Source organism: Garra rufa, chromosome 5 (genome assembly GCF_049309525.1).
Source record: "Garra rufa chromosome 5, GarRuf1.0, whole genome shotgun sequence".
NCBI lineage: Eukaryota > Metazoa > Chordata > Actinopteri > Cypriniformes > Cyprinidae > Garra > Garra rufa.
The window spans coordinates 38,609,370-38,753,548 of NC_133365.1; the positions used below are offsets into that span (position 1 = coordinate 38,609,370).

The window sequence follows — 144,179 nt, forward strand, 5'->3', positions numbered from 1 at the left end:
CATTATATGCTCAATTATATGAAGACATATATAGCTACAAATAGTGTGTGTGTGTGTGTGTGTGTGTGTCTAAGAAGTGCTCTGTGGTGCAACAGCTGCAAGTGTAGGAAATATTAGGATTAGACTGATAGACATTCTTGTTTAACGCTACCATATGATGCCACACACATTAGGTATTTTGTCCTGTTGCAATTCATAGCTTTCAGTCACATGACTGGATTGGAGATCTGGAGGGTAAAGCTGCATAGAAATGCAGCACAGGCCAGTCAGTTTTCCATCTGTTACCAGTGTTGAGGGTAATGCAGGTTACGTAATCAGATTACTTTTTTCATATATTAATGCTTTACTTTTAGATTTACAATTAAAGTTAATTTTTTAAAGTTACTTTGTTTTCACATCTATCACTGATAGGGATGCACGATATGAAATTTTTTTACCGATACCGATAGCCGATAATTAAGTCCTTCTTGTGGCCAATACCGATACCGATACCCAATACGTTCATATTTTTATATGATAATTTTGTGCACCCAGGAGAATACAAAATCTAAGATAAACTAATGAAATGTATATTATATATCTGGGTCAAACAATCATAGCAAACATCAGTCCTGACTCTTCAAAAATATTTTTATTTTTTGTGTAAGGCACCACAATTCTAAATAAATAAAATGCTTTGACATTTGTCAACCTGGAAAAAATGAAAAGTGCATCATGGACTAACGTCAGATGTCCAAATGTCCGTTAAAGCTTACGTGTAGTCCATTCTTATTGATCATATTATGAATGTGTGCAACAACCAAATCGTACAAGACGGGCAATAAAACATCAGAATCGAGATTAAAACATCTCAACTTTTCAGAATGCCGCAAGCCAAACGCAGGTCATGTGACATGAACCAACCAATCAGCTTCACCCTTTCCCTTAATAACATTGAAAGCACTGCCAAGGTGGAGGTACAGCTTATCATAGCTGTACAGGAATAAACATTTTTAAATAAATTTAATAACAGAGCTACTGCAAGCAATTTTTAATGCTGAAAATCCATTTATCCTTTGCTGAAACTTCCGCGTCTTTATGAAGAGCGCAGGTCATGGTTGCTTAGCAACGGCAGACGCCACAGCAGAGCAGGCTACAGAGCGGTTTGGAAAGAAAGTGAAAGCAGCGCCTAGTGTTTTCCACACGTTTTTAGGTGCGATATGTGAACGCCCCCTAAAACAGATTCACTGCGATGACGACCGCTGAAGTGAGATATATAAGATTTGTTGTGTTAAAACTTGACGGCTTTTTACCTCCTCTCAGAATCCTTGCTAAACATGTGTTGCAAATAGCAATAGCATCGTCCTCCTCTGCCACCGCGAAAAACTTCCAGAACTGCGAATACAATGATGACGACACAGATTATGACGTATTCCACGTGACAAAGTCCGAGAGTCACTGCAGTTTACAGCTGCAGTCACTTGCACTCGGAAAGCAGATGAACTCAGATAAACCAGACTGATTGATTGATTTACCAGCAAGAGTACTTTATCGGATCGGATTTCAGTTATTTATCGGAGCAATAAAAATTACGTAATTTTTACCCATATCGGTCGATAATTTATCTGTCCGATAAATATCGTGCATCCCTAATCACTGATCTAATCCTGTGTTGAGAGAAATCAGGAGTGAGGTGCAGACACACAGGCATTTCCTTCAGTTTGAGGCTTATTAATTTCACTTTTGGTGTAAAAGTGTCTTTACAGTTGCCAGAAACGTAACTTTTAGATTTTTTGTCATTAGAAAACAAATAAGCGAGCCCAGCCCAGGTGACACAAAAAAATCGCAAATGTCAAATAATGCATTGCTTTCCAAAAAGCAACTAAGTTACTTTTAGTTACTTTTTCAACTCAATATTGTAATGCATTACTTTTAAAAGTAACTTTCCCCAGCACTATCAGTTTCAAGCCATGAATATTTAGCTATCAAAGAAAACAAAAAACAAAGAAGAAATTGAAGTAAATTGCACAGCAAATCAGCACCCGCTGATGTAGTTCAATCCAAGTGATGTCAAAGGATGCTTTTCTTACTTAGATTTTTTTGTCTTGTTTCCAGCCAAAATATCTAAAAATTCTTAAATCAAGAAGGATTTTCTAGACAAGTAAAATTATTGTCTTGTTTTCAGAAAAACAAGTCAAAATGAAGTGTGTTTTTGCTTGAAACAAGCAAAAATAATCTGCCAATGGGGTAAGAAAATACCTTGTTTTTTTTATCTTGTTTTCTGTTTGAATTAAAAAAAAAATACTTACCCCATTGGCAGATTATTTTACTTGTTCTAAGCAAGAACTCACTTAATTTTGACTATTTTTTTCTGAAAACAAGCCAATATTTTTACTTGTCTAGAAATTTTTACTTGTCTTTTTGCAGTGAAGATTAACCAAAAAATGTGTTTGGTGAAATCCAAGAGCAGAAAGGTAATAAGAACATTGTTAAGATAAGTCTATGTGACATCAGTGGTTCAACCATAATTTTATGAAGCTATGAGAAACAAATAAAACAAAAATAGCTACTTTATTCAACAATTTTCTATTATTTTTTTCTTTGTGCACAAATGTTTTCTTTTGGCTTAACTACAAGCTTAAAATTACGCTTGAACTGATGTCACATGGACTATTTTAGCGATGTCCTTATACCTTTTTGGGCCTTGAACATGTCAGTTGCATTGCTGTCTATGCAGGGTCTGAAAGCACTCGGATTTCATCAAAAACATCTTAATTCAAAAATGAACAAAGGTCTTATGGGTTGAAACAACATGAGGGTAAGTAATTATTGACAGAATTTTCTTTTTTCTTTTGGGTGAACTGTCCTTTTAAAAACTGTTAAACCAAAAAAAGGTTTTCATGTGGTAACATCTAAGTCAAAAATTATATTTAAAATCACTGAATCAGTCTAGATAAATTGGGATAAACCAACAAAAAAACTAAAAAGTTTAGGGTTAGATCAGGCAGCTGTCATCATTATTCATGCTGGAACTGAAGGTGTAAGTATATGTGTCATTTTATTTTAGTACTTTTAAAAAAGTATGAAATGCTTTTAGATGGCTAACTGACTAAAGTCTGTGTCACTAACAAATATTTCAAACTGCTGCTCTTATAACATTTCTGTGTAGAGTTATGTATTTGCTTGAGGTTTGCTTGAGTTCTTTTCGTAGCCCATTTTAAATGGGCTCCTTTCAGTGAATGTATTATAAATGGAAATAACCGTGTATAGTTCCCATAGGCAATTTGTCTGAATACATCCTTTAGATAAGTACAATGGTAGATCATCATGTTTTCAAAGGTGATTACCCAAAGCTCAGTATGAGGATGAAGGGACACCTCATTGATAACCAACCATCCCATGACTCCCAGGCATATAAATAAAACACTTCTGTTTGAATTATGCAACTGCTATGGGTTTTTGAGAGGGGTACCGAAGGTTAAGAAAAGGAAATGACCCTGACGAATAAAAGACTGCCACTATGCATCTTGCTAGATGTACTATGAAGACCTTTGCATGTATTTAAACATTTGTGTTTGTTTTATTAGTATAGAAATTACCAGGATTATTTTATTTTATATTAAGAAGCTGAACTTGCACCCAAAACACTTACACTGGAAAGTAATTGTAAATCAAGTGTAATGTGTGTTACAAATCGGTTGGTCATTTCCAGTTAGTAACCGCATCTCCATGGGCGTTCCGGTATCAGTGCCGCGGGGTGTCTTTCCACACCCTTCCCCCTCCCTCACAAATACACACCCACATACTCCCGCACATAATTGACAGTGTGTTTAACCGCAGCTGATGAATGCCCTTGATTTCCCGTGTGTCCGAGACACAGCAGGAAATCAAGGTTGCGTGAGGCTGACTCGAATGTAACCGCCATTCATCACAACCAGGAGGATGTGACGGGGTGGATGACCCAACCTGTACCTACAGACACATCCCGCACACCTACTTCACGTATAGGCGGAAATGAATAAATTACAGTGAAAGATGTTGCACTTATACATTCTTGAGGAATATTCACTGAAAAGTGAGGTCTTTCTATTAGCTCTAGATCAAAATCTCACCAAATCAGTGTTGTTTTCAAAGCTGGATATTAGAGTAATACTTTATTGTCTTGTATTGCATATCCCATCCAGTTATTTGTACTAATGGGTCCAGCTTCAAAGTGATGGATTACCGTCGATCTCAGACTTGTGTTTCTTATCATAAAATTCCATCATTTTCAGATTGCTAGAGGTTTGAAAAATCTAATAAGCAGATGTTTTCCCGGGCTCCTGTTCATGTTTATCTACTCGTGTCAATTCCGAAGCTAAAATGATCTCTTCTAAACGTTCAGATATGAGTTGAATGAAACTTTCCCACAACTAAAGTTTACAATAATATTACCTCTCGCTCAGAAGCTCTCTGACAAAAGAGATCTACCGCACAATGGGGAAACAACTCTAGCAAACTAAGCAAAGCAAAGTTAACTATTTTCATTTGAATAATGCTCAATCTAAACTTTGGTTTTTATTTCTTTATTTATTTCCACCTTTTTTTCCCCCTAGATGCAAATAGTTGCACAGAAAGTGAAGCGAGCACAGCTCCTGTGGCTTGGGTGGCAGAATAATTTTCTTTTAAAAATATTCTTTATTCATGTGTTATTTGTTTATGTGGATAAATTATTAAAAATTTGCTGGATTTTTGCAAAGGTTCTAGTTTGCAGTTAATGATTCCCCTCCATTCTCTCCCGATGGGTATAGTTCGTAATTTCCTTGAATATAAAAGCTGCATTATTCATGTGTATCGGCAGACCACATCTATTAATTATGTCTTTCTTTTTAGGTGCTTACATTTTTACAATGATATGTGTGTTTTTTGCTTTTTCAAGAAGTCTGATAACTACATTGGAAGTAATGGAGTGGCCCTGCAGTAAGGTTAAATATCACTTTAAAAGTTTCAATAGTTCATTGGGACATTAGTTTTAAAAAATAAAGGCACAAAAGCAAAGAACACAAGAAAAGAGAAAAAAAAAGAACAGAGTGAAAGAAGGAGAGAGAGAAGTTTGTTGAGAAACAGAGATGTAAATGCCCCTGTTTAGTAATTTATAGATGTGGGAATTGAGTGAGACTCTCTACAGAGTCATAAACTATTGATGTGTCTAATCTTTTAGATCCTGCCAACATAATAATCATGATCTGGATGACAGTGAGAGGCAGAACCACACCCACTTCCTCCCCTCACCCCCACAACAAACACACAGACACACACACACGCGCACACACACATACTTATGCTTCTCCATCAATGCTTCTGCGTTAAAACACAGGCTTTGCTCTGATAAAGCAGAGCTTTGCGAACACTACACATTTCTAGTAAAATCAATGAACACTCCAAGTTAACTGCGCAAATGTCCTGTGGCATTAACATTGTTTCTGCGCTTGCTCTGCGCTGGAGTTTGGAGCGCGCTCTAATGAGTCATTTGCACAATGACTTTTAAATAAAGTTAGCTCAGCCAGAGTATGTATCATGATTGCCCATAGGAAAGAAAAACACAAATGAGATCTCCTTAATATCTCAGCTGTTTCTCCTGGGAAGCAATGAGATTTTGCGAATTCTCCTGCTTCTCAGATTATGAGTGATTTCAGAATGAGCTTTTTTAATAACATTTGCTATATAAAATCTATGAATCTTTGACAGAGCAGCCTTGTTTTTGGCGTGTAAACATACATGACCCTGGACCACAAAACTATGGGTATATTTGTAGCAATAGCCAACAATACATTGTGTGGGTCAAAATTATCGATTTTTCTTTTATGCCAAAAGTCATTAGGATATTAAATCATGTTCCATGAAAATATTTTGTAAATTTCCTACCGTAAATATATCAAAACGTAATTTTTGATCAGTAATATGCATTGCTAAGAACTTCATTTGGACAACTTTAAAGACAATTTTCTCTTTTTTTTTTTTTACCTCAAATTCCAGATTTTCAAATAGTTGTATCTCAGCCAAATATCATCCTATCCTAACAATACTTCGATGGAATCTCAGTTTTAAAAAAAATACTCTTATGACTGGTTTTGTGGTCCACGGTCACATTTTTTTAACAATAAGGAGGATAAGAAAAAATGTATTATTTTGTAAAAGAAAAACAATATAGTCTTCAACTGCATTCATGCTTTTACTCACAATATATTCCCTCCTGATTGAAGAGGTTGTCTGGTTGAGTGCTTCAAAGGGCTCCTAAAGTGTGTGATTGGTTTTAATAGTTTTAATCCAAGTTTTTTTTTCTCTTGTAGTCACAATCAGAAGGAAGCACTATTGTCGGCCATTATGTCCGAGATTTGGCTTTCATCATTTGTGAGGACATCTGTAATAAGAGAGCCTTGAATTATAGAGAGAAGTGTGTATCGCATAGCTGGAAGGTCCCCAGTGGGTTCAACAAGGAGAGCATCAGTCTGCAAAACAAATTAAATGCTCGGTCTTTAACATTTGACATCAGCTATTAATTACTGAGCGACATTTGTGCACACTATTGTTACAGTAACTACAATCACATGAGCACACACTGTCCTGGAGGAACATGGCTGAATTGGTGTTGTTTGTTGTCCGTGTGTCTTTCCTGTGGGCCTCTTTGGCATGTTCGGTCTTGTCCATCAGATGGAGGAACTGAAGGTCATTCATGAATCTGACAGAGTCTGATCAGTTTGGAGTCTGAGTCACACGTAGACTGTAGTATTAGCATCACTGCAGGCTATGATTTACTTAGAATGGGCATGTTCTTGTACTGCCTTTGGTTTGAAGAAGATCTGTCTATCTATCTATCTATTGTATATTACATTCATGTACATTTTGTTTAGACTATAATGTGTTATGTTTTTAACTTAACCGATATTCAGCTCTTATTATCATTTTATTATCATATATATATATATTATCATTTAGTTTAACTAAAACTAGACTTGTAACAAGACTTGTACTTGTTAATTGTTAAACATTTTTCAGTAACACTTTACAATAAGGTGTCTTTTGTTAACATTAGTTAATGTATTAACCAATATAAATGAACAATGAACAATATATGTATTACACTTTTTTATGTTAGTTAATAAAAATAAAGCTCATTGTTTGTTCATGTTAGTTCACAGTGCGTTAACTAATGTTAACAATCACAACTTGTGACTTTAATAACATTAATTAAGGTTAATAAATGCTGGGAAAGTATTGTTTATTCTTAGTTCATGTTAACTAATTTAGTTAACTAATGAACCTTATTGTAAAGTATTACCCTTTTTTTTATCTCAGTTTCATTTCTCATTTTTAAGAGAAGAGTAACTGAAATAAAAATATTAGTTATGTAGATGTATTTAAAAGCAAGAAAAACTAATACAAATTACAAAAAACACAACAAAAAGCTAAAACTTTAACTAAAATAAAAACTGAAAATATAAAAAACATTAAAAATTCAACATATTAATAAAACCTAGTTGATATTTCTATCAATATTTTTAATAATAACAATTCGTTATTACACTATTTAGTCACCTTTAATACGTTGTTATAATATTAGTTAATAAAAATACAGTCATTCATTTTTTGTTCATGTTAGTTCACCGTGCATTAACTAATGTTAAACACTAATTGTGATTTGAATAATGCATTAGTAAATGCTAAAATTAACATTAATTATGAATTATGAACAAAAACAAAAAATGACAAAAATGCACAACAAAATTACAAAAACTTTAACTAAAATGAAAACTAAAAACCTAAATCAACATATTAATAAAAACTATAATAGTATCTCAATAGTATAATTAATACTAGTATATTTCCATCAATATTTTTAATACTAACAATACATTTATTACATTATTTATTAATCTTTGTGATTGTTAGTTAGACAGTCGTTGATTGTTTGTTCATGTTAGTTCACAGTGCATTAACTAATGTTAACAATCACTTGTGATTTTAATAATGCATTAGTAAATGCTGAAATTAACATTAACTAAGATTAATAAATGCTGGGAAAGAAAAACACAAACACAAAATATAAAAAAACATAAAAAATGAAACATATTAATAAAAACTATTATCATATCTCAATACTATTATTAATACTAATTTATTTCTATCAATATTTTTAAATAATTACAATACATTATTACACTATTTAGTGACCTTTGTTAATATTAGTTAAGAAAAATGTGTTTATTGTTTGTTCATGTTAGTTCACAGTGCATTATCTAATGTTAACAAACAACTTGTAATTTTAATAATGCATTATTAGTAAATGCTGAAATTAACTAAGATTAATAAATGCTGTGGAAGAATTGTTTGTTCTTAGTTTGTTAACTAATGTTGTTAACTAATGTTAACTAATGAACCTTATTGTAAAATGTAACCCATTTTTCATTTCAGCTACAAAATTTCACAAGAGAAATTTTCAAGAATAGAATAACTGAAATAAAAAATAATCAAAACATATATTTAATACATATATAGATGTATTAAAAACAACAAAAACAAAAAATCACAAAAATGCACAACAAAATTACTAAAACTTTAACTAAAATGTTAAATATTCAATATAATAAATTAAAAACTATAATAGTATCTCAATACTATAATTAATACTAGTATTTTCCATCAATATTTTTAATACTAACAATACTTTTATTACACTATTTATTAATCTATGTTATTGTTAGTTCATAAAAATACAGTCGTTTGCTCATGTTCACAGTGCATTAACTAATGTTAACAAACACAAATTCACAAATAGTGATTTTAATAATGCAGTATTAATAAATGCTGAAATTAACTAAGATTAATAAATGCTGTAGAAATATTGTTCCTTCTTAGTTTGTTAACTAACGTAGTTAACTAATGTTAACTAATAAACCTTATCGTAAGTGTTACCCATTTTTCATTTTGGCCACAACATTTCTCAAAAACGAATAAAAATTACAAAAACACACAACAACATTACTAAGACTTTAACTAAAAAACCTATTACAACATAATAATAAAAACTATAATAGTATCTCAATACTAACAATAATACTAGTATATTTCCATCAATGCTTTTTAAATAATTATAATTAATTATTTTCTTGATACATAATTTTTCTTATTTTGTTCTGAAAATTGAAAGCATGAGCAGTGGTTTGTAGGATTTTAAGATGAAAAATTACTGATCATGTTTTATAATTGTGGTTAATGGATAACATAAATAGACTGATAATTTGCTACTTAGGCCTATGTATTGTCAGTCATGACTTTTTAATGTTTAAAGGCCATAATTATATGTGTAAAGCTATCATAGATTAAAAAGAAATTAAGTTAAATCACCCATCTCATCTGTTTTTAACTGCTCAAATATGAGAATAAAGTCCATAGCATGCTTTGTTTCTTTATTCCTTTCAACCTATTTACAAATTAAGTTTTTTATAATTATCTGTGGATACCTAAAAACATGAAGAATTAAAACCAAGCATCATGACCTCAATTATTAACTGTTAGTTTTGTAAATACAGTAGCTGTTTTATACTCGATGGAAGATGAGAGCAATATGACCCCCCCATCCCCCCCACCCCCCGCCCCCAAGGGTTGTCTCTTTTTTTCCCCCGGTCTTTCTTTTTCTGTTTTTCATCTCTCTGAAACATAATGGAAACTCTTTTCTACACAGTGATTATATGATTTGCTCTGATAAGGCCTGTGTGTTATTGTCTATTAATGGACAGACAAATTATATAAATGCATCTCAGAAATAATGGTGCACAATGGCTGAGGCATGTAATAGCCATCAGTGTGGCAGCCCAGCGGCTCGTCGTGAGGGAGCAGTACAATGTTCCCCAGCTTGAACAACGCCGGACGACTACCTCTGAACCCGCATTACTCATCCGCTGATAAAGATAGGGGGATAGAGACAAGACAGGGAGGGGACGAGGGACGCGCTCACACATGCAGGGTCTCAGACCTGTGTTTTTATCTATATTTTATTTAGACTTTGTTTGCAAAATGCCAAATGAAATATGCATAGTCTGCATGAGATCTTAAAGTTTAATAGGTGGGGGTTTCAAGCAAGAGGGGAAATCAAATGTGAGCATACATGAGAGTGAAAGAACGGCATTTTATGGATAAAAGGAGACGAAACAGCGAGGGATGGGATATAGATGGATGAATATCCATTGTTCAGTTGTGAATAGGTTGATCGCTACTCACCCTCATGTTGTTCCAAACCTGTATTACTTTAATTCTTCTGTGGAACAGAACTGTGTATGTTTGAACTGTTTTGTCCGTTCAAAGACAACCGTAAAAAAAAAAAAAAAAAAAAAAAAAAGTGAGACATTCTTTAAAGTATCTTCTGTTCCACAGAAGAAAGAAACTGATACAAAAGTGTTTTTGGGGGATCACTAAATGAGTTATCCAACTCATTTATAGAACCATTTTTTATTAGTGTGTCAACAGTTTAATAATATAAAGAACCTTTTCCACTGTAAAAGACCTTATAATTATTAAATATTACAGGATTCTTGGAATCAAAAATAAACGATGGCAGAAGTTTCATTTTTGGATGAACTATCCCTTTAGGGTCTTATAAAGAGTGATTTATGGAGATATCAGCTGGCTCACTAATGATATCTGGTAATAATGTGAAGGTTTTAATGCAACCTGTTATATAATTATAGCTGTGTTTTGGACAAATGAGGCACACGGTCAGGTAAAGTCATTCATGTGGTTATTAATCAGACTGGGCATGTAAGGTTCTAGTTTTTCTACTTCCGCCTCCTTACGAATTTTACAACACAGTGTCATTTTTGCTCTAGGCTTTGCATGCATGACCAAGCATGCCTGCTGTAAAAGAGAGTGGATGCTCGTAGCTCATTGTAATCTATAATTAAACCTGGCGCTAACAGCTAAGCTCTAAACCTACACACAGATCCGCTAACGGCTAGCTACCCTGGCAACTGCGCTACCGTAGGAGTTGCATGATGGGACCTGACAGCACCGCCCGGGGGTTCCCCTGAGAGGGTGGAGCCTACCAAGGTGGCAGCAGGGAGGGGCACGGCGTTTGAGACGAGCAGCCAGACTTCCTGTTAAAGAATGCGACGGTACGAGGAATTTTTGATTTGATCACTGACAGCGAAATTCAAACGCATATGTTTACATTTGAAATTTAAAAAAACATTTTGCACAAAGTCATGTGAAAATGTTAGGCCAGGAATTGCATAATCATATCACTGATGCGTGCACTCAGATGGAATGGTAATTAAAGTTAATCAACAAACAAGCACAGGATATTACAGGATAATATAGTCTCACAGACACATGCAGCATGCAGTCCACGTGTGTTAATGTGCTTTGACAGGGCATGGAGGGCTTTTTTTCCCTTCAGCTGTTTCTCTCTAACATTTGCATTTGAGTCATGGTTTCGGCACTGTGCCAAGCATATTCAGACGCTCCTTTAACAATGTGGTCACTACCAGGCTACAAAGGGCATGGAATCATGGGACATGAGGTGAATTGTTGCCTGAATAGCTTTACTGAATGTGTAATGTATATTTAAATTGTCCATATATGTTGACAAAAATATATAGATATAGATGGAGACTTAGACATAGATGTCCCAGATGCATTTTCTTGGTTAAATAAACAACACTTACACTCTCAGAAAAAGAAGAAAATATATTTTTATAACATATTTTATATTTTTACACTAACAATGTTAAATAACACTTTTTGTACACATTTATGATTACAGCTCCATATGTTTCACTTTTGGAATATAACAAGCTTACTCGGTAGCTCAGCTGGCACGGAATTGAACTTGGGATGCAGAATCTTTGGGTACAAATCCTGTGAAAAACCTGACTCATGATGAAAGAGCTAAAAGATGAGAAATCGAAAACAAGCTAAAACGGCATGTTCGCTTTTGTTCATACTATTGAGTAGGTTTAGGTGTAGTGTTCCAAACCCATAAGACATTCGTTCATCTTTGAAACACAATTTAAGTTATTTTTGATTAAATCTGCGAGGTCTCTGACCCTCCCATAGACAGCAAGGGTCCTTCCACGTTCAAAAAGTACCAAGATAATTGACAAAGTAGTTCATGTGACATCAGTGGTTCAACTGTAATTTTGCAAAGTTACAAGAATACTTTTTTTTGTGCAAAGAAAGCAAAAATAACGACTTTATTCCACATTTTCATCTCTACTGCATCACTTGTGGACGCACGTTCACGATAGTACCATGACGCATACATGTGGTGGCGCCGGCACTGACCCAGATACACCGTTATGACGTTGAACACATGGAAAAAGACGCATGCTGTATGAAAACTATTCTTTCTAAATCTATTGATCTGGGTCAGCGCCACCACACACATGCGTCAGGGTACTCTCATGAACACGCATCCACAAGTGATGCAGTGGAGATGAAAATGTGGAATAAAGTAATTATTCTTGTTTTCTTTTGCTTGTTATTCTTAAGTAGCTTTGTAAAATTACAGTTGAACCACTGATGTCACATAGACCACGTTGTCGATCATTTTGGTACTTTTCTGGGCCTTGAACGTGGAAGGAAACTTGCTGTCTAAGGGAGGGTCAGAGATCTTTCGGATTTCATCAAAAATATCTTAATTTGTCTTCCAAAGATGAAAGAAGGTCTTACGCATTTGGAACAACATGAGGGTGGGTAATTAATGACAGAATTTTGGGTGAACTAACCCTTTAAAACATCACGGAGCATTAGAGTATTGCGCCATTCAATGGACATTTCAAGTCAGAACTGCGGTGACAGGTACAAAACCAACATCACATAAAATGTACCATATGTACATTTATAATTTAGTGCCAATTAATGGACATTTCACATTGAATATGTCACGAAACGTACATGCTGCATTTTGCAAGTTTTCGTCATGAGATCAGGTTGGAATCTCATCAAGTTAGTGGTTTTAAGCAACAATTTAAATAACAATTTAAACAATATATTTTATTTGTGAACTTTTGTTCAGCTATTCTTTTTAATAGTTAACTTTTAACTATTTAGGAATTTTTTGGATCATCAGTCATCAAACCTCGGGGAAACATTGGTCATAGATCACAAAACTCTGGTTTTCATGCCATTTTAAGTCTTATTTTGAGTCGTTTACTTACTTTTTTTATTAGTCTTCCCATTAACGCCATTATATTGGTTATTCAGACTGATTCACGAACGTGGAACACGCACAAACACAAGAGGTGGGATTTATCTCCTGAACCAATCACAGCCAAACATAACTAGTCACATACAATCATATCGGGATGGAGGCATAGCCTCCTCTCACATGACTTTCCCTCATTCATTCTCAATTACCCCCCACCAAACTCACCGCATGCTTTAGGGGGTGTGTTTAAACTGAATGGGCTCAGGGGAGGCGAGAGAGACGCGGATTCCTGTTGTAACTTTTCCTCGTTTAGAAAAACGAGTGATTTGTATACTTCTTAATGTTATATTTTGGAATATTGGTGCTGTTTTATTTTTGTACTACTAAAGTTTTTCTCATCCAATATTTTGAGGAAACACTACCTCCCTTGCCTCTATGGAGGAAACGCCAATGATATAGATATAGATATAGATATATAGATGTAAATTGATGTGACACCTTTGAATATAGCTGATGTTGGAACTTCTTGGTTATCCTGCAGTAAGAGGGTGAAAGGTCACTTAGGTTTTTCCATTAGTGAGAAAAACAGTGTCTGATAGCCATGAATAAAATATCATAAAGTATGCCAGACTGTAGCTTTTACCATCGCAACCCATGACAGACAAGAAAGAGTGAGAGAGCAAGTGAGAAAGCGAGAGTTGGGGGAAGAGAGGAATAGTGGATAACACACAAAAATAAATTTTTGAAGGAATAGTGGATAAGACACAAAAATCAATTTTTGAAGGCTCACATTTTAGTCAGCACATATTAGACCACACACATTTGTTTTTCCATCACAGTTAGTACTATTTCTAACCATCACAAAAAAAAAAACAAAAAAAAATACATTTACTTAACTGGCTGTTGATAAAAAAAATTTTTTTTAGCATTTTTAATATATTTATTAGAAGACAATATTTTGTAGTAAAAAGTTTTGCCTGGTCCTGATATTATACATGATTGTTGGTCTCGTGAGAAAATTTGTTCCCCTCAAAACCTGGCCCCCACAGACATGCTTAAAGTAATATACCGTTTTATACTTTGCATAAATTAATATTTCAGTGTTATAGTTAGAAACTAGCCTACGTTGCTAGGCAGATTGGGCCACCAGATTTCACCTCCACTCACTGAATATTAGCTGTGAATATGAGCGCTATTGTACACTCAGTGTCCGCAGATCATTTTGTGGGTGAAGAGAATACATGTTGCACGCAGGAACTGCACTGACTGACTTTACAGACTGATATTAGGTGTGACAAGCATTGATGGACAGTGCGTGATGACAATAATGGATGGAGCTACAGTATCTGAGCCACAGTGAGGATGCATTTAAACAAATCAGTCAGTTAGATATTTATGCTAATTCAGGATGGGCACAATTTACCTCATTTATGGCAGCTCTGTTATAAGTACTTTGCCTATCCACCTTATTTTTTAATGTAAGAGTGGGTGCACCCATCTGTACCTTGAATGCAATTCCATTGTCATCCACTTACAGTTATTTTAGCTATATAAAAATAGTATTTTTTATTTATTATAAACACATTGCTTAATTTGACATTCATTAAAAAAACGCTTAATTTTTTTAAATTCTGAAAAAACAAACAAAATCAAGATTATGACTTTTTTTGTTTCTGCCACTGAATAAAAAAAGTAAAAAGGTTGACTGTGACTTATTTCGCATTTTAGACTTTTTTTCTTGCAATTGCGAGTTTATTTCTCAAAATTCCGACTTCTCAGAATTATATAGAAGCCCGTTTCTGCCACTAAATAAAAAATAAAAAAGGTAATTGTGACTTTTTATCTCACAATTCTGACTTTTGTTTTCTCGCAATTGCAAGTTTGTATCTCGCAATTCTGACTTTTTCTCACAATTTGCGAGTTTGTATCTCGCAATTCAGATTTTTTTCTTAGAATTGTGAGGTATAAACCAAGCGGCACCCTCCCGCTCTCTCTGTTGAAACCAACACGGAAGTGGCTTAAACTGCAATTCATCGACTGGCCGCTAGAGACTGGCTGCAAAAGGGAGTCAGTCCCATTGACTCCCCATGTTAAAATGCCCAACTTTACAGCAGAAAAAAACATGTTTACAGCCTGGTTCAAAAAGTGAAGTTTATATCACACAATTCTGACTTTATGACTCGCAATTGTGAGTTTATATATCGCAATTGCAACTTGCAATTCTGACTTTCTAACTGGCAATTGTGAGTGTATATCTCAAAATTGCGAGTAAAAAAAAAAGTCAGAATTGCTCATTTGTATCACAATTCTGAGAAAAAAAAGGCGAAATGGTGACTTTTTTCTCAGAACTGCGAGATATTAACGAACAATTGTTATAAAGTCACAACTGTTAGATATAAAGTCAGAATTGCGGGATATAAACACAATTGTGAGAAATAAAGTCAGAATTTTTTTTCCTCACAATTGCGACTTTGTATCTTGCAATTTAGAATTTTTTTTCTTGCAATTGTGAATTTGTATATCTCGCAATTCTTTTTTTCTCAGAACTGTGAGATATAAATGCACAACTGCGAGTTATAAAGTCACAATTGCTAGATATAGTCAAAACTGGGATATTAATTCACAATTGTGAGAAATAAAGTCTCGCAATTGCGACTGTGTATCTCGCAATTCTGACTTTTTTTCTCAGAATTGTGAGATATAAACATGCAATTGCGAGTAATTAAGTCAATTACGAGTTTTTATCACGCAATTGCGACTTTATTTCTCAGAATTGCGAGTTTATATCATGAAATTCTGACTTTATAACTCGCAATTGCAAGTTTATATCACGCAATTGCGACTATATTTCTCAGAATTGTAAGTTTATATCATGCAATTCTGAGAAAAAAGTCAGAATTGCGAGTTTGTATCACGCAATTCTGAAAAAAATGTCAGAATTGTGAGATAACAAGTCACAATAACCTTTTTTTATTATTATTAAGTGGGCGTCCATAGAATTTTGAGTTTATACCTTGCAATTCAGAATCACAAGGGGGAAAAAATCAGAATTCTCAGTTAAAAAGTTGAAATTATCCTTTTTTTTATCCTGTGTTTATCCAGCTTCCACTGAGGGAAGGCTGGTGTAAGTGTTGAGTGAGTTTGACAGATACATGAGCATAGTGCAAATGCTCATATGCGTCTCACCTGGGGCATCACAGGAGGGTGTGTGTGAGTAAAACTGTGCAGAAACCATCACCAAATTTAGCATGCATATTTGCATGAGTAGTACATTTCAGTGGCTGTTTTCTAAGCTGTTAGTGATTAGGACTTCAGGATGCCCCACCCTAATGTAAATATCACGATTGCATTTTAATGACATTTGGTCATATCAGACAGTGCAAACAGTTTGCGTTAAGTCTCATCAGATACTTTACTCTGCCGCGTGCTACTGCTTGTGTGTGCCACATGTGTGCGGGCACTGTTAGCAGCACAGTTTTGACTGTGCTGGTCAATGTGCACAATTCTGTGACTTCATGCCCTGAAGACTGAGTCTAGACACGAGCCAGCCAAGCTGCCCTCATGACCTACATCCCACTATTACAGCCATCATTCCATTCACACACACACGGAGAGAGAGGGAGAGCAGGAGAGAGAGAGCGCAGGGGGAGAAAAGATGGGGTAAATGTGAGTGTGCATGGAGGGAGAAAGGACAGAGTGAGGGGGCTAGAAAAAAAAGAAAAGTGGAATGAAGCATAACAATAATGTGGAATTAAAAAGAGAGAGAGAAAGAGAGAGAGAGCTAAAACAAGAACTAAAACAGAGAAATGTAGAATTTGTCCAGAGATGAGGAGGTGAGATGGGTGGTTTAGCCAGGAAAGGTATAAAATATATATATTTTTTTTAACAATTTCATCTTTTTTTTCTCCCAATGTCTCCTAATTTAAACTTCTCATAATTATGAACTTATATTCTGATTTTGTCACAATTCTGTCTTTTTTCTTAAAATCACACACACAAAAAAACTGAATTATGAGTTATAAAGTTGTAATTACCTTTTTTATATATTATTTTTATTCTGTGTTACCAAAATTTAAATCAAACACAGAGAAAGGTTTATGTAAATTTCTTTCAATAAGCATTTATATTTTTTGAAATGATCAAGTGATTTTTTTCATATCACAATTCAGACCTTTTTATTCTTACAATTATGACTTTTTTTCTCATAATTTTGTTTTGTTTCTGCCACTGAATAAAAAAATAAAAACGGTTATTGTGACTCTTTTCTCACATTTTAGACTTTTTTTCTGCCAATTCAGACTTCTCGTAATTATGAACTTATATCTAGCAATTCTGAGTTTTTCCTTTTTTCTCAAAATTGCAAGGGGAGAAAAAAAATCTGAATTATGAGTTAAAAAGTCGCAATTACCTTTTTCAATCATTTTGGGGTTTTTTTTTATCCTGTGTTAGCTTCCATAGTATATAGAGGGAAGACTGGTTTAAGTATTGAAGGAATAGTTAAAAAAAATAAAATAAAAAAAATAAATAATTTAATGTCTTGATTTTTTATAAAACAAAAAGATTTGATTTGTTTGATTTGGCACATTCACAGAAAATAGCTTACTTCTGTATTGCAAGATAAAGTGAATATTTTCACTTTACCAAAATTTATAACACAGAGAAAGGTTTATGTACATTTCTGTTAATATGCATTTTTTTTTTTTTTTTCAAAAAATTAGTAATAAAAAAGTGACTTTTTTATATCACAATTCAGACTTTTTATTCCATTTTTTAGTTTCTGCCACAGAATAAAAACATTGTGTAATAGTTTTTTATCTTGCATTTTAGACTTCTACATTTTAGACTTCTCAGAATCGCAAGGGGAAAAAAATCTGAACTATGAGTTAAAAAGTCGCAATTACCTTTTTTAATCTTTTTTTGTTGTTGTTGTTGTTGTTAGATTTTTTGTTAGCTTCCATAGCAAATAGAGGGAAGGCTGGTGTGAGTTTTAAGGATTAGTTTTAAAAAATGAAATGAAATATCTTTATATCTTCATTTTTTTTTATATAGAACAAAAAGATTTGATTTGTTTGATTTGGATTTTTCACAGAAAATAACTTACTTTTGTCTTGCAAAATAAAGTGAATATTTTTTCCCAGCTCACATTTCACCAAAATTTTAATCAAACACAGAGAAAGTTTATATACACTTCTGTCAATAAGAATATATATTCTTTAATTATTAAATAAAAAATGTGACATTTTTATATCACAATTCCTATATTTTTATTCTCACAATTACGACTTTTTTCCACATAATTCTGATTTAGTTTTGTTTCTCCCAGTGAATTAAAAAAAGGTTATTGTGACTCTTTTATCTCACATTTTAGACTCTTTTCCTCCATATTTCTCCCACTTTTCATAACTTACGAACTTATATCTAGCAGTTCTAGAATTTATATCTCACAATTCTTTCTCACAATCACAAGGAAAAATCTGAATTATGAGTTAAAAAATCGCAACCTTTTTTACCTACCTTTTTTATCTTTTCACTTTTTTTATACTGTGTTAGCTTGCATAGCATATACTAGAGGGAAGGCTGGTGTGAGTGTTGAAGTTATAGTTCAAATTAAAAATTAAGTAAATACAATAAAAATATATAAAATAAATCAAATTAAAATTAAATAAAATGGTAACTTAATAATGAGGTGTCATTTGTTAACATTAATGTATTAACTAACATTAAACTAACAATGAACAGTACATTTATTACAATACTTAAGCTTTGTTAATGTTAGTTAATAAAACAGTCGTTCATTGTTTGTTCATGTTAGTTCACAGTGCATTAACTATTGTTAACAAACACAAATTGTGATTTTAATAATGCATTAGTATATGCTAAAATTAACATTAACTGAGATTTATAAATGCGCTATAGTTTGAAGCAGATATATTTGAAGCAGTTATGTTAACTGACATATCTAAGTTCATTTGACTCAAGTCTGATAAGTTCAGCCAAGAAAAACTTTGATATTTGAGTTATCTCAGCAAGTTCAATCCAGAAGTTAACTTAACTCAAACTGTTTAGTTGTGATAACTAATTGGTGCAATCATTTTTTACAGTGGAAGTACTGTTTATTCTTAGTTCATGTTAACTAATATAGTTAACTAATGTTAACTAATGAACCTTATTGTAAAGTGTTACCAAAAATAAAATAAACAATTTCACCTTTACTGTTTGTCTTGATTTTTTATAGAACAAAATAAGACATTGCTCTTTTCCATACAATGAAAGTGAAAGGGGACTACAGCTGTTGAAAATAATGTTCTGTGAAAAGCCGTTCCTCACATAAAGATGACTTGGAATACAGTGAACAAGTTGTTTTTAGGATGGCGTTATTGCTTTTGTCCTTTTTGGAGTTCTCCATCCACTTTCGTTGAATAAAAGAGAAAGCATGATGAACATCCTGCCAAACAATGACAGTATGAGTGTGAGTAATGACAGAATTGTTTTCATCATTTGCTCATGGTTGTTTGCATGAACCATCCCTTTAAGAATCAAGCGTCACATTGCACAGAATATGAAACATGACTCAATTGGAGGCCGCTAACACAACTGTTGTTTGAAAATGCACTTCAGTTCAAGTCACATGACCTATTAAGTTCAAACATATAGTCTAAAGAGCACATATTTCACCTATGTTTTTCAGACAAGGATAAAGGAGCCAGACTGAGACTGTCAAAGGGATTTCGCTTTTCTGCATTCAGTTTCTTTACGTATTGAATGAGTCAGCTGGACTGTGCTAATGTGTATTTGTCTGCATCTGCGTCTGTGTGTGCTTGTGAGTGCGTATGAGTGTATGTGTGTGTGTCAGCATGTGTGTGCATGTGTGTGTAAAAAGATGTTTTCGAGCATGCAGAATAAGACAAAAGTGTGTGCGGTTTTGAAGCATACGTTAAAGCAGACATAATACCACAGAAATAAAGGCTTACATCCTCTACATATGGAGCTGTGCATCCCTCCAACCCCTCACCCACCCATTCCCCCCTCCCACAAATACAAACACTCAAGTAAATATCTACCGCAAGAGACATTGCAAGATTATGAGAGCGTTTGCACTTGAAAAATAATTCTGTATGATGTCGCAAATTTGTTTATCACACCATTTGTCATGTTCGCAATATCAAAAATGTCAAATTTGCTGTTGTTGTTCTAGTGAATCAGCTAGATACATAATAAACATGTGCGTGTTCAGTTTGTTTCAATAAGAAAGCTGAGTAATTTTCTCCATCCCTTTATTATCTCTCTACCTCCCCCTTCTCTCCCCAGCACACACACACACACACACACACACACACACAGTTGTTAGAGTTGTTGCAACTACTTAATCCTCAAGATTAACGATTGTACCTCAGCTGAAACAAAGACAAATTGAGATGACAAATGATCTGCCTGGCAGTCAGCGTTACAGAGAGGAAGGAGGAATCAGGTAGAGACAAAAAATACATTCATAAATAACACAAAAAACACACGATTCCCTGTTTTCTCCTTGTGGCTCTTGTAATGAACAAACTCTACCTTACAAAAGTTTGGTGTTGTTGAGTTTTTAATGACTGCATCTATTTTATTACAAATTCAATGAAAACACTAATGTTGTAAAATATTACTATGGTTTAAAATAACTGTTTTACAGTATATTTAAAAAAAATAGCTACATTTTGAGCAGCTATTAATAAAGTCTTCAGTATTAAAAATCCTTAAGAAAATATAATATCTAAAATATTTCTTATTATCAATGAAAAAGCTGTTCCAGAATAAAAAAATCCTGATAATTTACTCACCGCCATGTTATCCAAGATGTCTTTCTTTCTTCAGTCGAAAAAAAATATGGCAGACTTTAATGGAAGCCAATGGGTTGAAGGTCCAAATTGCAGTTTCAATGCAGCTTTAAAAGGCTCTACACTAAGGAATAAGTGTCTTGACTAAGTGTCTTGTCTAGCAAAACAATCAGTCATTTTCTTACAAAAAGAAAAATTTATATACTTCTTAACCACAAATGCTCATCTCGCACTTCACGTAGTCACGTTGGAAACGTCACGAGTGAAGTAGGCAGAAGTACCACCCCAGTGTTTACAAAGCGAACATGTATAGAAAGTCAAACGCACTTTGAAAAAAAAGGTAAAACGGCGATGCCTGATGATTCTGAATTTGGAGGAGAAAATTAGATTTTGTTTTTTCACCCATACCTTTTTGAACCAAAGTACACAGACGAAGAACTAACCGTGGATGACCTTTACACTGGTTTCCATTCAGATTCCTTGGCTGGGATCTTGTGGAGTTCTTTGAAGCTGCATTGAAACTGAATAAAAATTTTAAATAAACTGCATGTATTTAAAATTAGTGATGCACGATATTGGATTTTTCAACTTATTTTGGCTGATATATGTTTTGTTTTCGAAACAACACCAAGTCTCTCCTGTGCAGATATTATAAGCAAAGTATTTTTCATTTCTAACTTATTTGTTAATTAAATAAACAATAATTAAGTTTATTTAAGATAGTACATTGAAGCTTTGAAAATAACCACAGTAAACTGTATATAAATCGCTGCATCATACCTAACCTTAACATTTTATTTTAAGATTTAACATTTGTAGATGGTCTAAAATATAATATATTACATAATAATGAATAAATCAGTATATGAAGAGCAGGGGCGGTCTTAGTGATTTGGGGGCCCTAAGCAAATTCCAGTTATGGGGCCCCAACACAATAGCTATTTGCTCTTTTATGTCTAACACTTATTTTGCTATTAAGCCATATTAAGCTACCATTTTATTTTTATTTTCCGGATCACAAAAGAAGAAAAAAAAATGCTTGCACTAAATTGTAAAAATTTTTCAAACATGAAATTATCCCATGCAACTCATTCCATATTCCAAGTGTTCTGAGACATACGGTAGGGTTTGCCGAGAAACAAATGTAATCTATTATTAAGCGAAAATCTCAAGTTATTGCATTCGTGCATTTTATAGGAGTGCATGGCAGATCGTGCCGGCGCACCTAGGAAAAGCACACAAGAATCATTTTGAAACATCAAGACAAATAAAATTATGACTATTATGAAATGCAATACTTTCTTTACTAAGGTGAATATCACTGTTCTGAGACAGTCAAACAGTCCTTGAACGTGCACAAAGAGCGCTCCCTCATATAATCATTAAAAGCTGTCACTTTCATTTTCAATCTCACAACGTTTCGTTAATTAATCTCTTATTTACATCGTATCTACACTTTGTTATAATGAGAGGATTCCCGAGTTTGCAGAACTCCACAAACTCAGCATTTTGAACAGTGAGTGGATTCTAACTTAAACACTTCTTGTCATTGCGTTCAAGAAATTGACATATATGTCTGTGATTGGCTGCATTGTTCAACGCTGCAAATATGTTTAAATCCACTTCAAATGAAGTGGATTTAGTTCACTTTCAGAACAAAAATTTACAGATAATGTACTCACCCCCTTGTCATCCAAGATGTTCATGTCTTTCTTTCATCAGTCGTAAGGAAATTATGTTTTTTAAGGAAAACATTTTAGGATTTCTCTCCATACAATGGACTTCTATGGTGCCCCAAGTAAACGATCACAGCTGAGGAAAGAAGGGTCTTATCTAGCAAAACAATTGGTTATTTTCTAAAAAAAAATTACAATTTATATTCTTTTTAACTTCAAATGCGACACGCATTGACACGACACGTGTCTAGCTTTGTGTGTACTCTGTGTAGAGATTAAAAAGTATATAAATTGTAAATGTTTTTAAAAAAACAACCGATTGTTTCGCTAGACAAGACCCTTCTTCCTCGGCTGGGATCATTTAGAGCCCTTTGAAGCTGCATTTAAGCTGCATTTTAGAAGTTCAAACTCAGGGGCACCCTATAAGTCCATTATATGGAGAGAAATCCTGAAATGTTTTCCTCAAAAAACATAATTTCTTTACGACTGAGGAAAGAAAGAGATGAACATCTTGGATGACAAGGGGGTGAGTACATTATCTGTAAATTTTTGTTCAGAAAGTGAACTACTCCTTAAAATCCATTTACTGTGTATTGCTGTAGAGTTGGGGTACTTGGACTCGGGACTTGGATTCAGACTCGGATTTGGACTGCAACTGTGAATGAAGTGACGTACAGTAAGACCTAGCTCTGTGGTGGCACTCTAGCCCGTGGAAAACAAACCAATTCTTAGAAGGCTCACCAGTCGAACCAACTCTGAACTGGCAGTAGCACTAGCTCTGAACTAGAGCCCAGTTCCTGCTGGTGGAAAAGGGGCCTTGGACTCAGAATTCAAGTCTGACTCGGACATCAGACATTTTGGACACAGACATTTTTCAGAGTACAAACAAAATCCATGTCATGTTTATTTTAAAATAAAAAAGAAGTAACAACATAAAATTAAGATTAAAAGACAATAAATATCTCCCACTCAAAGTCAATCTATCAAAAACTAGGACTCAAATCAACAAGGTGGAATCAGACACAACACTACCTTCACTGCAAAAAAAGATATCCTTACTTAGATTTTTTGTCTTGTTTGTCAATTCTTAAATCAAGAAGGATTTTCTAAACGAGCAAAAATTATTGTCCTGTTTTTAGAAAAAAATAAATAGTTAAAATTAAGTCTTCCTCGATTTTTTATATATTTTGGCTGGAAACAAGACCAAAAAAATCTAAGTAAGAAAAACATTTTTTTGCAGTGTTGCTGTATAAAAGTATAGTGACTGAAAAGTTTTTGGACAAACTTAAATACAAAAGAATAGCAAAAAATGCTCTAAAAAGTGAACTTATTTCTGAGAAAAGCTTTAACATTATTTGTGTGCAGCCACTTGATTTGATATTTAGCATTTAATTCAATGAAATCAGACATTTTAAGTCTGGATTAAGTGTCCAAATATAACCTCTGCCATTGCTTTAGAAACCATCTGAGTTTACCAGGAACAGCGAAAGGACTGAATTTACCAGGAAAAAAATTATAACACTCTATGTCTTATATGTGTGTTTGTCTTCATGTTTACATGCTCATTTGTTTTCACCATCATCTAATTGTATAAAAGATCATTATCACCCAGCAGATTATAATATTCCTACAGCCATCATAGGCTAAACTGCTTATATACATAAGCTTGGATGTGTGCGCTAAGATTTGATTCCTGCTGTGAGATGTTGGTATGGTCGAGTGCCCTCTAATCCCTCTCCTAGACTCAGGATTAAGCCGGCCAGGGCCGAAAGGGAGGGAGGCAGGAGTTAAAAACAGAAGGACTCATCACCCCCCATCATTGTCATTAGAAACACACATGGCACACACCAGTCCCCCTCAAACTCCCCAGCGTACACTTCCACACTACAGTTCTAGTGAAGATTAAATTGTGACGCGTTGACTGGGCAGACGCTAAGAGGATATAGCGAGACCCCAGCCTGGGCACCAAGTGCCTGCATGATTTCTGATGGGGTTCAAGCATGATGCCAATAATCAGAGGGCAAAGGTCAGTGAGTTTCTGTATGGAGATGATAAAATGACACAATATTTCTTCAGTCACTGTCTTCCGACAGTGCAAAAGTTGTACCACGGTTGCATCACTCACATATTCCTCGCTTTTATGGTATCTATATCAGGGATGATAAAAGAAAGACATCATCATCCGCTTCCTATGGCTCTCAGAGACTCAGACTCCCTCGAGAAGCCCATAATCCTCCAACGGCCCAAGCTGTCAGCGGCACTCGGATGTTTGCTACAGTAAATATGTCTCTGTTTGTGTGTTACGAGTCTGGTGCCCCCCACATCCCTACAAGCATCCCGACACTACTGTAATTTCTCCTCAACACTGGCAACAAGTTCCCCTTTGTTTCCTGTTTGGCTCGTGAGACAAGCAGTCTGTAAGCCTTTCTATACTCTCCCAGCCGAACAATAGGCAAGCTATGCAGCCTCTCCTTTGTGTCTGTCTGTGCTCTTGTGTTGTAACGCTACTTTATTTGTCCACGTAGCCTAACTCTCAGTTTGCGCAGGCAAGATGCCCATCAATTCATTAACTTAATCTGTTTTTCATGAGTGAGAGAAGGAAGGCGGGAGGAATAGAGCGCTGGAATCCGTAACGGTGTTGTGTTTTGTTTAAAATCATGCCAGAAGATTTGGATTGGTCATTGGCCAAACGTAATCAGGAACGTGTTGAGTTTAACAGCGACAGTTTGTGGAACTAACAAATGGGAGATAAATGGCAGACATCAAAGATGTTAAAACACTGGGAGACTCTTTGAAAATGTGCACACAACAGCAAGTTGCTCATCAGAGAAGAGAGAGAAACTTAGTCTCGCTCCAGACATCCAGTAGTGTGTGTGTGTGTGTGTGTGTGTGTGTTTTGCGTGTTAGTGTATATTGCATCAGTGGATCGAGTGAATAATTCAGCTACTGCAGGCGTATGTTCCATTACCTCAACCCCTCTGACTCTTGTCTTCAGCCCCTGAGGTGGCTGTGCTGCAGCCATTAGCTTTTCTTCATCAGACACTTCCTCTTTGGGGGTGTAGAGAGGTGAAGGACTCCCCCATTAGATCCGTCCCTTTAGATTCATAAATTGGAAAGGCCAATTTGCGGTAATGGTCCCTTAAAAATGATTGCGCAAATCAAGTATGTAGGTGTGAATTATTAACTGCGAGTTATGTCCGTGGATGAATAAGAAATGTTAAGTTAATGGTGTATATCTGTGGTAGACTAAGAAGTTCTGAAAAGTGTCGATTTGTTTGAACTTGGCCTATGTAGGACACGGAGGTCAGGCTTTGACACAGAATCCGGTCGCTTCGGGTGACTCCAACTGCAACAAATGAGAATTTGAATTGGATTGGGATTTTTAGCGCACAACTAAATTGCGCTTCATGTCTGGGTTCTTATCACCTTGTTGAGGTTTATTTTGCAATATTGACTGGTTGACTGTACCACAAAACCAGTCTTAAGTAGCACAGGTTATATATAGCAATAGCCAAAAATACATTGTATAGGTCAAAATGATCGATTTTTCTTTTATGCCAAAAATCATTAGGATATTAAGTAAAGATCATGTTTCATGAAGATATTTTGTAAGTTTCCTACCATAAAAATATCTTACTTAATTTTTGATTAGTAATATGCATTGCTAAGAACTTCATTTGGACAGTATTAAGGGTAATATCAGTATTTATATCTCAGTATTTAGAAATGTATTTTTTGCAACCTCAGATTCCAGATTTTCCAAATATTGTATCCAAATATTGTCCTAAAAACCACACATCAATGGAAAGCTTATTTATCAGCTTTCAGGTAATGTGTAAATCTCAATTTCAAAAAATTGACCCTTATGACTGGTTTTGTGGTCCAGGGTCACATATTTCATGGCTACTCACCAAATAAATACATGAATATTAAATCTTTATTTAAAGTGGAATTATTTAATAATCAATTACTTGCATAGAATATTATAGTAAAATAGTTCACTCAAAAATCAAAATTAGCTGAAAATGTACTCACCCAAAGGACATCCAAGATGTACATGATTTTGTTTTTTAGTCATAACAGATTTGGAAAAGTTTACCATTACCTGACCTAGACTGGATTTTCCTACCTCATGATGAAAACGTACCTGTGAGAATTTTTTCTCTAGACACAAAATACGTACCAATAAGTACATATTATTGCAGTCTACAACAGAAATGAACACTAGAGGCAATTCACGAGTTCGCGCTTACATATAATTAGCCGGAGAATAGAAATGCATGTTTGGCGTGCTGTCCGGTGAAGGGCTCCGAGCTCGGGGATGGCCCGAACCCAGAGTATCCGCCAATAGGAGTAGCGAGAACTCGGAGTGAGGAGATGGGGTGGTGGAGGGTTACTGATAAACCATCAAGTGAATGGAGGTGAGTCAGCTGTATTTAACCTATGGCGCTGATTGACTTGAGTGGGCTCCTCTTGTGCTGTTTACGCTAAGTATCTGACGCGCTTCTCCCGAACTTTGTTAATGAAACATCATTAAAACAGCAAGCATTTGTAATCGTTTTCATACGCAGTTAGGATAACAGCTCCATATGTTTTGCCGTCCTGATGTAACAAGCTTGCTTGGTAGCTCAGCCGGCACGTAACTAGACTTAGGATGTGGAATGCTTGGGTACGAATGCCGTGAAAACATGACTCAGATAAAAGAGCTGAAAGATGAGAGATCGAAAAACAAGCTAAAATGGCATGCTTGCGATTGAGTTTTTACATTACATTCACTCTTGTTTATACTATGGGATAGGTTTAGGTGTAGTGCAGATGGTACGTTATTTTAAAACATAACAGAGCTTTAGAGTAATAGCACCACTCAGCGGATATTTCAAGTCAGAGGTGATACGTACAAAACCAATGTCACAAAAAACGTACCATATGTATGTTTATCTGTTCCGGTGAAACAAAACACACACTCTTTTATTGCCACTCAGTGGACATTTCATATCGGATATGTCACAAAACATATATGGTGCTACGCATTTCGTGTCTTGTGAGAAAGTTCCCACAGGTATGATTTCGTCTGGAGATCAGGTTGGGATTCTCTGCAGTGAATGGGTGCCATCAGAATGAGAGTCCAAACAGCTGATAATCCACACGACTCCAGCCCATAAATTAACACCTTGTGACGTAGAAAGGTAGTAAGGACATTGTTAAAATACCATAATTTTATCAAGCTATGATAATACTTTTTGTGCGCAAAAAAAACCCTGAAATAACAACTTAATTCATCAATTTCTTCTCTTCCGTGTCAGTCTTCGACTCGTGTTCACGAGAGTACCACAAGTACTTTTGTTTTCTTTGCACACAAAAGGTATTCTCGTAGCTTCATAAAATTAAAGTTAAACCACTGACATCACATGGACTATTTTAACGTTGTCTTTACTATATTTATGGGCCTTGAGCGTGTCAGTTGCGTTGCTGTCTATGCAGGATCAGGAAGCTCTCAGATTTCATCAAACATATCTTAATTTGCATTTTGCAGATGAACAAAGGTCTTACGGGTTTGGAACGACATGAGGGTGATTAATTAATGATAGAATTTTCATTTTTAGGTGAACTATACCTTTAACCTTAAACCCTTTCTTATGGCCAAAAAGTCCATAATATTGGAAGACCACCTTCCACTATCCTCTCAAATCAAAATCCACTGACATATTTGCTTAGAGCTGTTTTTGCTTGTGAATGCTTGGTCTTTGCATATTTCTCTCCTGATTCAGATGAGAAGCCTTTTTCACTGGAGGAAGCAATATTATAGATAATTGAATTTTAGCCTGATGCAACATTTTGCAAATTAAAAACATCTTACTAATAGTTTATTTGGGGGTCAACTATTTGTGACCCTCTACCACAAAACCAGTCTTGAGCAGCACAGGTATATTTGTAGCAATATCCAAAAATACATAGTATGGGTCAAAATTACAGATTTTCCTACCGTAAATATTTTAAAACGTCATTTTTTTATCAGTAATGCACATTGCTAAGAACTTCAAGGCGATTTTCTAAATATTTAGGAAAAAAATGATTATGACTGGTTTTGTGGTCCATGGTCACATTTCTTTAAAGCCTCCGCTGCAAAAAAAATGTGTCCGTTACAACGTACAAAACAAGATAAACACAATAATATTAAATAATTTTCACTACAGTTGATAAATGTAAGATGGTGCCAGTTGCATTTATGAAACAAGACAGATCAAGTCCACGATGTGATACAACAGTTTTAGAAGTTGCAACACCTCAATGAATAAGTGGCCTAATATACAATATTGCCATGGATGATGGCCAATCTCTGGGCAGCATGACTGACCAATCAGCATTAACTATTACAGAGAGTCACATAATTGATTGAGCAAATTTTGGAGCTACATTTCAGACGTCTTTTTCTCATTCATGCAGCATTGTCTTGTCCAGCTACAGAAGTTGTTGTTCTGACATTTATCACTGTAAGAAACAGATGATACAGTAGCTGGTCTTTATGCATGTTCTGATTTGAGATCGTTTTCAAAAGCAAGAATTGTGCAGTTTTTCCGTACAAAAGTCTCTCTCAACGTATCCGACATCAACACTTATTAGGCTCTGAAAACTAAATCAGCAGGAGAAATTATTTTAAGAGTTTGCCTCAGGGCATATGAGGATATTCTAATGTGTCATAAAAAAAAAAACCACACACTCAATGTAACATTAGTTTTAATATCTTAATAGCTTTGTTAGAAGAGAGTGAAAGAGAGAAAAAAAAATCATGGATTAAGAAAAAAATCCAATTAAAATCAACTGATTGGCAGACTTCTGTACTATGTTGATGGGAAGCCAGTTATATTTTGCACGATTGGTCTTATTAAGAGCTTTGATGAGAAATCTGCTTATTACTTGCTGATACAGATGAGATGGGCTCCAACTTTATTAGTCTCGCAATAAAATTATAATACAATCCCTTTGGCTTTATTTGGGCCATTTTGACATCCAGCTGAAATGGTTCCATATACTAGATCTGATCATTTACTAGTGTGCAAAACTTAGACCATCTAATTATATATTTTTTATTTTGTTTAATTATATTTTAACCATACTTTTGATAAGTGATCTGTCAAGGTTTATAATGTAATTGTGTATATAAAAGAAACTGCAGCATCCCTATAAAAGTGTCAAAGCAGTGTAGTACAAGAATTGTGCACCAGTATAGATTTAATATTTAGTTTGATTGTGTGTGTGTTTGTGTACATGTGTGTCAGAGCATGTGTGTGTTTGGAGAAGTTTAGTGATCTTTTCCACTGCCATTTTTCAAGGTGACACGGCTCAGCTCCTTCAGGGCTTTCTTTCCAATTCTTTTTGGGATTGAAATTATGATGAAGTAATTTTTTCCCAGAAAATTGCCTCTGTCACTTGTGGTATCTTTCTGTAAATTTCTCAAGTGTATTTTTCCCCTCTGTCTCTCTCTCTCTCTCTCTCTCTGAAAGCCAATGTCATTCTCTCTTTCGACTCATTACAGCGAGGATTTTGTCTGAGATTCAGCATGTTGACATTTGACATGTAGATTTGCAGGGGGAGACAATTATCGGGTGAACTCTGATCTACATACCTAAATATCACGTTGAACAGTGATAGAAAAAAGATTCAAACATAAACGCACCTTTACGAATATAAAAAAGGCATCATGTTCTGTCCTATATGATATTAAATCAATTTCCTAGTAAAACGTTCTCTTTTTCAAAAACACCTGCTTGTTTCCAGAGTACAATATAAAGGCATGTGTCATTTGAGAGTTAAGGGGAATCCCTTTGAGAAATAGTGCCCTAATTTTTATTTTCAATGGAAAGTTATCCAATTATATTTAAGTTAACTTCCTGATGGTCGATTCAAGGACAAAAAAGAGTTGCACAAATATGCTTTAACCTTAAAACCAGGGAGATCTATCAACTCATTTAATGCTTCTATCTTTAGACCTTAGTCCTGTCTTCTCTCAGAAATAATGACTAACGGTGAGGTGGCCTGACCATCGGTACAGTTAGTCATTTGTGAGGAAACTATGTACTTATGTGAAATAACATCACAATTTAGACATTTCTGAGCTATTCTATTTGACAGCAGTACGTTGAGTAGACAAAGAAATAGAAGAAAATACACAAGCTTTGCACAACAAGCTCTTTCTTAAGCCTTTGTACTGAGTTTACTTTTATTTTGACTAGTTTTCAGGCACCATATGGTTGCATTCGTCTTTGGATCATTAACATATTCCTGTAGGTCTGCTGTAAATCTGCAGCCCTGAATTTTTATTTTATTCTGTTTATGATAAATTTTGTCAAAGACAAATATTGCAAAACATTGCATGTTGATTTCACAAAGGTCGCACGCGCTATAACCTATCTATTCCACTTCACAGGTTACATTTATTTCTTTTTGCACCACTCGGGCCTCCTGAATAGCCAGAAAAAGCTTTTTGTTCGACAACAGTGCTGTCACTCCAGGACAGTGCCTTACAATCTCCAATGGACTGGTCTGGCTTTATTGTCATGCTTGCTTTTTGTCATTACATCACAATTATGAGTTTGTTCATACAGGGGAAATGGAAAATAAAAAAGGGGGGAAACGAAATGTAGGTCAGTGGTGATGTGCTCTGGGCAGTTAGTCTCTGCCTTTCCCTGGATGGGTCTGTAGCTCAGTCTCTGTCTCCACCTCCCCCCATACACACATGCACAGGCAGTGGGCAATTTCACACTCTTCTAGCTATTTGCTGTTTAAATTGATGGCTAGTAGATTAAGGTGATTTATCAAAGTATAATTATTGGTTCGTCAATGTAGAGAAATGTGTTTTGTAAATTATTTTATTTTTACTTTTTGTACTATAGAAATCATAACAATAATAAAAGTTATCAGGGATTGTTATACTACTGCTATTATCTGATTTAGCACCTAATTGCACACCGGAAGAAAAAAAAATCTCAGTTACAGTTACTGTATATACACACACATACAAAAATGGACCAATGTGTTTGTAGAAAAAGGAGTGTGATATTTTGCTGTAATCATAAAATACACAGTGGTGGCCAAAATTATTAGAACACTAGAACTTTTACCAGCTAAAAAATGGTTTTAGGTCAGTTATTTCTATCTTTTGCTGTAGTGTTTCAGTAGGAATTATCAGTTTATGTTTCAGATCATCATTCAGATTGTCACTAATTGTAATAATCCAGTAATTTTTGTTTGCACAAGGAGTCTGACAACAGCCACCACACAGAGATCTGATCTCATCATCATCCAGTCTGTCTGGGATGACATGAAGAAACAGAAAAAACTGATACTAAATCCAGATAAACTGTGGCAATGCCTCCAAGATGCTTCAAGAGACCTACCTGCATAGCTACAGTACTGTTAAAAGTTTTAGGCACTTGTTTTAAAATGCTGTAAAAAATAATGTCATAAATATATTTTCCCTATCAATTAACTTCTATTATCTGAATTAAATCAACATTTGGTGTGACCATCCTTTGAGTTTAAAGCAGATTTTGCCCTAGGTCCACTTGTGCATAGTTTTTAAGATAGGTCTCTTGAAGCATCTTGGAGACGTTGTCACATTTCTTCTGCATTTAGTCTGTCTCAGTTTCCTCATGTTGTTCCAGACTGTTGTCAGACTCCTTGTGCAAACCATAATCTCACTGGATTGTTACAATTAAAGGCAAAATGTAGGTTTAGAAATGTAAACTGATATTTCCTACAGCAAAAGACAGAAATAACTGACTTAAAAACATTTTTTAGTTGGTGAATATTTTAGTGTTCCAATAATTTTGGTCACCACTGTAAATGTTATAATAGCCTATATTGTGTGTTGTATAGAATTATTGTGCAATAGTATGTTTGAAACTAAAATACATAAACTTTAAAAAGTATCCACCCATTTTTACTCCATTATGACCATCCATGTGCAACTCAAGTCACCTAGAACATTCAGAAAAACTACTGATAATAATAGCTTCTACTACTGCTACTACTACTATTAATTGTAAAAACAGTCTAGTAAAGGAAAACACAAACAGTAAGACTAATAACATGATAGGTACGAGAATAAGGTTTTAAAATACTTTATTAAATGAAAAAACGTCTTTGCGCGAACTCTTAAGCCCCGCGTCGCGTTCGCGTCCGCGCAGACCGCACAGTGTCCGTCTCTGCTTAATGCCGCTGAAGACGCTAGAAAGTGGGCGGAGCGAAAAGTGTCAGTCCAATCCGGGCCGCCGTAAGCCTGCTGTGCGCTCTCCCGTGCGCTCACGGAGGCAGTGAAAACCTCCGTTGGGTATATGCGCTCGCAGATGTCATGTGAAAACCCGCATGCTGGCCTTACCGCACAACTGAAGAGTCCGAGCACCGCTTCACGCACCTCTGGAATGGTTTTGCACAGTAGTCTCCCACCACTTTGACGAGACCAAACTTCACCACCGAGGATTTTGTTTGTTTTTCACTCTGGTTTATGTTTGTTTCTTCATGACTGACGCGTTCGGGAGCGAGTCGCCACCACTATGCGAGGTAGGAATACAACTGTTTGTGACAGCTCATTTGAATAATGAAGTATAGGGTGTTTTTTTATTCTCATCCCACAGTCCTGTTTTCCCAGTATGCCTGGTACTGTCTGTTTCATAAACTCATACTTAAGTGAAGTGGTTCATATGCGGTGTATGATAGATACAGAAATGTGTCAGATGAATGTGTATATGGGGAAAAAGTCTGTTTTTGCTCAGCCGTGTTTCATATTCATGGAAGCAGAAGACCCCCAAAGCAAAGAGAAATAAACCGCACATCATTTCCAGTCTTGTGTTTATAGAGTTCATCAGACAGTTTATCTGAGACAACTTCACTCCAACTTTCCTACAGAGTGGATTATGAAGACTTAGCACTGAAAACCCTCAATTATGTATCTTATCTTTAAGTCTTTAATTTAATTTATATGCATGTGAGAAATTGCTGCTTCTTTATAGACTATTACAGGTTAGCTGATTAGAAGGGGAAACAGTTGCATCAAAACTTATCCGTGTTATTTTTAAACAGTGTTTTAAGTGATGTGGGTAGTGTTTTAAAGCAGACCACCACGGTGTGGGTAAAGTAGAGTTAGTGTGCGTTCTACTGACCCATTTCCGTCAGTCAGGCGCCGCTGCGCGCTGAAAGCGTCGAAGTGCAGCAGCAATGTCGGCGCAAACCGAGTTCACACACGAGTGGAGCAGCGCGCTCTTTGCCCATCCCACGCGCTCTTGTCGGACTCCTTGCAGTTACACCTGTAATAACATGGAATGAACAAAATAAGTGTGTGTAGACTTTTTGTTAAAAAAATGGAGATATGTTTTAGTAATAAAGTTTTTAAAAATGTGCCTTGTATTCTTTAAACTATAAAGTCAGAACACTTTACCTTATGCCGTATACGTTCATGTTTTAAAGTGTAACATTCTGATGCTCTAGCATTTTTGCTGTGATACTATAAAGTTGTTTTAATTTCTCTTTTAGGAATTAAAATAATATCTTTAATATGTCTTAATCACTGCACTGAAATACATATTTATATTATTAGACAAAAAATGAGAAAGAAATAAAGATGTTAAACTGCTAATTAAAATATGGATTAAAGAGACCTGGTTTTTCTGACAGACAACTGACTGGTTTAAATAGTTAAATACTTAAATGCTGTTTTCGTTTTTAGATATTTTCGTTTCATATCTAAACAAATACAGCACACAATGACTTTACACGAAACATCAAACTCTGTTTTTATAATATGCCGACTTTTTACAAGCATCAATAAGTTTCTAAGCAGCTGTTATTTTCGTTTCTTCGTCGCTAAGAAATACGTTTAGTGCGCTTGCCCTGGGAAACACCAAAAACTCCGTTCTCCATCTCTGTGTCACAACCTAAACACGCCCCCAGAGCACCTCTCTGCTTCTCTTTCTGTGCCCCAAAGGACCGTGTCAGAAAGAATCACATCAGTATCAGGGGCCTCTCACCGAACCCGACTCTCCGACACTGACATCTGCCTATAGCGCGGGCCTCATGATTTCAAATAACAATCAAACTACTTCGTCATGAGCTTGTAAAGCTCGATCTTGTACAATCTTGTAAAATGTCCAATTACTTTAAAGGTTTGCATAGACATCGTTTTTAGAAATACGAACCAGATATAGAATTTTTAGTCTAGACTTGTCTTTTTAATGTCAGTGACAGAACGGAAACATTTGCTAGTATTTGTTTTAATTAGTTACGGGATTAATCGGTTTGGCGTTTTATATATATACGCTACATTTCGTGTGATTAACCGTCAGAGGCACATTTTAGTCGATATAATGAGAAATATAAAATAGCCTAAATCTTTAACCTATTGTTGATTTTGGTAGTAAGGGTGAAATATAGTTACTAATAATTTCTAGTTAAAGGTGGGTGTTAATTACAACACATTCAAGCATATGTGTGTTGATAATTAATGTATGTTTGTTGATTCCACCCTTGAGGTGATTATGGACTTGCACAACAAAAGGCTTTTCTTAAAGGGCCACTTCACCAGACCAAGTAGAAACTATCATCATTTACACACATTTATGTTGTTCCATATCTAAATTACTTTTTTTCTTCTGTGGTTCACAAAAAAGATGTTCCAACAGTTGCGTCTTTGCATCTTTTCAATCAATAGAATCAAAATAATGGTGACAGAGGAGGTCGTTCTACCTAAAATCACCTTTCATGGAAAAAATAAAGTCATATGGTATATGCGATGAAAAAACAGATATACTTTTTAATTTTTTACTAGTGGGTGCAGGATACTATAGTTCATTTATGTAAGTGAGGATAACAAAATAAAGTAAACTGTGATATATTATACCCAAAGATATTTTTTTTTATCTTTATACAGTGGACTAACAGTAAAACTGATTAAAAAAATTGAAACCAAAAGTTTATCTGTCACTTTAACCATGTATCTGACCATGTTTTGCTTAAGTCTTTTTCTTTAATTGCTAATGAGACATTTTTACCCCACAGACTGCACAAAATTAAGCATTGCTTGTATTGATAAAGTATTGATAGTTGTGTAAATATTGTCATACTAACAGTTGATGATTGTAATCCATTACATACCTTTCTATCAAAGTTATCTGACATTATTAAGATGAATTTGTTCAACTCTGAGTTCTTGTCATATTTTAAACTATAATGTTGCTATAAATGTTGAAGGCGTCTGAATAAATGTAGGTTTGTCTGTGTAACTGATGGTTTTGTGAATATTAAATATTCATTGTACATTGTAAAAATTGTAGAAAATGATACTAAAAGTGATTTTTGGTGCACTAGTTAGTTTGTTGTTTGAGGGTGTCATTTGTGTACACATATTGGTCAAAACTTTTATCAGGTTGCTTCATTGATCACAGATGGACTTGCAGAGCCTTCCAATGCATGTATCTGATGGACCGTGGTACCCAATCTAGTAACTCTAGCTCTACATCCGCTCCAAACCTTGTCTTCTCCATTACAGTGCACAGTGCTGCTTCAGGGCTGGTGTTAGTTTTCCCACAACTCTGTCACACGCAGATCACGTTCAAACTGCGTTCGTACGCACACACATACACGACACGTCTTGATTGCTTGACCCGTGTTTTGGTTGTTTGCCTTTAAAGAACAGCACAGAAACATATCTGGCCTGTGTTTGCTTCAAATCTGGCTATAATTTCCACAAATGTCTCTGAGCTGGATTGCTTTGTCCATGCTCATTTCAGTCCCCTGAAACTCTGAGCCACAGACACAAAGAGAGACAGTTACGCATGAACTCCCAATGCCAATAGCTTTTAGCATCACATTGGCTTCCAGAGTGAGAGGCCATCTCTCCATCGACCTGCTTGACGTCGCGTGGCTCAACTCGCAGAAGAGCAGGATCAATATGCATGGCCTGCTCAACCATGAGCTTTATTTCTACTGTAAACTAACATAAACTGTGTGTATAGATATTATAGCTGTGTAAAGTAGACAAATCATGTCTCATTAATTTATGTGTGTAAATAGCTTACTAAAGTTTTTCTTTTTTCATATAAGGGTGCTCGGGTTTGGAGGCGGATCAATAAACACAGCACTGTTTGTTTGACTGACACCGAACACATGACCACATCACAGACATGGATTACGCATTACAAATCTCTATCAGGCAGTAGGCCAAAAATAACTAGGTAAAACTAGCAATAACCAGCCGCCACTGCTACATCCGGCGTGTTCACTGAATCAATCAAGTCTTGATAAACATATAACTGTGAAATTGCAAGCAAGGGTTTATCTGATCTTTAATTTTGATACACTCTTAAAAATAAAGGTTCTTTATTGGTATCAATGGTTATATGAAGAACCTCGAACATCCATGGAACCTTTCAAATGCAGAAAAGGTTCTTTATAGTTGAAAAAGGTGTTTTCGATTTTTAAAATGTTCTTCAAAATTTTTCTTTTAGAAAGGTTCTTTGTGGAACCAAAAACACACTTAAATTTTAAGAGTGTAGGTTTGTATTGGTACTAATATCATCCAGTCAGTTGTTTGTTGTAGTTGCTAGTTTTTTTCTTTTCGCTTTGCTGACTAATGGCTTGTACTTACGTAACCTGTGAAAGATTACGCAAAGAAAACCAAGAGATGTAATCCCCTAAAGTGAGGCAGAAACAGAGTTGCACAGCCAGCACGAACCTAATCCATTTAGTATGTTGCGTTCTTTATTCTTCACTCAGTTTTACGGGCCTTTACTTTACAGCGTAATTGTATTTTACATAGTGAGATCTGAGTTTTCCTTCTAGCTGACTGCATAACGTCAGCCAGATGTCTTGACATCTATTTCCGAGCGCGAGCGTGTCGGCTTTTGTCCCCTGTAGTGTTTTTGTGAACGCATCTTGAGTATCGACTGAGAATGTGTGGACTAGAGTGTGTCATCTGTTTGCTGAGCCCTTGTTTGAGATGGTTGAGTGTGCATGAGAGAGCAGCTCTGAACTGTAAGGCTAAACACGTCCGTTTAATGTTTGCATTTTGCCCTCTCGTATTGCAGCAGTGGCATTTCTGCATGTTTTCTCTGCTTTGCTGCGTGTCGGATTTATTAGTTCTCTTCGACTGGTCTCACCCTTCGCTAGGTGTTTATTCATTCAATAAAGTGTGCTTCAGAAAGTGGCACCTGGGGCTTTTGATATGGTGTAGGAGGGGTCTGGGGAGCTGACATCATTGGAGACTTTCATGTTTTTTTTGTCTAAGTTTTTTTCAAATCATGCTGGTTTTGTCCAGAAGTCGGATTTAGTGTGATATATAGTGTTCAGAAGGTAGCTTTCTGCTTGCTGAAAGGCTTACTGTTCCACCTCAGGCACGGAGGAAAGAGAAACTTTGTCTTACGCTTTAGAAAGAATTAAAACACATAGTTATGTAACACAGAAATCGGATCTAGAGTAGAGCTTGCTCTTTCTCTCTCTCTCTCTCTTGTGTGTGGTGTAAGGGGCGGTGTGCCCACTGCTCACAGTTAGTTTCTACTTTTTTCAGTTTCAGTTGCATCAGAAAATATGTTTGCACAGACTTGTTTTGTCATACATGTCAATACAGACATGTCCACAGCAGGGTCCAGAGAAAATACACATCTATAGTGCACTCTCAGAAAAAAAGGTACAAAAGCTGTCACTGGGGTGGTATCTTTTCAAAAGGTACACTTTTGTACCTAAAGAGCCCATATTGGTACCTTGAAGGTACATATTAGTTCTTAAAAGGTACAGAAGTGTACCTTTTGAAAAGGTACTACCCCAGTGACAGCTTTTGTACCTTTTATTCTGAGTGTGGGGTCCAAAAGTCTGAGAACACTAGTGCAAATGCTTTTTTCTGTATTTAATACAAAATATGTAATTGCTTATTATGTTATCAGCATTTTGTGTGTGATAATTTACCAAAAAAAAAAAAAAAACACTACTGTATAAAGTGTCTCATGATGCTAATCAAATGTGACACTGGACCACAAAACTAGTCTTAAGTAGCATGGGTATATTTGTAGTAATATCCAACAATACATTGTATGGGTCAAAATTGTTGATTTTAAGTCAAAACTCATTAGGATGAAGATATTTTGTAAATTTCCAACTGTAAATATATCAAAACTTAATTTTTGATTAGTAATACGCATTGCTAAGAACTTCACTTGGACAACTTTAAAGGCGATTTTCTCAATATTAAATTTTTATTTGCACCCTCAGATTGCAAATTTTCAAATAGTTGTATCTTGGCCTGTATAGAAAACTTATTTATTCAGCTTTCAGATGATGTATAAATCTCAATTTAAAAAAAAAATAGACCCTTGTGACTGGTTTTGTGGTTCAGGGTCACAAATTTGCTTTTTAATTAACCTGTTTGTGCAAAATCTCATTTCCATTTTTTAAAATCTAGTATTTTCAGTGACTTTCAAACCTTAGTTTATATACATAGAAATCTAAATGAGCTCAGATCCATTGCACCTTCGCAGTCCTCCTCTGTGTTTAAAGGGTCCTGACTGCATACACTGAGCGAACTCTTTGAACTAGATTTTTCACAAGCATGCTAATGTGATTAAATCTGTTTTAGGAATCCTCTAGGAAAATTACATTAGGAACGGCATTGAATGTAGAGAGAAATGTCAAACAAAAAGGTGCGTAACAGAAGTACTTCTTGTGTGCAAGCTTTTGAAACAGAGGCCCTTAAAGAGATTTAGATGAAGAGCAAGAATGATCTTAGAGAAAGCTTAAGACAGATAAGGATACTGAGATGGAGTGATCAAGGGAGATGAACTAGACAGAGAGAGAGAGAGAGAGAGAGAGAGATACATTGCGCTCTCAGGTGAAGAGAGGCCTTTAGATTGTGATCAATTTGCTTCTTTCAGAGAGGGGCTCCTGGGGCCACTTTGGGGAAGGACCTCGTTACATGGAATTAAATTGTGGCCTAAGGCGAGCTATTACCATCCCGTCCTGAGAGGAAAGCCGTAAAGAGGCATGCAGAACACACACACACACACACACACACACACACACACACACACACACACACACACACACACACACTATGATATACTAACATTTAGAGAACAGGCATTTTGATGAATATCAGGCCAATTTATAACTATAAATATAAATCTATATTTAGCAGCTGAAAGCACTAGACGTTTCCAGACCATGTAATGAGTTACAAAAATTGTGAAGCCCCAAACCGGAAAATATATACACTACCAGTCAAAAGTTTTTGACCAGTACATTTTTTAAATGTTTTTTAAAGAAGTCTCTTCTTTTTTCTCTTATTTATTCGATCCAAAGTACAGCAAAAACAGTACAATTTAGATTTTTTTTTACTATTTAAAATAACTGTTTCTATTTGAATATATTAAAATGTAATTTATTCCTGTGATTTCAAAGCTGAATTTTAGCATCATTACTCCAGTCACATAATCCTTCAGAAATCATTCTAAAATTCTGATTTGCAGCTCAAAAACATTTATTATTATTATGTTGAAAACAGCCAAGTAGAATTTTGATGAATAGGAAGTTCAGAACATTATAAATATATAAATATATAATATAATATATAAATATATAATATAACATTATAAATGTCTTTATCATCGCTTTTGATCAATTTAAAGCATCCTTGATAAATAAAAGTAGGAATTTCTATAATGTATATTGTATAATTTTACAAAAGCTTTTTATTTTAGATAAAGGCTGATCTTTGGATCTTTCTATTCTTAAAATAATCCTGAAAAAATGTACTCAACTATTTTAAATATTGCCAATAATAATAAAAAATGTTTCACTGAAGACTGGAGTAATGATGCTGAAAATGTAGCTTTGATCACAGGAATAAATTACTTTTTGAAATATATTTAAATAGAAAACAGTTATTTTAAATAGTAAAAATATTTCACAATATTACTGCGTTTGGATATAATATTACCATGGGTGTTATTAAATATTAATATTGTAATTCTATTCTAAGAGAATATTACTTTTGCTATTTTCTAAACACTTTAAACATATTTTTTAATAAATATATATATTTGAATAACACAATATACACAGTATATGCTTTCTAATACATTAAATTTGATAACCTCCTTGTCTAAATGTTTCTTCTGCATTACAGTGCATACTTCCTTTGACCAATCATGTAGGATTATGTAATTCTGAAGAGGGAAGAGTGAGAGAGGACACTGTCCAAACACCCAGATATGACACGGCTATGCTACCCTTAGGCTGAGTGACTTACTAACCCACTTTAACAGTTTACACACAAACACACACACACACACACACACACACACACAAACCATTGGGTCACAGTGACAGACCTCACTGTATGAAGCCTCTGCATGCTGCAGTATACTGCAGCTTTCAACTAGAAACAACCTAAAAACACTTGTCAAAATGTTGAATATACATTGGCCGAGACTGTAAAAAAGGTATTTTATGTCATGTCTTGCTGATGGCTTGTCAGAGTGGAAACACTTGAACCTATTCATTCCAGCTTTGCACACACAATCAGTGTCTTAAAGGAAAGTTCAAAGGTTGATGAGGTCAATGAGGTTGTGTTGGCGGAGGGCAGGCAGGTCACGAGGGTCAGACTGATGGAGCACGAGTCCTTTTGTGCCTAGTAAATGGTTACACCCACAGTCTCAGAATTGACTTTCAGACAGTTTCTTAATTCTGTTTCTTTTTATAGGTTCCAGGAATTCAGTTTTGAGAATTTCTTTGAGATAAAAGATGCAACTGTTCACACTGACAGCGATAAAGTCATGGGTGGTCATGAGTCTCTGTGTTGTTTGCTAGTAGGGGTTCTTTGCTTTATCTCACTGGATTAGTGCATGTGCTTTTCACCTCTTAGGGAGACACAACAGGTGAATAGGCTAAAAAATGAATAATATTCCAATGAAATATGAGATATTGCTGTGAAACTCTGCCAAGTTATTGCATCATCAATATTTTTTTGGTATTACAAATTGCCCCCAAAACATGTAAATATAAAATATTGGTATTGAAAATACTGGGAACAGTGTATATATATATATATATATATATTTTTTTTTTTTTTTTTTTTTTTGGTCCATTTTACATGCAATGTCTAAGTAGTTAAAAAAATTGAAATATTATGTAAATCAATCTCTATTTTTTTTTGTCATGATGTTTGAGAACCTGTGTGCAAAGTTGGTTTGGAGATGACAAAGTGATCATCAAAACACTCATTGTGATTAAATGCCCTTTAAATACGGTACAAGCACAGATAATTTTGTTTCTTTCATTGTTGTTACAGAATGAAATTTTATAAGACAGCTAAAAAGCATTGATTTGTGAATTTAAAAAATTGCTTATTTTTCTTAATGTCTATCAAGGACATACTCTAAAATATTAAATTTATAGCATTTTAGAATGATTTCTGAAGGATCGTTTGATGCTAAAGAATGCTGAAAATTCAGCTTTGCCATCACAGGAATAAATTATATTTTAAAAGACATTACAATTATTTTATATTGTAACAACATTTCACAATATTACTGTTTTTTCTGTATTTTCGATCAAATAAATGCAGTGTTATTGAGGATGTTTTTCCTTAATACTCACTCTTGAACAAATATATGACCCTGGACCACAAAAGCAGTCATAAGTCACACAGGCATATTTGTAGCAATAGCCAACAATACATTAAATGGGTTAAAATTATTGATTTTTCTTTTATGCCAAAAATCATTAAGATATTAAGTAAAGATGTTCCATAAAGATATTTTGTAAATTTCCTACCGTAAATATATCAAAACTTAATTTCTGATTAGTAATATGCATTCCTAAGAACTTCATTTAGACAAATTTAAAGGTGATTTTCTCAGTATTTAGATTCCAGATTTTCAAATTGTTGTCCTGGAATGGAAAGCTTATTTATTCAGCTTTCATATGATGTATAAATCTTCATTTCAAAGAATGGACCATTATGACTGCTTTTGTGGTCCAGGGTCACATATGTTCTAATAATGATTTGCAATAATGAGTTTCAGCATTGCAGTATAAAGTGACTGGTTGGACACACAGAGCATGTACAATAGTGTTCTGTAATGTCAGATATATGTTGTTTTATATTCTTCAGATGTTGGATTTGTGCCAGCGTGTCCCCTTCTGTAGCCTCATTGAGGCAGCCAATCACATCTCAGATCAAAGATGCCTGACTCTGGCACAGCTGATGACAAGCCAATGGGGAAATGCCTGCAGCCTCATCAACAAATACATATTCTGCATTAGAGATAAAATCCCAGCAAACTGTGGCACATACAGTAGGGATCAGTTTCGAACAGTCTTACTCTTACATTCTGTATACATGTATAGAGATACACAGACAACCAATGTATTGGGGTTGCTATCATTTTAGTATAACTGAGATACTATTATAGTATTTATATTTAGTATTTAGTAGTTCATTTTACTAATTTTGTTTTGTGTTTTTGCAATATATTTTTTATGTCTCTATAGTTTATTTATCTTAGTTATTTTAGTAAATTACATTAAACTAAATAAAAAAAGAAATACTGCATTTGCAGCTAGTTTTATTAAAATTGGATTAGGTTTCAAGTAACCATTTCTTAAATCGTTTTAGGTTTAGTTTCTGTTAACTATAATAATCGTGAGTGGGATAAAGCTATTATTATTAGGTAATATTGCAACTTTGTTTGACATATCATAAATGAGGCTGTCAAAGAGGCATCTGAATGTCAGAAATAAAATTAGCCTATACGAGCATAGAAAACATTACACACAGCAAACTAAAAAGATGGCCTAACCAAAATGACCTGAAATGTACCGCAAAACCTAGTTACTATAGCTTAGTCTAATTCATTTTAATAAATGTCAGCATGTTAAAAAAAGTAGTAGAATAACAGGGTCTTATTTCTTTGCAAAACAAGGACACGCAGAGCAAATGCGTTTTGATGGATCATTAAAGGAACCTGCGTTTCAAAACAATATATGCTAATAATTAGCTCATTTGCATGAGTTAGTAGAACCCAAATGCTAAGGATTTCATGTCAAGGATTATATCAATGAGCCAAGAGACTGTCCGGAAGATTACTTATGCTGTAGGAGTTTCATACGGATGGAGTGGGTAGTTTGGCGGTTCGGCTTCATGTACAGAAGCTGGTCTCTTTGAAACTTGAAGACTTTCTAGTGCTTTTTAAGTAAAGATGATATTGCAGGTGGTCAGTTACATACTTCTAAATATTTGAAAGGACTGAAAAAGTGGAATAAAAGTGGATTTCCCTGTGGAATTGTCCTAATTATTTTCTTAGCAATACACAGTGGGATCAATGTTGAATCAGAATGCTAATGTTGCTGACAGTGAAAGCTGTTTAGTAAGTGCCCAGGGCCTTCATCTCCGAGTCCTTCCCTGAAGGAAATGATGTAAAACATGGATGAACACCACATGCTGTCGCAGGCTGCCCCTCTGCAACCACTACCCCTTAGGCCACTGTCAATCTGGACAATGTGCCACCTAATGCTGACAAGCTGCCATTACAGCGACCCTCTCACCCTAGCTCCCTCGTAGACCTTCAAAAACACACTCACATTTGTCTGCGTTGACAATTTCAAGCTTTCCAAAAATGTTTGTCTGTATTAAAGAAATGTGGATTGTTGACATGCTCAGAAGTGTGAGTGCTGAAGATAATCTCCCACCTACACGATGTATTAGTATCACTGTTTAGCATATCCCAACAAGGCTTTGGAATATCATTGGGCCAGATGCCAGATGACAAAACAACATCTTATCATATGCATACAGGCGAGATTTACAACAAAGACTTCAAATGGCCTTCCGTCTGCAGGCTAAAATTAAAAGAGGCCGACATTATCGGTACATTCACCTGAAGGAAGGCTGCAAACGAGGTTTGTGGGTATCATTGAGGCAACTGCCAAATATCATCAGCATCATCATCTCATCAAACTAATACACGAAAAACTGCAGAAATCAGAAGGAAGCTGTTGGTGCATTACTCCGAAATTATATCCATCACGTATTTCAGTACAAGTGATGATATTATCATTTACAAAATTATTGCATTGTGGGCCGTGTTGGTACACATCTGTCAACCCAGACAGCTGGTATCGACACCAAATATTTATTGGTGTTCTCCAGCGTGTACGGGTGTGCATGCGTTATAATAAATTAAGTTGCAGGGGTGCTCGTATCCACTTTAATGAAGCTAATTAAAGAACTATTTAGAGAGAGAGGGAACTACTCCTGGGACAGAAAAGAGCTTCATATCATTAGGAATCAATTATACAATCCACGTGTATGTGTGCGTGCGCGTCTGTGTCTGTGTCTGTGTGTGGCTATTTTTTCACCCGCACACAAATTAAAGTAATAGTTCACTAAAATAAAATAAAATAAATTATTTTTGACATTATTTACTCACTAATGTTATTACGAACCTATGACTTACTTTCTTCTGTTTGAACATAGACAAAAAAATGAATATTTAAGGAACATCCTGACCACTCTTCTCCAAATAATGAAAGTAAATAAGGTTGTCAAGCTCCACAATGACCAAAACACAAACAACTATAAAAAATCATAAAATTCTCTGTGTGATTCATACACCAATATTTTAAGCCATACAAAATTGTTGTAAAAACAGGTCATCCATCCTATGAATAAAGACTGATTTGGTTAAAATTTAGTTATCATTATCATATGTTCTCAAAAGTCTTAAATATAGACAATTTGGAGTAGACGTCACAGTTACATCACCGGCAGCTGTGCACGCACTGTGGTGGCAGAAAAACACTGAGTAACAAGTGGAGGGAAACAGGTAAAATCCATGGAATAAGAGAACAAATCTATTGTTGTGCCTTTGGATGTCAGAAACGGAATGCAAATCATTTTTATTGAATACTGTCATCAATAAGGCTATTTGAAGCTAAACACAGACATTTAAACAGACAGACTAATGTATGAAACCTGCTATGATTGATTATTATAGTTACAGCATTAAATACTATTTAAACCTATAACATTTTACATAACATTTACCTATTTTATCTCTAAATTCAGATTTTTCCACAAATACATAAAGATTTAACTCAACGATATCAAGTTTGTCAATTCTGAGTAAGAAAAAAAAAAACAGAACTGTGGGATATAAACTTATGATTCTGAGCTGAGGGAAAAGAGGGAATGGCAAATTGATTTTTCTTATCAGAAATAAGATTTAATCTTGGAATTGTGAGAATAAAGTCATAATTTTGAAATATGAACTCAAATTTCTTCTTTTATTCCATGGCTTCCAAAGAACGCTACTTAGAAATTGCTATTTTCTGCCACCAGATAAGCTCAGTCCACAAAAAAAAAAAAAAAAAAAAAAAACATCACTGTTAACAAACACTGAATTGTTCTATTGGGATGTCAGTTGACATACATTTCCATGATTGACTAATTAATCAATTAATCATTAACCTTAACCAGATATGGGGACGCTGTTAAGTTATCGCCTTGTTACTTAACATAACACAAATGTCTCTTACTAAAATATGTAGTACAAAACCCATTAAATATTTACGTTATTTAAAAAATCCACATTTTTTAATTTACAAGAAAATATCGGAGTTACTTTTTCTAATAAGTAATGCCAGTCACTTTGTTATCCCATTCATTGACTGACAAGTCTCCAGAAATCAGGAGTAAGATGTGTTGTGTGCTGTGTAAACATGATATTACTGTAGTTCTAGACTAAATATCTCACAGATTCAGTATTCCTCAAAATGAATAAAACCAGTAAAATGCCATCTCAGAATATGATGCAAACCTGCAATAATTAAATATGTTAAATAACACAAATATCCTTTATGCATTCATTTTATTAACCAATGTCTTTGTTGCTGACTTTTGATGATCCAATTCAACCATACTAATAAGCAAAAATTACTTTAGATAAACAATTGTGCTTCATTTTTTGTTTCTAAACAGTGTTAAACTTTCTTCTAGCTGCATTCTACTGTACAGACATGAATTTACTTTTCCTTCAGACTGAGGTGTATTCATTTCACTTTTGGTGTAAAAGGGTTTTACATTTACCAAAAACATAACTTTTTATATTAAAAACAAGGTCCTACTTTACATTAGGTGGCCTTAACTACTATGTACGTACATTTAAATTAATAATTTGGTACAACGTACTTATTGTGTACATACATGTTTTTACATTGTACTTATATTTTTTTTAAAAACCTATACGTAATTACATTTGTAATTAATTTCTGTAATTACCACCGTTGACCCATCCCTTACATCCTAACCCTAACCCACCCATACCACCAAACCTGTCCCTAACCTTACCCATATCCCACCCTAATAGAAGCAAAAGTGTTTTGCAATGCAATATGACCACATTAAGTACATTGTACTTATTTTTTAATTTAAGTACATAATAGTTAAGGCCACCTAATATAAAGTGTGACCAAAAACAAACAAGCAAGCCCTGCCCAGATTTAAAAGGTAATGCAAAAATAATGTACCACATTACATTCAATTAAAAGTAGTTAAGTAACCTTATTAGTTACTTTTTAAGGAGTAACACAATATCGTAATGCATAACTTTCCCCAACACTGTATGTATATAAGAACATTGTACGTTTGGATATTGAGTAAATAATTGCAGAACTTTCATTTTTTGGATAAACTACTCCTTAAATCACACAATCTCAATATACACAAAATACACTTGTGTATGCTAAGCTGCTGTCGCTAACTGTGAGACTAGCATGTGCGGTATTCCGCAGCTCCTGTCTGTCCTCGACTAAGCCTGCAGGGCTGAGCTCCTCTTAACCATGGAATCGCCAGCACTGCACTCCCTCTCTTACGTAACCCTCTGATAGGCCTAACCCTTATGCGTAACAGCGGACAGGGGCAAGGAGCCTGCGACAACCGCCACATGCTCGTTTTTCTTCAATAATAGCGTTGTTTATGAATGTATACTAATTCTGATTCCTTGGTTCTGCACTGATGCTTTCTGACAGATGCAAAATGCACGCGTCTTGGTGCGGTTAAACAGAAAACGAATTTGCAAATCTGTAATGGTTTTAGCAACACTAAATCCGTCGCTAACATCCCTCTAGGTTTTTCTATTTACATATTTCATCTCGTCCTTTTAGGTTTTTAATCCCTTAAGGAAGTCAAATCAGTATAGGTAGCACAATAACAAATGTGCAGCGTCGTTGTATTGGTAGGGATGGCGATGACATCATGTCCTGTTGGAATGTCATGGTGGTGTGGATGATTGCTCTGACAGGCAGACTATACAGGCCTCCTACCCACAAACCCAGGGAGGCTGTGGTCGTCCTGGCAACAGTGACACAGACACGGACGTCTCCTTATTTCATATGACAGGTCTACACACACAGGCCCTGTGGCCATTCTCACACAAACAGACACATCCAATATATTCATTCAGACCAAAACACACTCAACCCACAAACCATTTAAACGCATATATTTCCCCAACTTTAATCTGTAATGCATTCGTCGATTTAAATTTGGACTTGAGAATGCTAACTAAACTAATTGTAACACACGCAGCATGGCGTATTATATCGATGGTCAATACTGACGTGGCCTAGCGATCCAGCGCCCTGCTTTTAAAGGGCTATAAATAACTCCATGCCCATTGTGTGCAGTTTAAGGTTAAAGGAGTTATTTACAACACCATTTTTTATATGAATGTGTTCACAACAGGTTCAAGTCTCTATGCTCATTTGACCCAGTTTGGCTCTGGCACTGGTCAAAGTGGGTCATGAGAGGAACCGGTCCAGTGTTCAGAGTCTGGGGCCAATCGCGAAGAACTCACAGTCCTTGTTACCACACACAAAGCCTGAAGATTTAAGTACCGGGGCATTTTATACTGCTGAAAACAACATTCTGTATTATTCGACCTTAAAATCAAGGACAGGCTGTGCTAGTTTTTCTTTATGAATAACTATTTTCACGTTTTACTGTGTCCCCGCAGATGATAATATTAGTGCCTTAAGATGAAATGAAGTGATTACAGAGTAATTAATTGTTCCGAGGAGCCCTAAAAGTATACATAACTCAATCTAATGAGGTAAAATTAAAACAGTCAGAAGCATTCATAAGTAACTGTTAAGCAGAATGGTTTCAATTTTTTTTGGCAATCTATCTTTACTACCAGTCAAAAGTTTTTGAACAGTAAGATTTTGAATGCTTTTTAAAGAAGTATTTTCCGCTCACCAAGCCTGCATTTGTTTAATCCAAACTACAGCAAAAATAGTAAAATTGAGTTTTACCGTTTTAAAAATTGTATTTCTAATTCCATTTGAATATATTTTAAAATGTTATTTATTCCTGTGATCAAAGCTAAACTTAGCATTTATCTAAAATAAAAAGCTTTTGTAACATTATACACTATACCAATCAAAAGTCTTGGAGTCAGTATTTTATTTATTTTTTATTTTTTTTAAAAAAAGCATAAAAATTAATACTTTTATTTAGCAAGGATGCTTTAAGTTAATCAAAAGTGATGATAAAGACATTTGCAATGTTACAAAAGGTTTCTATTTCAGATAAATGCTGTTCTTCTGAACTTTCTATTCATCAAAGAAACCTGAAAAAAATCTACTCAGCTGTTTTCAACATAATAATAATAAATGTTTTTTGAGTTGCAAATCAGAATATTAGAATGATTTCTGAAGGATCATGTGACTGGAGTAATGATACAAAAAATTCAGCATTAATATCACAGGAATTGATACTTTTTAAAATATATTCAAATGGAAAACAGTTCTTTTAAATAGCAAAAATATTTCAAAATTTTACTGTTTTTGCTGTACTTTGGATCAAATAAATGCAGATTTAGTGAGCAGAAGAGACTTATTTAAAAAACATGAAAAATCTTACTGTTCAAAAACTTTTGACTGGTAGTGTATCTATGTTTATCTATCCCTCTATAATTAATCAAAAGGACATTGAAATATACTAAAAATATTTAATTACATTTACTGAGGTATTTTTTGTAATTGTTTTATAATTTCTGGCTGCACAAGCAACCTATCCCAGCAAAACACTAAAATCAGAATTTTTCTCTAGTAAAAATTCTAGCAACGATTGCCGGTACTGCTTCAAAATTCATACAGGGGAGTCAATTCAAGGTGACATTGCCATGGAAACAACCTTGCTTGTGGTCCCTGTAGTTGAGGGTCTCTGGGGGCAAACACCCACCCCCATAACCACCAAATCGACAGACACTGTGGCTTAAGTCTAGCTTGCTAGACTGGGATAGGAAGAGCTACCCAGACCAGCCACAGCTTAACCAAGCAGCACTAGTAAATGTATATGTGCATGTGTTAATCTCATTACGTTGCCCACAGTGTGTGTGTGTGTGTGTGTGTGTGTGTGTGTGTGTGTGTGTGTGTGTGTGTGTGTGTGTGCGCATTTAACTTATCATATATTCATAAATATTGCACAAAAGCACATATTCATGTATCATTCCTAAAATCATTCCATGTGTATGTATGTATATACACAGTATGAATACTAGATACTGGTCAGCATTTAATATATACACAAGTCAGCCTCTTTGAGTTTATATTCTCACAGTCAGATTAGCAGCACACACACTCGCGCACACACACACACACACACACACATAACTAGAGATGCACTCACACTTCCAAACCTCTGAGCTTCACACTGCAGTCTCAAGTCAGGTGTGTGTTTGCGTCTACAGTGCTTCTGTCTGAAAATGAAGACAGATGTTGTAGGTAAGAAGACATTTCAGGTTTAAAGGTGTCTTAGTTGTTTTGCAGTTCAAATGTTCACTTCACATTCAAGCAAGTACAGTGTTTCATTTAGCTCTTAATTATGCATTTGTCAGGTAACAAAAAAAGCCTTTGTGTTTTATGTATTTTGTAAGTTGTTTTTTGCAAACATTCATTTAATGCTTGATTCTAGTTTTTATGTATTATACGATTGTTTAATTCAGTTTTCTCTGCAGTGATAGAAATAAAGTCAACTTACAAATTATGAAAAGACAGCAAAGTGTAAATTTGTAACCGTTTTGATCTGGAGTTAGAGCTCAGATACATATTTTCTATGTATACTAATTTAATCTAAAGCAAAAATGTGTGTAAACTAATATTACAGTTAAATCATTATATGACTATTAATATTGTGGTCATTTTTGTCTAGTTACATTGTGAGCGAGTGATGGATCTTGCATGGAACTCTTTTAGCAGTTGTCTCCACTTTCAAACTATATCAGAATTGCATCTGAGACTGCTGTTGCATTTGTATTTGTTTCATTAGCGAGCTGCTTGGACTATTTGCGTGTTCCTTTGGTCCTAAAGAAAACAAAATCTTCATGCAAATGTACAAGAATAAAATTACCCATAACAGTTAGAGAGAAACATAGCATTTGTTCTTTTTTTGTGCATTTTTATGCCATTATAGGCAGATGTGAATTTGCGTTTGAGTGAGTAAGTAAGATTAATTGAGAATTGCTGCATCAGATAAGCCAGTTGCGAGCAGGGGAACAAGCATGTGTAGAAATAATTTAGGATTAGATTGGGTGGCTAATCTCTTTATTGTGAGTATGCAGTCTCAGCAGGGAGATGGGTTTCTGTCTCTGTCTTCTTCTCCTTCTCTTTCTTTCTCTCTCTCTCTCTCTCTCAAAGGTTTTCTGTCTCCTTTTATCTTTTCTTTTACAGTTTTTTCCTAGTGACACGTGCGAGAGAAGGGAAGGTTGGAGCTGAGCCTCACGGCCATGTATTTGTATTTGGTTCCTCATTAAACAACTTGCCATTTTCTGGTTACGTAATTCAGTGTGTAGCTTGCTCCTGCTTTTGCCTTGTACATGTGCAAGGTTGTTTTCATCAAGGAAATCTCTCAAGCATTATGCTTAAAATGGATAATGGAAGAAGAAATTTTGACAAAAGCACTGGTGAGAACCCATTCTGTTCAACCTGAGAGAAATGCATCAAGGGGTTTGGACTTTGACTCACATCTCTTGGCTGGTCTAATGTTTCTCTTTCTCTCGCACATTACAAAATGTCAAAATGTCTTGACTCAAATTTAAAGGGTACATCACGGTCCACTCTAAAAGCGAATCAAGGTGGCCATTGTGTCACCTGAGATAAGCCCTGATGTGCATCCTACAGTCTTTATCCAGCAAACAAAGGCATATGGTTACGTAACTGTATTTTTGTTCATTTCTGTCTTGTTTTCAGCCCAAATTGAAGTCATACCATGCAAAATCTGTGGAGACAAGTCATCAGGCATCCACTATGGAGTCATCACATGTGAAGGCTGCAAGGTCAGTGAAAGATGTGCATTTTCTTCTGTGCATTTGTTAGTCATCATCCAGGTGTTCCAGCCATCCATGGACTTTGCCAAATGTCTTCAACTGCAAAAAAAAAAAAAATCAATATTTTGTTTTGCATGAAAGCTATGCAAGCATTCTTAAAATAAGATAAACTTATTCTATGCAGTTTTACTGTTCAATATTAAGACTTGATTTCAGAGAATAAATGATTAATGATAACAAATCCACAAAAGCTAAAGCCAAAGCCAAAAGGTACATCTTTGTACCTTGTTTACCCCTAAATGGTACTTTAAAAGTACATATGAGACCCTGGACCACAAAACCTTGTTTTTACTTAAGTAGCACGGGTATATTTGTAGCAATAGCCAAAAATACATTGTATGGGTCAAATTGTTGATTTTTCTTTTATGCCAAAAATCATTAGGATATTAAGTAAAGTTCCATGAAGATATTTTGTAAATTTCCAACTGTAAATATATCAAAACTTTATTTTTGATTAGTATAATGCATTGATAAGAACTTCATTTGAACAACTTTAAAGGCGATGTTCTCAATATTTAGATTTTTTGCACCCTCAGATTCCAGATTTTCAAATAGTTGTATCTTGGCCAAATATTGTCCTATACAAACAAACCAGACAGCAATGGAAAGCTTATCTATTCAGATTTCAGAATAATATAAATCTAAAAAAAAATTACCCTTATGACTGGTTTTGTGGTCCAAGTTGACAAATTAGTACCTTTTGAAAGGTACTAATTTGAGTGTATGATTTTTCCGCATGTTACATATCTAAATGTTTTGCCGTTGTGTTTACTGTAGGGTTTCTTCAGGCGCAGTCAACAGAACAACGCGTCCTACTCCTGTCCCCGTCAGCGCAACTGCCTGATCGACCGAACAAACCGCAACCGCTGCCAGCACTGTCGGCTCCAAAAGTGCCTGGCTCTGGGCATGTCTCGGGATGGTAAGCGATATCATATTCTTTCTTACAAACAGACATACTAATCAGTTGCTTGTCGACAAGCTGGATTGATCTTATTGATCGCTTTAAAACCTGTGCTAATCTCATTCATTTTCATTCGCCCTCCCCCATATCAGCTGTTAAGTTTGGCCGCATGTCCAAGAAGCAGAGGGACTCTTTGTACGCAGAGGTTCAGAAACACCAGCAGAGGCTGCAGGAGCAGCGGCAGCAACAGACGGGCGAAGCGGAGGCCCTCGCCCGTGTTTACTCCTCCAGCCTCACCAACGGCCTCAGCACCCTCAACCACGAGATCGGAGGGACGTACGCCAATGGTCACGTCATAGACATGCCCAAGGGACAGCCGAACGGCGCTCCCGGAGGCTACTACGGTATGGACTCCACACAGGCCAGCCCGGATCAGTCAGGACTGGACATGACTGGAATGAAGCAGATTAAACAGGAACCCATATATGATCTCACCCCTGTTCCCAACCTTTTCACCTACGGCTCCTATCAAGACAGCCAGCTAGCACCTGGAGTCTCTATGGGGGAATTAGGTACGGAATTAGGTCCTCAAGTTCTTCTAGCGAACGTATTTACCTTGGTTGCAAGAAGCAGTGGTCCTATATTCTGTTTTTCTCTTTTTACCAGACCGAATTGCACAGAACATCATAAAGTCCCACCTGGAGACGTGTCAGTACACAGCAGAGGAGCTCCAGCAGCTAGCCTGGCAGACGCACTCCTATGAAGAGGTCAAGATGTACCAAAGCAAGGTGCGAGGTCACTTCCTCAATGAGCAATGAGCTCAGTTTACAGGCTTAAACACTTCCTCTGTACCCGAAGTTCTCAGTCATACATTCATTTACATGCTTTTACACCTGGTGCTTACTCTCTCACCCTTTAACTCCTCTTCGCTCGTACTTCGTTCCCTCTTCATAGTCAGATTGCACGCTTGAGATCAGAGTTCATTAGAGTATCTCAGCCCCCTGGAGCTGATCCTATCCAGCTTTCGCACTGATATGGAGAAAAAGAGAAAGCCAGAGAGCTAACGGATTTAGCTAACGAACACACAAAGCACAATAGGGGAGGGTGCCAGACGTACTACAAGCCCTCTTCATTTCCCTGTGTCAAATGGATTATGGGTAATTACCGAGAAGCCCTTTGAAATAGTGCCTATGAAGATTCGCTATACAGGGAGAGAATTGCAGAGCTCACAAAAGCAATTTGCTGATATCACATTTTCAGTATTCTGTGCGCTCTGGAAGGATGTTTCATAAATGGGAAACTACAAATTCTGCCTTTTTTGCGCCGACTTTTCATGAGTACTGAAATTTTCAATCATTACTTTTTAAAAGTAAATTAAAGAGTCAAAGTGTTTTCTACAAAAGAAAAAAAGACTACATTCATTCAGGGGAGCTCTTCGGTTTCACCTCCATTTTTTAAATAAATTAATACTTTTATTTAGCATGAATGCAGTAAACTGATCAAAAGTCCTAGTAAAGACAAAAAACTTTCAAATAAATGACGTTCTTTTGAATGATCAGTTTTTATTGATAAGTCGATACTAATAAGATATGTTAATTATGCACAAAATGATTCCTGATGGATCATAAATCTACTGGCTACTGAAAATTCAGCCTTTCCATCCAAGGAATAAATTACATTTTAAAATATATTAAAATAGAAAAATGCATATAATAAATGCAACCTTGGTGAGCATTAGAAACTTCTGGACCCTGGACCATAAAATCAGTCATGAGTAGCACAGGTATAGTTGTAGCAATAGCCAGCAATACATTGTATAGGTCAAAATGATCATTTTTTCTTTAATGTCAAAAATAATGTGAATATCAAGTAAAGATCATGTTCCATCAAAATATATTTCTTACTGTAAATATATATTAAAACTTATTTTTTGATTAGTAATATGCATTGCTAAGAATTTCATTTGAACAACTTTAAAGGTGCTTTTCTCAATATTTAGATTTTTTTTTTGCACTCTCAGATTCCATAATTTCAAATACTTGCATCTCGGCCAAATATTGTCATATCCTTATTTCAAAAAATTTACCTTTATGACTGGTTTTGTGGTCCAGGGTCACAAATGTGATGTTTGTGATTCATTTAAATATTTTTCTGAATGTGATTAGACATTAGTTATCAACAATAATAATAATTTATATATTTTCAATGCATCAACAAGTGCAATTACTGTCACTATTAACACAGAAAAAATGTTTCCTAGACATTTGCAATAGTTTATCCAAACAAGTTAGAGATGACAAGCTTACCCATGAGAGGCCTATGTGTGTGTTTCAGACACGGGACGTGTTGTGGCAGCAGTGTGCTATACAGATAACTCACGCCATTCAGTATGTGGTTGAGTTTGCGAAGCGCATAACTGGCTTCATGGAGCTTTGCCAGAATGACCAGATATTGCTACTGAAATCAGGTAAGGAATAACCTCTGGTAAACTCTTTTTACACTGATTACGATTGGCCTGCTTAACAGTTTTCTCAATACTCAGGTTGTCTGGAGGTAGTGCTGGTCAGAATGTGCCGGGCATTCAACCCTCTCAACAACACAGTTCTGTTTGAGGGGAAATATGGAGGCATGCAGATTTTCAAAGCTCTAGGTACAACTACTTTCTATTCTCTCTTATTTACAGTGATGGGTTTAAGTCAGTTAATTCTGTCTTTTGTTGTAGTGTGTCAATAGGAAATATCAGTTTACATTTCCAAATATTAATTGTGCCATTAATTGTAATAATCCAGTGAGATTTTTGTTTGCACATAGAGACTGACAACAGCCAGTGCTCCACACAGAGATCCGATCTCATCATCATCCAATCTGTCTGGAATGACATGAAGAAACAGAACAAACTGAGACAGACTAAATCTAGAAGAACTGTGGCAATGCCTTCAAGATGCTTCAAGAAACCTGCCTACAAAGCTACAGTAATGTTAAAAGTTTAGGTACTTGTGTAAAAATGCTTCTATTAACCAAATTAAATCAACATTTGATGTGACCCTCCTTTGCGTTTAAAGCAGCTTTAGCCCTAGGTGCATTTGCACATAGTTTTTCAGGTAGCTTTGCAGTTAGGTCTCTTGAAGCATCTTGGAGACGTTGAAACAGTTCTTCTGGATTTAGTCTGTCTCAGTTTCTTATGTTTCTTCATGTCATTCCAGACAGACTGGATGATGATGATGAGATCAGATCTCTGTCTGGCGCACTGGCTGCTGTCAGACTCCTTGTGCAAAGAAATATCTCACTGGATTATTACAATTAATGGCAAAATTAATGTTTGGAAATGTAAATTGATATTTCCTACTGACACACTAAAGCAAAAGATAAAAATAACTGACTCAAAAATATGTTTTAGCTGGTGAAAATACTAGTGTTCTAATAATTGTGGCCAGCACTGTTTATCACAAAATGTACATAATATAAAAATAACATCATGGTAATAAAAAAGAATTAATGGTAAATTATTAGTGATAATGTAAGCATCTGACATATTTACCTCCCGCAGGTTGTGATGACCTGGTCAATGCAGTGTTTGACTTTGCCAAGAGTCTGTGTTCACTCCAGTTAACGGAGGAGGAGATCGCCCTGTTTTCTGCTGCAGTGCTCATTTCTACAGGTCAGGCTTCACTTCAAACCTGTCACGTATCTTAGTTGAAACATAAAGATGTTTTCATTGAGTATTAATGTGGCCAAATCAACATTCAGTATGTCATAGCAGAAATCTCAGTATTACTGCAGTGTTTTCACACCAGCAGATATTTATAGATGATTCTCTTGCCTTTCTAGACCGGCCGTGGTTAATGGAGCCCAGGAAAGTGCAGAAGCTACAAGAGAAAATCTACTTTGCCCTGCAGCACATCATGCAAAAGAACCATCTGGATGAGGACGCGCTGGCCAAGGTAGGACGTCTCAAGTGACCATGACATAGTTCAAACAGGAACTGATCACATGACTGATATAACTCAAATAGATTGCAGTTTTAACATGTGACCCTTATTCCTCCTCTGTTTCTGCAGCTGATTAGCCGGATCCCCACGCTGTCGGCTCTGTGCACTCTTCATACAGAGGAGCTTCAGGCCTTCCAGCAGCTCCACCCAGAGACGGTTAACATGCTATTTCCCCCCCTCTATAAGGAGCTCTTCAATCCTGACGCCGCTGGCGTCTTGCCCAAATGACCGCACACGTTCACACGCACACAAGTCTTTCATTCAACAACCGGAGGCATTGCAGAGGATGAACACTGTGTCGCAGCATCCGCAGATTTTGCAGCCACAACAAAAAAAGAAACTTTAGGAATGTCCTGCACTTCAAAACTCCCAACTCAATTTCACCGGTACAGTCATAAGAATGTATATATGCGCCAGCAGCAAAAGGCGCCTTCCGTTTGACCAGAAATGTACAGACTTTAGGACAATTTAAGCTGTCTTTAAATTGGGTAAGTTAATTTGTTTGACTTCTCTCTTTCTCTCTGTCTTTTTTTTTTTTTTTGATAAAATATTGTTATATTGAAATGAGAAGGTGGGGAGTGCATTCAAAAATGATAATGTAGTCATTTCTCTAGTACAAAGCGGTATTCCAGTATTAAATCTTGTTCTGTTAATATTTTAGTCATAATTTAAAAACAACAGTGGTCTGAAAGACCCGTACCATGTCTATGTAATTTTTCGTATTTGTTTTGTAGTTTTACCTGTACAGAATATGTGAAGTTGAAACTGGTATAAGGTTAACAGGGGACTTAATTTTGTTTGGCCATGTTTAAAAGCCTTGTCTGGGCAATGTAGATATGTATAAACAACATCACCACAACATGAATCCTTCAATTAAGGATTTTTGAAGTGGCAAAATAATTGATAGTGGAAATTTTCCATACAAAAGTATAGAGATATATATTTTATGGCCGATTACCATCTTGTCAGTCATAGCTGCAATAACAGTTTCTGTAACTGCTAAAAAACAATCCGGTCAAATGTGACTTTACGGAAAGCCCTTAGAACTGCTTCGAATCTATAATCCTGTTTGCGCTAAATGCCTCAAAATGCTGTTTTTACTGCCACACTGCCAAAACTAATACAGCACTAGTTTAAATCGCTAGTACAAACTCATCTCTTTTCTGCCACCTTCATACAAGATTCTCTGACTTTAGCAATAATGTCTAATCTGTAATTACATGCCCAGGTCAGACTGGGTCTGTGGTATTCTTAACCTTATACTAAATGTAAAGTACTCATCCTTATTTTGTACATCAACATACTGTATTTAGATATTTATTAGATCAAATGTTTTTTGGCAATGCATGATTCAAGATGAATATCTGAAGTCATCTAAAATTAATCAATCAATTAATTATGTTAAAAAAAAACAGTCATAGAATTTAAGCAATCAATTGAAACTTATTTTTAAAAATTTTCAGAAATTCCATTGGAATTTTAAATCATAATTTGAAACGAATCCTGAAAGATCACAATCTGATAAGAATTCCTAATGTCTGTTTTTCATGTTTTTATTTATGTATTTATTATTTTATTTATTTACTTTTTTTAATACAAACTTGCTACATTAGGGAATACAAAGGAATATAGTACTGATTAGGTAATTGTTTTGGAATTTAGCTGGTTAAGAAACGATTTTAGCAAAGCAGATTTAAATATGTGACCCTGGACCACAAAACCAGTCTTAAGTAGGATGTGTATATTTGTAGCAATAGCCAAAAATACATTGTATGGGTCAAATTTTATCGTATTTATCGTATCGTATTTCTTTTACGCCAAGTAAAGATAGTGTTCCATGAAGATATTTTGTATATTTTCTACTGTAAATATATCAAAACTAAATTTTTTGATTAGTAATATGCATTGCTAAGAACTTCATTAGGACAACTTTAAAGCTGATTTTCTCAGTATTTTTTTTTTTTTTTTTGGCACCCTCAGATTCCAGATTTTCAAATAGCTGTATCTTAAACAAATATTGTCCTATCCTAACAAACCATACATCAATGGAAAACTTGTTTATTCAGCTTTCAGATGTAACTCTCAATTTTAAAAAGCCCCTTCTGACTGGTTTTGTGGTCCAGGGTCACATATGACAGCATTAACAGTCATTCTTAAACCACAGAGAAGTTTCCTGGAACTCAGCATTGCTGAGCATCCTTAACTGTAATCCACTTTTTAAAGATTTAATGCAAATGGTAAATGACAATCATCCTTGACTACTCATATTGCAGCACAGAACCACAAAATGCAGCTACTTTAGGAAGACTAGTAGTTCTACGAGGGCAGTTTGGGTTTGGACCCCTGGTCCAAGGTAAATCTTATAAAATACCGCCTCTTACCAGCAGGTGGCGATACTGAGAGAGCTTTTCCCCTTCTCTTGACCTGTACTCACAGGATGTAAAGCCATATGTCAGTTTCTTATGAAGGAAAAAACATAAACACACAAACTAGGAGTTGACATTTGGAATTTGTAGTACGTCTTGATGCATTTGTTTTGTGAAATGCACTTGAAAGCACTTAACAATGAAGGATTAATAACTACAGATGGTATTAAATACATGCACAAATGTAGTCTGCTGAGAAGCAATCACACTACCTGTTCAAGTCCTCCTATTGAACCAAACGCTCTCAGCCCAACTTTAGGGAATGTTTCCGATTCCTGGAGTGTCAGTTTCCTGTTCAAGACAATCATTTCTGGGTGCAATTTTTCTTGGCACCCATCTCAGGGACTTCTCTTTTAACGTTTTCAATAGAAAGAGAGTACTATTTTAAAAAAATATGGACATTTTTAGGAAATAAAATACAATCACAGCAGTTTCTTCACATACAAAACCTACCCAGACAAGGCTTTGGTGTGTGTGTGTGTGTGTGTGTGTGTGTGTGTGTGTGTGTGTGTGTGTGTGTGTGTGTGTGTGTGTGTGTGTGTGTGTGTGTAAAGTGTATACCCACCGTTGAGAGGTGAAACAAGCTTGACTGCGATACACTGCATTGCTTGTTGCACGTCCCAGCAAACAACTCTCTCTCTCTCTCTCTGTAAATATCAATGTGCAGCAGTGTACTAGCAACGGTGCCTGTGCTCCAAATTAAAACGTTGTAATTATTAAGCATCTCCTGAAATGAAATGGATTTTATGTAAGTTAGATTATTTATACAGAGCATGAATAAGCTGCTCTATTTCCATGTTCATTACAGAAAATGGATTCAGTCAGAAATCATTTTAAACTTATGATGAAGGCTTTTTTTGTATTAGACTGTGAATTGAGGACGAGAGGAATTTGTATCTATATATGAGGTTCAACACTGTTAGGTACTGTAGCAATAACTGGAAGCATTTACTACAGTCATCTTTGCATTCTAAGATTTTTTTATTTTATTATAATTATATTATTATTAGCCTATTGTTGTTCAGTTATTCTTGCATGCTGGTTCATAATAATGAAACCTTTGGGCTTTTGTGTTTTCTTATGTGTTGCTGATGGAGGGTGGGCAATGGGGAGGGGGTGGACTTGGGCTCGTTTTATTCTGAATGTTTCTGGGTTGGTGTCGACGAAACACAAAAACCCTGTTCATTCTGTTCGCGCACACAAACACAAGCACAAAGTATTTCTTACTGTGTAGGAATAAAATAAGGGTACCGACGGTCAAAACATACTCAAGTACACGAACGCGGACGAAAGCTCGACTTATCGTCGCCACATGTGGCGTTATGGCGGGAAATATCGAAAACATATTCTGCTAGTTAGTTTATAACAAACTTACCTGAGTAATAACATCTTGTTTAATGTCAGAGACATCTGAATGTAACTTTATCGCCCTCTTGAGGTTTGTTATCGCCGCTGGACCAACACAATAGCTTACACTGAGAGTGCGTCGATGGTCCACTAAGTGCTTGCGTCTGCGCATGCGTACTTAAGTATGTTTCGGCCCTCACAAAGTCTCTGTATTCCGCTAATCGAGTATGACTCAACTAGGCATACACTAGTACTACACTTGAAATGAAGGAAACAATCTGTGTGTGATTTTGAGTGGTATACCTATGTAACCACAGACGACTATTCTACTTAAGTTCCTACAACACTACTGATGCATACTACACATTTCAGTTTTCCATTTCTTTTCTTTCTTTTCTTAAATATTTTTGTTAATTTATGAATCAGAATGTGTCTGTCTCCCTGGATGAAAAAACACAACAACAGCAAAACAAACAAAGGTAGCATCTGTTACCAAAACCCTTAAGACTGTACTCAGCGTGCAGAATCTTTTTATGTACTATGTAAACATTTTTGTTTTCAAGTGCCATAGCTAGTGTGAAGTGAAGCTGAATGGCATATGGGGTAGATGCTTTACTGTATAAGTTGTTTACTTGAGAAGCAATCAAAAAGTGGAATTCAGATGCAAGTGTGAATATTCAGACAACCAATTGTTTGTTGTTCATGGAGAACGGGCTCGGATTGACAGAACTTTAGCACATGTCCACAATACAAGTAAAGCACATGTAGCATGGGGAAGGGTGGGGGGTAATGTTAACTTGCCAACAGTGTGAGCGTGCGTGTATGTGTGTTGTATGTATATGTGAGTTGGACTGTAAAACAGTATATAAATGAAGGATGAATAGCACTTTGTGTGATGGACTGAATATGTGTGCTTGTATGAGTCGGGGGTGGGTTGAGCTTGATGTGCGAGCATTGTGAAATGGACATGTAAAAGTACTGATTAATCGAGACCTTAAAGTGTCTCCTCCATGTTGTATATACTAAGCGAAGGACTTAAGTGATTTTTGTTAAATTCTATATTTTATGGCTTTTGTAGACATTTCTTTGTGGGATAAAAAAAAAATAAAGAAAATTTTATGGATGCAATCTTGTCTTCATTTCATTCTTAATCAGTCTTGTGTTATAGTAAAAATCAAAACATCCTTAAAAAATATACATTTATTTTAAAAGCAAAAGTGTGTAAGATTAGAGAAAAGATCTTTACGTTTCCTTATCCGTTTGCAAATGTTCTAATTGTAAGGACTAGATTCATTTAGATTTATGCTTAAATAATTTGAATAAAAAACAAAATATATTTTCTGAGAACAAGTCTTATTACCAAGTCTTATTTACTTTGGCAACAGAATTGCAGAAGACTTTTTAGAGAATTATCTTCTGCTCACAAAACCTGCATTTATTTAATCCAAAATACAGCAAAAGCTGTAATATTGTGACATATTTGTTTTACTATTTAAAATAACTGTTTTCTATTTAAATATATGTAAATAAATAATAAAATATTTATTATTATTACCAATATTTATAAAATGGTTGGGTACATTTTTTTCAGGATTCTTTGATGAATATAAAGATGCGAATATCAGCATTTATCTGAAATAAAAAGCTTTTGTAACATTATACACTATATACCATGCAAAATCAGACTCTTGAAGTCAGTAAAAACATTTTTGGGGGGAAAGAAATGATAAAAATTAATACTTTTATTTAGCAAGGATGCTGTAAATTGATCAAACTTGGTGATAAAGACATTTACAATGTTACAAAAGATTTCTATTTCAGATAAATGCTGTTCTATACTGAACTTCCTGTTCATCAAAGAAACCCGAAAAAGCTGTTTTCAACATAATAAATGTTTTTGGAGCAGCAAATCAGAATATTAGAATGATTTCAATAAATTACATTTTAAAATATTTTCAAATATAAAACATCAAAAACTTACTGTTTAAAAACATTTGACTGGTAGTGTATTATCTTATAATCTTTTTTTTAGGATGCAACTTTGTTTTTGTTTTTTTGCAAACAAGACAAAAATGCTAAATTATATTTTGCAATTTTGGCATGGTAAGTTTCAAGGCCCACATACTATATATACACTCACATACTATATTAGTTTTACTTATTTATTTTTAAAGATAAAAATATACTTTGAACAATGTTTATTGAATGCAATGTTTATACAGGTAAAAAATTAACTGATAAAAGAATAAAAAATGTGAAATGGAAAACTATGATCATTGAAACTACTTCCCTTATCAAATATTGTACGTGATATTGCTTATAAATGTATTATTGTTCATGACATTGCTTATAACGTATATACATATATATATATATACAGTGCTGGGAAAAGATACTTTTAATTAATTTTTAAAAGCGTTACTTTTTATTGCATTATTCCCTAAAATAGTAACTAATTATGTTACTTAATTACTTTTTATGAAAAGTAATGCATTACAATACATTTGCGTTAGTTTTAAATCTTGGCAGGGCTTGCTTGTTCGTTTTAAATATAAAACATTCTGTTTTTGGCAAATGTAAAAAAAGCCCTTTCACACCAAAAGCCTCTGGCTGAAGGTAAACTAGATTCACATCTGTACAGTAGAACACAGAAGAAGAAAGTTCAACACTCAGCAATAAAAAAGAAGAACAAATGTTAGATTATCTTGAGTATTTTTTGCTTATTAGTACAATTGAATTGGATCATCGAAGGTCAGCAGCAAAGTCACTGGTTAATAAAATGAAATTAAAAAGATATTTGTAATATTTTACATATTTAATTATTTCAGGTTTGCATCATATTCTGAGTTGCATTTTATGGTTTTTATTAATTTTGAGGAATACTGAGTCGATTTTTTTTTTTGGTGAATGAAATAAATTAACACGTTCACATTTATTCTAGAACTAAAGTAACATCTTACTCCCATATTCTCTCAACATGGGGACAGGAGAGCTTTCAATCAATAAGTGGGAAAAAAAGTAACTGGCGTTACTTATTTGAAAAGGTAACTCAGATATTTTTTGGTAAATTGAAAAGTAATACGTTACTTTACTAGTTACTTGAATAAAGTAATCTGATTACTTCTCTCACAATACTTGTAATGTGTCACCCCCAACACTGTATATATGTATTTTTTTATTTCTTTTTTTCAGTCAGTAAAAACTGCAAATAGACATTGAAATTTGAGAATGAAATAGGATGTGAACAAGACGAGTTCCCTGGAAACTGAGTCTACTTCCAGGTTAGAGGTTAAACTGTGCTGCTCATCCCATCAAAGGCAGGAAGTGACTTCTTTTGGCTGCTGCAACTCCTCAAATCTAAAAGCCAAACACAGTATACACAATTGTGATGCATATTCATAATTTATCACAGCGAGTTGCTTTTCTTAAGATCCGAAATAAAATTTGTGGATTGTACATTAATAATTTGTTTTGATTTGATGTGGTTCTTGGAGAGGACGAAGGCGAATAAAAAACAAAGCACCTTTGAAATATCAAACAAATGTGGCGGAGTGGTTTTCGTTTGTTTGTTTATTTTTTTATCGCTGTACTTCTGAAGCGAAGCCTCCCTCTTGATACAAACAACAGGCATCTCATATGTCTTCCATGAGACAGTAATTAATATCTAATCAAAGTCAACACTCTCTAACGCACAAAGAACTATTAAATATGTAATCAAAGAGAACACTCCACATGCCACAAAGGAAACCACGCCCCTCTTCTGCATGCCTTTGCTGTCATGGAAATGAAATAATTTCTGCCTCATTAGAATTTTTTCTAAACCTTCAGGCTTAATTAGACGGCTTTTTCCTGTTCATTTTTGAAGTTTGCTCTTTTCAAACGAACTATCAAATCACTTCTAAAGTTGGAAACATGGAGGTATGCCATGTGGACGTATTTGCGAGAGCTTCCACTGCAGGCAATGAAAAATAGAAGAGTACTGAAAGTTCAACCATCAACCTGTGACATGAGTGTTACCTCACCTGAGAGACCGAGCTTCTTGCAGCAGGAGTTGCAGGTGTGCTTGAGAACAAAGCTCTGGATTGCATCATCGCCCAAATTGGCAGGTCCAAACGCCATCTCTCCAGAGGTGCTGCTACAAGAGGAGCAAACTTTACTTAGGAGCACAGTAAACACATGCGCAGAGAAGTACACATTTCAGCTAATATATGTAGGACACTACACATTTGTTGGGCCCATTTACCTTGTATCATCAACTCTGATCAGTGAGGGGTCTGTGAGGTCCGCTCCCACACCTTCAGTTAAAAATAAATATTCAGTTCATCAACTCCTCAATAATAATAATAATAATGACATGCTCTTACAGTACACCTAATCTTTTACCTTGTAGATCCAACACTAGCAGCTCCCTGTTGGTGTACTCATATGTCCAGTGAGAGAACGCTAGTATCGCTTCTTCCAGACCAGAGGAGGGCAAGATCTCCTCTCCTGTATTATTGTTGTATTTCCTGAAATGACCACTCATGTTATTCTCAACAGTCAACCACTGGCCGTCAGAGCGCCAGTGCAGCAAGGAGACATCCAGAAACCTGCACACATACACATGTTCAGACGTGATAAAATCAACTTTTTGTCATCGTAATAACACAGAAAGGATTCATAATGCTGACCTAGGACTGTAGGGCACACTGCTAGGTTTAATTTTGTTGAATCGCTGCATGAGTTTCTGTGCTGCTCTCTGTTGTTGGATTTCCTGCAGGTTATAGAGCAATTAGTCAACAGAGAAGCAGAGAGAATGATAATTAATAATAAATCCAGCATAGTGGTGATAATAATAAATATCCAACATAATATTAAATACAGTATATACATAATTCAATAAAAAAGAAATACATTTGTATATATACACTACCAGTCAAAAGTTTTTGAACAGTAAGATTTTTAAGTCTCTTCTCACCAAGCCTGCATTTATTTAATCCAAAATACAGCAAAAGCTGTAATTCTGTGAAATAATTTTACTATTTAAAATAACTGTTTTCTATTTGAAAATATTGTAAAATGTAGTTTATTCCTGTGATCAAAGCTACATTTTCAGCATCATTACTTCAGTTTTCAGTGTCACATAATCTTTCAGAAATTATTCTAACATGCCAATTTGCTGTTCAAGAAACATTTATTATTATTATTAGCAATATTTAAAACAGTTGAGTACATTTTTTTCAGGATTCTTTGATAAATAGAAAGATCCAATGATCATCTGAAATAAAAAGCTTTTGTAATATTATACACTATACCATTCAAAAGTATAGTATAAAGTATATATTTTTTTATACTTAATTTATATTAAATTATTACTTTTATTTAGAGACATGCTTTAAATTGTTAAATTTTAAATTCTATTTGAGATAAATGCTGTTCTTCTGAACTTTCTATTCATTTCAAAGAAACCTAGAAAAATTCTACTTGGCTGTTTTCAACATAATAAAAATAAATGTTGTTGTTTTTTTCAACATAATGATTATAATATATTTTTTGCAGCAAATCAGAATATTAGAATGATTTCTGAAGGACAATGTGACTGAAGTAGTGATGCTAAAAATTCAGCTTTGAAATCACAGGAACAAATTACATTTAAAAATATATTCAAATAGAAAAACTGTTTTTGCTGTCATTTGGATAAAATAAATGCAGACTTGAAGAGCAGAAGAGACTACTTTAAAAACATTAAAAATCCTAACAATCAAAAACTTTTTGAGTAGTAGTGTATATATCATTATATATCATTATCATATTTTGTGGCCCTGGACCACAAAACCAGTCATAAGGGTCAATTTTATGAAGTTGAGATTTATATGTCATTGGAAAGCTGAATTATTCAGTAATTAAACAATAAATAATTTGTCCGAGATACAACTCTCTAAAAATCTGGAATTCGAGGGTGCAAAAACTCCTTTAAATCTGTCTAAATGAAGTTATTAGCATTGCCTATTACTAATTAAAAATAAAGTTTTGTTATATTTACACATATACACATGCTACTTAAGACTGGTTTTGTGGTCCAGGGTCACATATACAATTAAAATTGTGTAGTAGGTGTAAAAAATTATCTGATAATGAAAGTTAAATGTATCAAGTGTATGAAAAAATAAAAAAATAAAAATGTACCCGCAGACAGAGATGAAGTGAAGTGCTGATTGGGAACACTTTCTGCCAGATGCGAACCACCTCTGGCCTGAAGGCTTTCACCACATACACTGATCCTAACTTCAACACATTACCCTCAGCCCAGGTACACACCACCTTGGTGGCCCTGCGCAGACCCCCATCTAGCACCTCCTGGTGGGCTAACGGCTGAAGAAGAGCTGTACGTCCGTGCTGAATCCATGTGGATATGCTAGAGGACTGATCTCCAAGTGAAGACCCTCCTTCTGCCTCCTCAAGTGTATAAATGCAGACCTCAACACCACCTGCATAGAGCAGAGGACACTTATGAAAATAACAAAATTTGTCTAATGCTGGTTAAATAACAACCATGGTTTGATTAATTACCCATTAATGACACAGGGGTGAATGGTATTGAGTAAGCCAGTCTCATAAGGTTGTTCCTCTCCATTGCTGAAAAAAAAAATCAACAAAAGAGATCCATTATATCCACAGGATAACAAAACAATAAGGTGATAAACAGTAGTTATTACTCACCTGAGAAATGCTGGCCTAAATCCTCAGTCAGCTTAAATGTTGAGCCCTTTACTAACATCAGACATAGACAAAGCACAAAACAAAACAAAGCAACAAAATCAAACCTATGCAATTCACATACAACATGAACACAATTACAATAAAGGTACATGTAACTTACATTCTTGTGTCATACTGCTTATCCTACAAGAAGTAGAGAAATCAGGTGAACAGTTAGAAATATTTCCTCTTAATAATTAATATGTTTCATCAAATCAAAACTGAACTTACGAGGGTCTTTGACTGATAGGCCTGGCCCAGCTGCTTAGAGGTGGCTGCCCAGGGGTCGCAGTGCTCTGAGGAGTGGACATAACATTCAGCCCATCAAGAAAAGAAATCACCTTCATGATGTGAGCACTACAGGTGAACTATGATGGGCCTTACCAGCCATGATGGAGCCAATTTTGTGAAATCCACTTGGTCAACATCTAATGAATAAAATGAAAAAGAAACCCAGTGTCATCTTGCAGGTTGGTGTGATTTTATTTCAGGATTTAGACACACAAAAAAATTCTAAGTAGACTGCTCACTGGCTTAAAGGGATAGTTCACCCAAAAATAAAAATTACCCCATGATTTCCTCACCCTCAAGCCATCCTAGGTGTATATGACTTTCCCTTTTTCAGACAAATACAATCGGATTTAATTTTAAAAATGTGCTTGCTCTTTCAAGCTTTATAATGGCAGTGAATGGTGGCAGAGAATTTGAGAAAAATAAAGCATCCATCCATCATAAAAAGAACTCCACGTGGTTCTGGGGGTTAATAAAGGTCTTCTGAAGTGAATCGATGTATTGTGTAAGAAAAATTCTTCTTCTTACACAAATGCATCAATTTACTTCAGAAAGGCCCTTATTAATGCCCCGGAGCCACATGGAGCACTGCTTATGATGGATAGATGCACTTTATTTCGCTTCAAAATCTTGAACACTATTCACTGCCATTATAAAGCTTGGAAGAGCCAGGACATTTTTTAATATAACTCTGATTGTATTCGTCTGAGAGATGAAAGTCATATACACCTTGGATGGCTTGAGGGTGAGTAAATAATGGGTTCATTTTCATTTTTGGGTGAACTATGCCTTTAAATATGCAGGTTTTATGAAGGTAAATGTAAATGTCTTGTACTAGCAGAATTTGAAAGTTGGAAAAAGATCAACATCCAAGAGATCTCCATTAGTTTGTAATTCATTTTACAAGAAAAAAAGCTAAATTATTTTTGCTGTATTTTTTGATCACACTGTAAAAAAATTGATTCATCAGTAGTTGTCTCAAGATACATTTACTTGCAATGCAAAATAAATGACATTACATAAAAAGTCTTGTTTTTTGAGAAATTGGTCAAAATTAAGCAAGTTTATGATTAAAACAAATATTTGCCAATGGGCTCAGAAATATCAACTTAATTCAAAAAGATAAGTTTCCATACCACATTTACAGATACTTGTTTGTGTTCTGATCTCATGTTTCATTTTCCATCTCAAGTAAATGCATTTTGATTCAAGGATATTTAGATATTTAACAAAACAAAAATGAGGGAGAAACAAACTCTTTGCAGCACATGCAAAATTCAGTGGCATGACTTTGTGTATTTATAGGAATAGTTCATCCAAAATTTTAGATTCTGTCATTAATTACTCATCCTCATGTCATTCCAAGTCCTTCGTCTAGACAAATTAAGATATTTTTGATTTTCAAACCTTTTTAGACTTAAATTTGTGGAGGGGGCAAAAAAAAACTTTTAAAGACCTTTTTTAGACCCTCAGAAACCCTACATTTGTCTTTTTAGGCATCAAAACATTTGAAAACATACTTAGCTGGGTTAGACTGACTGAGGTTCTGAATCTCCGGTCAAACAGGCCTTTTACTTTCTTCTTCATTTTTTTGCGTGGGTCAAACTCATGGATGCATCCCCGTGTTTCATCTACTTTTACCTAAGAGACAGTAGCATTACTTAACAATATATCAATCATCAAGTTGAAAATAAACAGAAATAGCAAGTTGGCTTACATTTTCAGGTGTTCCTGCTCGGGTCTTTATGGACTTTCTCCCAAATGACCTTTGCCTCTTAAAGATCTTCGATAACCCTAGAGTCACATACATTCATGGATTAATTAGCAAACTGCGACTGATATTTAGTATGTGGTTATGATTTGCATCCATAATACCTCTCTGTTCATGGCTGTGGTGGGGAGGCACCAGAAGTGTCAGTTTGCGGTGCTCAGATGTCGATGCATCAGGCATGGCCATATTCTCCACACTGGCCGAGAGGGAGCGGCTCTGCTCTAGATCAAAGTCCCATTTCCGGCCTAAAAGTCTTTGAGGTCTTGTGAAGTGTCCAGCATCATCAAGTCTGTAGAATGCTGGGTTTCTGATCCCCTCTGCTCGTTCTCCATCACTGTGCGAATCTGTAAGTAGAAACATACGGCTGGAGGATCTAGACAGTGCTTCCTCATCATCCTCTTCCTCCATAGACTCCTCATGGCTGGGTTGAAGCTGGAAGTCTCTCATCAAAGGCATGGTGGGAGAACTTGCACGTGATGGCTCCCCAGATCCACACATTCCCATGTCCCTCAAACCAGCATATGGGTGAGGTAAAGAGAGATGGCATACACTTTCTCTTGAATCGCCATGTAGTAGTGGCCACCTAAAACTACCATCTTCTTCCTGTGGGCTTGCCAACATGCCTTTGCTTCTGAACTCAAAGGATCCAACACTCGTCCCTGGAGGCAGCTCCAGGGAAGGACGCTGCCAGCCAGGCCCCAAGCCTCTGAGCAGGGACGGTGGCATACTGCGGTAGTGCTTTGGAGACTGAAGTGCTTGGCTGGGGCCGACACTTCCGCCAATGCGGAAACAGCAGCTATGGGACACTTGCTCATGGTGGCATGTAACTGGCTGGCTTTGACCAAGACGGGCCACCTCTTGCTGCTGGTTGTCTGTGGCTGAGAGGAAGTTTAAAGTGTCCACTGCTAAAGCAGACAAGTCCTGCAACTCACCCAGGTGACTGTCTAAAGTGCGCATATTGTCCTGGATGATACTGATCTTCTCAGCAACCTCAACTAATATTACAGACATCTCTTCAGTCCTAGAAACAAACACCGTAGACAACAAACTTAAGTTCACTCCATTGATTTAAAAAAATAAAAAATATTTTAAATGGAAGTAAAGATGCATTTCTTCATTTACAAAGTTTAGGCAACTGACAGATTAACTAAAACAGAACTGATGTAATTTCCTTTCGCATCCAAAATAGGTTTGGGAGATGCACTCACTTGTCAGCTGCAGAGCGAATCCGGTTGATTTCACTGCCTTGTTGGCTCTCCTTTTTCTCTCTGAAATATCCAGCAACACACTTTTCTTCAAACTCATGCAACTTCTTTAGATCATCAGGGGCAAGGAGTAATTCTGTAAACGGACCAGAATTACACGTATATATATGTGATAAAATAGTGTAAAAATAAGATTTTAAAAAAACAACACCATGCACTTTTTTATAAAAATGCAAAAATTGAGACTGAATGTAAAATCTTATTTTGTCAATATAGTGCAAATTGCAAAAAGATTAAAAACAAACTGAATTGGACTGTGAAATTTTAGATCTTAAAATGTGTGTAAATCAAATCAAAAATAATTTCTAACTAAACATGTACAGTCGTGGACAAAAGTTTTAAGAATTACATAAATATTGGAAATTGGAAAAGTTGCTGCTTAAGTTTTTATAATAGCAATTTGCATATACTCCAGAATGTTATGAAGAGTGATCAGATGAATTGCATAGTCCTTCTTTGCCAGGAAAATTAACTTAATCCCGAAAAAAACTTTCCACTGCATTGTTAAGAAGGCTTCAGGGCATCCAATAAAGTCCAGCAAGCGCCAGGATCGTCTCCTAAAGAGGATTCAGCTGCGGGATCGGAGTGCCACCAGTGCAGAGCTTGCTCAGGAATGGCTGCAGGCAGGTGACTTTTGGAAGATGGCCTGGTGTCAAGAAGGGCAGCAAAGAAGCCACTTCTCTCCAAAAAAAACAAACATCAGGGACAGATTGATCTTCTGTAAAAAGTATGGCGAATGGACTGCTGAGGACTGGGGCAAAGTCATATTCTCCGATGAAGCCTCTTTCCGATTGTTTGGGGCATCTGGAAAAAGGCTTGTCCGGAGAAGAAAAGGTGAGCGCTACCATCAGTCCTGTGTCATGCCAACAGTAAAGCATCCTGAGACCATTCATGTGTGGGGTTGCTTCTCATCCAAGGGAGTGGGCTCACTCACAATTTTGCCCAAAAACACAGCCATGAATAAAGAATGGTACCAAAACACCCTCCAACAGCAACTTCTTCCAACAATCCAACAACAGTTTGGTGAAGAACAATGCATTTTCCAGCACGATGGAGCACCGTGCCATAAGGCAAAAGTGATAACTAAGTGGCTCGGGGACCAAAACGTTGAAATTTTGGGTCCATGGCCTGGAAACTCCTCAGATCTTAATCCCATTGAGAACTTGTGGTCAATCCTCAAGATGCGGGTGGACAAACAAAAACCCACTAATTCTGACAAACTCCAAGAAGTGATTATGAAAGAATGGGTTGCTATCAGTCATGATTTGGCCCAGAAGTTGATTGAGAGCATGCCCAGTCGAATTGCTGAGGTCATGAAAAAGAAGGGTCAACACTGCAAATACTGACTCTTTGCATAAATGTAATTGTCGATAAAAGCCTTTGAAATGTATGAAGTGCTTGTAATTATATTTCAGTACATCACAGAAACAACTGAAACAAAGATCTAAAAGCAGTTTAGCAGCAAACTTTGTGAAAACTAATATTTGTGTCATTCTCAAAACTTTTGGCCACGACTGTACACCTCTAGTAAACAGATCTGTTTCTCAGTCAAACTCTGACAGGATCACAATAATCGTGCTGCGAAGAATACTAAGCTAATACTAAGCTATTTAAATTAATATTTTAATTAAACTGTATAATAATTTAATATTCAGTTCCTTAACGGTTACTGAATACTTCATACTGCCGTTAGACGCTGGTGGATGACTCTGTTCTGTTGAAACACTTAATTTAACAAAATGTTATTGCTTAAATTTAATTTCTTCATAGTCTCATTTTCATAGACTTTGAAATAGTCTATCAAAATAGAAAACTGTTATTTTAAATTGCAATATTACTTATTTTTTATGTACTTTTTGATCAAATAAATGGAATTTTAATGAGCATAAGAGACTTCTTAAAAAAACTTAAATTTAAAACTTTTGAACAGCAGTGTACATTAATAATTTTAAGAAATCTTTTGTGTCTTACCATTTTTTTGAAAACCTTTTTTTTTATTAAAGAACCATAAACTGGTATTGGTATCCACTACTTTTTTTTTTTTTTTTGTATTGTAACAACCCTACCATGTCAATTATGTAAGACGTCAGTTTTGTAAGACATAACACAAAGGGCTTTGGTGCTTCATAAAAAATTCACAAAAACACACTTACTCAGACCAGTTCTTCCCCGTTTGGATGCCTTTTTGTGCTTTTGCCACATTGAGCTGAGAGACAGTGTCATGTGACTGAGAAGAATGAGAGGCGGCGGCAGCCACGGCTTCTCCTGATATGTCATGATGTAACGATAGCGGTTGTATTTCCACAGCTTACGGGATATGGAGCTCATGTCAAAGTAAACATTGCTGTGAAGTAAATAATAAGGCAAAGTAGGTTAAACCAACACAAAGCAAGCAAGACTCAACAATCTATCAACACCGACTCCTTCAACAATCTTCCACTCACAGGATGTCAGTCAATCAACTCAAAAGAACAAATTATCATCAAACCAAGAAACAGATGAAAATATGTGAGCGAATGAGGCTTATGTCAAATTATAAGGATAAAGATTAAGTGCATACTTAAAGAATGCAATGAGTACATTGACCATGATAATGTACTGAATAAAAAGGTAGACGGCCTGCAGAAAGGGGGTGAGGAAAGCTCCAGGGACACAGGTTTCAGGATTTTGACAGGCTGTCAAAACAAAAAAGGATAATCACTACAGAATAAAACAATAATATCTTACAAAGGTAATAGATAATACTTATAATCATATAGATCATATACAAAATGTGAACCATAACTTGACAACCAGATATTAGAAGCTGTGGGAAAGGTTTATTCAAAGCAAAGTGTCCTTTTGTCTTACTCACCATCAATCTCTCCAGCGTACACCTCCCCAAACATCATCCAGTAGGGCTGAAAGACTACATCTCTGAGCAGACTCCAGGATGGATCCTCATTAGGGGACAGAATAGACTTCCTAGATGTGCCAAAACTGACCAGCACAATTGCCATAATGACTACAATACAGAACATGTTGCTCATCTGTGGGAGAATATACACATTTTAAAAATTATATTTCCTATTTTTGTGAAATGTATTATAGTGTTATAAAATAACTGAGTATACGAATAACATTACAAGCGCAAATGTTGCATGTAGACTAATTATTTATTGATCCACTACCAGCCAAAAGTTTTTTTTATAAAGAAGTCTACTGCTCACCAATCATGCATTTATTTGATCCAAAGTACAGCAAAATGTTGAAATATTTTTTCTAATATTATTAACGGTTTTACAACTGAATATTTCAAAATGTAATTTATTCCTGATTTAAAATTACTGTAGTCACACAATGCTTCAGAAATCATTCTAATATTCTGATTTCCTGCCCAAAAACATTTATTATTATTTTCTCGAAAACAGCTACAGTATAATTTTTTCACATTTCTTTGATGACTGGAAAATTCAAAAGAAAAGTATTTATCTGAAATGGAAACCTTTTGTAACATTATAAATGCCTTTATCATCACTTTTGATCAATTAAATTATTCTTGCTAGATAAAAGTATTACTTTCTATCATTTCTTGCCAAAAAAAAACTAAAAATTATACTGTCTCCAAGCTTCCGAATGGTATAGTGTGTAATGTTCCAACAGCCTTTTATCTTACATTATTATAAAAACGTATCAGCATATTAGAATGATTTCTGATGGATTATGTGACACTAAAGACTTGAGTAATACTTCTGAAATTTTTATTTTGATCACAAGGATAAATTACATAATAAAATATATTCAAATATGTAGCATTTATTTAAAATAGCAAAATTTTTCACAAATATTTTAGCTGTATTTTGGATCAAATATATGCAGGCTTAGTGAGCAGAAGAGATTTTTTCAAAAAACATCTTACTGTCCAAAAGCATTTGACTGGTAGTGCATGTTTAAATTACACACCATTTTGGTGATCATGGTCAGGTAAGGTCCTGCATGCTGATTGACAGCAAAAAGGTCCAGAAGCCTAACAGACCAGAAGATGAAATCCAAAGAGTAGACAATGTGACTGGCTAAGCGTGTTTCTTGATGCCACCGGAGGGAGACCCCGACCAGAAACAGGAGGATGCCCATAAAGTCATTGATATTCCAGTACTCGCTGAACCACACCTTCAGCTTCTTAGTGAACTTCCTGGGCTCCAAAACCCACACCTAGAAAACACACAATACCCATAATCATTAAAACAATCTCAGCACAATGCACTGTAAGGGATAATTCACCCAAACATGAAAATTCTATCATTAATTACTCATCCTCAAGTCGTTCCAAACCTGTAATACATTCGTTCTTACCTTTGGAACACAAATTAAGATATTTTTGATGAAATCTGAGCGCTCTCTGACTATGCATAAACAGCAAGGGTCCTACCACAGTTATGGCACAGAAACATAGTAAGGACATCGTTAAAATGATCCATGTGATATCAGTGGTTCCACTGTTATTTTATGACGCTACAAGAATACTTTCCGTGTGAAAAAAACTAAAATAATGAGTTCAGTAATTCTGCAAGTCACCATCTTCTGCTATTATGGATCATTTTAACAATGTCTTTACTACGTTTCTGTGCCTTACACATGGTAGGAACCTCGCTGTCTATGCAGGGTCAGAAAGGTTTTGGTTTTCTTAAAAATATCTGAACTTGTGTTCCAAAAATGAACGGAGGATGAACGGGATAGGAATGGCACGAGGGTGAGTCATTATTGACAGAATTTCATTTTTGGTTGAACTAACCCTTTAATACTATGTCAATCAATGGCTCTCAAACAGTACAACTTGTACTGTGTACAAGAATAGGATAGCAGGTTTTTTCTAAAAGAGTACACAGTAGAGAGAAAAATGCTAAATGCAAATAATAAAATTACATTTTTCTAATAATAATAAAAAAACAATTAAAAAAAATGTATAATAAAAAAAATCAAACACTTCCCATATCTGGTTACAAATGTAACCCTGGACCACAAAACCAGTCTTAAGTAGCATGGATATATTTGTAGCAATAGCCAAAAATACATTGTATGGGTCAAAATCATTGATTTTTCTTTTATGCCAAAAATCATTAGGATATTAGGTTCATGTCCCATGAAGATATTTTGTACATTTCGTACCGTAAATTTATCAAAACTTAATTTTTGGTTAGTAATATGGATTGCTAAGACCTTAATTTGGACAATTTTAAAGGCGATTTTCTCAATATTTCCTATAATACCTCAGAATCCTGATTTTCAAATAGTTGTATCTCGGCCAAATATTGTCATATTCTAATAACCATACATCAATTGAAAGCTTATATATTTAACTTTCAGATGATGTATAAATCTTAATTTAAAAAAATTGACCCTTATGGTTTTGTGGTCCAGGGTCTCAAATATTTTGCATGAAATTGAACAGTACATTATTGTGGCACAAATTCATCAGTCTCTTGGTAAAACCTTGCTAAATTAGACATAGGAAATGGACAGAATAACTGAAGTACATTCTTGAAAATCAGGAACAAAACTTGATTTGCAAGTTAAAATAGTATGCAACCCCATAATATGTTGAAAAATATTGAAATCCTGTATATTGAAATGAGGGTTTACTAACAATGAGGATAAACATTTGGGCTGAAGATCCAAACTGTAGTTTCAGTGGAGCTTCAAAGGGCTCTACACAATTTGTGGTTAAAAAGTACATACATTTTTGTTGTTTTAAGAAAATGATTGATTGTTTCGCTAGTTAAGACCCTTAATTCTTGGCTGAGATCGGGTAGAGCCTTTTGAAGCTGCATTGAAACTGCAATTTGGACATTCAACTTGTTTGCTCCCACTGAAATCCAATAAATGGACAAAACATGGATGAGGGTGAGTAAATTATTGTCAAGTGGACTTCTTTTTTAAACAATTTTGATACTGTGTTTAATGTGAATTCTGTGTCCTTTAAACTGACTGTGAACTCCAAGTACAGCATTTGGTTTGTAAATGTAATTGTCTTTTGTTATTTTTAGGTCTAGAATCTTTTTGCGTTATAAGTAGTCAAATATGCATTGGACAGCTTTTAAAGATTATTAATATTTTGTTGCTGATTTAAAGAAAAGGACAAAAATGCTATTCAGGAGTTTTCTAACCAGAATACAATAAACAATCACTCAAGTGTACAGTTGAATTGTAGAACTCTGTTAATAATTCCCACAAATGCACTGCTTCTGGGTTCATAGATAACAGAGGATGGGGGAGTCGAATAGAGTCATTCTCATGGTCAGCTTGAGAACAGTCTAATCGGAAAGAGATAGCACCTTACTGAAGACCTTTGGAATCCAGCTTAGTAAAGATAAGACTTTTCAAAGACATACTTTATTCTTTAATTGCCCTGAACAGCTGCAGAGGGCACTGAGCCAACCATTCACAGATGAAAGCAGACACTGATGAACTCATACTGTATATTTCTTTTAACTGCTGGAGAGGGGTGTGATTTCAAGGGCACTTACCTCTCGAGCTTTTTCCACTGCCATGGTCAGGATGTAAGTTATGACCAAGCACTCCTGAATGTTGGGTTTCTCATCCAGCCTCACCAGCACAGTATAAGAAAACATCATGAGGAAACCCAAAAATGCCATCTGTGTGGACAAATCAAACCTTCAGAGATAGAAGAGACAGCTGGAGCGAGAGGGTGTGAAAGAATGAAGTAAGGTGGAGGTGGATTTAAGAGGAAACCTACTGTGTGAAACCAGAATTTGACCACTGGAGCAGTATAGAAGTCATACACCTTTCTGGTCCAGGAACAAAGACATCTGCTCCCTTTCTCCTCATCACCCTGAATCTAGAAAAAAGACCACTGTCAATGTAAATTACACACTGTGCCGTAAGAAGTCAAAGAGAGTGTAGTGTTAATACTAGGTTGGCAGCAGTGTGTCTAACTGAAAGTAGAGATGCCACAACACAACATTTTCTGAAGCATGACTAGTTTAGACATATTTTAGAATTTTTTTCAGTAACAAATGTTCACATTTAGACAGTTTGACCAATTTCCAATTCATGTCCCTGCCAGAAATCCTTGCACTGCCTTTTATGTCAAATTGACAGTAAAATACAATACAAAATACTTACAGTGCCTTGCAAAAGTATTCATAAATTGTCACGTTTTATGTTGCAGCCTTATGTTAAACTGCTTAAAAAATCAATTTTCCCACATCAATCTACTGTAATGACAAAGCAAAAAACAGATTTGTGACAACTTTGCAAATTCATTAAAATTAAAAAACAAATAATTACATCGCATAAGTATTAACGCTGTATTAATCTGAAACACAAACTTGGATTGGTGGAGTGTTGCAGTGATGTTTCTCCCTCTGTAAGTTTCTCCCATCTGCATATATGATCATTGAGCTCAACTAGAGTGACCATCAGCTTCTTGGCCACCAGTGTAATCAAGGCCCTTCTCCATCAATTGCTCAGTTTGGCCAGGAAGCCAGCTCTAGGAAGAGTCCTGGTTGTTCAAAACTTCGTTCATGATGAATAATGGAGGCTACATGCTTCTGTAAACCTTCAATGCAGCAGATATGTTTCTGAACTCTTCCCCAGATCTGTGCCATGACACATTCCTGTCTCTGAGCTCTACAGGCAGTCCTTGTTACCTCAGGGCTTGGGTTTTTGGTCTGATGTGCATTCTCAGCTGTTAAACCTTTTATTGAGAGGTATGTGCCTTTCTAAATCATACTCATTCAGATGAATTTGTCACAGGTTAACTCCACTCCAAGTGTAGTAACATCTACAAGTGACATGAATGCTCCTGAGCTATTTTCCGCTGTTAGACTTATTATTGAGAAGTATGCGCCTTTCCAAATCATACTCATTCGGATGAATTTGTCACAGGTTAACTCCATTCCAAGTGTATGATATAATCATGCATCTGTTATTTGTCTGACAGTTGATCTTGTAATAATATCTACAAGTGATATGAATGCTCCTGAGCTAAATTTCAAGTGTCCCAGAATAGGCTATAAATACTAGAATCATTTCAGTTTTTATTTCTAATAAATTTGCAAAGGTGTTACAAAGCTGTTTTGTGCTTTTTCATTGTGGTGCATGAAGGATTGATGTGGACAAAGGGTAATTTAAAGCAGTTTAATATAAGGATGCAACATAAAAAAAAATGAATACATATAAAGTGAATACTTCCACAAGGCACTGTATATACTTGGATAAATATGTAAAAATACATATAAAATATATAAAACTTACATATAACACTATATATTACATTTCTCAGCGGAACACAATACTTTTGCATTAGAATGCAAATGTTTTGTAAGCGAGCAGACAATTTCTTGGGGGAAGAGCAATGATTTTTTGAGAGGAAGCAAAGTTTCTCTGATGACTGCAATACTTTTCCAAGATATCACACTAGCATTTTTCCTCCCATCACCATGTTGTCTTAGGGGCTCCACTGATATCTATCTATTGTAGCAAGCCTTTTCTTCAAAATGATATTTACTCTAGTTCATAAAGTGTGACCAGTGTAGTTTAATTTACAAACAAATTACTCAAAAAGAGTGGTCAGTTTGAATCAGTCTAACAAACTGAATTGGCTCACGTGCTACAAAAAAAACATAATTGGTGTATAGTGTGTTTGCAGGACCTGAATACATGTTATATTGTGTAGTGTCTGTCTAAATTCCTTACTGCATTTGTTGTCCCTTCTTGCTCTGATGCCCCAGGGCTTCCTGGGTCCCAACCAAACTGCAAGGCTTCCTGGGGCTGAGGAACATGCGACATCTCTGCCTGACTCTTGAACTCTAGCTTCTGAATGGCCACAGGCATCAGGATACTGGCAATGATCTGGGGAAGAAAGGATGCGGTTTTGGACAACAGCCATTAAAAAAAAACACAGATCTGGGTCAGAATTCACAAATGTGCTGTTAAAATTTACATTTCAAGAGAAAGAAATTGAAAATTATTAAATATTTGACACATGGCTGTCAGCTTCACAAATATGTTTGAAATGTAAGATATCTGTATCACTTCCGTTTTGCTTATGTAAAAAGTTGACGCATGGTTCTTTTCTTATTTTTGCTTCTTTGTTGTGTAGCTACAGCAAAGAAGAACAAAGAATTTCTGCAGTGAAAGATGAGGATGGGATCAAAACATGTTGCAGGTTAGACTTAAAGGGACGGCTCACCCAAAAATTGTCCATCTTCGGAACACAAATAAAGATGTTTTTGATGAAATCCAAGAGCTTTCATACTGGGCCTTGAATGTGTCAGTTGCGATGTTGTCTATGCAGGGTCAGAAAGCTCTTGGAATTTATCAAAAATACCTTCATTTTTGTTCTGAAGATGAACAAAGGTCTTGTTCGAGTTTGAGGTTGAGTTTGGAATGACATGAGGGTGAGTAATTAATGACAGAATTTTCATTTTTAGGTAAACTATCCCTTTAAACCTGTATTTTCATGTAAGCACCAGTCCAACATGCCTGGATGCAATGAATGCTAATAATAGCAAACATAAGCAATTTATGCATTCACATTTTAGAAATATGATTTTATTTCTGATCAAACAAGTCTGTAATGTAGCTTACAAAATAGTAATGTTTATCATTCAACAACACTTTAAATACTAAACCTTTAAAAACGCATCTAAATTCAAGGGATAATTACCCTTTCTGCAGCTTTTTAAATGCAGAAAGTAAATGACAACAAATTTAAAATACCAATAATAATTAAAATTACAGTAAAATTAAAAGATTACCAATGATTATTAAAATACCAAAACTAATTAAAAGAGTAGTTCATATTAGCTGTTATGTAGAAGATGAATTTTACGAAAGTTACACTGTTTAACACAATCATCAAGCATCTCAATTCAACACACCTTGAACCAGGAGTTTTTTCTCATGTTGAGCCGGCCCATCCACAAGTCTGTGAGGAGCATCTGAGTGCAGTTATGAGCCACAAAAGTCCTAAGTCTTGAGGAAACAGCCATTTGCAGACAGGTGAAGTTACTCCAGTCCTTCATCTCCCAGGTCAACATCTTCATTGCCATGCGCTCGTTCTTTTTAAAAGCCTGATCCAAGAGATCCACAGCCAACTGTCCAAACTCTCTAAAATACAATCACATTGCATTGTTTAAACAACTTCTTTTTTTATATCAGGGATTTTGGTTTATTTGAGATTTGGTTACTTCTAAGCCAATCTAGTCTCCATTAAGACGTTTAGCACATTAAGTTAATATGTGACCTTGGAGCACAAAACCAGTCATACGGGTCAATTTTTTAAAATTAAGATTTATACATCATCTGAAAGCTTGTTAGGATAGGACAATATTTGGCAGAGACTAAGATCTGAGGGTGCAAAAAATTTTTTGATATATTAATAGGAAATTGACAAAATATCTTTACTTAATATCCTAATGATTTTTGGGATAAAAGAAAAAAACATATTGCTACAAATATACCCATACTACTTAAGTCTGGTTTTGTGGTCCAGGATCACATATTACAAGCTTCAGAATGAGGAAAAACACAAACTGACAAAGAGTTTTTTTTCAGCTCCTCAGCCATGGAGTCACCCATATTGCTTTCCTTAGCTTCCACTGCCATAACACGGTAAAGCTTGCAGGCCACAACCGCCCTGGCCATGGCCTGCTCTCCATGCTGCCACAGGAACATCGCCATCTCTTGCCGATGCTTGAGCACTGCCCACACAAACAGGTCGTTAAAAGTGCATACAAACTCGGGGCTCGGGGTTGACTTCACGTCCTGAGGCGCTACCGCACCCTCCTGCAAAGACACAATTCTGGGTGTTTTTAATAAATGGAATGATTCTGAATACTTTCGTAAGCATATGACTCATTGTTGCGGTTGTGAACAGAATAGAGATGTTGAAAGAACCTGGTGTCTGCATGGCTGAGCAGTTCTGTGGAAATGGGAGCGAGATGAGGAGGTCTCTGGAGTTGCTTTCCTGGCCTTGCTGAAGGGGCTGGATGTCTCCTTAGCACCCTCCTATCCCAGAAGGAAAAAGCTCATTAAATTTAAGTTCAATAATGTCTAGGAGAAATGGAAACTCACTTTGAAAATACAGAAATGCATGAATTATTATCTAAATGAATCAGAAAGTAAGCAGACCTTAGTTGGGTTATAGAACCGACTGTACATGGCTCTGAAGCTCTTGCGAGTATATGAGCTTCGATAAGCTCCACCAATCAGATATTCAATCACCATTCCAATGTCAATTAAAGATATCCTATAAGCAGCAGGTAGACGAGTCTACAGAAAACAGAAAATGCTTATGAAAACACTTTTTCAGGTCTTAATGGATTGACAAAAATAAAAATTCTCTCATTAATCATGTCACATGGACAATTTTAATAATGTCCTTACTACCTTTCTGGACCTTGAACGTGTCAATTCCACGGCTGTCTATGCTGGATCAGAAAGCTCTCGGATTTTAGCAAAAATATCTTAATTTATGTTCCGAAGATGAACAAAGGTCTCACGGGTTTGGAATGACATATGTAATTAATGACATAATTTTCATTTTTTGGTAAACTATTTCTTTAATATTGTCTTTTTGTTTAATGCATATTGAAATTATTTCTCACAAAAATTTAAACAATAATTGTCTGACTCCCTGCTGGCAACCCCACACAGTGAAGAATAGAAATAACTTCAAGCTTGTACTTCATACACACCTGTTTGGCATCCTCAATGATGTGTCGCAGGAAATGATCTGAGGAGCCTTTATGCTACAAAATACAAATTTGTCATATGAAAGATCACAGATATTCAACTGAGACAAAACCTTCATGCAAGTTGTAAATGGGCATTACTATGTTGTAGAGCTGTTCCAGGCGAGAGATGGTCAAGAAGTGGCTCATGGTCATGCCGTTCTCAATCAGCAGCTTGACAAAACTGACACGATCCATTATCAATGCATCCAACATGGTTTGCTCCAGAGATCCCACCTACCAAATCCAGCAATATATTATACACATCTGTTCTAACCCATTAATGCCTTAAGAGATCACCCAAAAATAAAAAATTCTGCATGATTTACTCACTCTCAAGCCATACTAGGTGTATATGATTTCCTTCTTTCAGACGAAATCAATCAGAGTTATATTAAAAAATGTCCTGGCTCTTCCAAGCTTTATAAATGGCAGTGAACTGGTGTTGAGATTTTGAAGTCCAATAAAGTGCATCCATCCATCATAAAAAGGACTCCACACAGCTCCAAGGGGTTAATAAAGGTCTTCTGAAGAGAATTGATGCATTTGTGTAAGAAAGATATCCATATTCAGAACTATATACTTAATCTTGTGCTTTTTATAAGAGAGTGATGTAGGACGAAGACGTAGCGTAATCTCCAGTGAGAAGTGACAGAAGCGGAAGAGCAGTGGAGAGAGCAAAAGAAAACACTTTTCATTAATCTGAAGTACAAAAGAGGATTCGTGAAGAAAAATGTCACAGGATTTTGATATAAGCCAAGAGGAGTGGTTTTCCTTTGCTGTAAACAAAATTTGGTGCTCACAAGCCTAGCATATTCTCACCGAAGCTTACACTACGCCTACGTCATTGGCCAGAACGCCACTCTCGTGTACATACATATGTTACAGATACAAATCTAGAGATTTTGATTCATAAAATTTTAAATATGAGGATTTTTCATACATTAATGCATAGATTCGCTTCAGAAGGCCTTGACCCCCTGGAGCCGTGTGGAGTACTTTTTATGATGGATGGACTTCAAAATCTTAACACCCATTCACTGCCATTAAAGACCGGAAGAGACAGAATATTTTTTAATACAACCCCGATTGTATTTGTCTGAAAGAAGGTCATACACACCTAGGATGGCTTGAGGGTGAATAAATCATGGGGTACTTTTCATTTTTGGGTGAACTATCCCTTTAATCCTGGTTGCAAAATCACGTACCTGCCATTGTTGTCCATACACCAGAATGTTGTCCTTTGCTACATCAGCTCTGTCCCAGGCCAACGTGATATTTAGCTGCTCCTCAGGGGAAGCTCTGGTACCTGTATTTTCATTTTTTGGGTGAACAACCCCATTAATCCAACATTTAATTAATATGATAACAATATTGCATACCTCTCAGTGATGTAGTCAGGATAGCAACATCTGCCTCTTGAAAGTCATCAGATTCAGAGTCAAAAATGGAGATCTAAAATAAAAAGTCGTCAAAGTATGACCTCATTAAAAACATCAGTCCATAAAGAGAAACGCATTTTAACCAACACAGATGGCCAGCATTAAAACAGATTTACTAGTAACTAGTGGCACTGCTGTTGTGTCATGTTCAATATAGCCAGCAGTTATTTATTTTGTTTGGTATTAGTATGAAACCACCAGCATCACATGCCAATATATAAATGCATGTAACTCTATAAGACACCCAGAGGAGATGTTCTTCTCTTAACATGCCTTTGGCATTTCGTCTTCACATGAGTGATTCATACCCAATCAAAGAATCTGTGCGCCTGGGGACCAAATTAATCCCTTCTACTCGATTAATATGGAAATACGTTTCATGCGCCATCATTCCAATTATTCTGTTCTCTCTCAATTTAGAAGCTCAGAGATGTGGGATGGGTGTGGTAAACTACAACATTCCGTTTGATGGAGGCTTAGCATCAGAGCTTTCGGCGTAGTGACAGAGACCGATACACAGCAAGCATCTTATCACACAAAACAACCAGTGTTTACCGCCAAGTAGGAGGAGAGAGGAAGAAGAGAGAAGAAGACGAAACAGCCAGAGAAATGCAGAAGGGGATTTGAAAATGTTGCACTAGGTTCACAGCTTAGAGGACAAGAACTTTGCTGATGAGTGAGAAGTTCAAGATTAGGACTGAACGGTATTTCCTGAACTGATGATTAGAATCTGCAAACTGATCTGTATCTCCTGTAACCATGAGAGTGGAAAAGGTCTAATAGTTTTCATTTTAGTTTCAGTTTTAGTTAGCTACAATAACCCTGGTGATAATTTGTCATCATCGATCCAGAAAATGTACAATTGGTCATAATATTGGGGCCGAGATATGAATTTTAGTACATGGCTAGGCACCAAAAATCAAATAAAACTATTTTAATATTTATTTTTGTTTGTGGAGTGATACAAGAGACATGAAACTAGCAGAGCTATGTAGGAAGCGAGTTGTTTGGGACAATGGTCAATGACACTGTTTAGTGGCCATTATGCAAAAATGTACCATAATCGGCCAATTAGGGTCAAGTGTTTCAATCAGATGTAAAATAATGGTATTTAACTTACAAGCTCTCTATGTTCCATGCATTCCATGAGTATGCTGAGAAGTTCAGAGGCCTCTGGTCTTTCCACATTAAACATTTCCTGGATCCTCAGCAGGACATCCTCCTTAATATCTGAATCCAACTTTCTGTGAGAATTATACACAAACATACACCAAAAAAATGGTCAAAATATTTAATATAATAGCACCCAAACATTATTTAAAGGGATAGGTAACCAAAAAATAAAAATTCTTTCTTTAATTACTCTTCCTCATGTTGTTTCACAAGACCTTTGTTCATCTTCAGAACACAAATTAAGATATTTCTGATGAAACCCAAAAGCTTTCTGACCCTCCATAAACAGCAACGGTACTACCATGTTCAAGGCCCAGAAAGGTAGTAAGGATATTGTTAAAATAGTCCATGTGACGTCAGTGGCTCAAGCATAATTTTATGAAGCTACAAGAATACTTTTTGTCAGCAAAGAATAATAAAATAACAACTTTATTCAACAATTTCTCGTAGCCTCATAAAATTGCATTTGGTTTTGAACCACTGATGTCACTATTTAATGATGTCCTTACTACCTTTCTGGGCCTTAAGCTTGATAGTAGCTCTCGGATTTCATCAAAATATATAAAAATATAAATAAATTTTTTGTTCCGAAGATGGAAGGTCTTACAGGTTTGGAACGACATGAGGGTGAGTAATTAATGATAGGATTTTCATTTTTGGGGTGAACTATCTCTTTAAATTCACACACATGTATGTGAGACATACCTGTCTACAGCTGTTTGTTTGTGTATTAAAGCCAGCAGGTCTGCAGCTCTGCCTGTCCCCTCAAACACCAGCACAGGCACAGGAGAACTTCTGCGCACATACTCCAGAACCACTGAGAGGATGGCAGGACCCCCTTCTACTACAACACACACTAAAGGCACATGCTGAGGCAGCCCTGAAATCAATACACACAAATATATACATCAGTCATGTACATATCATTTAACTAAAAAATATCTGACATACAGTATACACAAGCAGAAAACACTTACTAGGGTGGATCTTCTGAAAGTGTATATGTCTTTCCAGTCTCTTCCTCAGGTCTATTTGACAACCTGATTTACCCATAGTCCCATCATCAACTAACAGGAAGTGTGAATGCATGCCGTTCAGACTGGCACGTTTACTCAGAGGGTTACCCAATGCCTGGTAGTGTCTCAAAACCTAGGACAATAAAGCCTAACATCAGTATAGTTGAACCAAAACAAAATATATATAGTGGTGGCCAAAATTATTAGAACGCTAGTATTTTCACCAGCTAAAAATGGTTTTAAGTCAGTTATTTCTAACTTTCACTGTAGTGTGTCAGTAGGGAATGTTAGTTTACATTTCCAAATTTATTTTGCCATTAATTGTAATAATCCAGTTAGATTTTTGTTTGCACACAGAGTCTGACAACAGCCAGTGCTCCACACAGAGATCGGATCTCATCATCATCCAGTCTGTCTGGAATGACATGAAGAAACAGAGCAAACTGAGACAGACTAAATCCGGAAGAACTGTGGCAACATCTCCAAGATGCTTCAAGAAACCTACCTGAAAAACTATGTGCAAGTGCACCTAGAGCAAAAGCTGCTTTAAATGCAAAGGATGGTTACACCAAATGCTGATTTAATTTAATTAATAGAAGTTAATTAATAAAGAAAATCTATTTAAGACATTATTTCTGACAGAATCCTCATTTTACAGATTTTTACACAAGTGCCTAAAACTTTTAACAGTACTTTTTTGCAGGTAGGTTTCTTAAAGTAGCTTGGAGATGTTGATGTTTAGTCTGTCTCAGGTTGTTCTGTTTCTTCATGTCATTCCAGACAGACTGGATGATGATGAGACCAGATCTCCATGTGGAGCACTAACTGTTGACTGTTGTGCAAACAAAAATCTCATTGTATCATTACAATTAATGGCAAAAACAAATGTTTGGGAACGTGAACTGATATTTTCTAATAACACACTACAGAAAAAGACAGAAATAACTGACTTAAAACCATTTTTTAGCTGGTGAAAATACTAGCGTTCTAATAATTTTGGCCACCACTGCATGACAATTATCAAAATGTCAATGTAAAAAATTTAATTAGCTGTGGCCCAGAATGCAAAAAATCTTAAATGTATTACTTGTTTTACACTTCTCAAAACTTTTATTTCAGGTTTAAATGATTTTGGATCCCTCTCAACTCATTGTACATAGCAATATAATTCAATAATGAAGTGTAGAAACACAAAACTTACATCTCGACCAATAAGGTCACTGTTGTTCTCAATAATCCCCCAGGGTGTGATCCCCACAACATTTCTCTTTCTGTGGTCATGTGACCCATACACTTTTACAGCATCACCAACATACTTAGACACACCTGAAAGCAAGGACAAATAAGGTCAAGTGTTGTTACTGTTAACTAAAACTATTAAAATTGTTTTTGATAATTGAAATATAAAGCTAACGTAAAATAAAATATAAATATAAGACAAAAAAGTGGCAACTTAAAGGGATAGTTCACCCAAAAATGAAAATTCTGTCATTAAATACTCACCCTCATGCCGTTCCAAACCTGTAAAACCTTTGTTCATCATCGGACCCATGGCAGTACCCTTGCTGTCTATAGAGGGTCAGAAAGCTCTTAGATTTAATCTAAAATATCTTAATTTGTGTTCCGAAGATGAACGAAATTCCTTGGAACGACATGAGGGTGAGTAATTAATAACAGAAATTTCATTTTTGAGTGAACCATTCCTTTAAGATACTTAAACTTATTTAAAACAATAAGTATATAAATAATATTACAATAAAAGTGATAAGGTCATATATATATATATATGAAAAAAAATATTATGTACTGTGCTTCACTACAAAACAGTGTAATAGCAAAAACAAAGACATTTAAAGTCCATATATCGAGCCACAAAAACAAACCCGTATTGATCCCGTCAGTCAGAATCCACGCTCCAGTGCTCTCTGCAGCTGTGACGAGCCCTGTGCTAAAAGCCTGGCACACCCGTGGAGACAAAGGGAAGTTATCTGTCCCTCCATGCACTGAGATCACCAACTTGGGCATTTCCATGTGCCATTCTCTTAGCATCAGTTGGATCAGGAGCTCTGATGAAGTCTCACTGGAAAGACGCACATACTGCAGAGAAAATAGCACTTAACTGTATCTATATTACAAATGCACTGTTAATAGGCATAAACATATCTGCATGATAGGCTTTCCCTCTTTCTATGCACTAACCTTGGCACGACATGTGCGCTTTGTGCTGCCCTGGAAGTCCAGCGATCCGAAAGCATCAGTGGGGCTGACGCTGGTGTGCCGTAGAAATGACCACTCCTCCTCAGCAGAGTCAGGACCAGGGTCATTTCCCAGCAAGCCAGAGTAAGGACCCACATGCTCTGCGATCAGCCTCCCACAACAACATCTGGAGAAAGAGATGAGCCAAGAATAAGAAAATAAGAGAGATAAAGGTATGGAAATTTGTTTCAATTACAGAATAAAAAAACAACAACAATTTTTTAGTCACAATTTAGACTCTGTTTCTATATAATGGAAATAGGCTTCCATGTAAAGGACACCAATTCAAGACTATTGACATTTTGTAGGCTCCCTAAAGCGAACTTTCATGATATTCGCTATTACTTGATAAGGAATTAAACATTATTTTATAGAGAATCACACTTACAAAGAGCGACACTGATAGACATCTATACACTAGAAAACATTTAATTATTTAATAGACAATCAAATTCCCTGATACGTACAAAAATAATTAAAACGGGAAAACATTTTCATAGAAATAAATAAAGGATGAATGTACTGATGATCAAAAAAATAATACCTTACTAAGCTTTGGCACACTTGGCACACTGGATAACACCTGCAAAACAGAAGAAGCTGCAGTTCATATGGGTCCTTTGAGACAAAATGAGTAATCTCAACACCTGATAAACTCAAATTATCATTGCTAAAAGATAATATGCAGATATGACAACCAAGTCTATTAAGCACACCTGTGATGATCACGTGAGGCTGGCAGAAATTTGACACATTCTCTCTTGCAAAAAGTGGCCTGGATCCAAGTGCGTCTAGACTGAAGGGAAAACAGTTGTGTAAGGTTTGTTATACTATAGGCCTACTATTATGAGCCACGTTAATCAATGAATTAGAAGCATTATTATTGTTAATTAAAAATAAGTCATTTTTGTTATGAAATTAAATGAAATAAAACCAAAATAAAATAAAATATAAATATTAGAATTAGTAATAAAAATGACAAAAAAAAAAACAACAAATTAAATTAAAGTCAACTAACAAATTAAAACTGAAACTATGAAATTAACTCATGTTATATATAAAAAATAAAAGTATATAAATAATGTAAAAATAACAGATGTGGTCATAATTACCACATACATAAACTCAAAATTCTGCATAAAGACATAATGCTTAATAAATGGAAAAATAAGTTATGCCTACTTTGACCCACTTTAGCTCCTAGTATCAATGTATACTGGTATAATTGCTGTGTAAATATGTGCATATATGACACAGAGCAGCATTAAACAGTCTGTAAAGACACCTAAATAGAAGCCACTTCAGAAGCGCCTCTGTGCCACCTTTGCAGTGCAAGTTTGGCATTTTATTGTTTTACTTTTTTTTAACAGATACAGCCATACACTTATATATACTGTCTGTGTGTGTGTGTGTGTGTGTGTGTGTGTGTGTGTGTGTGTGTGTACCTGGTATTCATCACGTTGTGGGGACCAAATGTCCCCACAAGGATAGGAATACCAGTAGATTTTGACCTTGTGGGGACATTTCTGAGGTCCCCATGAGGAAACAGGCTTATAAATCATGCACAATGAGTAAAAGTATGCACAATCTCCTGTGAGGGCTAGGTTTAGGTGTAGGGTAGGTGTAGGGCAATAGAAAGTACGGTTTGTACAGTATAAAAACCATTACGCCTATGGAATGTCCCCATAAAACATGTAAACCCAACATGTGTGTGTGTGTGTGTGTGTGTGTGTGTGTGTGTGTGTGTGTGTGTGTGTGTGTGTGTGTGTGTGTGTGTGTGTGTGTGTGTGTGTAATGCAACATACCATTTCTCCTCAAATCAAACAGCTGAGTGAGTCAGTCATGGATACTTTCACATAGTCATTTCAGCCTAGCAGATTTTCCCCAGACAAAAAAAAAAACAATGCATTAGAGTGAGGTGGAAAATTACGTGTATACATCCTTTTCCGGGAATTATTTGGTGAAATTACAAGACAGATGAGAAATCCCTAACTCAAAATACCGCCATCTAGCCAAAGAAACAAATAAAAGGGTGGAGGGCGTCTTCATCCAAAACAGAGCCTGAAACAGTACTTTCACTTACTACCTGAAGAGCCACTTCTGTTCAGAAATACATTAGTGCATTTAAACGAAAAGAGGTCGAAAACTCCTAACTACGTATGCAAAACAGCAGTCCTGTGTGGAATGGGGAATGAGATATAACCGAGACTCAAACACAAGTTTTAACATGTCTTGGAGTAATGCCCTGTAGGATACAACTTTTTGATACAACTATTAAATTAGATAACATACGCTATGCTCTACATAGCTGTTTGTTTACCTGTGTAAAAGCGTTGTTTTCCCAGTCATGTTTTCCATAAATTGAGCGGATTCTTATTCCAGCATTAAACGTGCATAAGTGAAGAGATGCAATCTGCTAGGAAGTGGGTGGTCTTTACCACGGGCTGTAAAGTGTCGAGTGTGGACACGCAACTGGAACTTTAACTGCGAACTTGTGTTTCGTTCTGGGAAGCTAGTGCTCATTCAAGAGAGACCAATAGCAGTTGCATAACAAATGTAACTTCATTCTTCACATTCTTCCTGTATTCATGTCGAAATGTTTCTCAAATGCTACAAAATTAAAGTATTCTCGCTTAAAGTGTTATATGACAGCATTGGCTTTAAAAGCAGCGAAGCGAAAAGGGAAAATAATGTTCGTGAATGACTAACTAAATGAGCGCGGGCTGTTGAAGTTAGTTAAGGAGGAACGCAAATAATGCGCTAGCCAGACCTCAATCACGAGATCCCATCTTTACAAACAGTGTTTAGTTATGAAAATGTTAGTTTGTGTGTGCATAATCATGCAAACAGCAGTTATTGGGTTTATATGTACATAAGCTTACGATTACTCGCATTTAAGATAATACTATAACTAGTAATATAATTTGTTATCACCAGTTCGTGCAATTTAGATGCATTACTTGCATGTACAATAAATTGTTTCCCACTGGTATAGCGCCTCCTTCTGTTAACAACCTTATTCTGTTAATAACTTGCATGCTTCCGAGAGGAACATTAAGTTTACTGACAATTAAATGTAGTTAATCTTATCTAATATCGTATGAAATATGATTGGCTGATGGCTGCCATTATTTTTAAATATGTTGTTGTCCTTATATATCAGTTTAGGGTCTCATATATCAGTTTATATCAATTAGATGACATAAAAATATGGCAGTAATTACATACATACATTTTCTTGTCCAATTCAGGAATAAAGATAGCAAAGATAGCTTGCTGTAACTCAAAAGGCATGCATAATTTTTTCCCCCCAATTTTCATAGCAGTAACATTCTATAATGGCAAATATACAAATGTATGTTAAGAGTATTATTCATTTTTTAACAGTATTTTTTTTTAAGAAATCTATTCTGCTTACATGCCTGCATTTATGTAATCCTAAATACAGCAAAAACAGTAATGTTGTGAAATATTATTACTATTTAAAATAACTACTTTCTATTTGAATGTATTTTAAAATGTAAATTATTCCTGTGATCAAAGCTAAAATTTCAACATTACTCCAGTCTTCAGTCACATGATTCTTCAGAAATCATTCTAATATGCTGATTTGCTGTCCAAGAAACATTTTTTATTATCAATATTTAAAACAGTTGAGTATATTTTTTCAGGATTGTTTGAATAGAACGATCCGAAGATCAACATTTTCTAAAATAAAAAGCTTTTGTAACATTATGCACTATACCATTCAAAGGCTTAGAGTCAGAATTATAGAAATTAATACTTGTATTTAGCAAGGATGCTTTAAATTGTAAATTGATTAAAATAATGACAAATGATAGTGATCCAAAATGATAAAGACATTTTATTACATAATATTACAAAAGATTTCTATTTTAGACTAATGCTGTTTTTTTCTGAACTTTCTATTCATCAAAGAAACCTGAAAAAAAAATTCCACTCAGTTGTTTTCAACATCATAATAATAAAAATGTTTTTGAGCAGCAAATCAGAATGTTAGAATGATTTCTGAAGAATGATGTAACTGGAGTAGTTATGCAAAAAATTTGGCTTTAAAATCACAGGAATAAATTACATTTTTAAATATATTCAAATAGAAAAGTTATTTTAAACAGTAAACGCATTTCAAAAATCTACTGTTTTTCTGTACATTTGATCAAATATATGCATGCTTAGTGAGCAGAAGAGACTTAAAAAAAACATTAAAAATCCTACTGTTCAAAAACTTTTGACGCGTAGTGTAATTTAAATAATTAAAAAAATTCACATCTGTCATCAGAGGTGTGGAGCTTGATTCTCATATACTTCCATTTCTGATTTTATTTCTAGGTCAACAAAACAGCCTGACAACATAACTCTCACATGTCAATTAAGTTTACAACAAGTTTGTCCTGTAGACTGTATGTTTGGAAAGAGGACAACCTCTACAGTGGGCTCAATTCTAGGACAGATCCATAAAATTATTTTTCTTCTTCGTTGTCCTTGAGGTTAAAGCATGTCTCTGAAGTACTGAGTTGTATCATTAGATCAAGTACTAACAAGACTGCACATATACAATATCATACAATGCACAATAATATCAAAACTTGGCTTACCATTGCATGCGTTTTTTTTAGCTTAGCAGATGAACAGGACTATCTGTACACGCTGATCGCTGGCGATGAAATCTTCTGATAAAGCTGGCATGTTCTCAGCCCTTATTCCCTCCTAGATCAAAGGTCATGAGCACCTGACACAACAGCGTGGAAACAGGTATGTTTCACTTCCTTTGAGGGAGGAATGGGGAAAGAAATCACACACACTGTAGTTCAACTGTAAAAGTAAATATTATTTGTGCATGACAAACTAATTTACTTTAGAAATGCTCATGAAATCAGACACACCACCAAAGACAATAAAATCCAATATCATGTATAAAAAAATATTTTTATTGCTGTCTAGCAATTTCAAAAACACTGCCGTTATAATACTAGCCACCAGAACATAAAAAGCACTTGCTGCATCTAAGATGAGAAATGCCACATACTGTTGTCAAAATGAGAATGTTGTTCAGAGGAAAAGAAACAAACCCCTAAAGCTTACAAAAACAAAACAACCAAAGAAGAAAATAAAAACCAGGCTCAGTTTAAGCAAAAAAAGCTGCTTTCACAGCTATACTGAAAAAAAAACATTCACAATTAGTCCCTTCTGACCTCTGTAGGACAGGAATAAGAGGTCATGTAACAATCATGCTTTTCTACTACAATGAAGCTTCTGCTGAAGCTTTCCACACTGTATACAGCACAAAGCTTTGTTTGCATGTTCATCTAGTGCAGATCAGGGGGAATCATCTCATTACATTCACTCAGGTAATTTGGCAACACCTATACAACATCTCACAAGAAAGTCAATGTGTATTAATGAGCTCCTCATGTTTCCATCGCCTCTGAGTCTTTGGTGGAAGAGGCCATGCTGGACCCTGCTGAGGGTTCAGTCTCCAGGAGAGAGAGATCCAGCTCAGGCAGTGGAACCCGCCAGAACTGGAAGGAATTGAATGAAGAGAGGTCCTCATCTGTGTGCATCACCTGATGGGATACAAGGAAGAGCTGAATTTCCAAAGCATTTGCCACTTGCGCCAACAAGGGTGATGTTTAATAGAATATAATAATTATACATAAAGCACCTTAAAATGTTTAATAGTCTTTAAGAAAAATTAGTCGGGTCAGATCGATAGAACAACAGATATGGACCATTCTACAGAATTGGTGCTGCTGTCCCACAAGCAAACACCTTTAAAAAGCATTGAAGTACTCAAACCTTAGATGTTTACGAAGATCCTTCGATTATCTATTGAAACTCACAATAACATTAAATATCAGTTTGCTTAATATATATATAAAATCATCATTTACTGGGTATTTTCAATTGCGAGGTGACTGTCCTGAACACTAACCCCTAATTTTTTAAATGTTTTTCCATTGTTGTCTTTGAAAGTATCATTTTGATTCTTTTAAAAAGTGAAATTCAAAATGTTTTTTCTTTCTTTGTATATTATGAAACTTAAAAAAAACTTCTTCCCTATTTTTCATGTCACTACCGAAAACTAAAATTGTTTTAGTCCATTAGTTTAGACTGATTTTAAATACACCGATATAAATACACACATATAATCAGGAAATATCCATGTGTTCCCCTCTCTCAAAGCTACAAGGTGTGAGTAGATACCGGTAGGCCTTATCATTTAGAGGTAAATGTGTTCAAAAGTCAAAAGATCTGTGTGTAACTTGAAGGAACGTCACAACCGAATACATTTTTTTCTACAATTAAGCACACTTTTTTGGAGTTATTTTTAACATTTAGTTTATAGATGTGTACCACTGTTCAGAACTGTGTACCAAAACAATTGGTGGCGTTTCAGTAGTGGCATCTTTGGTTTTTGGGGTGTTATGCCATAAAACTGTCGCTACTGAAACAGTCACGACCGAAACATGTCATCATTTTTTCAGTAGTGACAAAAGAGAACACATTATCTTTTATTTAGGGGAAATAAACTAAATTTTAGTATGGTTATGCAATTTTTTTTGTATGTTTCAGTGCTGTTTTAGTTTGCCAGCTAAAATTTTGTACCAAAGCACTACGGAAAATGTGCAGTTACTACCGAAACATGGGATGTTTTGTCAAAAATAAAAGTATATTGAATTACCAACCAAAATGTTATGATAGTTTTTTTGTTCAATGTACATTCAAACTAATAAATCCTTAACTTTGAAATCAGTATGATCAACTTTTTTGCCTTTTACAAAGAAAAATAGGATTCAAAATAAAGCAAATCTCATAAATTACACTTGAAATATTGTTAGAAATGTAATTGATCATTTGATTTTAAAAGAAAAATGTAGATGTAAGCAAAATCTTATAGGACAATCATCCTTCTAATTCATTTTTTACTGTGTTTTGGTAGTGACAAATCTGGGGAGAGAACAATCCAAAACTTTCTGAAAATACAATATGAGAATTAACTGCACAATTGCTAGAAATGTGCACCTTGGATACATACAGGTATGTGCCAAAAAATTTGAATATCGAGGGAAAGTCCATTTATTTCAATAATTTGTTTCAAATAGTGAAACTTGTATGTTATATTAGTTCATTACATACAAAGTGAAATATTTCAAGCCTTTGTTTTAGTTTTGATGATTAAAACAAATAGAGTATTTCACAAAATTAGAATATTTCATGTAACCAATAAAAAAGGATCTTAAACACATGTTGGCCTTCTGAAAAGTGTGTTAATGTACTGTATTATGTCCTCAGTACTTTGTTGGGCCAGCATCAAGGTGGCGTGGCATGGAGGCGATCAGCCTTTGACACAGTTGAGGTGTTATGGTAGCCCAAGTTGCTTTGATATTGGCCTTCAGCTCGTCTGCATTTCGGGGTCTCTGTTCCCTCATCTTCCTTTTGACAATACCCCATCGATTTTCAGTGGGGGTTAAGTCAGGCGAGTTTGCCGGCCAATCAAGTATAGTGATTCCATGGCTATTAAACCAGGTACTGGAAGTTTTGGCTTTGTGTGCAGGTGCCAAATCCTGCTGGAAAATAAAATCATCATCTCCAAAAAGCTTGTCGGCAGCAGGAAGCATGAAGTGCTCTAACATTTCCTGGTAGACAGCTGCGCTGACTGTGGACTTGATAAAAGACAATGGACCCACACCAGCAGATGACATGGCTCCCCAAACCATCACTGACTCTGGAAACTTCACACTGATCTTTAAGCAGCTTGACTTTTGTGCCTCTCCGGTCTTCCTCCAGATGCTGGGACCTTAATTTCCAAATGAAATGCAAAATTTGCTTTCATCTGAAAACAGGACTGGGCAACAGACCAGTACTTTTTCTCCTTAGCCCAGCATAGACGCTTCTGACATTGTTTTTGGTTCAGGAGTGGCTTGACACATGGAATTCTCCAGCTGTAGCCCATGTCATGCAGACGTCTGTATGTGGTGGTTCTTGATGCACTGACACCAGCCTCAGTCCACTCCTTATGAAGCTCCCCCAGATTTTTGAACCGCCCTTGCTTGACAATCCTCTCAAGGCTACGGTCATCCCTGTCACTTGTGCACCTTTTCTGGCCACATTTTTCCCTTCCTCTTAACACTATGTTAATATACTTCGATACTGTGCTCTGTGAGCATCCAGCTTCTTTTGCAATTGCCTTTTGAAACTTTTCCTCCTTTTGGAGGGTGTCAATGACGGTCTTCTGCACAACTGTCAAGTCAGCAGTCTTCCCCATGATTCTGAAGCCTACTGAAGCCAGACTGAGACCATTTAAAAGCTGAAGAAACCTTTGCAGATGTTTTGCGTTAATTATCTGACTAGATTGGGACACAGGGAGCCTACAATGTTGAACTTTGTCGTGATATTCCTATTTTGTGAAATACTGGATTTGTTTTTTGTTTTTAATCCATAATCATTAAAATTGAAACAATTAAAGGTTTGAAAAATTTCACTTTGTGTGTAGTGAACCAATATAACATACAAGTTCCACTTTTTGAAACAAATTATTGAAATAAATGGACCTTCCCTCGATATTCAAATTTTTTGGCACATACCTGTACATTTGTTTCCAACTCTTCTGTAGAATGGCCCATATACATATAGAACAATTTCACATACATGGTTTAAACTTAGTCCTACACTGAAATGTAAGTCTGAGCTGTTTCAACTGAAAGAAACTTGCACTGACTAATTTTTAAATATATCAGTGCCTTTTGTCTCAAGATAGACACCAGTAATGTTTGTTTCTAAGGCACGTTTATAAAAAAAAAAAAAAAAGACTTAAATGTCTTAACTGAACTATGGCCTAATCCTGGTTTAGGCTAAACCCTGTCTTTGACCCGGGCCTATGTCTATTCAAATATGTCGTCTAAAAACATAGTGGTTATGTACCGCCACCACATGTTCATCTGCCATTATTGCACGTTATTATTCTACCGCCACACAGTAACACGAGTTCGCTCAGGTGCATGTACTTGTGTGTGAAACTTTACCTTGTCTCCTGCAGTAGTGTTATTTTGTTCGTCTGTCTGTTTAGTTTGAGTCTGAAGCGTGCGAGATGAGCGTTGCGTCACAGGTCTACCAGCATCATCCTCGAATGTTCTAGACTTGCATGTGTTCTTATCTGCCAGCACTAAACTAACCCTGTTTGCAGCCACTTTTCTCGGTCGGTTATCTGTATCCAGTGAATCTTCGAGATAGCTCGGTCTTTTCCTGCAGCGTTGCCCGGTCACTGATAACAACGAGGATGGATTTGCGTTTTGGATCACGTTTGCACCTCCAACCGGTTTGTCGCTTTCGGAGAGAGAACGTAAACATCTTTTATGAGGGATTTCGGGAGGCAAAACGTTCTCTGCTCTCCGCTTGGTCATGTGGGCGACCAAGTGTATTCAAAAAGCTTCTATAAAAGAGCGGCAAGACTTTTTAGCACGCAGAAGATGAATTTCTCAGCTGGTTACGACAGTTGCGTGGTTGTATCTGAAGTTTAAACGCGTGTTTGAATACAGCGCCCTCTGTAGCCAGAGAGGTCAAACAACAACAACGTGAACGTTTGTTGAATTACAGACTCAATTGCTTATAAAAAACAGTCATGTAAATTAAACAATGCTCAATTTTTTCTTGATTGTAAAACGTTTATTACAGTATATATGTACAAGATCATGAAAAGTTTAAAACAACTTTATTTTAGTGCTGCCAACTACTACAATATTGATGGTCAACATATTCCCTAGAAGAGGCTGGAGTAATTGTGTGAGATCCAGAGCAAACTCATATTCTGTAAATATGATTTTGGACATACAAACTCTGATAATGTAAACAATTGCAATAAAACACTGAAATGTATGTGTGTAGTGACAAGCTTAATTAGTCAGATGTGAAGCAGCACCCAAAACCTGAGGAATATGAATGCAAAGCAAAGCACCAAAACATAACACATATTTTTGGTAAATATCTGAGATAAGTCAGCACATAATAAAGCTCCAGTCTTCTTGTATTACCAGGAATATGCTATAATGCTGACATTCATGATTAAAAACATCAATTTAGTACTGGGCCTTTTGTCTGTGAATTCGTCCAGAGCTTCTTCCCTCGAAATGTCATGTTGAGTTTCTTGCCTGTGAAGAATCCTCAGTTTGGCCGTCTTTAGGCGTCTGTTCTCCATTGATCAACTGTTCTGCAGGTTTCCGTACGATAAAAAAGACACAGTCATAAAGATACTTGAGCATGGAGCGATCGTTTTCTGTGTACGTGCTGGGAACAGACTCTCTCTCCAACTGTGGAAAGAAATACAGTAATACAATTTCTAACAATATTATTTAATCTCATAATTAAAGTAAACCTATGGCTGAGACTTCCGGTTTTACAAGTATATAAGTACGGTAAACTGTAAAACTGTTTGCACTACAAACCAATGGGCTCATAATTAAGATAATACATTAAAATAATATGGTAGGACACACATATTTGCAATATCAAGCAACAAAATGAGCTGTTTTGTACAGCTAAAAATAGCTGGACACGGATGAGACCGGAAGCCATAACATTTACAAACAACACTTACAGGGAAAAAAAAGGTGGGTACAGTTTAACTGTTTACCTCCAGGATAAATCCATATTTTAAAATGACAGCCTTTATTTCTTCATAGCTCAGCTCAATGGACAGTTCACTGGCCATATTCTCATAGTGGTAAAGAAGTGGACCTTTGAGAACAAATACAAAAAGCTTTCAACCACACCTGTACTTTCAGATATCATTTGACTGAAAATGATTATACAGAATCTGTGACTTACCCAAATTCATCCAGACACCACCAGGTTTTAGAATATTCCAGATGGTTTCAATGTAATCGAGAACATTGTGGGCGGTGTCAATGAAGAAACAAGTAGCAACACAATCCCACATTTCTGTATGGAAGATAAAACTTGTTAAAATTTCAGATATGTATTTTTCTCCAAGTGCAAATTATAATTATGTTCATGTTATTGAAAATAAACATTTAAAACTCACCAGGGTCACTGTATACTTCCTGGAAGTCTCCAGCTACCATAGAGAAGTCTGAGTCTTCTGGGAGACTCTGTGGATTGACGTCGGGAAAGGATACAGGTCTTGTTTGATCTGAGGACATTTTGTTATTGCTGAACTGGTGAATCCAGGGATACAGTGTCAGAGCATTTTCCTTATCACACCTGAGAGACAAAATATCAGTTAGTGTCCTCTTTAAAGAGATAGATACCCAACAAAAAATTCAAAATCTATCATTAATTACCCTCACGTCGTTCCAAACCTGTAAGACCTACGTTTATCTTCAGAACACAAATGAAGATATTTTTGATGAAATCCGAGCACAAAGTTATTTTTGTTTTCGTTGTCTACACAGGGTCAGAAAGCTCTCGGATTTCTTCAAAAATATCTTAATTTGTGTTCCAAAGACGAACAAAGGTCTTACGGGTTTGAAACGACATGAGGTTGAGTTTTTGGGTAAACTATCCCTTTAATAAAAATGTCATAAACATTCCGACTTCTTGATTCAAATTTGCTGTCATGTGCACTATCCTAGATAGATATTGCCATTCTAGAATGTGGCTTACCTGTTCAGAACAAAATTAGAGGAGAAGAGCATGAAGAAACTCCACTCGTTGCCTTGGCACGAATAGCCCAGATGAGCAATTTCCCATGCAAGCCGACCCAAACCTGCCCCTGGCACTAACACTTTGACTTGAGACACATCACTGCAGAGAGAAATATTACAAAAAGTCTAATTCATTTCTTTATAATTTATAAATCATTATAAATTAACCCTATTTGACACAAGGCTGAATTTATTTAAAATAATTCCAAAAGTACAATGTGCCATCATATTGCTATTCCCTAGTACTTCCAATAAACTCTATTAAATTAATAGGAAATTATACCATTTTAATGAGAAAACATTATTATCTAACATTATTATATACAGTGACCTCCACTAATATTGGCAACCTTGGAAAATATGAGCAAACGTGGCTGTGAAAATAAATCTGCAACGTTTATCTTTTTGATCTTTCATTCAAAAAATTCATAAAATTCTAACCTTTCACTGAAGTAAAATGATTGAAAGTGGGGTGATTTTTTTAATCACACCAGGGTGACTAGAAGCATGAAATTGTCCAGACATAACGCCCTGTTTCAGAGGATTATTAATATGAGGCACACAAAGGCCAAAGAATATAGTTCTGATGTTCAGAACAAGTTTGTTAAGCTTCACAAAATAGAAAGTGGCTGCAAGAAATAAGCTAAAGCATTGAAAATTTCCATTTAGGACAATAATTAAGAGGTTGCAATCAACTAGAGATGTTAAAAATCTGCCTGGAAGAGGATGTGTGTCTATATCGTCCTAATACATGGTGAGGAGGAGAGTTTGGTGGCCAAAGACTCTCTAAGGATCATAGCTGGAGAAATGCAGAGATCAGTTGAGTCTTGGGGTCAGAAAGCCTCAAAAAATGATCAAACAGCACCTACAACACCACGTTTTTGGGAGGGTTTCAAGAAAAATCCTCATCGCTCATCAAAAAACAAACTCCAGCACATTCAGTTGTAAGAAACGACTAGAACTCCAAACAGGACTGGCTTCTATGGCCAGATGAAACTAAAAAAAAGAGCTTTTCGCAGCAAACCCAACAGATAGGTTTGGTGGAAACAGGAATAAAAAAAGTACCCCATGTGTACAATAAAATGTACTGCTGTGGGCCTATTGTTCTGCCGGAGGTCCCAGACATCTTGTTCAGATACATGGTATTTAGATACTTCTATCAAATACCAACAGATAAAAATCCAAACCAGGCTGAGTCTGAAATCTTGGGCTGTGGCTGGATCTTCCAACAGGACAATGGTCCAAAACAAACATCAAAATCATCCTGAACCCAGTAGAAGATGATTGGGGTAAACTAAAGAGAAGAAGCATCAACATGGATCTGGGAATCTGAAAGATCTAGAGAGATACTGTCTGAAGGAATGGTCTCTGATCTCTTGACAGGTGTTCTCCAAACTCATCAGGCATTACAGGAGAAAACTCAGAGTTGTTATATTTGGAAACAGACTTCGGAATAATTAGGTGCTCATATTTGTGGCCAACGTGAACTAGAGAAAACATTTCAAAATGAGATTCCATTGTTTTATTTCAATGCTCATATTTACCAAGGGTGCCAATATTAATGGAGGGAACTGTAGTTTCCCAGCACATTCTTATAATGTAAACGTCCTAAGCAAATAAATAATTATTTGTTAAAAGTCATTTATATAGATTGAGAGTGTATCACAGTTTCCACAAAACATTAAGTAGCAAAAACTGTTTTCAACATTGATACAAAATGTTTCTTGGGCACCAAATCAACAAATTAGAATGATTTCTAAGGGATTGTGTGACAACAAAGACTGGAGGAATAGCTGCTGCTGACAGTTCAGCTTTGCCATCATGTGTTTAAAATGTGTTTTTTTTAAATATATTCAAATAGGAAGCATTTTACATAATATTATTCAACACTGGTGAGCATAAGAGACAAAAAAAATCCAAACTTTTGAATGGTAATGTACAGACATACTGTACATATATCTTACATTCAGCTAGTGAAGTTAAAGCCATGTACCAATGAGAATATTTTCACACAATCACAGGTTTATCAAAGAATATTTACCACTGGTCGGGAGGAAACAGTCTCTGGATCTCATCTACAATAGGTTTATAGCAGCTGTCCCTTTCCAGCTTTCCTGCTTCACTCCAGTCACGGACAAACTGCTTTATGGTTGACTTCAACTTGTCCATGTCAAAAGTCGTGGAAGGCCGTACCTTTCTTGGGTCACCCTTTGAAATGCAAGGAAAACATTACAGATTAATGGACTAACTACAACTAATCAAAGAAAATAAAAGGCGCACTTCTGTCATCACAACAACCAAATGAAAAAAAAAGCACTATTAATAATTGTAAGACCTACAGCCACTGATTTCCACCTACATCCTGTCCATATTCCATGTTCTCAAACATATGGAGGCAGTTGTGCACTACAGCCTGCAGGACCTCTTGGTTTCGGTCGATACAGTAGCGAATCTTGTTCAGATTGGGAAGGAAATTTGTCAGAAGCTGCTGGTGGTGATCTGGAAGGCATCGGAACTGCCGCTCGGCTCGATTCACTCGCTCATGAACGTGAATTCTGAACACATGGAAGACAAAGGATAGGGGAAAGATGGGTATTAGATTAATGGAACAAACCATTATTTTAAAATTTAAATCGAAATGTTATAAGCAGTTGGGTTCATAAACATAATTCTATAAGGATATTTTAAATTAAAATATTAATCAAATAAAATAAAGAACAGTGGCTCATCTTGTGTTGGTGTAACGTTAGAGCAGATGGGGCATGGATGATCCAGCAATCTATTGTTTACCTGTAGTATTTAAACGCGTTGATAACATTCCAGAAATGTTGTCGCTCTAACCGCGTATCTTCCTCAGGGGAACATTTATTCCTCTCCCGATAGTTGTAAAATACCTCTGGTTTGGAAGCTGCTACTGTTTCATCCGTGCTGTCAGCCATTGCCGTACACTGTAGGCGTAAGTAATCGACAATCGACAACATAACTGAATACAGGGAATATAATAGAACCCGCACAGTCGATTCTTGGGTTCGTGTTTATTTGCAGTGTGGTGTCAAATACAGACACTGAAAATATTTTTGTTTATAAAGTATTTGTTATACTTGTTATATAAAGGAAAACTAAAACAAAAATTTGCTCTATATTAAGGATGCCAGACAACTCAATTAGGCCTAGGTTTCTAATAATTTGGCTTATTTTACTGAGTAGCTTTCCTTGCAATGCCGTTTTTAATGCATCTTTATGCCGGGGGCTATACATGGATGGGTGTCTTTTTACTGAAGAGATCTTTCAAGGACTTAGTTCATATTCTCTGCTTCTAAATACACCAAGAATAATGTTATATTCAAATGTTTTCTATTTGAGTATATTTTACAATCTAGTTTAATCATGTGAACAGCATTTTTATCATCATTCCCATGATCAAGTCACATTACCCTTCTGAAATCATTCTAATATTCAAAAACATTTATGTTGAAAAAAGCTCAGTAGAATTCTTTCAGTTTTCTTTGATTAATTGAAAGTAGAGCATCATTTATCTGATATAGAAATCTTTTGTAACATTATAAATTTCTTTATCATCACTTTTGATCAATTTAAAGCATCCTTTCTATAAATAATAGACTCCAAGCTTTTGAAAAGTATGGTGTATAATGTTACAAAAGCTTTTAATTTCAAGTAAATGCTGATCTATGGATCTTACTATTCATCAAAGAATCCTGAAAAACAATTACTCAACTGTTTAAATATCGATAATAATAATAAACATTTCTTGAACAGCATGTTGGAATGATTTCTAAAATATCACGTGACACTGACAAGGGAGTAATGATGCTGAAAATTTAGCTTTGATCACAGGAATAAATTACATTTTAAAATATGTTCAAACAGAAATCAATTTTAAATAATACAAACAATTCACGATATTACTGCTTTTGCTGTATTTTGGGTCAAATAAATGTAGGCTTGGTGAGAAGAAGAAAATTCTTTAAAAAATATTTTTAAAAACTTACTGTTCAAAAACTTTTTGAATTGTAGTGTATGTTTTAAGATACTGCAAAAAACCCACAAATGTCAGGGTATGTTAAAATTTCTCAAAATCCCTAGACCCCAGAAAGTTAAAGACTCAAAGTTTTTGTACAATAACACGCATATTTTGCACTGCACTTGCAAGAGGAACCTTTTTTTTTTTGGACTGAAACCACCTCATCTTTTATTTTTAACTATAGTTCTGTGAAAACAGGTTTACAAATGTGTCTCATTACAAGAGATTTGTACATTTGTCCAGTGGAAATGGGTTGAAGAGTTTGAGAATGGAACCTACAACAGAAACCTTTTCGGTGGTGAAGGAGTATAAAAACAGTCGCCTTAATTCTTTATGCAGCCTTAAATGAAATGCCTTTAATATTTTAAGCAGAAATGTGCCTTCAAATTCTGATAAGATGTTATAACTAACAGCATTGTTCATATAGCATGGTTGTGCTTCGGGTGATCCTTGAAAGAGTCCCAGCTCTAGGTCTTTTCTGATTACGTCCCCTCCTCTCTCTCCCACTTGTGTGCTTTCTGTACTGTCCTGCATAAACAAAAACACCAAAAATAAAATCTCATAAAATACCAACACTGATACTGTTAAATATCTTTAACTGAAAACACTCAATACAAAACAAATCACATACAATATGAAGAAATGTAAATTTAAAATATGAGTAGTGAACCAAGATAATTTTTGTCTTGTTATACTATAAATATGATGCCTAGAAAAAAAGAGAAATATAGTAGACTCAGTGAAGACAGGCAATGTGAAGAATCCTCTGGCTTTTTCTTTCATAGGGTTGGACATACACCATCCAAAAACAGCCTTTTGGTTTCAACACATTGGATTCACATATGCTGACGGAAAACGGAAAAGCCCCTTATGTAAGCCCACTACAGTAAAACTAGAGAGCGCAATGCAGCCCGTAACTCAGCATATCTTTTTTCTATTTTATCAACAAAAATAATTCCAAACAAAGCCACAGGAAAGCTGCTGTGTTTCCAAAGCAAGACACACTAATGTTTGTTTCATTCAAGAAGATTTCAGAAAGTTGATTCAAATTCTGGAGCCAAGATATGAGATCCCTAGCCGAACATGCCTGCCACAGCTTTACACAGAATGTCGTGTATTTTTTCCTCACCACTGCCACAGAACCATACTTAAGCCTCACAATCCACTACATTGAAGGTGACTAAAAACTGCAAAGCAAATGCCTACAAAATTCCTATTTTCCAGACGACTACACTTGAGAAATAATCACAGTGTGTCTGAGAGATGTACTTTCACATTGGGGTTTAAAGAGTCACTAAAGTAGATTGGCTAAAGTAAACATTACAGCTCATCACATTTAAAAGCAAATGCAACAAAACGGCTCGCTATAAAAAGGGCTGATTTTGACAAGGTACAAAGAGTTTTTTAAACGACCACTGAGATATTTTTAACCAAAGTATGTTAGACTTCTCATTAAGACCCTAGGAATCATATCAACTTTCTGAAAATGGCCATCCCATGTAAACAATAAATGTACATTACTACATTAAACATTAGTGTTCATTACTAAAGTTGTGCAAAAGGGCCAGATCCAATGCTCACAGTTAAAAAGTGAAGCAGTCTGAGTTCAACAATGATCCAGGTTCTCTTGTATCACAACAAATAGTTAAATGTGAATCTATGTTCTCATTACTTAAGGTATAGTTCACCTAAAAATGAATAATTCTGTCATTAACTACTTATGCTTATGTTGTTCCATTGAAATTATTTCATTTTTGGGTGAACTATCACTTTAATGTTCAGTGTCCATGTTGTAAATTACATGGTTGCAATTACTGTGATTTTTTTTTTTTGTATTGTCATTCTATTGTAATAATTTTTCACCCTATTATTTTGATTTCTTATTTGCAATTTCCAAAGAGGAGTGACCAAAACGGAAGGCCCTGATGAGAGCAAAGATTGAAAGAGGCCTGCCCCCACACAAGCTCACCACAGAATACCCAACAGGGTGAGGATTTTGTTTGCAGAAGATTAAAAGAGTCCTGGAGTAGGAGAAAGCAATAACACAAGTCCTGGCAGCAGACAAAAAGACTAATACTTAATTTAATTCATACAGGTCTACCTCAGTTTACACTTTTTGAGAAAAACAAAAACTTTTCAGGTCTGTCTAATCCCTCAATTTTTCTAATTGTATTAAATTTAAAAATATATTTTCCCTGTAGTTTAACTAATGTCTACTAAAATGTGATCCGATTTTTTACCACTTATATGTCAAAAGATCAAGTGAATTTTTATTCGTCTTAATAAAGAAACTGCCCTAAATCACATGCTTTATTCTTTTTATTCAATTGAGAAAACAACTAATGATTAGCAATGCCATTATTATTATTACAACATTTAAAAAAAAAAAGTTAAAAGAGGTTTGTATGTGACCCTTCAGTAACTTGACCCACAAAATGGCGGACGGGAACAAATCTTCTCAATGCAGGTGTTATGGATCAACTGGGGATCATGTTAACTTGGGATATGCGCGTGCACGCAAATAGTTTTACCTGAGTTTCCAGGGCACATCTAGTTGTCATGGTCTCAGCTGACATTCAGAGAGGTTGTAGTTGTCTCCAAGTTCTGATCCATCCACTGGTCTGGATCTGGTTAGTTAACAACATTCAGTTAAGAAGAAACATGTTAAGCCATTGATTATATATTGTGATCATAATGATAATTTTGCACTTATGCATGTTGATTCAGAGTTGGGATCATGATCTGAAGTTCTTGCAGGGGTTGTTGTCATCTCTTCACAGGTGTTAGATCATCTAAAATCTTAACAATGGTTAAATCCAAATGTTAGTGAGGTTGTAACTACTGAAATGAAGATAACTTGCATAATTTAAAGTTATATTACACATAAAGAGGGCACCGCTCTTTACATTTTACTAATAAAACTGAATATGTTTCATATTTCAATAAAAGAAATCTGCAAGAAAGTGCATAATAAAGCTTTTCCTATTCTAATTGATGTTTAGGAGAGAGGCATTATTCTCATGTGAGGTGCCAAATGGTTATGAGGTTAGTGTTGTATAATGTCTCTTGGAAAATTAGCTATATATGTAATAATACATCATCACAGTATCATATGTTCTGCCTATGTTCAACATGAAAAGTTGTGGTTGCCACTGAGCGGTTGTCACAGGACTTTCATACAAAAGACAGTATAAAAACTGCAAAAGGAGTCTGTAAGAAAGATTCTACAGCATGGTTCATTTGTGTGACATACATATAGCTCATATAAACTGTACAAAAAAAAGTCTGGCGAGAGACCAGTATGTAGTAGGCCTATGCAAAATGAAAAGCAGGAGTCATGAACCAAAGACAAATTGTTCTCTACATTTTCACTGAAAGACAAGATTCACAGCATTAAATTCACGAAGCTAACTGAACACAATGTACAGTACAATACAAACACATTATTAAGCATATCTAAAATGTTGTTACTTTAACTGATTTGGATTCTAAGAAACTGAATACAGAATTGTTCTCAATAGAGTTCTAAGCCTATGCAAAATGTTGATTTCAGATCAGTCATAAAAACACGTATCTCTGTTCTTTTTTTTATTTTTATTTTCTTTCATATTAAGTAATCACTCAGGAAATAAATAATTTGACTAAGAACAATAGTAAACTACAGATTAATTAACAAGACTTGTCAATAAAAACATAATGGACCTCGCAGTTATTGTTTGCTTTAGGTAGCCTACTGCTAATTTTAACTTAATCTATATTTGTTAATTAGAACACATATGACAGCGCACTTTAGACACAATGTTATCCAGTGATATAAAAAAGAAAATACTTACAGTTTTACTTAAGTTCGTTGAGGAGTTTGATCATCAATTGAAACGATTGTCATATGTAAACGTGGGCGTGGTTTGTGAGCGTGATATGGGAGCGTGTTAAAATTATTTAAAACAGCGTAAAATATGCAGGAACGGATACCGCGAAATTAAAGCGCGAAATTAATTTCTTCAGGGAATTGAACACGCAGGTAAGTTAAGTGTGACAGGCACAGCATAGCATATACTATCGATCATGGATGTATTCGTACCTTTTGTTTTGCCTTCCTACCGGCGTATTTTCAGCTGTCAAGAGGCAGTGAATGCGCCTTTCGGGGTTATCAGAGAAACTGCCACAAAACGCGCCAGCGACCCCGAGAGTTATTGCGGTTCGCTAATTTATGATATTTTATTTTTTTTTTTTATTAGGGGATATATGTCGGTCATTATTCCATACATTAGCGACTCCACGGTTTTAGTGTGACATCAGTTATTAAATGCGGTTGCCAGTCTCACGCATTCAATCGGCCATTGACGTATCGCGAGACTTGCCTTTTAAAGGTAAACAGTTCTGTATTGTTTACAAACGGCACCTGGAGACGCAGAATCTCTCTGTTTATTACCTGTTACAGACGCAAATATTGTATATGCTCTATCCAGAGTTTCCTGTGGAAGTTTAACTGGTCAAAAGACGAATTTCACTCGTGAAATCATCTGCTGACAAGTCTTTCTGAAAGCATAGTTGTGCAGACCAGTCTGAACGTAGTCTACGGACCGTACAGTCTCTACACAGCGTGCAGAATTGCACATACAGAAACACCGTGTGGCAATTGGATAAATCTACACCCGATATAATGCCTTCAAGACTATCGACCATCTTTGAGGAGGAGGAGGGTGTAGAGAGCCAGCTGAGCTTCGACGACCAAAGTGTCATGGAGGCTTCTGTCGAGAAGAGCTCAAAAGGTGAGATTAAAATTACGTTTGAAACTTAAACTATGATTGACACAAACCTCACAAATTCAGGAAAACAAGATAAAATAGATGGTTTAGAGTGGGGCTAGGAGTTATGTATCTGTTGTGTTCCTGTCATATTTGCTCTAGCATTGAAGAACGTAGAATTTCATTTGTCTGCTGGTAGTGGTCAACTCATGCTTTGGTCAATTTTAAAATGTAGTGAATATTATATTATAATGCAGGCCTAGCTCTTTGGAAAATGTCAATAAGAAGTTATGTTAATTACCTTGTATTTTAATAGTACTATATATTCAGTTTAGTTTGCTACTTAATGATAATAACCTTGGGTCATATTTGTCACTAATAGTATTTTCTATCTGTTTTTCCTACTATAAGAACAACATGCAAGCTGGACGAAGAAGAAAACCATGCCTTCATTCTTCAGGAGAATATGTAAGGCTGCGAAGCACCCCTTCTACTGCTCCCAGGACACAGTGGAGTCTCAACCAGAGCTGGACATCTCTACACCAGATGTCAGTTTGTCCATCTCTAAGGAGAGTGTGGAGCGCCTTGAATTGTTGAGCTTCAGCAGCCAGGATACGTGCATCAGTAAGAGAGGAACTGTGGACAGCCTCGACGGGCGGAACGATGACCATCTATCCACTTCCGATAGCTACCAAGAGGAGTGTAGCTTTGTACTTCCGAGTGAAGTTCCCGTTGAGTCAGTGGGGGCCTCAGCTTGCCTGAGCCTAAAGGCACTGTCCAAAGTAGATGAATCTACACCCAACGTCAACTCAAAGGACAGTATGGAGAGCCTGCAGCTGAAGGCTTCAGGTGAGAAAAAATGCAAAACAAACAGTGACAAAACAGTAAAATGTCAACTAGTTAATTATTTATTTTCCAATGTCAGAGATGTATCTAATAGTTGTGTTATCAAATTGGTTGATTTTAGTTCCACAAAAGGCCACAGAAGAACCCAAGAAAAGGAAAGGAGTCTGCTCTTTCCTCAGGAGAGTGTGGAAGGCTGTCAAGCGTCCTTTCTGCTCTAAGAATAAAGTGGAGCCTTTCGTGCCTCCTCAGCCAGAGCTGGATGATCCTGAGCCGTCCCCTGCCCCAGACTCTTTAGACTTCGTCCCAACTAATGGTAAGTCTGTGATCGTTAAATGCACAAAAATAGTTTTCAATTACATTTATTTAAAAAATACTTAACCTGAAGATAGTTTCAGCTAGCGGGCAACTACCGTCTCAGCAACATGTTTTATTTTGTCTATATTAGTGTGGTTTATTGTCACAAGGCAGCAGCTGTGTAAATTAAAACTGTATCTTAGGAATGAACCAAGTTGGAAGTTTGTCAAATGTTGTCAAGTTTTTATGCTATTGACTTTGTAAGTTATTTCAAATCTTGAAGAAGATAAAAGAATAATTTGTTATACTGCTTCAAGCATTTTATGCAACTTCAAAGGATCCAGCATACTTATATGTTCTTATATTTTTGTGTGTTTTTTCAGAATCCATTCGCTCTTGCTATAGAGTGAAAAAGATTATTGGACAAGGATGCTTTGGCAAGGTGTATGAGGGCATCCGAATTTCTGATGGCAAGAAGGTAGACAAACATTTTGCTTTTACTTTACATTGAAATCTGCGTCCACTGTGTTTTTAAAGCACCTACATATGGTTTAATGCATAAATACTCAATTCAGGTGTTCAATATGCTTCTCTGTGTTTTTGACCATTTGCAGGTTGCCATCAAACGTATTCCGAAGACTCCACAGGATCAGTATCTTCAAATTGTAAGTCGGCAAAACATATTATGTCTTCAGTTGTTTAAGAGCCGATTATTGTAGATTAAGCAGCAAGAACTTTTGACTCTGAACATTTAAAATGATACATGGTCTTCAGAGTTTTACCAAACTAACCATCTTTTCTTTAGCCTGGGTATTCGAAACCTCTCATTACAGAAGTTGCATTGCTTCTAATGATGAAGGAAGAGCCCGTGAGCCCTCACTCCATCCAGCTATATGACTGGTTTGAGAATCCCCGAAAAGTCACGCTCATTATGGAGTTTCCAGATCCCTGTGAGAGCTTGTTGGACTTCATCAGCAACAATCCTCAAATGAGTGAGACAACAGCGCGGGTCATCATGCGTCAGGCTGTGCAAGCAGTCCAGCACTGCATTGAGCATGGTGTCTTTCACAACGATATTCATCCAGAGAATATCCTATTGAGAAAACACACTTTGGAGCTCAAGTTGATAGACTTCGGCTGCGGTCATCTACTTGATTGGACAGGCTACAACAGCACGGAATACAGAGGTGAGTTGGCGTTTTGTGTAACAGGGTGTGGAAACCAGCCTGTAGTGATTATTATTGATCATGTGATGCTTCTAAGTAGTGTTAAATGCTGAAAATGTCTTGCTTACAGGATTAAGGGATTACATTCCACCTGAGTTCTTCATCCATGGCGTATTCTTCGCCGTCCAGACAAATGTCTGGGCTCTCGGAGTGTTGCTTTATGAGATGATGAACAAGTACCCTCCATTTCGTGACAGAACAGAAATCATGCAAGCCAACGTTAGGTTTGACAACCCAGATTTATCTGAAGGTGAGAGAATAGCATTGATGCAGACATACAGCCTTTGCACAGAATGACCAAACATTGGTAGAGAGCATAGTAAAACACAAAGCTGTTTTCACACATGCCAACATTAGTGTCACATGATAATGACTAACCGGCTCTCTGCTGAAAACAGAATGCCGTGATCTGATTCTTCAGTGTTTAACCCGTGATCTTACTGATCGGCCGGTCATCGAAGAGGTCTTGGAGCACGGCTGGTTTGAAACAGTGGAGTCAGAGGATTGAAACATCATTGGTTTCAGAGGTGAGACATTTGTGCTGTCATCCTCAATTTTAGATCATATATGATGTACATTTAATATATGATTAGTGAAGTGAGTTAATTGTAGCAATCTTGTTGTGCTATAATATATGATAAAAGGAAAAAGACTTGAGTAAAAGACAGTCAGTGTGAAGAATGCTCTGCCTTTATCTTTGCCAGGGTTGGACACCATCCAGTGAAAAGGCACAGTGGATTGACATGTGCTGACGGGAAACTCGGGCCTCTCAAGGAAGCCACCACAGCAGAACTAGAGAGCCTGTCCACGATCGTACCGCCCCGTCCGAAGAAGAGCAGAACAATGAGAGCATGTCAGTGTCTAAAGCCTAATGGTTAGCGCACTGGCAAACAGCGCGACCGCGCTCGCGGCTGACCTGGGTTCGAATCTCGACCTCGGATCTCGAATCTCGGCTTGTAGCTTAGTTTTAAAATAAATGTTTTGTTAGGAAGCAATAAAAAATATAAAGAATGTATAAAAAATATTTTTAAAAAATCTAATAAAAAAAATTTAAATAATAAAAAATAAGAATTTAATAAAAATTATTAGTTAAAAAATAGTTGTAGCTTAGTTTTAAAATGTTTTATTAGGAAGCAATAAAAAATAGAATGTACAGAAAAATTATTCAAAAATTGATATCTAATAAAAATATAGAAATAATACAAATAAACTGAGTATATAATAAAAATTAGAATAAAAAGTATTTGTTTTAAAAAGCATGGTTGTAGCTTAGTTTAAAAAAAAGTTTTATTAGACAGCAGTAAATAAAAATATTAAAATGTATACAAAAAATTATATCTAATAAACTATATATTATTTTTATATATTATATAGTTATTTTATTTTATATTATATATTATATATTTTATATAAAATAAACAATTTAATTAAAAAATATTAGTTTTAAAAGCATGGTTTTAGTTTTAAAATAAAAGTTTTATTATAAAGCTGTAAAAAATGTATATATTTAAAAAGATTATAAAAAATTATTTTAAGTTTTAAAAGCATGGTTTCATCTTAGTTTAAAAAAACGCTTTATTAGGGAGCAATAAAAATATAACATTAATGTAATGAAAATATAAATTATTAAATTATAAAAAAAAATTATACATCTAATAAAAATATAAAAAATACAATTAAACAGAGTATGTAGTAAAAATGATAATTTAATAAAAAAAATATATTAGTTTTAAAAGCTTATTTTTAGATGCTTATTTTTAAACGCTTTGTGTTAAATGCTTAGATTTAAAAGCATGGTTGTAGCTTAGTTTTAAAATAAATTTTTTTTAGGAAGCAATGCATTTTAAAATATATATAGAAATGTATAAAAATATAAAAGTAATGATATCTGAGTATATAACAAAATGATAATTTAAAAATTATTTGTTTTAAAAGCATAGTTCTAGATGCTTAGTTTAGTTGTAGCTTAAATGTTTTATTAGGAAGCAATAAAAAATACAAAAACTAAATAAAAATGTACTAAATTTTACAATATATTTAACAAATATCTAATACAAATAGAAAAACAAATACAAATTAAGTATATAATAATAATTAATAAAAATTATGTTCGTTTTAAAAGCTTAGTTTATACACTTAAACGCTCTTGTGTTAAATGCTTAGTTTTAAAAGTATATAAAAAATGATATCTAATAAAAAAAATACAAATAAACTGAGTATATAATAAAAAAATGTTTTTATATATATATGTGTGTCTGTGTGTGTTTACTTTATTTCAAGTAACATTTTTTTTTTTTTTTTTTTGGTGTTAGTTATAGATTTACATAGTTTAACATTGCTATAATAAGCCTGTTGCTGACAAATGAAATTTATGAAATGTATAAATTCAATTTAGGGGGAATATAGATGTTCAATGATTTATCATTCTGAGAAAGTTACAACAGTACTTGTTATCCCGATTTGAGACGCTTAATTTTAAATGATTGGTTTTAATAGCTTCGTTTTAAAAGGTGTAAGAGCCATTTTTTGTATTGTTGAGATATCGTGGTCCACTAGGTGGCGCTAAATAATAAGTATAACTAATGCGCCTGTGTAATGAGCCAGGTGGCGTTGGTAATGGGAAAGCACACGGTTTTTGACCGTGCTAAAGGGTAACTTGCCTGCTTATGGGAATAATGCAGTATTTAGGGCCCGAGCACCGATGGTGTGAGGACCCTATTGGATCTGCTTCGTTTATTATTATTATTATTAGGGCCCGAGCACCGATGGTGTGAGGACCCTATTGGATCTGCTCCGTTTCTTATTAGGGCCCGAGCCCAAAAGGGCGAAGGCCCTATTGTTCTTCTAAGGATTCTTATTTGTTTTTTTTTTTATTTTTATTTTTATTTTTTTTCAACCGTTGGGGCACTTTTGGGTGCCTTAACATACTCAAAAACTCTTGAAAATTTGCACACACGTTGGAATCTGCCGTCGTCCGGACGCCACAGAGTCTGGGACCCGGGCGTGGTTCAGGGCCTCTACAGCGCCCCCTGGAACACAGTTTGAAAACTTGATGTACTGCGCACACATACTTGCACGTATTGATATGAAACTCGGTACACATATAGAACTCATCGAGCTGAACATCTTTTGTACTCTATGTCATGGGCTCCACGCAACAGGAAGTGAGATATTTAGGGCTGTTTAAAAAGCGCATGCTCTGGAATTTAACGTACTCCTCCCAGGAATTCCATGGGATTGTCACCAAACTCGGTCAGCATGATCTCAAGACATTGGGGACGCTAAATTGCGAGGAGATTTTTGATATCTCGAATGGTTTGGCCGTGGCAAGGCGACAAAGTTATGGCGAGAAATGGGAAACAGGAAGTGTCTAATAACTGTTGCACACATTGCCTGATTCTGATGAAACTTCACCAGTTTGTTCCTTGTATGATGCCGATTCCATAAATGTGACTATTATGAGTCAAAGTTATAGCGCCACCAACTGGGAGCAGGAAGTGTGTCATTTTCAAAATGCTTTGAAATCAGCCTCTTAATTTTACTTGATTTTCTTTAAACTTCATCAAAATCATGTCAACACACGGCCGATAAGAATATGTAAAGGGGTTGATGATAAATCGAATGCTGTTGCCATGGCAACATGTCAAACTTTAAAATTAGATTCCTGTCTTTTCGAGGCAGATAACATGCTTAGAATTTCATGAAACTCAACACACACATCAATATTAATGATAGTTAGACAATGGCGAAAGGTCATAAATGGGCGTGGAGCAGGCACTCTATAGCGCCATCTTTTGACAAAAGTTGGGGGGTTAGTTTTTCCTGCAGTCACCAAACTCTGTACATATATTAATCTCATCAATCTGGACAACTTTCTAAATCAAACTCATTAGCTAAGACCAACAGGAAGCCGGCTATTTTAATTTGAATGTGGATTTTTGGAGAAATCAGGCCGTAAACAAATTCACACTCCTCCTAAGAACAACCAGTTGTTCACACCAAACTTTTTTAACATGAAGAGAAGATTCTGAAGATGTTAAATTGCGAGCGGATTTGGGATATCTTGAACGGTGTTGACGTGGTGATTTTTTAAAGATGTAGTAAAAAACATAACCGTAATTTTTTAATATCTTTAAAGTGCAGCATCCAAACTCTTTAAAACTTTTTTCACACAGAGATCTTATCATTCTGAGCAAGTGCTGGAAATATCAATTTTATACAAGCTTCTATGAATTAAAGAAAATTAAAAAAAGAAATTAGAAACCTGCTGTCACTCTGCCTGTGCCTGTCTGTGTTCAGTCACCATTGAGTCACTGAAGAGTGACTGAAGGGGGGAGGGGTGTAAGGGAGAGAGACCAGTGGAACATGCTGTTTTGCTTAAGACCATCTTTGAGGAAGATGCACATTGCTGTAGCGTAATCGACATAAATATGTCTGATATTTTGAGAAAATATAAAGGGTCATTAAATCTTTCATTGTTTGTATTTTACAGTTGTTGTTTTTTATTTATTTTTACTGAACTGTACCATGAACATGTCCTATTCAGTCACATAGCAAAAGATTAAGAAAAATACAACTTTTAAGCATGAGTGATTTATCTTCATTGTAGACAATATTTTCATAGTGTTATTTATTGAATATAAAATTATAATAATTAAAAATTTCAAGACAAACTTTGACAACAAAACAAACTTTGCTGTTATCTGTTCAAAACATCCGAAAACCATCATTTGAAGATCAGTTATATATATATCGCCCCATTAAAACACTCAACTTGATTTTTAAAGATATTTTGAAAGAATTAAGCATTTATAGAGCACTTTATTGTGTATTGCTGTACACCCACATGAACTGTGTTCATGTTCATGTTAATTCACAGTACATAAACTAAAAGATACTAATTTACCTTTAAACAATATATGAATACTTTTTTTTAGCTTAATATTAATTAACATTAATAAATGCTATTTAATTATTGTTCATGTTAACTAATATAGTTAATGTTAACAAATGAAACTGGATGGCAACATTTTATATATTGTGTGTATGTGTCTCTGTGTTGATTTTAAAGTGTAACCCTTTCAATTCAGTAAACTTAAAATCCAAACTAGCAGAGGGTTACTGTGAATGCATTTGCCAACTGTGCACCGTTTTCCTAATTGATTCTTAGTTATGTAGCGCTTAAGAGTGATGTCTTATAATAGGAGTCACCAGCAAAGCAATATCCACAGACAAATTGTACAGATAGGTAACGATTTAAGCAGAAGTGGTGAATGTAATGCAAGCAATAATAACATTTTGTTATCATCATGAATTACATGTTCTTATCATCATCATCATCAGAATATAGGGAAAATGTTCACATTTGGTTCACAGTTGGCATTATCTGAAGTCCTTGCAGGGGATTAGGTTTATAGCAAACTCCTCCTAGACATTTAATGAAATCAACATTATATTTGGTCAGTCTGATCTAGAGGCCTTAGAGATGTTAAATTGTGAAGATCTTGAGTTTCAGTAAAGGGCGTGTCCGTGGTGGCCTGACAAAGTTTGATGTTTCGCCATGGACATAGGTGTAATAACTCAGCCATAAAATGTCTGATCTGCCTCAAACTTCAGAGGTTTGGTAAGAGTCCTGGCCTGAAGACACCTAAAGGCCAATATTCAGATATTATCATAGCGCCACCTGTTGACACCAGGATATATCATATCTTTCACTAACTCAAACATACCAAGGTCAATCTGCACCAAACTTCATATGTTTGATAATAGTGCTGGCCTGAACACATCTACATGCCATTTATAGGCATAGCGCCACCAGCTGCCAATGGGAAGTTTGGCACATTTTGGACTTATGACATATTTCTCATATATTTACTGTATTAAAAGCATACTGCCCACCGTTTGCTGTTTTCCTAAAGCCACTGGTCGGCGGTGAGCCCGGGTGCGAGGGCCCGTTCATCGCTGCTTGCAGCTTTAATTAGGGCCCGAGCACCGATGGTGTGAGGACCCTATTGGATCTGCTTCGTTTATTATTATTATTATTATTATTATTATTATTATTATTATTATTCTCCAAAATGAATCGCATTTTTGAGGGCTTAGACATACCCGAAAACTCATGAAACTTCGTACACACATCAGACCTGGCGAAAATTTACGTCTGATATGGGTTGCAGAAGTGGGTGTGGCAAAATGGCTCGACAGCGCCACCTTTACACGTTCCGCGGTGTGCGCATTCAGCTGTGATTCACGTACATGCACGAAAATCGGTACACACATGTAACACACCAATACCTACAAAAAAGCCTCTTGGAGCAAAATTTGACACCCAACAGGAAGTCGGTTATTTTTAATTTTCTCGGCAAATTTTGTGTCATTTTTGCCATTTTCAGGCCTCGTACTTGAACGAACTCCTCCTAGAGATTTATTCGGATTAACGCCAAATTTGCTGAGTCTAATCTAAAGCCCTTTGTGACGGTAAATTGTGAAGATCTAGAGTTTTAATCGGAGGGCGTGTCCGTGGCGGCCTCGCAAATTTCGATGTTTCGCCATGAAAAAGGAAGTTGCTATAACTCAGGCATACAATGTCCGATCTGTCCCAAACTTCACATGTGTGATAACACTCCTGACCTGAAGACATCTACATGCCCATATTCAGTTATGGTCATAGCGCCACCTGCTGGCAACAGGAAGTGTCATGCTGTACTCTACAACAAACTCCTCCTAGAGATTTATACAGATCAACACCAAAATCGGTCAGTCTAATAAAAAGGCTTTGGTGATGTTAAATTGCGAAGATCTTGAGTTTTCGTTGAAGGGCGTGTCCGTGGCGGCCTGACACATTTCGAGGTCTCGCCATGGATATAAAACTTGTTATAACTCAGCCATAAAATGTCCGATTTGCCTCAAACTTCACATGTTCGATTAAAGTCCTGGCCTGAACACATCTGAAGGCCAATATTCTATTATAATCACAGCGCCACCTGTTGGCAACAGGAAATGACTTGTATCAAACTCCTCCTAGAGATTTAATGATATTAACATTATATTTGGTCAGTCTGATCTAGAGGTCTTAGAGATGTTAAATTGCGAAGATCTTGAGTTTTCGTTAAAGGGCGTGTCTGTGGCTGCGTGACAAAGTTTGATGTTTCGCCATGGACATAGAAGTTGTTATAACTAAGCCATAAAATGTCCGATCGGCCTCAAACTTCACAGGTTTGGTAAGAGTCCTGGCCTGAAGACACCTAAAGGCCAATATTCAGATATTATCATAGCGCCACCTGTTGGCAGCAGGATATATCATATCTTTCACTAACTCAAACATACCAAGGTCAATCTGCACCAAACTTCATATGTTTGATAAAAGTGCTGGCCTGAACACATCTACATGCCAATAATCAGTTATAGGCATAGTGCCACCAGCTGGCAGCAGGGAATTTGGCACATTTAAGTGACTTTGACATATTTATCGTATTTTTACTGTATTAAAAGCATACTACCCACCATTTGCTGTGTTCCTAAAGCCACCGGTCGGCGGTAAGCCCGTGTGCGAGGGCCCGTTCATCGCTGCTTGCAGCTTTAATTATTATTATTCTTCTTCTCCGGAATGAATCGCATTTTTGAGGGCCTAAACATACCCGAAAACTCATGAAACTTTGCACACACATCAAACCTGGCGAAAATGGACATCTGATATGGGTTGCAGAAGTGGGTGTGGCAAAATGGCTCAATAGCGCCACCTTTACACGTTCCGCGGTGTGCGCATTCAGCTGTGATTCACGTACATGCACGCAAATCGGTACACACATGTAACTCACCAATACCTACAAAAAAGCCTCCTGGGACAAAATCCGAAACCCAACAGGAAGTCGGTTATTATTAATTTTCTTAGCAAAATTTGTGTCATTTTTGCCATTTTCAGGCGTCATACTTGAACGAACTCCTCCTAGAGATTTATTCGGATCAACACCAAATTTGGTGAGTCTATTCTAAAGCCCTTTGTGACGTTAAATTGCGAAGATCTAGAGTTTTCATCAGAGGGCGTGTCCGTGGCGGCCTCGCAAATTTCGATGTTTCGCAATGAAAAAGGAAGCTGCTATAACTCAGGCATAAAATGCCCGATCTGCCCCAAACTTCACATGTGTGATAACACTCCTGACCTGAAGACATTTACATGCCCATATTCAGGTTTACTCATAGCGCCACCTGCAGGCACCAGGAAGTGTCATGCTGTACTCTGCAACAAATTCCTCCTGGAGATTTAATCAGATCAACACCAAAATCGGTCAGTCTAATAAAAAGGCTTTAGCGATGTTAAATTGCGAAGATCTTGAGTTTTCGTTGAAGGGCGTGTCCGTGGCGGCCTGGCAAATTTCGTGGTCTCGCCATGGATATAAATCTTGTTATAACTCAGCCATAAAATGTCCGATTTGCCTCAAACTTCACATGTTCGATAAGAGTCCTGGCCTGAACCAATCTGAAGGCCTATATTCTATTATAATCACAGCGCCACCTGTTGGCAACAGGAAATGACTTGTACCAAACTCCTCCTAGAGATTTAATGATATCAACATTATATTTGGTCAGTCTGATCTCGAGGCCTTAGAGATGTTAAATTGTGAAGATCTTGAGTTTTCGTTAAAGGGCGTGTCCGTGGCGGCCTGACAAAGTTTGATGTTTCGCCATGGACATAAAAGTTGTTATAACTCAGCCATAAAATGTCCGATCTGCCTCAAACTTCACATGTTTGGTAAGAGTCCTGGCCTGAAGACATCTAAAGGCCAATATAAAGATATTATTATAGTGCCACCTATTGGCAGCAGGATATATCATATCTTGCACTAACTCACACATACCAAGGTCAATCTGCACCAAACTTAATATGTTTGATGAAAGTGCTGGCGTGAACACATCTACATGCCAATAATCAGTTATAGGCATAGCGCCACCAGCTGGCAGCAGGAAGTTTGGCATATTTAAGTGACTTTGATCTATTTTTCCTACATTTACTGTATTAAAAGCATACTGCCCACCGTTTGCTGTGTTCCTAAAGCCACCGGTCGGCGGTGAGCCCGTGTGCGAGGGCCCGTTCATCGCTGCTTGCAGCTTTAATTATTATTATTATTCTTCTCCAAAATGAATCGCATTTTTGAGGGCTTAGACATACCCGAAAACTCATGAAACTTCGCACACACATCAGACCTGGCGAAAATTTACGTCTGATATGGGTTTCAGAAGTGGGTGTGGCAAAATGGCTCGACAGCGCCACCTTTACACGTTCCGCGGTGTGCGCTTTCAGCTGTGATTCACGTACATGCACGGAAATCGGTACACACATGTAACACACCAATACCTACAAAAAAGCCTCTTGGAGCAAAATCCGGAACCCAACAGGAAGTCGGTTAATATTAATATTCTCAACAAAATTTGTGTCATTTTTGCCATTTTCAGGCGTCGTACTTGAACGAACTCCTCCTAGAGGTTTATTCGGATCAACACCAAATTTGCAGAGTCTAGTCTAAAGCCCTTTGTGACGTTAAATTGTGAAGATCTAGAGTTTTTATCGGAGGGCGTGTCCATGGCGGCCTCGCAAATTTCGATGTTTCGCCATGAAAAAGGAAGTTGCTATAACTCAGGCATACAATGTCCGATCCGTCCCAAACTTCACATGTGTGATAACACTCCTGACCTGATGACATCTACATGCCCATATTCAGTTTTACTCATAGCGCCACCTGCTGGCAACAGGAAGTGTCATGCTGTACTCTGCAACAAACTCCTCCAAGAGATTTTATCAGATCAACACCAAAATCGGTCAGTCTAATAAAAAGGCTTTAGCGATGTTAAATTGCGAAGATCTTGAGTTTTCGTTGAAGGGCGTGTCCGTGGCGGCCTGGCAAATTTCGAGGTCTCGCCATGGATAATACACTTGTTATAACTCAGCCATAAAATGTCCGATTTGCCTCAAACTTCACATGTTCGATAAGAGTCCTGGCCTGAACCAATCTGAAGGCCAATATTCTATTATAATCACAGCGCCACCTGTTGGCAACAGGAAATGACTTGTATCAAACTCCTCCTAGAGATTTAATGATATCAACATTATATTTGGTCAGTCTGATCTAGAGGCCTTAAAGATGTTAAATTGCGAAGATCTTGAGTTTTCGTTAAAGGGCGTGTCTGTGGCTGCATGACAAAGTTTGATGTTTCGCCATGGACATAGAAGTTGTTATAACTCAGCCATAAAATGTCCGATCTGCCTCAAACTTCACAGGTTTGGTGAGAGTCCTGGCCTGAAGACATCTAAAGACCAATATTCAGATATTATCATAGCGCCACCTGTTGGCAGCAGGATATATCATATCTTTCACTAACTCAAACATACCAAGGTCAATCTGCACCAAACTTCATATGTTTGATGAAAGTGGTGGCCTGAACACATCTACATGTCAATAATCAGTTATAGGCATAGCGCCACCAGCTGGCAGCAGGAAATTTGGCACATTTAAGTGACTTTGATATATTTCTCCTATTTTTACTGTATTAAAAGCATTCTACCCACCATTTGCTGTGTTCCTAAAGCCACCGGTCGGCGGTGAGCCCGTGTGCGAGGGCCCGTTCATCGCTGCTTGCAGCTTTAATTAGGGCCCGAGCACCGATGGTGTGAGGACCCTATTGAATCTGCTCCGTTTATTATTATTATTATTATTAGGGCCCGAGCACTACAGTGCGAGGACCCTATTGGAATTGCTCCGTTTATTATTATTCTTCTTCTTCTTCTTCTTCTCCAAAATGAAAAGTCTTTTTGAGGGCCTAAACATGCCCGAAAACTCACGAAACTTTGCACACGTATCAGACCTGGCGAAAATTTACATCTGATATGGTTTTCAAAAGTGGGTGTGGCAAAATGGCTCGATAGCGCCACCTATAAAATTTCAACGGAGTGCCCCTTGAGCTACGTTTCATGTACATGTACGAAACTCGGTACACATATGTAACACACCAATACCTACAAAAAAGTCTCCTGGTGCAACATCCGAAACCCAACAGGAAGTCCGTTATATTGAATTTCCTGTACGATTTTTGTGCAGTTTTTGCCATTTTCAGGCCTCATACTTTAACGAACTCCTCCTACAGTTTTTATCCGATCATCTTCAAATTTGCTGAGTGTCATCATAAGGCCTTTGCGATGTTAAATTGCGAAGCTTTAGAGTTTTCGTCGAAGGGCGTGTCCGTGGCGGCCGGACAAACTTTGATGTTTCGCCATGAAAAAGGAAGTTGCTATAACTCAGGCATACGATGTCCGATCTGCCTCAAACTTCACATGTTTGATGACAGTCCGGTCCTGAACACACGTCAGTGCCCATATTCAGTTATAGTCATAGCGCCACCTGCTGACAACAGGAAATGACATGTTTAACACAGTTAAGGACTCCTAGAAACATATTGAAAAGCGTTAACAAGTCTTAAATAGGCTAGCAACATGCTACAAACATGCTAAAACATGCTAGCAACACTTAGCTAAGAGCTAAAGCATGCTATTAATACAAATACAAAAGGAAATTGCTGTAACTCATGTATATAATGTTGAATCTGACCCAAACTTAATATTCAACATGCTACAAAAATAATAAAGCATGCTAGCAACACTTAGCTAATATGCTAAAGCATGCTAATAATACAATGAAACAGGAAGTTACTCTAACTCAGGCATACAATGTCCAATCAGCCCCAAACTTAACATGTTTGATAAGAATCCTGGCCTAAACACACGCCAATGCCCGTATTCAGTTATAGTCATAGCGCCACCAGCTGGTAACAGGAAGCCACATGTTTAATACTGTTGTGGATGCCTAGCAACATTTTAAAAAAATTCAACAACTGTTAAACAGGGTAGCAACATGCTAGAAACATGCTATAACATGTTAGCAACATTTAGCTAAGTGCTAAAGCATACTCTTAATGCAATGAAACAGGAAGTTACTCTAACTCAGGCATGCAATGTCCAATCAGCCCCAAACTTCACATGTTTGATAACAGTTCTGGCCTGAAGATATCTACATGCCAATATTCAGTTATAGTTATAGCGCCACCTACTGTCAACAGGAAGTGACATGTTTAACACTGTGACACACTATTAGCAACACACTAAAAAAGCCATTGAGTGCTAAACTAGTTTAAAACGTACTCAAACATGCTAGCAACACTTACTTAGTGCTAAAGCATGTTGTTAAAGACATAAAACAGGAAGTTACTGTAACTCAGACATGCAATGTCCAATCAGCCCCAAACTTCACGTTTGATAAGAGTCCTGGCCTGAAGATATATACATGCCCATATTCAGTTATAGTCACAGCGCCACCTGCTGACAACAGGAAGTGATGTTTAATGGTGTTACGGACTCCTAGCAACATAATAAAAAGCATCAGCAAGTTTTAAATAGGCTAGCATCATGCTAGAATCATGTTAAAACATGCTAGCAACACTTAGCTGAGAGCTAAAGCATGATATTAATACAAAGAAAAATAAGTGTAACTCATGCATACAATGTCCAATCTGACCCAAGCTTAATATGTTTTATAAGAGTCCTGGTCTGAACACAAGCCCATGCCCATATTCAGTTATAGTGATAGTGCCACCTGCTGGCAACAGGAAGTCACATGTTTAATACTGTTGTGGATGCCAAGCAACATTTTAAAAATATCAACAAGTGTTAAATAGGGTAGCAAGATGCTAGAAACATGTTAGCAACATTTAGCTAAGTGCTAAAGCATACTCTTAATGCAATGAAACAGGAAGTTACTGTAACTCAGGCATGCAATGTCCAATCAGCCCCAAACTTAATATGTTTGATAAGAGTCTTGGCCTGAATACATTTACATGCCAATATTCAGTTATAGTCATAGCGCCACCAGCTGGCAACAGCAAATTACTTGTTTTACACTAACTTAAGCATGCAATGTACAATTTGCACCAAACTTGACATGTTTGCCAATAGTCCTGGCCTGAAGACATCTAAAAGCCAATATTTTGTAATAGCGCCACCTGTTGGCAGAAGGATATGTCATGACTTACACTCAAGCATGCCATGTTCAAGCTTCACCAAACATCATATGTTTGATAAAAGCACTGGCCTGAACACATCTGCATGCCAATATTCAGTTATAGGCATAGCGCCACCAGCTGGCAGAAGGAAGATTGGCACATATCAATGACTTTGACATATTCCTCCTACATTTTCTGTGTTAATAGCATAGTGCCCACCATTCGCCACCGATCGGCGGTGAGCCCGAGTGCGAGGGCCCTACCATCGCTGCTTGCAGCTTTAATTATTATTATTATTATTATTATTATTATTATTCTCCAAAATGAATCGCATTTTTGAGGGCTTAGATATACCCGAAAACTCATGAAACTTCGCACACACATCAGACCTGGCGAAAATTTACGTCTGATATGGGTTGCAGAAGTGGGTGTGGCAAAATGGCTCGACAGCGCCACCATTACAAGTTCCGCGGTGTGCGCATTCAGCTGTGATTCACGTACATGCACGAAAATCGGTACACACATGTAACACACCAATACCTACAAAAAAGCCTCTTGGAGCTAAATTTGACACCCAACAGGAAGTCGGTTATTTTTAATTTTCTCAACAAATTTTGTGTCATTTTTGCCATTTTCAGGCCTCGTATCTGAACGAACTCCTCCTAGAGATTTATTCGGATCTACGCCAAATTTGCTGAGTCTAATCTAAAGCCCTTTGTGACGTTAAATTGTGAAGATCTAGAGTTTTCATCGGAGGGCGTGTCCGTGGCGGCCTGGCAAATTTCGATGTTTCGCCATGAAAAAGGAAGTTGCTATAACTTAGGCATAAAATGTCCGATCTGTCCCAAACTTCACATGTGTTATAACACTCCTGACCTGAAGACATCTACATGCCCATATTCAGTTATAGTCATAGCGCCACCTGCAGGCAACAGGAAGTGTCATGCTGTACTCTACAACCAACTCCTTCTAAAGATTTATGCAGATCAACACCAAAATCGGTCAGTCTAATATAAAGGCCTTAGTGATGTTAAATTGTGAAGATCTTGAGTTTTCGGTAAAGGGCGTGTCCGTGGCGGCCTGACAAATTTCGAGGTCTCGCCATGGATATAAAACTTGTTATAACTTAGCCATAAAATGTCCGATTTGCCTCAAACTTCACATATTCGATAAGAGTCCTGGCCTGAATACACCTGAAGGCCAATATTCTATTATAATCACAGCGCCACCTGTTGGCAACAGGAAATGACTTGTATCAAACTCCTCCTAGAGATTTAATGATATCAACATTATATTTGGTCAGTCTGATCTAGAGGCCTTAGAGATGTTAAATTGCGAAGATCTTGAGTTTTCGTTAAAGGGCGTGTCCATGGCGGCGTGACAAAGTTTGATGTTTCACCATGGACATAGAAGTTGTTATAACTCAGCCATAAAATGTCCGATCTGCCTCAAACTTCACAGGTTTGGTGAGAGTCCTGGCCTGAAGACACCTAAAGACCAATATTCAGATATTATCATAGCGCCACCTGTTGGCAGCAGGATATATCATATCTTTCACTAACTCAAACATACCAAGGTCAATCTGCACCAAACTTCATATGTTTGATGAAAGTGGTGGCCTGAACACATCTACATGTCAATAATCAGTTATAGGCATAGCGCCACCAGCTGGCAGCAGGATATTTGGCACATTTAAGTGACTTTGACATATTTCTCCTATTTTTACTGTATTAAAAGCATACTACCCACCATTTGCTGTGTTCCTAAAGCCACCGGTCGGCGGTGAGCCCGTGTGCGAGGGCCCGTTCATCGCTGCTTGCAGCTTTAATTATTATTATTATTCTTCTCCAAAATGAATCGCATTTTAGAGGACCTAAACATGCCCGAAAACTCACAAAACTTTGCACACACATCAAACCTGGCGAAAATTTACGTCTGATATGGGTTTCAGAAGTGGGTGTGGCAAAATGGCTCGACAGCGCCACCTTTAGAAGTTCAGCGGTGTGCGCTTTCAGCTGTGATTCACGTACATACACAGAAATCGGTACACACATGTAACACACCAATACCTACAAAAAAGCCTCTTGGAGCAAAATCCGGAACCCAACAGGAAGTCGGTTAATATTAATATTCTCAACAAAATTTGTGTCATTTTTGCCATTTTCAGGCGTCGTACTTGAACGAACTCCTCCTAGAGATTTATTCCGATCAACAGCAAATTTGGTGAGTCTAATCTAAAGCCCTTTGTGACGTTAAATTGTGAAGATCTAGAGTTTTCATCAGAGGGCGTGTCCGTGGCGGCCTCGCAAATTTCGATGTTTCGCCATGAAAAAGGAAGTTGCTATAACTTAGCCATAAAATGTCCGATCTGTCCCAAACTTCACATGTGTGATAACACTCCTGACCTGAAGACATCTACATGCCCATATTCAGTTATAGTCATAGCGCCACCTGCAGGCAACAGGAAGTGTCATGCTGTACTCTTCAACCAACTCCTCCTAGAGATTTATACAGATCAATACCAAAATAGGCCAGTCTAATATAAAGGCCTTAGCGATATTAAATTGTGAAGATCTTGAGTTTTCGGTAAAGGGCGTGTCCGTGGCAGCCTGACAAATTTCGAGGTCTCGCCATGGATATAAAACTTGTTATAACTCAGCCATAAAATGTCCGATTTGCCTCAAACTTCACATATTCGATAAGAGTCCTGGCCTGAACACATCTGAAGGCCAATATTCTATTATAATCACAGCGCCACCTGTTGGCAACAGGAAATGACTTGTATCAAACTCCTCCTAGAGATTTAATGATATCAACATTATATTTGGTCATTCTGATCTAGAGGCCTTAGAGATGTTAAATTGCGAAGATCTTGAGTTTTCGTTAAAGGGCGTGTCTGTGGCGGCGTGACAAAGTTTGATGTTTCGCCATGGACATAGAAGTTGTTATAACTCAGCCATAAAATGTCCGATCTGCCTCAAACTACACAGGTTTGGTAAGAGTCCTGGCCTGAAGATACCTAAAGGACAATATTCAGATATTATCATAGCGCCACCTGTTGGCAGCAGGATATATCATATCTTTCACTAACTCAAACATACCTAGGCCAATCTGCACCAAACTTCATATGTTTGATAAAAGTGCTGGCCTGAACACATCTACATGCCAATAATCAGTTATAGGCATAGCGCCACCAGCTGGCAGCAGGAAATTTGGCACTTTTAAGTGACTTTGACATATTTCTCCTATTTTTACTCTATTAAAAGCATACTGCCCACCATTAGCTGTGTTCCTGAAGCCACCGGTCGGCGGTGAGCCCGTGTGCGAGGGCCCGTTCATCGCTGCTTGCAGCTTTAATTATTATTATTATTATTATTATTATTCTTCTCCAAAATGAATCGCATTTTTGAGGGCTTAGACATACCCGAAAACTCATGAAACTTTGCACACACATCAAACCTGGCGAAAATTTACGTCTGATATGGGTTTCAGAAGTGGGTGTGGCAAAATGGCTCAACAGCGCCACCTTTAGACGTTCAGCGGTGTGCGCTTTCAGCTGTGATTCACGTACATCCACGGAAATCGGTACACACATGTAACACACCAATACCTACAAAAAAGCCTCTTGGAGCAAAATCCGGAACCCAACAGGAAGTCGGTTAATATTAATATTCTCAACAAAATTTGTGTCATTTTTGCCATTTTCAGGCGTCATACTTGAACGAACTCCTCCTAGAGATTTATTCGGATCAACGCCAAATTTGCAGAGTCTAGTCTAAAGCCCTTTGTGACGTTAAATTGTGAAGATCTAGAGTTTTCATCGGAGGGCGTGTCCATGGCGGCCTCGCAAATTTCGATGTTTCGCCATAAAAAAGGAAGTTGCTATAACTCAGGCATACAATGTCCGATCTGTCCCAAACTTCTCATGTGTGATAACACTCCTGACCTGATGACATCTACATGCCCATATTCAGTTTTACTCATAGCGCCACCTGCTGGCAACAGGAAGTGTCATGCTGTACTCTGCAACAAACTCCTCCAAGAGATTTAATCAGATCAACACCAAAATCGGTCAGTCTAATAAAAAGGCTTTAGTGATGTTAAATTGCGAAGATCTTGAGTTTTTGTTGAAGGGCGTGTCCGTGGCGGCCTGACAAATTTCGAGGTCTCGCCATGGATATAAAACTTGTTATAACTCAGCCATAAAATGTCCGATTTGCCTCAAACTTCACATGTTCAATAAGAGTCCTGGCCTGAAAACATCTGAAGGCCAATATTCTATTATAATCACAGCGCCACCTGTTGGCAACTGGAAATGACTTGTAGCAAACTCCTCCTAGAGATTTAATGATATCAACATTATATTTGGTCAGTCTGATCTAGAGGCCTTAGAGATGTTAAATTGCGAAGATCTTGAGTTTTCGTTATAGGGCGTGTCTGTGGCGGCGTGACAAAGTTTGATGTTTCGCCATGGACATAGAAGTTGTTATAACTCAGCCATAAAATGTCTGATCTGCCTCAAACTTCACAGGTTTGGTAAGAGTCCTGGCCTGAAGATACCTAATGGCCAATATTCAGATATTATCATAGCGCCACCTGTTGGCAGCAGGATATATCATATCTTTCACTAACTCAAACATACCAAGGCCAATCTGCACCAAACTTCATATGTTTGATAAAAGTGCTGGCCTGAACACATCTACATGCCAATAATCAGTTATAGGCATAGCGCCACCAGCTGGCAGCAGGAAATTTGGCACTTTTAAGTGACTTTCACATATTTCTCCTATTTTTGCTGTATTAAAAGCATACTGCCCACCATTAGCTGTGTTCCTAAAGCCACCGGTCGGCGGTGAGCCCGTGTGCGAGGGCCCGTTCATCGCTGCTTGCAGCTTTAATTATTATTATTATTAGGGCCCGAGCACCGATGGTGTGAGGACCCTATTGGATCTGCTTCGTTTATTATTATTATTAGGGCCCGAGCCCAAAAGGGCGAAGGCCCTATTGTTCTTCTAAGGATTCTTATTTTTTTTTTTTTTTTTTTTTTTTTCAACCGTTGGGGCACTTTTGGGGGCCTTAACATACTCAAAAACTCTTGAAAATTTGCACACACGTTGGAATCTGCCGTCGTCCGGACGCCACAGAGGCTGGGACCCGGGCGTGGTTCAGGGCATCTACAGCGCCCCCTGGAACACAGTTTGAAAACTTGATGTACTGCGCACACATACTTGCACGTACTCATATGAAACTCGGTACACATATAGAACTCATCGAGCTGAACAACTTTTGTACTCTATGTCATGGGCTCCACGCAACAGGAAGTGAGATATTTAGGGCTGTTTAAAAAGCGCATGCTCTGGAATTTAACGTACTCCTCCCAGGAATTCCATGGGATTGTCACCAAACTCGGTCAGCATGATCTCAAGACATTGGGGACGCTAAATTGCGAGGAGATTTTTGATATCTCGAACGGTTTGGCCGTGGCAAGGCGACAAAGTTATGGCGAGAAATGAGAAACAGGAAGTGTCTAATAACTGTTGCACACATTGCCTGATTCTGATGAAACTTCACCAGTTTGTTCCTTGTATGATGCCGATTCCATAAATGTGACTATTATGAGTCAAAGTTATAGCGCCACCAACTGGCAGCAGGAAACGTGTCATTTTCAAAATGCTTTGAAATCAGCCTCTTAATTTTACTCGATTTTCTTTAAACTTCATCAAAATCATGTCAAAACACGGCCGATAAGAATAGGTAAAGGGGTCGATGATAAATCAAATGCTGTTGCCATGGCAACGTGTCAAACTTTAAAATTACATTCCTGTCTTTTCGAGGCAGATAACATGCTTAGAATTTCATGAAACTCAACACACACATCAATATTAATGATAGTTAGACACTGGCAAAAGGTCATAAATGGGCGTGGAGCAGGCACTCTATAGCGCCATCTTTTGACAAAAGTTGGGGGGTTAGTTTTTCCTACAGTCACCAAACTCTGTACATATATTGTTCTCATCAATCTGGACAACTTTCTAAATCAAACTCATTAGCTAAGACCAACAGAAAGCCGGCTATTTTGATTTGAAGGTGGATTTTTTGAAAAATCAGGTAGTAAACAAATTCACACTACTCCTAAGAACAACCAGCTGTTCACACCAAACTTTTTTAACATGAAGAGAAGATTCTGAAGATGTTAAATTGCGAGCGGATTTTGGATATCTCGAACGGTGTTGACGTGGTGATTTTTTAAAGATATAGTAAAAAACATAACCCTAATTTTTTATATCTTTAAAGTGCAGCATCCAAACTCTTTAAAACTTTTTTCACACAGAGATCTAATCATTCTGAGCAAGTGCTGGAAATATTAATTTTATACAAGCTTCAATGAATTAAAGAAAATTAAAAAAATAACTCAGAAACCTGCTGTCACTCTGGTGAATGTCTCTACAGTATGTGTGTGCGTTCAGTCAGGCACAGAGAAGCTCATTATTGCAGGGGGAGGGGTGAGAGGCAGAGAGGGTGACAGAGTAGAGAGCCATCCTACAGACCATCTTTGAACAAAAAATGCACATATGTATTTTAATTACATAAATATGTCTGATCTTTGAGAGTCTGATATTTTGAGAAAATATAAAGGGTCACTTAGTCTTTCATTGTTCGTATTTTGCAGTTGTTGTTTTTTATTTATTTTTTACTTAACTGTACCATGAACTTGTCCTATTCAGTCACATAGCAAAAGATTTTAAAAAATACAACTTTTTAGCATGATCAATTTATCTTCATTGATAGACAATATTTACATAGTGTTATTTATTGAATATAAAATAATAATAATAAAAAATTATGACAAACTTTGACAACAAAACAAACGTTATTGTTATCTCTTCAAAACATCTGAAAACCATAATTTTAAGATCAGTTATAAATATATATATATCACCCCGTTAAAATACTCAACTTGATTTTTAAAGATATTTTGAAAGAATGAAGAGTTTATAGAGCACTTTATTGTGTATTGCTGTACACCCACATGAACTGTGTTCATGTTCATGTTAATTCACAGTACATAAACTTTATATGAATACTTTTTTTAGCTTAATATTAATTAACATTAATAAATGCTATTTATGTATTGGTCATGTTAACTAATATAGTTAATTTTAACAAATGAAACTGGATGGCAACATTTTATATTTTGTGTGTATGTGTCTGTGTGTTGATTTTAAAGTGTAACCCTTTCAATTCTGTAAACTTAAAATCCAAACTAGCAGATGGTTACTGTGAATGCATGTGCCAACTGGGCACCGTCTTCCTTATTGATTCTTAGTTATGTAGCACTTAAGAGTGATGTCTTATAACAGGAGTCACCAGCAAAGCAATATCCACACAAAAATTGTACAGATAGGTAACAATGACATTTAAGCAGAAGTGGTGGATGTAAAGGAAGCAATAATAACATTTTGCTATCATCATGAATCATGTTCTTATCATCATCATCAGAAAATAGAGAATTTGTAGCATACTGGTTCACAGTTGGCATTTATCTGAAGTCCTTGCATTGATTGCATTTAGTTAAATCAACATTATATTTGGTCAGTCTGATCTTGAAGCCTTAGAGATGTTAAATTGGGAAGATCTTGAGTTTTCATTAAAGGGCATGTCCGTGGTGGCCTGACAAAGTTTGATGTTTCTGCATAGACATAGAAGTGGTTATAACTTAGCCTGAAAATGTCTGATCTGCCACAAAATTCACAGGTTTGGTAAGAGTCCTGGCCTGAAGACACCTAAAGACCAATATTCAGATATTATCATAGCGCCACCTGTTGGCAGCAGGATATCTCATATATTTCACTAACTCAAACATACCAAGGTCAATCTGCACCAAACTTCATATGTTTGATAATAGTGCTGGCCTGAACACATCTACATGCCAATAATCAGTTATAGGCATAGCGCCACCAGCTGGCAGCAGCAAGTTTGGCACATTTAAGTGACTTCTCCTACATTTACTGTATTAAAAGCATACTGCCCACCGTTTGCTGTTTTCCTGAAGCCACCGGTCGGCGGTGAGCCCGGGTGCGAGGGCCCGTTCATCGCTGCTCGCAGCTTTAATTATTATTATTATTCTTCTCCAAAATGAATCGCATTTTTGAGGGCTTAGACATACCCGAAAACTCATGAAACTTCGCACACACATCAGACCTGGCGAAAATTTACGTCTGATATGGGTTGCAGAAGTGGGTGTGGCAAAATGGCTCGATAGCGCCACCTTTACACGTTCCGCGGTGTGCGCTTTCAGTTGTGATTCACGTACATGCACGAAAATCGGTACACACATGTAGCTCACCAATACCTACAAAAAAGCCTCTTGGAGCAAAATTTGACACCCAACAGGAAGTCGGTTATTTTTAATTTTCTTAGCAAAATTTGTGTAATTTTTGCCATTTTCAGGCGTCATACTTGAACGAACTCCTCCTAGAGATTTATTCGGATCAACGGCAAATTTGGTGAGTCTAATCTAAAGCCCTTTGTGACGTTAAATTGCGAAGATCTAGAGTTTTCATCGGAGGGCGTGTCCGTGGCGGCCTGGCAAATTTCGATGCTTCGCCATGAAAAAGGAAGTTGCTATAACTCAGGCATAAAATGCCCGATCTGCCCCAAACTTCACATGTGTGATAACACTCCTGACCTGATGACATCTACATGCCCATATTCAGTTTTACTCATAGCGCCACCTGCTGGCACCAGGAAGTGTCATGCTGTACTCTGCAACAAACTCCTCCAAAAGATTTAATCAGATCAACACCAAAATCGGTCAGTCTAATAAAAAGGCTTTAGCGATGTTAAATTGCGAAGATCTTGAGTTTTCGTTGAAGGGTGTGTCCGTGGCGGCCTGGCAAATCTCGTGGTCTCGCCATGGATATAAAACTTGTTATAACTCAGCCATAAAATGTCCGATTTGCCTCAAACTTCACATGTTCGATAAGAGTCCTGGCCTGAACCAATCTGAAGGCCTATATTCTATTATAATCACAGCGCCACCTGTTGGCAATAGGAAATGACTTGTACCAAACTCCTCCTAGAGATTTAATGATATCAACATTATATTTGGTCAGTCTGATCTCGAGGCCTTAGAGATGTTAAATTGTGAAGATCTTGAGTTTTCGTTAAAGGGCGTGTCCATGGCGGCCTGACAAAGTTTGATGTTTCGCCATGGACATAAAAGTTGTTATAACTCAGCCATAAAATGTCCGATCTGCTTCAAACTTCACATGTTTGGTAAAAGTCCTGGCCTGAAGACATCTAAAGGCCAATATACAGATATTATTATAGCGCCACCTATTGGCAGCAGGATATATCATATCTTGCACTAACTCACACATACCAAGGTCAATCTGCACCAAACTTCATATGTTTGATCAAAGTGCTGGCCTGAACACATCTAAATGTCAATAATCAGTTATAGGCATAGCGCCACCAGCTGGCAGCAGGAAGTTTGGCACATTTAAGTGACTTTGATCTATTTTTCCTACATTTACTGTATTAAAAGCATACTGCCCACCGTTTGCTGTGTTCCTAAAGCCACCGGTCGGCGGTGAGCCCGTGTGCGAGGGCCCGTTCATCGCTGCTTGCAGCTTTAATTATTATTATTATTATTATTCTTCTCCAAAATGAATCGCATTTTTGAGGGCTTAGACATACCCGAAAACTCATGAAACTTCGCACACACATCAAACCTGGCGAAAATTTACGTCTGATATGGGCTTCAGAAGTGGGTGTGGCAAAATGGCTCGACAGCGCCACCTTTACACGTTCCGCGGTGTGCGCTTTCAGCTGTGATTCACGTACATGCACGGAAATCGGTACACACATGTAACACACCAATACCTACAAAAAAGCCTCTTGGAGCAAAATCCGTAACCCAACAGGAAGTCGGTTAATATTAATATTCTCAACAAAATTTTTGTCATTTTTGCCATTTTCAGGCGTCGTACTTGAACGAACTCCTCCTAGAGGTTTATTCGGAACAACACCAAATTTGCAGAGTCTAGTCTAAAGCCCTTTGTGACGTTAAATTGTGAAGATCTAGAGTTTTCATCGGAGGGCGTGTCCATGGCGGCCTCGCAAATTTCGATGTTTCGCCATGAAAAAGGAAGTTGCTATAACTCAGGCATACAATGTCCGATCCGTCCCAAACTTCACATGTGTGATAACACTCCTGGCCTGATGACATCTACATGCCCATATTCAGTTTTACTCATAGCGCCACCTGCAGGCAACAGGAAGTGTCATGCTGTACTCTACAACCAACTCCTCCTAGAGATTTATACAGATCAACTCCAAAATCGGTCAGTCTAATATAAAGGCCTTAGCGATGTTAAATTGTAAAGATCTTGAGTTTTCGGTAAAGGGCGTGTCCGTGGCGGCCTGGCAAATTTCGAGGTCTCGCCATGGATATAAAACTTGTTATAACTCAGCCATAAAATGTCCGATTTGCCTCAAACTTCACATATTTGATAAGAGTCCTGGCCTGAACACATCTGAAGGCCAATATTATATTATAATCACAGCGCCACCTGTTGGCAACAGGAAATGACTTGTATCAAACTCCTCCTAGAGATTTAATGATATCAACATTATATTTGGTCAGTCTGATCTAGAGGCCTTAGAGATGTTAAATTACGAAGATCTTGAGTTTTCGTCAAAGGGTGTGTCTGTGGCGGCGTGACAAAGTTTGATGTTTCGCCATGGACATAGAAGTTGTTATAACTCAGCCATAAAATGTCCGATCTGCCTCAAACTTCACATGTTTGGTAAGAGTCCTGGCCTGAAGACATCTAAAGGCCAATATTCAGATATTATCATAGCGCCACCTGTTGGCAGCAGGATATATCATATCTTTCACTAACTCAAACATACCAAGGTCAATCTGCACCAAACTTCATATGTTTAATGAAAGTGCTGGCCTGAACACATCTACATGCCAATAATCAGATATAGGCATAGCACCACCAGCTGGCAGCAGGAAATTTGGCACATTTAAGTGACTTTGACATATTTCTCCTATTTTTACTGTATTAAAAGCATACTACCCACCATTTGCTGTGTTCCTAAAGCCACCGGTCGGCGGTGAGCCCGTGTGCGAGGGCCCGTTCATCGCTGCTTGCAGCTTTAATTAGATATGTTTTTAAGTTACGAATTGTATATGCACATGTTCACGCAGAAAGGAGAAGCAAAGATTGAGGCTTTGTTTACTCACCTGCACAAAATAAAGACATTCTGCTCGAATCAACTTTGGCATGCATGGACTCTGATTGCACGCGTTAAATACGTGCTCACTCCTGTTACCAGCGACAACAGCAATGGAAGGCTGTTATAAAAGGCATGGTTTTAGCTTAGATTTAAAACATAGTTTTAGACGCTTGCTTTTAAGTGCTTTGTGATAATTGCTTAGTTTAGTTTTAAAAGCTTAGTTTGAAGCTCTTGGTTTTAAATGCTTAGTTTTATTAGGAAGCAATAAAATATAAAAAAAAGTATTGAAATAACATATATATATATATATATAAAAATCTGATACAAATATATAAATACAAATAAACTGAGTAAATAATACAAATTATAATTGAATAAAAAATTATTTAGTTTTAAAAGCTGTTTTAGTTCAGTTTTTTAAAGTAGTTTAAGCTCAGTTTTAAAATCTTTGTGTTAAATGCTTAGTTTTAAAAGCATTGTTGTAGTTTAGTTTTAAAATGTTTTATTAGAAAGCATTAAAAAATAAATAAAAAATAATTATATCTAATAAAAATAATACAAATAAACTGAGTATATAATAAAAATTATAATTTAATTAAAAATTATTAGTTTTAAAAGCATAGCAAAGTCCTAAAATAAATTACATTTTAAAATATGTTCAAACAGAAATCAATTTTAAGTAATACAAACAATTCACAATATAACTGCTTTTGCTGTATTTTGGATCAAATAAATGTAGGCTTGGTGAGAAGAAGAAAATTCTGTAGTGTATGTTTTAAGATACTGCAAAAAAACCCACAAATGTCAGGGTATGTTGAAATTTCTCAAAATCCCTAGACCCCAGAAAGTTAAAGACTCAAAGTTTTTGTACAATAACATGCATATTTTGCACTGCACTTGCAAGAGGAACCCTTTTTTGACTGAAACCACCTCATCTTTTATTTTGGTGGACGACTATAGTTCAATTCAATTCAAGTTTATTTGTATAGCGCTTTTCACAATACAAATCGTTGCAAAGCAGCTGCACAAAAGTTTAGGCTATACTACAATATATTTAGTAGCTTATTAGTGGTGAATACTGTATGTTAAGTCGATGTACATATGATATAAATGTTAAAATCAGTAACTGTGTAATCAAACAGATGATGAACTCTAATTGCAATGATTATGTGCGGTAATCATACTTGTAAAATTATGTATGTTGTTTCAAGGCTGGCATCATCTGCGGTCCTCTGAGGGGTTGGCATCATCTCTTCTTCTGAATCCAGACTAAATCTTGTGTAAATCCTAGTTACCACGGGATGGAAATCCCGTGGCAGAGACAGAGAAACAAATAGAGAAATAATTAGCGTAGCTGCTGTTCCAACTTCCGACCAAACAAAAATGATGTGTTCAGCCCAAGCTGAAGAATATTAATGTGCATTTGATCAGATGTAACTGAAGTACAATGTTATGAGATACATTATGTGAATGCTTGGCTAAAGAGATGAGTCTTTAATCTAGATTTAAACATAGAGAGTGTGTCTGAACCCCGAACGTTATCAGGAAGGCTATTCCAGAGTTTGGGAGCTCTCCCTCCTTAAGTGGACTTTGCTATCCTAGGTACTACTAAAAGTCCAGAGTTTTGCGACCTTAGGGAGCGTGAGGGATTGTAGCGTAGTAGGAGACTAGTTAGGTATGCAGGAGCTAAACCATTAAGGGCCTTATAGGTAAGAAGTAGTATTTTGTAAGTGATACGGAACCTAATAGGTAGCCAGTGCAGAGACTGTAAAATTGGGGTAACATGATCATATTTTCTTGATCTGGTAAGGACTCTAGCAGCTGCATTTTGGACTACCTGAAGCTTATTTATTGAAGAAGCAGGACAACCACCTAGTAGTGCATTACAATAGTCCAGTCTAGACGTCATGAATGCATGAACTAACCTTTCTGCATCAGAAACAGGTAACATGTTCCGTAGCTTAGCAATGTTTCTAAGATGGAAGAAAAAAAAGGTTGCTGTCTTGTAATATCTCAGTCTTATCTGAAATTAACAGTAGAAAATTATTGGTCATCCAGTCTTTCACATTTTTAACACACTCTGTTAACTTTGCTAAGTTCGAAGTTTCATCTGGTCTTGTTGAAATATATAGTTGAGTATCATCAGCATAACAATGGTAACTAATCCCATACTTCCTAATAATATTACCGAGGGGTAACATGTAAATTGAAAATAGTAGAGGACCTAGGACAGATCCTTGTGGCACTCCATACTTTACTGGTGATAACTGCGATGACTCCCCGTTTAAATAAACAAAGTGATAGCGATCGGACAGGTATGATCTGAACCATCTTAAAGCCTGCCCTTGAATACCTGTATAGTTTTGTAATCGATCTATGAGTATTTCATGATCTATAGTGTCTATAGTATAGTGAGTTTGAGAATGGAACCTGCAACAGAAACCTTGTCGGTGGTGAAGGAGTATAAAAGCAGTCGCCTTAATTCTTTACGCAGCCTTAAATGAAATGCTTTTAAGCATGATATTTTAAGCAGAAATGTGCCTTCAAATTCTGATAAGATGTTATAACTACCAGCATTGTTCATATAGCATGGTTGTGCTTCGGGTGATCCTTGAAAGAGTCCCAGCTCTAGGTCTTTTCTGATTACGTCCCCTCCTCTGTCTCCCACTTGTGTGCTTTCTGTACACTCTAAAAAGTGCTGGGTTAAAAAATAACCCAACCATAACCCAGCTGCTGGGTAACTATGGGACAGAACACGCGTTGGGTTGTTTTGACCCAAGTGCTGGGTTTAACCATTTGACCCAAAATGCTGGGTTGTTTATTTGACCCAACCAGTGGGTCAGATTAACTGTGTTGCTGGGTTAAACACTACCTAAATATTGGGTTATGTGTTGTCTAATTGCCTTGCTACCTTTATATTTACCAATAATAATATATAAATCACAAAAGAATGTAAAATTATTGTTTTTCTGTAATACAGTGACAACACATAAAAAAAATGCATCTGTAAATGTCAATTTAATGTGTTTTCATATTTCTTTTTAATACAGTTTTCAAATAGGTGCAGCTGTCACACATTTTGTCCAACCCTTACAGACACAAATAACGGTTTTAGTAGATCAGTTTCACACACAAAACTGTAAAACTGTAAACAAGGCTCAATATATTCCTATTCTTTATGTCAACATTGCAGCAGCAGAACACTCAAAAATTAATTATTACCACATTAGAATCATTCCAAACATCGTGCCATTAAAACTAAGCCAAACAAAGAGTCCACCAGACAATACTTACAATTTAAAACATGTTACAAGTGGCCAAAAAAAAAAAAAAAAAAAAAAAACTGTTGCCCTTAAAAAACTTCACACATGAAGACTTATGTCCATCAACATGATATACTGCAAGCTGGAGAAATTCCCAGGCAATAAGTCCGTTTCAATGGCATGGCCTGGAACAATGGCGAAGGTCTAGAAATGTTGTTGACTCATCCCAAGGCTCAACTCCACCATGTTGGTCCCCACCTGTTAATTGTACGGCATTTAGTCTTGCAACATAACTAACATTTTAAGTTAAGTGTATTTTATGAACATAAACACAGAGGCATGAAATAAATGCTCATTTTACATCTCAACTTTTCATACAGTTGTGGCCAAAATTATTAGAACACTAGTATTTTCACCAGCTAAATGAGGTTTTAAGTCAGTGATTTCTATACTTTGCTGTAGTGTGTCAGTAGGAAATATCGGTTTACATCTCCATTCATTTTGCCATTAATTGTGATAATCCAGTGACATTTTTGTTTGCACAACAGCCAGTGCTCCACACAGGATCTGTTCTCATCATCATCCAGAAGAACTGGGACAGCGTCTCCAAGATGCTTCAAGAGACCTGCCTGGAAAGCTACAGTACTGTTAAAAGTTTTACGCACTTGTCTAAAAATGTCATAAAATGATGCTGTCAAAAATAATGTCATAAATAAATGTTCTTTATCAATTAACCTTGATTAACTAAATTAAATCAACATTTGGTTTGACCATCCTTTTGCGTTTAAAGCAGCTTTTGCCCTACATTAGGTGCACTTGCACATAGTTTTTCAGGTAGCTTTGCAGTTAGGTCTCTTTAAGCATCTTGGAGACATTGTCACAGTTCTTCTGGATTTAGTCTGTCTCAGTTTGTTCTGTTTCTTCATGTCATTCCAGACAGACTGGATGATGATGAGATCCGATCTCTGTGTGGAGGATTGGCTGTTGTGGAAACAAAAACCTCACTGGATTATCACAATTTAAGGCAAAATGAATGTTTGGAAATGTAAACTGATATTTCCTACTGACACACTACAGCAAAAGATAACAAACACTGACTTAAAATATTTTTTTAGCTGGTGAAAATACTACTGTTATAATAATTTTGGCCACCACTGTGTTTATATATATATATATATATATATATATATATATATATATATATATATATATATATATACACACACACACACACACACACACACACACACACACACACACACACACATGTTGGGTTTACATGTTTTATGGGGACATTCCATAGGCGTAATGGTTTTCATACTGTACAAACCGTTCTTTCTATCGCCATACACCTACCCTACACCTAAACCTAGCCCTCACAGGAGATTGTGCACACTTTTACTTCATCAAAAAAACTCATTGTGCATGATTTATAACCCTGTTTCCTCATGGGGACCTGAGAAATGTCCCCACAAGGTCAAAATCTACTGGTATTCCTATCCTTGTGGGGACATTTGGTCCCCACAACGTGATGAATACCAGGTACACACACACACACACACACACACACACACACACACACACACACACACACACACACACACACACACACACACACACACACACACACACACACACACACACACACACACACACACCCTTATTAGAGCAGAAAACGTAAAACAAAACTTACAGGTTGTACGTCAATGAATGGCCTCCGGGATTCCGTGGTTGTGGGTCTGAAGACCTTTTATCGAGAGTGGGCAGGACTTGGAAAGCACTTTCCCCTTTAGCATCTAAACCATAGGAATAATATGCAAACTGTGAAACATATTTTATAATCACAACAACAAACTGAAACACTTTCATGTGAAGATTTCTTCACTACTTTAAATAATGCAAATTAATTCCCACCCTCATTCAACTACTGCAGGTTAAGTTTAGGTATGGGGTCAGATTCAGGGATGTAGAATATGCTCATGCAGAATAAGGCATCAGTATGTGCTTCATAAGTACTAATTAACAGCCAATATACAAGCTAATAAGCAACTAGTTAAGTGTTACTGTGCCATTGTATTTACCAGTTGATGTGTGTCAAATACAGTTGCAAATTGTTTTTATAGATTGACATATTATAAGAAAAAGCTTACCTTAAGTCATGTCACCCAGCTCTGAATGCACCTCACTGAGCACTGGCAAGAATAACTGTAGCCCAGACTTCAAAAAGTCTGCCTCTGGATATAGCTTCCTAAAGTCTTGTGAAATCTGATAATCTGAAAAACAAATGTGGTTCAATAAGTTTAAGGTTTATACTGGTCTCCTAGATTGTAATGCAACACAGGCATTCACTAAAATAGAGGAAGAGTACTGAGTGATGTACTTTCACATTGGGGTTTAAAGAGTCACTAAAGTAGATTGGCTAAAGTAAACATTACAGCTCATCGCATTTAAAAGCAAATGCAACAAAACGGCTCGCTGTAAAAAGGGCTGATTTTGACAAGGTACAAAGAGTTTTTACACTACCACTGAGATAATTTTAACCAAAGTATGTTATAGACTTCTCATTAAGGCCATAGGAATCATATCAACTTTCTGAAAATGGCCATCCCATGTAAACAATAAATGTACATTACTACTTTAAACATTAGTGTTCATTACTAAAGTTGTGCAAAAGGGCCAGATCCAATGCTCACAGTTAAAAGGTGAAGCAGTCTGAGTTCAACAATGATCCAGGTTCTCTTGTATCACAACAAATAGTTAAATGTGAATCTATGTTCTCATTACTTAAAGTATAGTTCACCTAAAAATGAATAATTCTGTCATTAACTACTTATGCTTATGTTGTTCCATTGAAATAATTTCATTTTTGGGTGAACTATCACTTTAATGTTCAGTGTCCATGTTGTAAATTACATGGTTGCAATTACTGTGATTTTTTTTTTTTTTTTGTATTGTCATTCTATTGTAATAATTTTTCACCCTATTATTTTGATTTCTTATTAGCAATTTCCAAAACGGAAGGCCCTGATGAGAGCAAAGATTGAAAGAGGCCTGCCCCCACACAAGCTCACCACAGAATACCCAACAGGGTGAGGATTTTGTTTGCAGAAGATTGAAAGAGTCCTGGAGTAGGAGAAAGCAATAACACAAGTCCTGGCAGCAGACAAAAAGACACAGCACTTTGTACCAACATGGCAAGACATCATGGTCAATCACAGCAGCACTGAAGCCACTCCAGGATTTAGCAAATCCACTGTTAGGAGAACCTTACATGAGCGTGTAATATTTGAAGCCTGTCATCCATCTGTTAAATACAGAGGTCCTGAATGCAAAATAAGGTGATACTGATCCTGCAACAGATGAGCTACTCACCATGGCTACCTTGTTTGCACCAAGGCCATGTACATGTCCACTGAGTATCTGAAGGAGTATCTTAAGGTTAGAGAGCCTTAGAGAGCACTGCCGTGGTAGAATCATCTCTGGCAGAGGATCAACCTGAAAGAGAGAGAGAGAAGCAGTCACTACTCCACTACCATCAGCCAAGAAGCCTAAGAGGAGCCTAAGTAGCTCCTTCAAGAAGACCAGCAGTGCATCTGCCTCATGTTCACAGAAGCAGAAACCATTATAGTGTTTGTAATGACAAGCCCAATTACCTTTCATGTAGCAAAATACTTTCATTTTCCTTAACACTTGTGTTAATTATATATTTTATTTAATTTGATGTAATATTTAATTTAATTCATACAGGTCTACCTCAGTTTACACTTTTTGAGAAAAACAAAAACTTTTCAGGTCTGTCCAATCCCTCAATTTTTCTAGGTGTATTAAATTTTAAAATATATGTTTTCCCTGTAGTTTAACTAATGTCAACTAAAATGTGATCCGATTTTTTACCACTTATATGTCAAAAGATCAAGTGAATTTTTTTTGTGTCTTAATAAAGAAACTGCCCTAAATCACATGCTTTATTCTTTTTATTCAACTGAGAAAACAACGAACGATTAGCAATGCCATTATTATTATTATTACATTTAAAAACAAGTTAAAAGAGGTTTGTATGTGACCCTTCAGTCGGATAACTTGACCCACAAAATGGCGGACGGGAACAAATCTTCTCAATGCAGGTGTTACGGATCAACTGGGGATCATGTTAATTGGGGACATGCGCGTGCACGCAAATAGTTTTACCTGAGTTTCCAGCAGATGTTGGACACCCACAGATTCATCAAGTTTTCTACATTAATACATTATTTGTGAATTTTGTATCATTATTGGACTCTGTTGTTTCTCCTTTCGCAGACCTGTGACAGCACCATCTCCCTGCTAAACGAGCTGAACACCTTCTTCACTCGCTTTGAAGTGCAAAACAGAAGACCCCATCCCCTCCTGATGACCAGGTGATGACTATAACTCAGCAGGATCAACGCTCGCAAAGCTCCGGGTCCTGACAACATTCCTGGTCGTGTACTGAGAGGCTGTGCAGTGGAACTCACTGATGTCTTCACAGACATCTTTAACATCTCACTCTCCCAGGCTGTCGTCCCAACATGTCTCAAAGCCACCACGATCATTCCAGTGCCAAAAAAGTCATCTCCCTCCTGCTTTAATGACTACCGTCCAGTTGCACTTACCCCCATCCTCATGAAGTGCACCAGCCCCCGTCATGCACACATCCTACAGAGGAACCATCGAGAGCATCCTGTCAAGCTGCATCACTGTGTGGTTTGGAGCCAGCAATGCGTCCTGCCAAAAAACTCTCCAACGCATAGTCAGAGCAGCTGAGAGGATCATTGGTGTTCCTCTCCTCTCCCTCCTAGACATCTACAGCACACGTCTCACCAAAAAAGCCCTCTGCATAGCAGCAGATCCATCCCACCCAATGCAAAGCTTCTTCAGCCTGCTGCCATCAGGGATTGCGGAGTCTCCAGGCCAGTTTCATCCATCAGACTGTCAGGAAGCTCAACTCTCTCCCTACTCTGCCCTCACTCCACTTACTCTCCTCTTTTGCCTCACAAACTTTCTGAACTCTGTCACACACACACTCACACACACACACTGACCTGCACCAGTCACTTTGTGCAGCATTGGTCTGCCAACTACCTCACACTGCTCACAAGACGGTTACAAGACTGCTCTGACATTTTTACACACTTACAAGCTCTGTTGCACTATAATGTTTACATGGTTTGCACTCTCTACCGTGTGCCCTTACTTGTATATTGTATTTTTCTTTTCATACATGTTTATTTGTATTTATTCTTTTTTTTTCTACCTTTGTATTTAATGTTACTTTTCGTATTTAATGTTACTGCTTTGTCACTTTTTGTGTTTAATGTTACTTGTGT

The 144,179-nt window shown here is 36.3% G+C and overlaps 4 protein-coding genes across 5 annotated transcripts; 1 reads left to right on the forward strand and 3 right to left on the reverse strand.

Moving 5' to 3' along the window:
- The first annotated feature begins 33,041 nt into the window (after positions 1 to 33,041).
- Positions 33,042 to 61,870, forward strand: rorb (RAR-related orphan receptor B). Its single transcript, XM_073840415.1, has 10 exons — positions 33,042 to 33,215; positions 51,948 to 52,033; positions 52,862 to 53,003; positions 53,138 to 53,557; positions 53,652 to 53,773; positions 55,320 to 55,452; positions 55,528 to 55,635; positions 56,533 to 56,643; positions 56,814 to 56,926; positions 57,044 to 61,870. The coding sequence occupies exons 1-10, from the start codon at positions 33,209 to 33,211 to the stop codon at positions 57,200 to 57,202; spliced, it is 1,401 nt and encodes a 466-aa protein (XP_073696516.1). The 5' UTR covers positions 33,042 to 33,208; the 3' UTR covers positions 57,203 to 61,870.
- Positions 61,871 to 63,909: 2,039 nt separating this feature from the next.
- On the reverse strand, positions 63,910 to 93,127 carry trpm6 (transient receptor potential cation channel, subfamily M, member 6). Of its 2 annotated transcripts, none has more exons than XM_073840274.1 (40): positions 93,054 to 93,127; positions 90,243 to 90,307; positions 89,154 to 89,233; positions 88,982 to 89,020; positions 88,381 to 88,564; positions 88,065 to 88,278; positions 87,383 to 87,507; positions 86,143 to 86,314; positions 85,871 to 86,045; positions 85,113 to 85,236; positions 83,933 to 84,005; positions 83,759 to 83,859; positions 82,653 to 82,787; positions 82,515 to 82,568; positions 81,949 to 82,089; positions 81,715 to 81,825; positions 81,356 to 81,603; positions 80,697 to 80,925; positions 79,510 to 79,665; positions 77,546 to 77,647; positions 77,316 to 77,444; positions 74,755 to 75,003; positions 73,667 to 73,841; positions 73,373 to 73,487; positions 72,966 to 73,156; positions 70,756 to 70,888; positions 69,652 to 70,568; positions 69,494 to 69,570; positions 69,297 to 69,417; positions 67,870 to 67,913; positions 67,717 to 67,781; positions 67,607 to 67,629; positions 67,447 to 67,497; positions 67,297 to 67,362; positions 66,913 to 67,214; positions 65,418 to 65,500; positions 65,131 to 65,336; positions 64,991 to 65,042; positions 64,770 to 64,882; positions 63,910 to 64,104 (listed from the first exon to the last, which is right to left on the reverse strand). In XM_073840274.1, exons 2-40 carry the CDS (start codon positions 90,243 to 90,245, stop codon positions 64,037 to 64,039), a joined length of 5,646 nt encoding a protein of 1,881 aa, XP_073696375.1. In that variant the 5' UTR covers positions 90,246 to 90,307; positions 93,054 to 93,127; the 3' UTR covers positions 63,910 to 64,036. The 2 variants fall into 2 exon arrangements, with proteins under 2 accessions (XP_073696375.1, XP_073696374.1); XM_073840273.1 differs by lacking the exon at positions 93,054 to 93,127 and adding an exon at positions 90,758 to 90,886.
- A 245-nt stretch (positions 93,128 to 93,372) lies between these two features.
- On the reverse strand, positions 93,373 to 97,956 carry LOC141335849 (uncharacterized). The gene is made up of 2 exons (XM_073841404.1): positions 97,482 to 97,956; positions 93,373 to 94,022 (listed from the first exon to the last, which is right to left on the reverse strand). Exons 1-2 carry the CDS (start codon positions 97,857 to 97,859, stop codon positions 93,867 to 93,869), a joined length of 534 nt encoding a protein of 177 aa, XP_073697505.1. The 5' UTR covers positions 97,860 to 97,956; the 3' UTR covers positions 93,373 to 93,866.
- A 168-nt stretch (positions 97,957 to 98,124) lies between these two features.
- Positions 98,125 to 103,057, reverse strand: LOC141335764 (carnosine N-methyltransferase-like). Its single transcript, XM_073841317.1, has 8 exons — positions 102,909 to 103,057; positions 102,478 to 102,673; positions 102,160 to 102,326; positions 100,078 to 100,218; positions 99,497 to 99,675; positions 99,280 to 99,393; positions 99,086 to 99,189; positions 98,125 to 98,762 (listed from the first exon to the last, which is right to left on the reverse strand). Exons 1-8 carry the CDS (start codon positions 103,055 to 103,057, stop codon positions 98,586 to 98,588), a joined length of 1,227 nt encoding a protein of 408 aa, XP_073697418.1. The 3' UTR covers positions 98,125 to 98,585.
- Positions 103,058 to 144,179: the final 41,122 nt, after the last annotated feature.

Coding starts and splice junctions, on each gene's coding strand:
- rorb (XM_073840415.1), top strand. Junction 53,558..53,651: donor AGTCTCTATGGGGGAATTAG/GTACGGAATTAG, acceptor TCTTTTTACCAG/ACCGAATTGCACAGAACATC. Junction 56,927..57,043: donor ATGAGGACGCGCTGGCCAAG/GTAGGACGTCTC, acceptor CTGTTTCTGCAG/CTGATTAGCCGGATCCCCAC.
- trpm6 (XM_073840274.1), bottom strand. Junction 73,157..73,372: donor GTACTCATTGCATTCTTTAA/GTATGCACTTAA, acceptor TTTACTTCACAG/CAATGTTTACTTTGACATGA. Junction 65,043..65,130: donor GCTAGTGTTGGATCTACAAG/GTAAAAGATTAG, acceptor TTTTAACTGAAG/GTGTGGGAGCGGACCTCACA.
- LOC141335849 (XM_073841404.1), bottom strand. CDS start 97,859: ATGACCAAGCGGAGAGCAGAGAACGTTTTGCCTCCCGAAATCCCTCAT. Junction 94,023..97,481: donor ACACTACTGCAGGAGACAAG/GTAAAGTTTCAC, acceptor GTATCCCATCAG/GTGATGCACACAGATGAGGA.
- LOC141335764 (XM_073841317.1), bottom strand. CDS start 103,057: ATGGCTGACAGCACGGATGAAACAGTAGCAGCTTCCAAACCAGAGGTA. Junction 102,327..102,477: donor ACATGGAATATGGACAGGAT/GTAGGTGGAAAT, acceptor TGCATTTCAAAG/GGTGACCCAAGAAAGGTACG. Junction 100,219..102,159: donor CTGTTTCCTCCCGACCAGTG/GTAAATATTCTT, acceptor TTCTCTCTGCAG/TGATGTGTCTCAAGTCAAAG.